This window comes from Dipodomys merriami, unplaced genomic scaffold, assembly GCF_024711535.1.
Source record: "Dipodomys merriami isolate MVZ:Mamm:240054 unplaced genomic scaffold, mDipMer1.0.p SCAF_70, whole genome shotgun sequence".
Classification (NCBI taxonomy): Eukaryota; Metazoa; Chordata; class Mammalia; order Rodentia; family Heteromyidae; genus Dipodomys; species Dipodomys merriami.
Window position 1 is genome coordinate 161,532 of NW_027206291.1, and position 119,743 is coordinate 281,274.

At 57.0% G+C, this 119,743-nt stretch overlaps 4 protein-coding genes across 12 annotated transcripts in view; 2 read left to right on the top strand and 2 right to left on the bottom strand.

Moving 5' to 3' along the window:
• Positions 1 to 6,798, bottom strand: part of LOC138817661 (nucleus accumbens-associated protein 1) — a 14,420-nt gene extending 7,622 nt beyond the window's left edge. Inside the window, exon 1 of one of the 2 annotated variants that reach the window (XM_070008184.1) lies at positions 6,626 to 6,798. Coding sequence is in view for 1 of the 2 variants with exons in the window: in XM_070008183.1 (XP_069864284.1) it covers positions 305 to 332 (28 nt within the window). In the remaining variant the exon portion in view is untranslated. Of the gene's footprint in view, positions 1 to 304; positions 388 to 6,625 lie in introns of those variants that run through there. The other variant, XM_070008183.1, reaches the window with a different exon arrangement.
• Positions 6,799 to 8,157: 1,359 nt separating this feature from the next.
• LOC138817660 (tRNA (guanine(26)-N(2))-dimethyltransferase-like) lies at positions 8,158 to 17,372 on the top strand. 2 transcript variants are annotated; one of them, XM_070008180.1, is made up of 17 exons: positions 8,158 to 8,261; positions 8,408 to 8,730; positions 9,661 to 9,716; positions 10,700 to 10,842; positions 11,003 to 11,190; positions 12,842 to 12,957; positions 13,039 to 13,151; positions 14,563 to 14,711; positions 14,890 to 14,976; positions 15,055 to 15,124; positions 15,213 to 15,347; positions 15,433 to 15,518; positions 15,607 to 15,715; positions 15,802 to 15,878; positions 16,513 to 16,632; positions 16,720 to 16,849; positions 16,979 to 17,372. In XM_070008180.1, the coding sequence occupies exons 1-17, from the start codon at positions 8,208 to 8,210 to the stop codon at positions 17,126 to 17,128; spliced, it is 2,106 nt and encodes a 701-aa protein (XP_069864281.1). In that variant the 5' UTR covers positions 8,158 to 8,207; the 3' UTR covers positions 17,129 to 17,372. The 2 variants fall into 2 exon arrangements, with proteins under 2 accessions (XP_069864281.1, XP_069864282.1); XM_070008181.1 differs by lacking the exon at positions 16,720 to 16,849.
• Positions 17,373 to 18,342: 970 nt separating this feature from the next.
• On the top strand, positions 18,343 to 22,080 carry LOC138817649 (protein lyl-1-like). The gene is made up of 4 exons (XM_070008158.1): positions 18,343 to 18,894; positions 19,626 to 19,984; positions 20,080 to 20,174; positions 20,916 to 22,080. Exons 2-4 carry the CDS (start codon positions 19,650 to 19,652, stop codon positions 21,365 to 21,367), a joined length of 882 nt encoding a protein of 293 aa, XP_069864259.1. The 5' UTR covers positions 18,343 to 18,894; positions 19,626 to 19,649; the 3' UTR covers positions 21,368 to 22,080.
• A 3,617-nt stretch (positions 22,081 to 25,697) lies between these two features.
• LOC138817648 (nuclear factor 1 X-type) lies at positions 25,698 to 118,494 on the bottom strand. 7 transcript variants are annotated; one of them, XM_070008150.1, is made up of 11 exons: positions 118,253 to 118,483; positions 88,094 to 88,625; positions 45,558 to 45,620; positions 45,212 to 45,286; positions 44,765 to 44,885; positions 43,794 to 43,930; positions 40,829 to 40,951; positions 38,581 to 38,756; positions 33,084 to 33,231; positions 30,805 to 30,896; positions 25,698 to 25,747 (listed from the first exon to the last, which is right to left on the bottom strand). In XM_070008150.1, exons 1-11 carry the CDS (start codon positions 118,277 to 118,279, stop codon positions 25,733 to 25,735), a joined length of 1,509 nt encoding a protein of 502 aa, XP_069864251.1. In that variant the 5' UTR covers positions 118,280 to 118,483; the 3' UTR covers positions 25,698 to 25,732. The 7 variants fall into 7 exon arrangements, with proteins under 7 accessions (XP_069864251.1, XP_069864253.1, XP_069864252.1 ...); XM_070008152.1 differs by lacking the exon at positions 118,253 to 118,483 and adding an exon at positions 97,679 to 97,696; XM_070008151.1 differs by lacking the exon at positions 118,253 to 118,483 and adding an exon at positions 89,763 to 90,552.
• Positions 118,495 to 119,743: the final 1,249 nt, after the last annotated feature.

The window sequence follows — 119,743 nt, forward strand, 5'->3', positions numbered from 1 at the left end:
CCACCCCAAGCAGAGGCCAGGCGGGCGACAGGCCTGAGGCTCCCCTGATGTGGCTCAGCGGCAGTGTTTGCCTAGCATGGCAAGGGGTCCACCCGAAAATGCCAAGAAAATAAATAAATACACAAAACACAGCCAAGCACTTGGAAGTCTGATGAGTACAACTGAGGGTCCAAGGTCAGCCTTATCCCAAAAGAAGGAACAGAGAGGCCATCAGATCACAATGGCTCCAGCCTGAGTGGGAAAAGAGGTTCTTTTTCTTTTTGGTGTTGGTACTGGGGCTGCCAGCTCTACACTTGAGCCATACCTCTAGTTCCAGCCTTTTGCTGGTTCATTGGCGGTGATGAGCGGTGATGAGCGTCACAGCCCTTCCTGCCCTGGCCCGGGCTTGGAATCCTGATCCTCAGCTCTGAACATCCTGAGCAGCTAGGATGACAGGTGTGAGCCACCAGGGCCCAGCTGGGAAGACGCTCTTACAGAGGAGGTCAGGGGGAGTCTGGAGGACACGAACAGGGACCCGATCCCTCAGCAGACACTCCACGTGGGGTTGGTGTTCTGATCCTGGACTTCCTGCCGTGTCTGCTGGCATGGAGGGTGTGGCTGAGCAGAAGAGCACCTGCTTGGTACTGCACAGGCTAACATGCAAGCAGCAAACTGCAAGTGTCCCACAAGGCAAGGCCCTGGCGGTGGTGCCAAGGTGGCCCCAGCCCAGCAGGGGTGCTGGTCCCAGGCCGGCCCTGCAGACTCCGCAGAAGAGATGTGAAGAGCAAAGTAAACTTGTGGGTCCCTGCCCTTCATATGTCATTTCTGGGTAGTGCTGGGACTTGAACTTGCGAGGTGAGGCTACCTACCACTTGACCCATGCTTCCCAGACAGGCATCTGTTTTTTTTTTTTTCCTTCTTCTCCTTGAAAGGCTGTCATTCTACCTGGTCAAGGCCCTTCACCCACATCAGCATCAAACGTCAGCTCTGCCCGTTTGAATGACCCAGTCTACGTATGCAATGCCCAAGAAACCAGCTTTCTAGTTACATTCCACTCCAGAGGGCATGCCTTCTCAAAAAGGACAGTGGAACCAACGGCAAGTGCAAAGGCCCTGAGGTGACACTGGTTCCTGTAAAGGGAAGGAGGCTGGTGGAGGTGAGGGAGGGTGGATCTACTGGGGACAGGGCTTGCTGACAATGTTCAGGGCTATGGCAGGAATTGAGAATTTGAATCTCAAGCCTGGCCCAGAGATGTGCCCCTGTTGTCCCAGCTATTCAGGAAACTGAGGTAGGAAGATCACTTGAGCCCAAGAGTTGAGTACCAGAACCAGCATAGAACACAGAGTAATACTCTGCCTTAACAAAACACAACCAAACCGAAAATCAAGTACTACCCCCACCACCACCACAACCACCCTAGTACCCTAGTACCACTTAAAAAAAAAAATCAAGGACCCCCAAGGATACTAAGATCCAGATGGCCAAATCTCTAAAAATTGGCAGGACATTTGTACAGCGTTCTATAGGAACTTTTTTTTTGGGGGGGTGAGGGGGGAGAGGCTTAGGGCTTGAACTCTGGGTGCTGACTCTGAGCTTCTTTTGCTTGAAGTTACAGCTCCACCACTTAAGTTGACACAAAGCCACTCCAGCTTTTTCTGAGTAGCTTACAGGAGTTAAGAGTCTCATGAACTTTCCTGCCTGGGCTGGCCTTGAACTGCAGTCCTCAGATCTCAGCCCCCCGAGTCGCTAGGATGACAGGGCTGAGCCTTGGGGCGCCCGGCTCATAGGAACTTTCAAGTTCCTCATGAGGGGGTGGAAGCCAGGCCTGAGGGTGTGTCATGGAATGTTCTACTGCCGAGCCACACACAAGGCATCTCAAGTCAATTTTTTTTTCCTTTTTCTGGTTGCTGTGCTCTTGCTTGGCGTCTTCACTCAAGGCTGGCTCCCTACCACTTGGGCATGGCTCCATTTTGGGCTTTTTGGTGGTTAACTGGAGGTAAGAGTCTCATGGGCCTTTTTTTCCCCCCTGGGCTGGTTTTGAACTAAGGTCCTTAGCTCTCAGTCTCCTGAGTAGCTGAGATTATTGGACTGATCCAATAGTGCCTGGCTACTTTAAGCCATCTTTAGGTGACATATGTTATCTAACGTAAATGCTGCACGCCCGTTAACTCCAGTGTTCCAGAGGATCCCAAGTTTGAAGCTGCCAGCAGCGCTACATAGGAGACAAGGAACAAAGTCGGTGCAGGACTAAAGCTGTGGCCCAGCGCTAGAGGGCTTGCCTGGGGGTGTGCACGGCCCTGGGCTCCCTCCCTAGCACTGTTAAAACACAATCATTACAGGAGTTTAATACAGGAGCTTTGGACTGTGATTGAATAGGCCGATGGAGACCCTGGGGAGACAGAGGGAACAGCACGTATTTACCAAGTGTCTCCTTCCTAACAATGCCTCTGGGCTTCATCAAGTCTTCCATCTATAAAATGGGCACAGGCGCAGGGAACCAACAGCTCAGGTCTGACATCCTACTACTGAGGATCACAGTTCAAGGCCAGCCCCCCTCCCCCCATGGGGAGTTATGAGAAGCCATGTCAACCGATGACAAGCTGGGTAGGGTGATATATCTGGGTCACATTAGCTATGATGTCAATATACACAGGAGGATCATGGTACAGAACGCCCCTTGCAAAAAGTAACACTCTGATTATTTCCAACCTAGCAAGAAGCCCTGAGGCCAAACACCAGGAGAGGGAGGGGCTGCCAAATGCTCAGTGTCCAGGCAGCCCCCCCCCCCGGCCCCCAGCGTCTGACAGCGCCACGTCCTGACTCGGCAGACACCCCAGCTCCCTCCGCACTGCCACCCTTGGCCCCCCCCAGTTTGGTGAGGGGCTGTCCCACCCTGGAAAGCCAGCAAGGCCTAAGCATTCCCCACATGACCCCCACTTAGCAGATGGGAAAACCCAGACTCCTAGCTGGGTCTCAGGCGGCATGGGGCACAGAACTCACCTCTGCCCGCTACTGGGAGGCTCCCCCTCTGCCCCGCCCAGAAGCCAGACACAGCCGACCCAATCAAACACCCAGCACCCACCTAGCCCAGTACCCACTCAGCCTGCCGCCCGGCCAGGGCCACCTCACAGCGGCTGTCCAAGGAAGGCTTTCTCACCAAGGGGACACAGGACAAACGGGGGGGGGGGGGGGAGGGGAACCTGGGCAGCTGGGGAGACTAGAGGAAAGGGGCATCTAAAGTAGGGACAAGTGTGTCACTCAGGGATAGCAGTTAGAAAGACTGTGAAATGAGCTCAAAACTGGACAAGTAGCCGGGTGCTGGTAGCTACTCAGGAGGCTGAGATCTGAGGATCACGGTTCAAAGCCAGCCTAGGCAGGAAAATCTATGAAATCTTTTTTTTTTTTTCTTTCAGCTATGGGGTTTGAACTCAAGGCCTGGGCGCTGTCCCTGAGCTCTTCTGCTCAAGGCCAGTGTCTACCACTTTGAGCCAGCACCATTTCCGGTTTTCAGGTGGTTCACTGGAAAGAAGAGTCCCACTAGACTTTCTTGCCCAGGCTGGCTCTGACCCACCGTCCTCAGCAGACCTCAGCCTCCTGAGTAGCTAGGATGACAAGCGTGGCCCATGAGCCTCTTATCTCCAATGAACCACCAGAAAACTGGACTGGCGTTGTGGCTCAAGTGGTAGAGTGCTCTCCTTGAGCAAAAGAAGTTCAGAGGACAGAGCCTAGGCCCAGAGTTCAAGCCCCAGGACTGACAAAAACAAAAAACAAAGCAACTTAGACAAGTGCTCGAAACAGTCAGGGAAGGAAAGGGTGGGCAGAGGGGAAAGGGGGGCTACCTCTTGGGGTTCACTGCAGACCACCGCCTCCGACATGGCTCAGGTGTCCCTCTTGGGCCTGCCAGACCCCCTTTCTGTCACCCACTCTGGTGATCATGGACTCTGGTGTCACCCCCCCCATCCCATGCCTACAGCTGACCCCTCTGGCTGCCACTTGCATCCTGACCTCCAGGCCGCCCAGCGGGAGGCCCAGCCGGGCTCTCCCTACCTGCAGGTGGCACTGAGGTGCGCGGTCTGGGCCACGCTGGGTCCAGTCTCACTCCTGTCCTCGCTAAGACAAAATGTTTCGAGCACTTAGCAGGAGCCTGGCACACACTCAATACAAGCTTTGAATGCGTTGTCCTGTGGCCTGGAACCCCCTCCCCCCCCAAGCAAACTTACTATTCAGATCATGGCTCTCCCGGAAGCCTCCCTGACCACCCCCTCCGCCACTGGCCTCTGCCTCCTGCCGGCCTCACACCCAGCTCTGCATAGGGCAGGGAAACAAAACTGTCCCCTTGGGCCAGGCACTTGTCCCATGTGCCTGTGAACCCCAAGTTCTTACTGCAAAGTGGTCACCTTCTGCTCTGGCCCAACCATCTCTTTGCCTGCCCTTGGTATCCCCACTCAGGGACAGGCTGGGGAGCAGGGCTGCGCAGCCTTTGCTCCATCAGGCAGCCATGACCCAACCAGACAGGAGATAAGGTCCTCTGTGCATTCAGTTCCCACTCAAAAGACAAGGGCAGCATCAGAGGATGCAGAGAACAAAGGCAAGTGCAAAGGCCCTGGGGTGGCGGTGCAATTACCACTGAGGAGGCGAGGAGGCGAGGGGGCAGTGGGGAGAGTGGGCTCCCTGGGGATGGGGCTTCAAGGAACAGCAGTCATAGCCACAGACCAGTTGTGGGAAGGGAACAACCTGCAAGGGCCAAGCTCTCGATGAGGGGCAGCTGGCCCTGCCCCCACTCCTCTCACAACTAAGAGGCCAGCAGGGCCCAGGTGCTGGGAGGCGGGGGCTGCAGGAACTACAGGGCGACACAACAAGCCACCACCAGACTCCAGAACCAGCAGCTACCACTTCACCCAGCCGCCTGCCGCTCCTGTCTCAGGTGCTAAGGATCTCAAAGCCCATGAACACTGGGCTCACGGCCCTGCCATGAGTCCAAACAGAACAAGCAGCAGGCAGCCTGGCAGGCAACCAGCTTCCTGACCCCCTGGCCTCGCTGCTCCCACGGGGAAATGGGAGAGAAGAGGTGCCCAGGCTGGAGAGAAAGAAATGCCCATTGCTCCGGTCCCCGGGGACACCAGGGAATGGCAGCTAGCCTGTCTGTGAGGGGACTGTCACCCCCTCCAGAAAGGATATGACAAAAGGCCCGGGCCAAGAAAAGTCCCATGAGGGAATTGGCGAATAGGAGCCCCCCAACCCCCTCCCCCGCCCCTGACTCATGTCCCCAGAGAACAAACTTGTCCAGGCCACTCGGGGTTTGATCTGAGGATAAGTCACCCCGGCTTTTTCTTCTGGACTAGGCAAGGTAGCTCCCTATAGGGCTTGGTCTAAAAAAGACCTCAGAGGAAGATCCCAGGACTGGAAACCCCAAAAGGTTGGGCAGGTAGTAGGGACCAGAGTGGATTCCCTCTGGCTCTATCTGTGGACACCCCCCCAAAAAAAATCATGTCTGCAAGGTTCTTCATCTCCAAGGCCCACAGAACTCAGGCCAGTGAGCTCATGCCTGGAAGGCTACTATGGAGGTCTGAGGAGGTGGCTTCCCATGTACTAAACCGGAGTTTCCAGGCTCCAATCCCCCGAAGTGGGGGCGAAGAATTCAGGACCCCGGATTGCTCCATTCTTGAGTTTCTGCAGGGCTCCTGGGGCGGGGGTGGGAGGGAGGGCCGCCCAGACCGGAAACAAGATGCCCAAGGTAGGTGTGCGAGTCCCTGTCCCCAGCTGCCCACGCGAGCGGCCGCCCACCCGCAGCCTTGTGCCTGCCGGCCGACTGGCAGAGGCTCCGGAGACCAAGTGTGGGAAGAGGGACAGCAGCCTCCCCCCGCGGCGCGCGGACCCCCGGGGTGGCCAGGGTGTGGGGTGACACCAATCGGCATTTCTGTTCCGGTCACACTAGTTTTTCTCGACTTGTTCCCACATCCTCAGCCCGGCTCCAAGGCCCAGCCCGGGCATCCACACAGTCCCGAGCCGTACCTGATCGCTCCCCGCCATCTGCCAGCCAACCCCCCCCCCCCCGCCCCGTCTCCGGGCCCTGACCTCACGTGACCCCCGGCAAACATCCCTGGCATCGCCGATCCGCCCCCGGCCCGCGCTGGCTCCGCCCCCACCCGCCCGGCCCCACTTCCGGGGCTCCTCCGCGGCCGCCCCCGGGGCTGTAACCCGACCCACCCACCTCCCGGGGCCGGACGGTACCTGCGGGCCCGGCCCCGCCCCGCCCCCCGGCCGCGCGCCGCCGCCTCCCCTCCCCCGCGCCCCGCACCTCCCCCTCCCCCGGCCTAACTTCCCGGGACCCCCCCACCTGCCCCGGCGCCCGCCCCCCCCGAGTGTGAGTGAGGGTGCGCGCGTGTGTGTCGGGGGGTCCCCGGCCCGGCCTCCGTCCCCCCCCCAGGCCCGCGGCCGGAGGCTGGACGCCGTAGGCCGCCCGCGGTGGCCGGGCCTCCGCGCCCTCGCCGGCCCGGGCACGGGGCGGGCTGCGGGCCCGGCCCCTCCCCGGCCCGGAGCCCCCTGCCCCCCCGGCTCCCGCACGGCCCGCGGCCGGAACCGCGGATGCCCTCGGGCCGCCCCGGCGGGAGGAGGCCGGAACTGGGCCTGGGGCGGGTCGGCTCACCTGCGCCGTGGCCGCGCTCCGGGCGCTCCCGGCGGGCTCCGCAGCGGCAGCTGGGGCCGGGCCTGGGCCCGGGGCGCGCCCCCCTGCGCCTCGGCCTCGGCCTCCGCCTCCGCGGCCTCCGGGGCCTCCGCCTCAGCAGCAGCGGCAGCCGCGGCGGCCATTCATTGTGGGCCAGGCCGCCCCAGCCGAGCGCCGAGCGAGCGCACGCCGCGCCGCCGCCGAGCCCGGGTAGAAACGGCCCGGGCCCCGCCCCCGCCACGCCCCGGGACACGCCCCCTAGACCGCGCTAGCCGAGCTCCGAGCGCACCCTCTCACCAGCTGCGTCTCTTCCCTTTGCCAGCTCAGGGTCTTCTCCTGTAGGTGGGTTCTGTACACCAGACCTGCACCCCGCCATGATCTAGTCCCGTGATGACGGACAAGTCTCTGGCCTTCCCGAACTTTAGTTTCCTGTAAAATGAAAATATTCATTGCTTACGCCATTTAAAGTCCTTTAATGGAATTAGGTAGTTGCGGGGGGGGGGGTGGGGTTTGAAGAAAACTGTTGTTGAAGATCACACAGCAAGTGATGGCGAGTGCAGAGATTTAAATTCAGGCTCAAGAAGCGACAATAAGGGCTGAGACTTTCAGGAATGTTTACATGGTGCCAGCTTCTGTTAGCAATTCACCAGCACTAACCTAAACGTCTCTTCACAACCCGTAACTAACACTAAGCAGCGCTGACCGTTTTGCAAACTGGGGGTTGTGGGTGAGAGTGAAGCATAGAATTAAGAACAAGTAGCAAACGCTGGGCACACACCTGTAATCTCAGCTCCTGAGGAGGCTGAGATCAGAGGATCGAGGTTCAAAGACAGCCCAGGCAGGCAGGAAAGTCCATAAGATTCTTATCTCCAGTTAACAACAACAACAAAAGTGGGAGAAGAGCTATGGCTTAAGTATAGAATGCCAGCCTTGAGCATAAAACCTCAGAGACAGTGTCCAGGCCCTGAGTTCAGGTCCTACCACGCGAGCACACACAAACACGTACAAGGAGTGCTGAGACTGGACCACTGCACGCTCTCCCCACTTCCAACACTGGTTACCACCCGCTGAGGGTTTACTGTGTGAAGAGGCTGCGTTATACTTTCCAGACATTTTGTCCAGTAACCTTTGCCCTTCCTTGAAAGCTGAGATTCAGATACAACAAGGAAAGTGAGAGCCTGAGGGGTGAAGTAACGAGCCCCAGACCACGTGGTGGGGCAGGTATTCAAACCCACTAATTGGATTCCGGAGCCTAGGTTATCCCAGCAGGGTGCTGCTCTAAGTTTGTGCATACAGCACCCAGGAGACGACCTCTAGGGGTTAGCTCCCCCGATCGAAGGCCCTATTTCTCTAAACACAATACTCTGTTCTGTGCACTGGGACCAGCGACTCTTTCCCTCCAGGTTTGGGAAAGCCGGCTTCACCCGTGCCACACATTCAACACGCGTCCTTTGGCCAGGAAGCCTGACCCTGGCCGCCCGCCGTAGCCGGCGCCTCTGATTGGCTAGCCGCCGTCACGTGACCTGCCCTCCCTCCGGGCCAACATGGCAGCGCCCTGGCCTTGATGCGGGCGGCGTGCACCGAGCCTGGCTGGGTTCTGCGTGCGGCGACGGGCAAGGTGAAGAGTCGAGGGGGCGGGGGCGCGGGGAGTGGACTGCCGCGAGAGCTTCCGGCTCCGCAGGGCCCCGACGCCCCGCGAGGCCGGGGTGCCCGCCTCCCGAGGCCCCGCGGTGTCTACAGCCCCGGCTCTTTACCCGATTGCAGCTCGGCCTCCCTCTCTCTTCCCCCTCCGCCCCCGGGCCCCCGGATGAGGCTGGCGGGCCGCGGGGCCCGCGGATGTCCGTCCTGCGGCTGAGCGGCGCTCTCCGTCCCGTCCGCGGCCTCCGCAGAGCCCCGTGCATGGCCGGGGTGTCGCCCCCGGGCCCGCCGGCTCCAGCCGCGCTGGAGAACGGCTCGGGGCCCCGTGGAGAACAGCGCCCGCCCGCCGCCCCGGAGACGACAGTCACCGAGGGCGCCGCCACGATCGTCTTCCCCAGCGCCAATGAGGTCTTCTACAACCCCGTGCAGGAGTTCAACCGGGACCTCACGTGAGCAGGGGTCAGCCTGGCAGAGGGGGAGTGGGTCGGTGAGATCGGAGGTATTACCGGAATACGTCCCCGGCTGTCCGCCGCTGGAAGGCCAGCATCCAGGAGATAGAGGCTTGGCAGGAAGAAATCGGGCTTAATCAGTGGCTGGCATCTTGGAAGATGGACCCATTCAGCCACAAAACTTCTTCCCCCCTGGTGCCCGCTCCGGGTTTTTATGGGGAGGGAGGAGGAGCTGGGCCGGAAGAATTACTAGCCTGGTGGGGGTCTTTGTCCTCCTGGGCGTGTGTGTCCTTTTCTGTCCTCCTCAGGAATTTTTCAGTCGCCCTCCTGGGGTTCGTTCTTGTTATTCGGAATGGACAGATCACTTATTTTTAACTTGCAGACTTTTCTGCGAGTTAAGCTTCACACCGCTTACACACTTTGTGGTAATGCATTGAAATAATGATTTAAGAAGGTCATTGTGGTAATGCATTGAAATAATGATTTAAGAAGGTCATCTGATTGGAGACATCGTCTGCTATCGTGTGTGTGTGTGTGTGTGTGTGTGTGTCCCTACTTAGATTTAAACTCTGGGCTGTGTCCTTTAGGTCAAATCTGGCACTCTGAGCCCACTTGAACCATAGCTTCACTTCTCACTTTTTGCTGGACTTGAATGTCTCAGGGATGTTCTCCCTGGGCTGGCTTTAAACCGAGATCCTCAGCTCTCCTGAATAACTAGGATTACATGTGTGAGCCACTGACTCCCAGCTGTTCTGGGGTTTATGAACCTGAAGGAAAAAAAATAGTTAACCTCTCAATCATTCAGTTGGGAGTTTTCGGTAGAATTGAGAATGCAGGACAAAAGAAAGACAACTGCGGCTAAGAGAAACTGTAAGGGAATTCAAGCCTTGATCTGTTACAAAGGAAGTAAGCAGATTCTTCTCTCATCAGGTGTGCAGTAATTACAGAGTTTGCTCGAATTCAGCTTGGGGCCAAAGGAATCCAGAGTGAGTACAGGTTCAGGCTCCGGTGTTTATGTTTGGGGGGGGGGGGTGTCATGAAAACCTCTTTCCTTACCTCAGTCTGATGTGCCCTAGGTTGTTATTTTTTGTTTGTTGGTTGGTTTTTGTCAGTCGTGGGGCCTGAACTCTGGGCCTGGGCACTGTCCCTCAGCTCTTCAGTTCAAGGGGAGCACTCTACCACTTAAGCCACAGTGCCACATCCTGCTTTTTCTGCTTATGTGGTGCTGAGGAATCAAACCCAGGGCCTCATGCATGTGAGGCAAGCACTCTACCACTGAGCCACCTTCCCAACCCCGGTTGTTGTTTTTTGTTTGTTGTTTGTTAGTGCCTTTGTGCCAGGCCTTGAATCTCAGGGCCCAGGCACTGTCCATGAGCTTTTTCCACTCAAGGCTGATATTCTACATTTGAGCCCCAGCTCCACTTCCAGCTTTTTTGGGGTCCTTAATGGAAATGAAAGTCTCATATTCTTTCCTACTTAGCTTTGAACTGAGATCCTCAGATCTCAGCCTTCTGAGCAGCTAGGATTACAGGCATTAGTCCCCCAGTGCCCTGCACACACTAGCGTCTGAACAAGACATTTTCCCATGAATCTGAAGGATTGTGAACATTAAGGGGAGGTTTCTCATTGATGAGCTGGGGTGTAGTTCAAGTGTGGAGGCCCTGGGCTGGGAAGGTGGCTCAGTGGTAGAGCGCTTGCCTTACATGCCTGAGGCCCTGGGTTCGATTCCTCAGCACCACATAAGAAAAAAGCTGGAAGTGGCGCTGTGGCTCAAGTGGTAGAGCGCTAGCCTTGAGCTGAAGAGCTGAGGGACAGCGCCCAGGCCCAGAGTTCAGACCCCACGACCGGACCCAAAAAACCCACAAAAAACAAGTGTAGAGGCCCTGGGGGTTCAGTCCTCAGCACGGGGAGGGGGTGAGGGAGGTGGAGGAGCATCTGAGTCCTTGGCTTATCTCTCCTGTGACTGCAGTCAAGGTGCCAGGTGAGCAGGACCTGCAGAAAGTGGTTGTGGACTTGTCAGAACCAGAAGAGGAAAAACTCAAACCAAAAGAGGGTGAAAACCTGGCTCCACAAGACCAGCCTCGAACAGCTGCCGTTGAAGAGATCTGTGAGGTAGGGCTGAGCAGCTGTGGCCGCCTTAGAATCAATCCTCCCTTCCCCGGCTCTTAGACCACTAGGAACTATAGGAGCTGGGCTGGGAGACAACTCTTGGAGCTCCAGAAGAGAATGGAAGTAGGGATGTGAATGAGAGTCCCTTCTTAACTCCCAACAGGAGGGCCTGCGGGTGCTGGAGGGCCTGGCAGCTTCTGGCCTCCGCTCCATTCGGTTTGCTCGAGAAGTACCTGGACTCCGATCTGTGGTTGCCAATGATGCCTCCGCCCAGGCAGTGCATCTCATGCGCCAGAACATCGAGCTCAATAATGTGGGCCACTTGGTACAGGCCAGCCAGGCAGATGCCCGGTAAGTTCCAGGTAGCACTGCCTATTGCTGATAAGGTCACATTGGGTTGTCACTTTGGCTGCCTGGGGTGATGCTGCCTCTGTCCTTCTCTGAGAATATGACCACAGCAGAGGGACATAGTAGCTTCTTGGAACCCTGCTTGGTTGTTTCATCTGGCTGGATTCATATAATGAATAGTCCAATAATGCAGCTGGGCACTGGTGGTTCACACCTGTCATCCTAGCTATTCAGGATGCTGAGATCTGAGGATCATGGTTCAAAGCCAGTCAGAGCAGAAAAGTCCATGAGAATCTTACCTTCTGTTAAATAGCCAAAACTCCAGCTTTAAGCAAAAAAGCCAAGGAAGAATGTAAGGCCCTGCCGGTGGCTCATGCCTGTAATCCTAGCTACTCAGGAGGCTGAGATCTGAGGATCACGGTTCAAAGCAGCCCAGGCAGGAAAGTCCATGAGACTCTTATCTCCATTTAGCCACCAGAAAACTGGAAGTGACACTGTGGCTCAAGTGGTAGTGTGCTCACCTTGAGTTGAAGAGCTCAGGGGCAGCACCCAGGCCCCTAGTTCAAGCCCCACAACCAATCAAAAAAAAAAAAAAATGCAGGGCCCTGAATCCAAGCTCCATTACCAGCGTGTCCCCCTGCGTGTCCCCCACCCCCCCCTCAAAAAACAAACAAACACAAAAATGCCTCACAACTTGGACAGTTCATATTCTGTGCCACCAAGAAGTACAGACATACATTAAACAACAAGGACGTGCTTTGAGAACCACATCTTGTTCTGGGAATGTTTTTAGTATGCATTTACATAAGGTGAAAACAATGCCATTAAGCAAGGTATTTTTTGTCTTTTTTAAAAAATCTTATTATTGAGGACAAAGTCTTACTGTGTTGCCTAGGCTAGCCTTGAGCTCAGGATCCTCCTACCTCAGCCTCCTGAGTAGCTGGGATTATAGTTCTGAGTACTGACCCACTGCTTTAGACAATTTTTTTTTTTGGTCGGTCCTGGGCTTGAACTCAGGGCCTGGGCACTGTCCCTGAGCTTCTTTTGCTCAAGGTTAGCACTCTACCACTTGAGCCACAGCACCACTTCCCGCTTTTTCTGTGTCTGTAGTCCTGAGGAATCAAACCCAGGACTTCATGCGTGTTAGACAAGCACTCTACTAAGCCACTTCCCAGCTGAACTTCTTGTACAACTTGTATTCATTTATTCCCCTGGAAGATGGTCTTTTCACAGACAGTGTCTGTGCCAGGCACCTCTCAATGTCAAGAGTCAGTGAGTGTAAACCTAATAGACGGGACTTGTGACCCAGGGAGGGGTCAGCATGCAGGTGGACAATCTGCAGGACTTGCAGCATAAGGCCACTTGAATGTCTCTGTCATTACCGCGTGTTCATTGTCAAGGCTATATGTAGATGGGTAGACTGAGGCCTAGGGATGAAAATCACGCATCTAATGATCGTCAAGCTGGGCCTGGTGATACACAGCTCAAATCCCAGATTTTGAAACCACAAAGAAAACCTGGAAACAAAACAAATGGCCAGAGCCTGAACTTGGGAAGCTGGCCTCAAGTTCAAGGTCAAACCCTGTAGGAGTCCACATGTGTGGAGGGCCCCATGGGAGGCTAAGGACCGGCCATCTGGCCATCTCTCCTGTAGGATGCTAATGTACCAGCACCAGAGGGTATCAGAGCGCTTTGACGTCATTGACCTGGACCCTTACGGCAGCCCCGCCTCCTTTCTGGACGCAGCAGTGCAGGCTGTGAGCGAAGGAGGTGAGCCCTCCCCCCGCCAGGCTTGAGCAGGGCTGGGTGTTTGGGGAGGGTCCTCACTGCTCGCCCCCCCCCCCCCCCCAGGGCTGCTGTGCATCACCTGCACGGATATGGCGGTCCTGGCAGGGAACAACGGCGAGACGTGCTACAGCAAGTATGGGGCCATGGCTCTCAAGAGCCGCGCCTGCCACGAGATGGTGAGGGGACCTCCCTGCACCCCCGCCCCACACCTGGGACCTGCGCAGCTTCCTCCAGGCAGATCCAGCCCAGGCAGGGAAGACTAGCCGATAACTCACATGAGTAGGAGGTTACATGGTTGGAGTGTGTGTGTGTGTGTGTGTGTGTGCGTGTGTGTGTGTGTGTGTGTGTGTGTGTGTGTGCTTGTACGTGTGCACCCTGCTCCTGGGGCTTCAACTTGACCTGGACACTGTCCCTAGGCTTTTTGCTCAAGGCTAACCACTTGAACCACAGCTCCCAGTGAATTGGAGATAAAAGAGTCTCATGGATTTTTCTGCCTAGACTGGCTTCAAACCAAGATCCTCATATCTCATCTGTAGAGTAGCTAGGCTTATGATGTGAGTCACCAGCGCCTGGCTACATTGTTGTTTTTCTATGATTATGTAATTTCTCCAAAAAAAGTTTTTGTTTAGTTTTTGGGAATCAGGCTCATATAGACCAGTGGGGTCCTCCTGTCTCAGTCTTCCCACTGCTGGGATTATAGGTGTTAACTACCTTGTCTGGCATGTCTTTTTATTTTTTCCCCAGTCCTGGGGCTTGAACTCAGGGCCTGGGCACTGTCCCTGGGCTGCTTTTGCTCAAGGCTAGTGCTCTACCACTTGAGCCACAGCACCAGTTCTGGCTTTTTTTGTTGGTCGTGGGACTTGAACTCTGGGCCTTGAGCTCTTCAGCTTAAGGTGAGTGCTCTACCACGTGAGCTACAGCACCACTTCGAGTTTTCTGGTGGTTTATTGGAGATAAGAGTTTCATGGACTTTCCTGCCTGGGCTGGCTGGCTTTGAACCCCGATCCTCAGATCTCAGCCTCCTGAGTAGCTAGGATTACAGGAGTGAGGCGCTGGCACCCAGGTCGGTTCTGGCTTTTTGTGTATGTGGTACTGTCTTCATGCATGCTAGGCAATTGCTCTATCACTAAGCCACATTCCCAGCCCAAGACAGTCTTTTTAAGGGTAGTTTTTTCAGGTCTGGATTTAAAATCTAGAGTTTCTTCTGTGTTGGGTACTCGACTTCACCTTCTTGGGCCTGTTTTGCCCTCATAGAATGGACCCCATTGGGCTCCCTTGGGTATTTGAAGCAGGGTCGGCCAGAAAAGGGGTAAGTCCTGGCCTAGTCCCTTAGGTCTCAGACAAGTTTTGCAACAGTGTCCTCCACTTCCTGTCCACAGTGCCCACGTGGTACAGGGTGCTCTGTTGCTGAACCTTTGTGCTTTCTGTCATGTTGCAGATGAGGAAACTGAGGCACTGAGAGGTGATGCTGGCTTCCCAAGGGTTATGAGAGTAGGGCCGAGGTTGGAACCCGGGGAGCAACTGTGTGCCTGGCTTTTGTACTCCCTGGGTCTGTGGGGAGAGTGATCCCGTCCCCTGCGCCCCTAGGCGCTGCGGATCGTGCTGCACAGCCTGGACCTCCATGCGAACTGCTACCAGCGCTTCATAGAGCCACTGCTCAGCATCAGCGCCGACTTCTACGTGCGCGTGTTTGTGCGTGTGTTCACCGGCCAGGCCAAGGTCAAAGCCTCCGCCAGGTCAGCCTCTCCCAGAGGAGAAGAGGGCGGGGCCTGAGCTGGGGCGGGGCCTGGCCCAGGGCGGGCCCAGGGCGAGGGAGGAGCCTGCGGTTGGAAGAGCCTTGTTGGGGCGGGGCCTGTGGCGGGGGCGGGGCCTGTGGCGGGGCGGGGCCTCGCCTGGCACTCCCTGCCTCCACAGCAAGCAGGCGCTGGTGTTCCAGTGCGTGGGCTGCGGCGCCCTCCACCTGCAGCGCCTCGGGAAAGCATCGGAGGCCCCTGGTGGCCGGTGAGCCTGGGAGGGCTTGGGGGTCTGGGCGGGACACCCTGGGACGGCCCCCAACCCTAACCGCCCCCTTCCTGGCAGGATCAAATTCTCGGCCGCCTGCGGTCCTCCGGTGACCCCCGAGTGCGAGCACTGTGGACAGCGACACCAGGTGAAGGCCCGGGCGGCGGGCGGCGCGGGCGGGGCTCCGGGGCGCCTTCTCCCCGGCCCCCCGTCATCCGCCCCGTGTGCCCCGGCAGCTCGGCGGCCCCGTGTGGGCAGCGCCCATCCACAACCTGGACTTCGTGGGCCGGGTCCTTGAGGCCGTGAGTGCGAATCCTGGCCGCTTCCACACCTCGCAGCGGATCCGAGGGGTCTTGAGCGTTGTCACCGAGGTGGGGGCCGGCAGGGTGCCCGCCCGCCGTGTCTGCTCGCCCCCCCTCCGGCCCCGCCGAGCCCATGCGGTTCCCCCCCTTCCAGGAACTCCCAGACGCACCCCTCTACTACACGCTGGACCAGCTCAGCTCCACCATCCACTGCAACACGCCCAGCCTCCTGCAGCTGCGGTTAGTTCCAGAAAGGTCCAGGGAGGCCCTGGGCCTGTGGGGATCGCCGGGCTCCGGGCAACCCCTCACCGTCCTGGCCCTTCCCCAGGTCAGCCCTCCTCCACGCTGGCTTCCGGGTGTCGCTCTCCCACGCCTGTAAGAACGCCGTGAAGACCGACGCCCCAGCCTCCGCTCTGTGGGACATCATGCGCTGCTGGGTGAGGGGGTCAGCTCCAAGGGGCCGTGGGGAGGGGTGGTCCCCCAAAGGCCCCTGAGTGCAGCGTCTCCTCATCTCTTCTCTCAGGAGAAGGAGTACCCGGTGAAGCGGGAGCGGCTGTCAGAGACCAGCCCTGCCTTCCGCATCCTCAGTGTGGAGCCCAGGTTTGCAGCGCCAGAGGACTGGGGGGGGGGGGCTGAGAGTGACCCCAGAGAACATGGGGGGAGCCCCCCCCACCGACACTCCCCTGCCAAGACTGGAGCCCAGAATCTGGTCTCCTTCTTCTCTGCCCTCCCCCTGAGCTCCCAGCCCCCCAGCCAGTTACCTGAGTCAGAGCACAGAGAACTTTATCTGTCTAGATGTGTGTGAGCACACGTGTGCCAGCCTAGAACTTGAACTCAGGGCTTAGGCTCTGTCCTTAAGCTTTTGTACTTGAGGCTAGCCCTCTGCCATTTGAGCCACAGCTCCACTTCCAGCTTTTTGCTAGTTAAGAGATAAGAGTCTAACAGACTTGGGGCTGGGAAGGTGGCTCAGTGGTAGAAAGCTTGCCTTGCAAGCATGAGGCCCTGGGTTCCATTCCTCAGCACCACAGAAAAAGCTGGAAGTGAGCACCACCATACCCACACCCACCTAGCCCCTTCTTATCCGTGAGGGGTCCACTCTGTTGTTATCTTCCAGAACAATCTGGACTCAATAGTAAAAGAAAGAACCTTGGTGTGGAGGTGGGCACGTGTGGGTTTGGGGGTGCTCTGTATACCCACGTGGTCGCCACCCCAGCCCTCACCCCCACCTCTCCAGGCTTCAGGCCAACTTCACCATCCGCGAAGATGCCAACCCAAGCTCCCGCCAGCGAGGGCTCAAGCGCTTCCAGGCCAACCCAGAGGCCAACTGGGGTCCCCGGCCCCGAGCGCGGCCAGGGTGAGTGTGGGGTTGTGTGTGTGGGGAGTTTGTCCAGGGCAATGGGAGGAAGGCCAGGGGGAAGCCCCACTCGGTGTGCCTGCCCAGGGGCAAGGCAGCCAGTGAAGCGCTGGAGGAGAAACGCCGGGTCCTGCAGAATAAGAGGAAAGAGCCCGCGGAGGACCCCGCGCAGAGGGCTGCCCGCCTCAAGTCGTTTCCTTGCAAGCGATTCAAGGAGGTGAGGTGCCATCTTCCTCCCCACTGCCGGGCACCTGGGTACCCCTCCCGCCATAGCGGCCATGTCGTGGGAGTGAGCTTGCTGGGTGGGGCTGCTGGGCTTCACCCCATCATCTCTGCCTCACCCCAGGGTGCCTGTCCACGGGGCGACCAGTGCTGCTACTCACACATCCCCCCTGCACCCGGAACCTCTGCGGATGCGGCCCCCCTGGACTGTCCAGAGACCCCCAACCAGTCTTCCAGTCAACCAGCGGCCTCTGCCGGGCCAGGGGTAGACTGAGCCAATAAAAAGATGCTCCTGCCTGTAATCCGAACTACTCAGGAAGCTGAGATCTCAGGATTGCAGTTTGAAGCCAGCCCTGTGAAACTCTTCGCTCCTGTTCGTCACTCAAAAACCAGAAGCGGCGCTGTGGCTCAAGTGGTAGAGCGCTAGCCTTGAGCACAAAGAAGCTCAGGGACAGCGCTCCGGCCCTGAGTTCAAGCCCCAGGACTGACATAAATACATAAATAAGTAAAAAATATGTCCCTGCGTGGCCCTTGTCTCTCTGCGCAGTGTTCCTTTGGGCCAGAGAAGCGGATTTGCGGCTCGGCCCGGGAGCTGCCGCCCGCGGTTCCCGCCGGCGGCCACAGGGTGGCGCTCGGGCCCCGAGCGGAGGCCCCGCCCCTCGGGCGGGAGCGCGCGCTCAGGCCGCGCAGCAGCCCCCACGCGGCCTCCCGCGGCCCCGGTTTGTTTTTGGCTTCGCTTTCTCCCGGGCCGCAGTGGCGGAAGCCAGACCGGAACCAGGCGTCCAGGGCATCCGCTCCGGACCAGGTGTTTCCTGAGCTGCAGCCCCAGGACGGTGCGCGGTTTGGGCCCGGGCTGTTGCCCTGACCCCCAGTGAGGGAAGCTGCGCCCCGTCCCCAGCCGGCAGGGCCAGCGCGGCCCAGGGGGGTGTCCTGCGCCCCGATGGCTTCTCTCCTGTGTGCACCCTGAGTCGCCAGCCCCCCCGCGGGCCGCTCCCGGCCTCGCACACCGGCGCCCCGGAACCCCCTTCCCCGGCCACACCACCGACCGACTTGACCCACGGTGGTTTTTGTTTTCTTCCGTGCCGCGGCTGGGCCTTGAACCCAGGGCCTGGGCGCCGTCCCAGGTCTGTTCCTCGAGGCTGGTGCGCTACCACCCGAGCCGCGGCTCCGCGCCCGGCTTCGCGGTGGTGCGTGCGGGATAAGAGTGGGGCGCGTCCCGCTGGCACTGGCTTCCCACTGAGTAGCTGGGATTGCAGGGGTGCCCCCCCCATCATCCCGAGACCTTAGAGACAGCTGCGGAAATCACCGCCCGCCCTGACCCTGGAGCCCAGTGCCCCTGGCCCCTCGCGGCCAGGCGCAGATCAGACGTGGCCCCGTGGCGTGCCCGCGGGGGGGGGGGAGGACATGAGTGAAAAAGAGGAAGCAGGAGGGTGGGGAGGAGACAGGGCTGGGGCCCCTGGGTCACGCGGCCCGGGGCCGGGAAGCCTGCGGAGGACCCGAGCTCCATGCTGTCGGCCCTGCCTCGGTCTCTCCCCCGATCGTGTGCCGAGGCCGGGGGTCCGCCAGTGTCTGCGGGCACCGAGGGGGGAGGCCAGGCCCTCCGCGGGGGTGCCGGCCCAGGCGGGCGCCCGGGGCGGGGCCGGGGCGCTGGGGCTGCCGCCCGCCCGGTTTCCTCCGGGGTCAGCCCGGCTCCTTATCAGGCGTGGCCAGGCGAGCAGGGCCTTATCTGTGGCGGCCCGGCATCCTCTGGCCCCTGCGGCCGGGCTGGGAGGGAGGAAACCCGGCCGCCGAGGGCGGGGAGAGGGCGGGCCGGGCCCCCAGCCGCTCTCGTTCCCGGGACCCACGCTGCCCGCCGCCCGCGGCCGCCCAGGCCCCCGGGAGCCCGGGAGGAGGCGCGGCCCGGCTCTGGGGCCCGACGGGGCGGCCTGGAGGGCTTTCATCAGACCGGACCGCGGAAGCCGCCGCCTCGGGGCCCGGCCCGCCGGGCCTGAGGACACCGAGCCGGGACAACGCGCGCCAGAACGCGGGGACACAGCCGGGGTAAGAGGGGGAGATGGTGCAGCCCCCCTCCCCCGCAACCCTTTCCCAATCCGTGCGTCCATCCCGCTGGGGAGGTCCCCCCAGTTACCAGAGCACCCCAATCCCGGGAGGCCACCCAGCAGACCCGCCAAAGGAGGGGTGATGCTGGGGGTGAGGGGCAGGGTGGTGCCAGAAGCAGAGGGAGACGTAGGGGTGCTGTTGGGGTCCAACGGGTCAGCCTGGGGGAGGGGATGGCAGTGCAGGTAGTTGGGTCAGGAGACTGCTCAGAGGTCGGGAGACCCTGTTACAATGGTGGAAAGCAGAGGGGAGCAGTGTGGTGGCGATGAGAACACTGGAGGTCACAGCTGAGGTCCACAGGCCGGCCGGCGGGTGGGGGGCTGGTGACACGGGGGACTATGAGGAGGGATCCCAACGTCCTATGGCACCAATGGTCAATGTGGGGGTGTCTCAGGATGCGATTTCAGGGTTACGACCAACTGTGGGGCTTGGGGGTCTCCTGGGCCCGCGCGGGGCCTCCATCCTCGCCGGCAGCTGGGGGTGGGGGGTGGGATTAAGGATATTAGCGCAGCTCCCCTTACACACAGGCTCAGCCGCCCAGCACCCCGTGTGGCAGGCAGTTCCTGGGCTCCCCCTCCTCCATCTTTGCCCACTTGAACCTCCACTCCTCCTGCTCCCCCCCCCCCCCCGCACTGCCCGGTCCTCCCACCAGCCTCTCCCCCTCCCTCCCACAGGTGAGCACCCCCTCCTCAGGGCCCATGTGCCGACCCCAAGCCCAGGCGGAGGCGGGCCCCATCATGACTGAAAAGGCAGAGATGGCAGGCACCCCCAGCCCAGCGCCCTCCGGGACCCCAAAGTCTGCCTCCCCGGAGTCCCCCCCATTCCCGGAGGAGGCAGGCCATCGAGGCCCCTCCCCGCTCAGACTGCCCCCCGGCGTGCCAGTGATCAGCCTGGGGCACACCCGGCTCCCAGGCCCAGCCGTGCCCACCACAGAGCTGAGCGCCCTCCGGCCCCCCATGCTGCACCTGTCGGCCCTGGGGGCCACGCCGCCCGCCCTGGCCCTGCACTACCACCCTCACCCCTTCCTCAACAGGTCAGTGGGGAAGACGGGGCTGGAAGGGGACGCTGGAGATGGGGGGACCAGGGTCCTTGCCCACAGAGGCATTTGTGACCCACGACCCCTTACAGCGTCTACATTGGGCCGGCAGGACCTTTTGGCATCTTGCCCAGCAGCAGCAGGCTGAAGCGGAGACCGAGCCATTGTGACCTGGACCTGCCTGAGGGTGAGGGAGGGAGGTGTGTGTGTGTGTGTGTGTGTGTGTGTGTGTGTGTGTGTGTGTGTGTGTGTGTGTGTGTGTGTGTGTGTGTGTGTGTGTGTGTGTCCACGCATGCGCACAGGCTTGCGGGTGGGGGGCTGCCCCATCCCCTCCCACAGGGACAGGTATTTCCCACACATCCACGCCAAGCCCCGTCCAGGTTATAGCCAGATGCATTCAAGACCACAGCTTCCGCTCCCCGCGCCCCCCTCAAAGAGCCACTGGCCACAGCTGAGACTGGGAACCCCCAAAATGATAGCTCCCCTGGAATGCACAGCCATGAAAGAGCCAGCCACACAACCATAACTACACAAGTCGGCTAGAGAACCACAGACAGCTACAGGGGCAAGCCACACCACTGCCTGGAGCCACCACAGCCATCAGCCTGGCCACGAACCCCTCCCCACTCCCACCGGCCACAGGAGACACGGGGGCGCCTCTCATACACCCCCGGAATACACCGCAATGGGGCATCCTCAGCAAGAGGGTTCCAGGGAGAGGGTGGCCTGCTCCCCAGGGGATCTCAGCCCCTTCGCCGCCATCGAGGGGCGCGGAGTCGTGCGCATCAGGGCCTCGGTGTGGGCCGGGGAGCCCGGGAGCCCACGTCTAGGGGCCCGGGAGAGGCCGATCTGCACGTGGGGGCTGCAGGGGTGCCTGCCTCGCGCTGCCCGGCCCGGCCGCCCACCCGTTCCCTCCTCCGGCCCGCAGGGCACCAGCCGCAGAAGGTGGCCCGGCGCGTGTTCACCAACAGCCGCGAGCGCTGGCGGCAGCAGAACGTGAACGGCGCCTTCGCCGAGCTCCGGAAGCTGCTGCCCACTCACCCGCCCGACCGGAAGCTGAGCAAGAACGAGGTGCTGCGCCTGGCCATGCGGTACATCGGCTTCCTGGTGCGGCTGCTGCGGGATCAGGCGGCGGCGCTGGCCGCGGGCCCCGCCGCGCCCGGGCCCCGCAAGCGGCCGGCGCCCCGGGCAGGAGGCGCGGACGGCGGCGCCCGGCGGGAGGCGGCGGCGTCCGCCCGGCGGGAGGCGGCGGCGGCGTGCAAGGCCGAGGCGGCCGCGCGCTCGCAGCCCGCGCTCCCCGGCGGCTCCGACGGCGCCCCGGGCGGGACGGCGCGGCCCATCAAGGTGGAGCAGGCGGCTCTGAGTCCCGAGGTGCGGTGACCCCCTCCCCGGGCCGGCGACGTCTCTGGTTGCGGGGGCGCACCCCGCGTCAGGGGATCGCCCCACCCAGATCTGGAGGCCCTCAGGGCGGGACGCGCCGAGGACTGTGCTCCGGAGTGAACTTTCTGCAGGAGGGACCGGCGGGGTCGCCCCGGATGAGGGCGGCAGAGACCCCGGAGGACTCGAGGGTCCCCAAGACCCACCCCCCGCGCAGAGTTAATAATGTTCATTTACCCGCTGGTTCCCCCGCCCCCCCGTGACCTCTCCGCACCCCCTTCCCAGGGGCGAGGGCAGCACCAACGCCGCGGACGTGCGACGACCCAAGGGGTGCCTGCTCCCCACCCCGCCCTCCCCGGCTGGGGTCGCGAGGGGACCGGGAGGCTCCGCGCCGCCCGCCAGCGCCCTCTCCCGGCGACCCCCGGGACAGGCGCCCCTGGACGGCGCGGGAGCCCGGTGGGTCGGTGGGGACGGGTCGATGATCGGTGGCGTCGGCGGAGGCTCTGGGCGCAGTTGCTTTTGTTTTTTTTTTCTTTATTTTCTTTATTTCACATACACATTAGCCATTCAATGGAGAAGCCGGAGAGAGTCAGGCAAAGATGGTATAACAGAAGCGCAGTGACGGGGCGGGGCGGGCGGGAGGGGACAGACGGGCTGGCTGCCTACTTGCATTCCGCTAGGACACTGAAAACCCAGAAAACAAAACAGACAGTAAACTACCCTTGTTTCTTATGTATCTCAGTGCAGAGACGGGGGGGGGGTGGGGGTGAAGGCGGGGAGGGGGAGACCAGGCCGATGGGGGGAGCGGAGGGAGGGGGATGCTAAGGGGAAGCACACCAAATCCATTAGTACTATATATAGAGATACTCGTATATACTGCGTTTCTTAGCCTAAGAAGAAACTTGTTTGACGGGACGGGCGGCCTTCGCGGTCCGCGATGCTGGTGCTGGTCGGGCGCACGGATCTCCCGGGAGGGGCCAAAGTGGGGCTGGCCCAGGCTGGCTTGGGGTGGGGGTAAAAGGAGGGGGGAGCGGGAAAGGGGGCGCCCCAGGGAGGGTGAGTGGGGGTGGAGGGGAGCAGAGTGCGGGTCTGGGGTGCCCCTCGGGCTCTCGATTAGGGGACGAAAGTTCTCGTGACTTTATTGCTCCTTTATTTTTCTCTCGTGTGCGTGTGTGTGTGCGTGTGTGTGCGCGTGGGGGGGTCCGTTCTGCACGGGCGGGGTGGGGTGGGGGTGGTCGGAGCCACCCGGCCCCTCTGGGACCCAGAGCGCGGCGTCCGCTCCGCCAGCACGGGGGTGAGAACAAGGCACTAGGTCGGCCGGCCAGCGCGGGGCGGGTGTGTAAGGCAGTCGTCGGGGCTGGTTGCGGGGGTGGGGGCTGGGGGGCTGTGTGCGGGGGGGGGGCCGTGTGCGTGCGTGCGTGCGTGCGCGGGCCTGGGCAGATCGACCTGTCGGCGGCGTGGCTGGTTCTGTTCTGGAGCATGGAGCCTTCCTTCCGGGGTGGGGCTGGGGGGGGAGCCAGGGGTGGTGTTGAGTGGGGGGGGCGCCGGGGGGAGGGGGAGTCGGGGAGGAAACGACCAACTTGCAGAGCGCGCTCCTGATAATGCTGGTGAGGGTCAAGTTGGCGTCTGGCTCAAAGAGGGGCGCTCGGGAGAGTCCGGGCGGAGAGGGAGAAAGGAAGGGACGTTTGTTCGTTGGCATTGACCTCTGCGGAGGAGGGGGGAGGCAGGGACCCCCGCAGCGCCCCTCCTCCGTGCCCGGGCGGGAGTGGGGCGAGGAGGGGGCGCTGGGCCCCAGGAAAGGGGGGTGCCCGGGGAGACCCGCGGCCGAGCAGCCCGGCCACCGGCGGGTGCGCGCGCCGCTGTCCCGTTCCGTTAAACTCAACAAAGAAGGGGTATGCGTGTTTCTAACAAGTGCAGGATATTTAATTGATTCATAAACTTATGCATAATAGTTTGTGGGTTTCTTAAAACGTACTTTATAATGTAAGAAGCACCAGGGTTTTTATGTTGAATTATCTTAAAAGTAATTTTCTCTCGTCCTTTTCCTTTTTTGTTTTCTCCTTTTTGATCTTGTGTTGGTTGATTTCTTTTTAGTGTCAAGGTTTGTGTGTGTGTGTGTGTGTGTTAAAATTCGAAAATGTGAACATTTCCTTCAGCCCTCCCACCGAAACCCAGAACGAACGATGAAAACAAATAAAAACCCCAGGTCATCCTCGTCAACGCAGGAAAACGATTAAAAAAAAAAAAAGAAAACGAACAACAACAACAAAAAAGGCAGAAAAAGAAAAGAAAAACCACTCATCGGTCGTGGCCCCGCCCGGGGCGGGGAGGCCCAGTTCTTTTAGCGTCCCCGGAGCCGCGAGGACAGGACAACAAAAATAGAATTTTTCTTAACAATCTCTAACATACAAAGATAGGAAAACTCTCTGATGCATTGCACTTGGTTCAGTGAAAAAAAAGTTCATTTCCCCCATATATATTTTTGTGGGTTTTTTTCTCTCCTAACACATCCCCACGTCCGTCGCCCTATCCGCCCCCTCCCGGCTCGCGACCCCCGGGGAAGGGGCGCCCGGCCCGCCCCTCCTGCCCGAGCCCAGCTGCCTGCAGCTTCCGACCTCGCCCGGGCGGCGCCCCGCGGCCCCGATCGTCCTCCCTCGACGGCCCGGGGGGGGGGGTCCCCGCCCTCGGCTCTGACCCTGTTTAGCCACACTGGAGAATCATTGCACTCTGACCGCGCGTCACGCCCGGCCGCCCGGCCCCCGGCCCGCCGCGCTCCCGAGCCCCGGGGCCGGTCCCGGGAGACGCCCGCGGGCCCCCGGCCCCGCAGCCCCGCGCTACGCCCGCCCGCGGAGGCACCGCCGGGAGGACGGGGGTGGGGGAGGAGGCGGGCGGCCACCCCGAGGTGCGGCGTCCTACGGGGAGGACCCCGGGCCTGCGCCCTCCTCCCGCCCTCCCAGGGCCACAGCCGCCCCCCCCCGACTCTCAATAAATAAAGCCCCTCACCCACCCCTCCGCGGTGCAATGTTGGCTGATTGACTTCCAGAGGATCCTGACCTGTGCTTTGTGTTTTCATACCGTACGAAAGAGAGAAAGAGAGGCACAAGGACTTGGGGGAGACGCGGGGAGGGGGAGTAAGGCACAGAAAGACAAGCCAGAGGGGCCACGTCACACCGGGGTGGCCGGGTGTGCCCGCGCTCCCCTCCCGCCCGGGCCGCCCCGGGGAGGGAGGGCTGGGGACAGCGACTTCCTGTGGTGTGGTACCGAATTGTTCCCGAATCGCTCCGCGAGGAGGGCTTCCCTACGGGACGGGGACGCGAAGAGACCCAAACGACGACTGCCCCACCCCGAAATAAAGAGTACAGACGTGACAGCGGAGACGGGGAGGGCGTGGGGACGCGCGGGAGCGGCCGGGAGCCGCGGAACGCTCGGGAAGAGGACGACCCCCCTCCCCAGGAGCCCCGACTCCTACCTAGCGCAGGTGGCGGCCTCGGCTCGGCGCGGGGCTCGGGGTCCCCGGTGGGCGCCGCTCCCTCCCGGGCCGGCCCCGGCCGGGCTGCGCGCGCGGGCGGGGCGGGGGGGGGGCAGGGACCGGCGGGGCGGGGCGGGGCGAGGGCGCCGGCATGCAGGGCTGGGGTGCGGGAAGACCCGGGCCCTCCCTCCCTTCACTGGGGCGGCGCCCCTCGGCCCCCCGCGGAGCCCGGGGCCCGTCGGGGACGGCGCTTCCCCAGCCCCCTCCCCGCCCCGTGGACTGTACAGAGAGGCCCGGCCGGCGGCCCCGGGCGGGACGGCTCGACGCCCTTCCCCGCGCGCGGCCGGACTCCAGGGGGCGCCCCCGGCCCACCCAGAGCCGCCCTCCCCGGTCCGGAGCGCGGTGGAGGGGGAGAGGCCGGAGCCGGGCCGGGCGGGAGAGGGGAGGGGCGTGGCGGGGCGAGCCCCAGCATCGTTACAAGCGGGTCCCAGGGCGCCGGGGAGGCTGGGGCCCCGCGGGACGGGGCTGCTCGCTGCCCGGGGCGCTGCCTGGGCGCGGGAGCCCCGCAGCACCCCTTTGCTCCTGTCTGCCCTCTGCCTGGCCGAGCAGAGCGCTCCACGCGTGTTTCTTTCCGCCTGGCTGCCGAGGCTCGGCTCCGCGGAGCTGCGCCGCCCGGGGGCCGGGAGGGCGGAGGAAGGCCGGGGCTGGGGGCTGAAGACGCGGAACTTTGCTCGTCGGTGGGGCTGGGCTGGGCTGGGCTGGGCTGGGCTGGGCTGGGCTGGGCTGGGCTGGGCTGGGCTGGGGTTGGTTTTTTTTTTTTTTTCTATGTCTCAAAATTTCTTCTCTCCCCCTTTGAGGGAACCTCTTCTTTTCATTTTCTTGTTTCTTTGTTGATCTTATCAGAGGAACCAGGACTGGAAGAGGACCCAAGAGAGACAGAGACAGAGACACAGTGAATGAGAAGAGCTGGGGGCTGGTCCCATCTCCCTCTGAGTTGGCCTTGTGACCTTAGGGGGGGCACTTTGTCCCCTGGGGGTTCAGCTCCTCAGGGGAAGGCTGGATGCTGGGCGGACACCTGACCTGCAGGAGGAGGTGCACCCTGCTCTCCCCACCCTCCACAGGAATCCCCCCAGACCCCTGCTCCCCGGTGCGGGAGGAGTCCAGCTGGCCTGCCCGTGGGCACGGTGCCCAGCGGGCGGGACCCCCATGGCGGGCGCTGGCACAAACCTAGGATCTGGCCATGTTTGCAATTGTTTGGGTTTTTGTGTGAGTCCTGCAAGGTGGGGAGGATGCCAGGCTGGGGCTTTTGTACCCAGAGGGGCTTGGGGAGTGGGTGGGGTGACCCAGCTTCTGGCTGAGTTTTCTGTCTCTTTGGATTAAAAACAGAAATTCCCGTCTGTACAGCGCAGCCAGGTCCCACAGGCTGAAAGGCTGGGGGTGGGGGAGCCACATGGCTTCAGGCCCGAGCTGGGCCGGGCCTGGGGGGAGGGGCAGGAGCCCACCAGGCCGGCTCCTCTACCCTCAGGGCAGCAGGAGCTGCAGGGAAGAAGCCCAGGCTCCCTGGGGTGGGCACCGCTTCCTCTGGGCGCCAGCAGGCGGCGCTGTCTCCCCGCACACGGGAGACAGGGAGCACACAGGGTGGACCCCAGGACCTGGCTGCATGGCCACCTCCCCCTTCTAGGGTCCGCTTGCTGTGTGACTTTGTGACTGGGTGGTGGGCCAGGGACTCTCGGCACAACTGACAGCACCTTCTCTGAAGCCACATTGCGGCCCTTCCAGGCTCTGTGTCACCAACGTTGGTCTGCAGGGACCCAGAAGAGCCAACTAGAGTGCACACAGATACCCAGACACTCCACCCGTGCCCTAGTCCCACAGCGATGGCCAGTGTGGAGAGTGGGTGGCCTGCCTGAGGACACGCAATCTCCCATGGGTCTTCGGTAACCAGGCTGGGCCTCCTGCTTCTCAACAGCTGCTGCTTGTGCTGCTATCATGAGAATCCCGGAGCCCCTGTACGCTGCCTAAGACCCAGCCCGCTACAATGGGGTGAGTGGGTTGGGGTGCTGCCTGGGTGCGGGGTGGTACCACATTTTCAAAGTAGCCAGAGATCCACATAGGATTTCCCATGAAATTTTGCAGTGTTTAAAGTCCTGCTGGAACACAGGTATGGGCCATTGGTACGGCATGCTGGCTTAGCAGGTGTGAGGCCCTGATTCCCAACCACAGCACCAAAACCAACCAACCACCTACCCACACACACACACACACACACACACACACACACACACACACACACACACACACCAGCCAGCTGTAGTGGTAATTAATGCCCACAATCGGAGTACTCTGCAGGCAGAGGCAGGAGGAGCAGGAGTTCAAGGCCACCCAAGACTACATTAGGAGACCCTGTCTCAAAAGGTAAAAAAAATTCTGAGTGCCAGTGGCTCATACCTGTAATCCTAGCTACTCAGGAGTAAGATATGACGATCCTGGTTCAAGGCCAGCCCAGGCAGAAAAGTCTGTGACACTCTAGTTAACTATCGAAAAGCTGGAAGTGGAGCGATAGAGTGCTAGCCCTGGGCAAAAAAGCTAAAGGACAGTGCCAAGGCCCTGAGTTTAAGCTCAGTATTACCACAAAAACAACAACAACAAAAAAAAAATGACAAAACAAAGCCCCACCCAGTACACAATTCTTCCGACATGCCTGGAGACAGGCCTACCTACCTCTCAGACTCTGGTGTGAATGGGGACATGGGACCTAGAAATGGCTTCGGAGCCAGGCACCGGTGGCTCACGCTTGTAATCCTTGCTACTCTGGAGGCTGAGCTCTGAGGATCACAGTTCAAAGCGGGGGAGGGGGGGGCAGAAAAGTCCCCATGAGACTGTTATCTCCAATTAATCACTCAAAAACCAGAGGGAGGGGCTGGGAAGGTGGCTCAGTGGTAGAGTGCTTGCCTCGCATGCATGAGGCCCTGGGTTTGATTCCTCAGCACCACATAAACAGAAAAAGTAGGAGGTCGCACTGTGGCTCAAGAAGTAGAGCGCTCGCCTTGAGCTGAAGAGCTGAGGGACAGTGCCCAGGCCCAGAGTTCAAGCCCCATGACTGACAAAAAACAAAGAACAAAACAAAACAGAAGTGCTGTGGCTCAAGTGGCAGAGCACTAGCCTTGAGCACAAAGAGGCTCAGGAACAGTGGCCAGGCCCTCAGTTCAAGCCCCACACCGACAAAAAAAGAAAAACACATGGTTTCAGAGAAGCCAGGCACAGTGGCAAAGGCCAGTCAATGCAGCTACTTGGGAGCTGCAGGCAGGAGCATCACCAAAGCCGGGACACTCCCAACCCTGGGACCATACCAAGACCTCATGAAGAACAAAACAAAGAAAAAGGAGCTTTATGCTCTTCTGAACTGGAGGTATGCCTCCCTGGTGGATGGCCTGCCTAGCAAAGCACAAGGCCCAGAGTTCAAAGCCCAATACTACCAACACGAGAGATTGGCCGGTCCCCGCGGTAGCTGGTAACACCAAAGCTTTCTCCCCAGGGTGTCTGACCACAGGTCCATTTTCTTTAATTAACTCAAACGTAAGCAGCTGCCTGTGGCCATGGTCACCCATGATGGACCCACAGCACCTGCTATTGCACCACAGCGGGTCCGCTGCCTGGCAGATGCTTCATGCCTGTGCTGGGCAGAGGGGGCCAAGCACCTGCCCTGAGTCCTACCTGGGAACCGGCCAAAAGCCACGTGGAGATTCTGGGGCCTGGCGGTCTAGGTAGAAACCCAAGACCTGAGTGTCCTCAGAGAGGGTGAAGGAGGCTGGGTCAGCCACCAGCTCCTGGACTTCCACTCTGGTCTGCGGGTTCTCTGGGACCAGAAGGTTACCGCTGGCCAGAGGCTGGGAGAGCCTAGCCCTGCATCTCCAGCCCGCCTGCCTGGCTGGCACACCACACCAAGGCCTGAGGGCTGTCCCCCAGGGTCCTGGGAGCTTCCCTGCAGGGGACCACCACCTGGTCTCAGGCTAGGGCCTTCTCAGTTCCAGGCCCGCAGCTGGGGACAAAGGCAGCACCGTGGGGACTGCTCTCCCCATGGTCCTAGGATCAGAGGATCTGCAGCCTTCTCCGCCAGCCCGCCCACCCACCCACCCCTGCTTCCTGAGCCAGGTCCAAAATTGATTAAACTAAGTAAAAAGCACTGCCCAGGGAATGACAAAATTGCTAAAATTCTCCTTTCTTCCCTCATTCTATTGTTCTCTCTCCATCTGGTGCTCCGGGGATCAGCTAAAGTCACTGGTTACTGTGGAAACCGCCCCCAACTGTACCCCACAGCCGCCTGCCCCCAGTCCGGCCCTGGCTCCCTCTTCACTGTGCAGACACACCTGCCCTGCCTGCTCAGGGCTAGGACCCGGGCCAGCCGGCTGGGCTGGCCGCACAGACGCCCTCCTCCACCGCCAGGGGCCCCAAGATGGGAAACACCAGGGAAAGAAACTTTCCCCAACTTGCCTCCAACTCTGACTTGGCCTCAAAGCGTCTAAAGCCAAGTGAGCAGAGAAAGTGAGGGAGGGAAACCCGGGTGAGCGGGAGGGCCTTGCTGGCCGGTGAGCATGCGCACTGAGCCCCGGAGAACTGCTGCTCTGGGAGGGGAAGGGAGGAGAGGAGGGAGCCGCGGAGCCCAGCCCCTGGTGCCAGCCGGGAGGGGAGGCCGCCTGCTGCCCCTTCCTCTGGCACCCCCTCCTGCCCTCTGCCAGCAGGGCTCTCTCGGCCTCCCTGGCACAGAGCAGAGGGGGCTGGCTCCAGCCCCTGCTCAGAGCCATTGTTTTTCTTCTCAACACCCCCAAGTTCAAGTTCATCTGGGTGTTACATCATGTCTGGTTGCTCCTGGAAACCAGACGGGTCAGACGTGACTCTGGGGAAAGGGGGTGGGAAGCTAGAGGGGGCTGAAGTTCCTTCCCCTCCCCTTCTTGCCACTAGGGAGCTCTGAAGTTTGAAGTTTGACAAAGTTTTTTGGCCTTTTTTTTGTTGTTGTTGTTAGAGAAGAAGGAAAAGAAAGAAAGAAAACCCCCTCAAACCACACACACACACACACACACACACACACACACACACAAACTTCATTCCACTAACTTTCTCTGGCCTGGCGCCTCAGAGCAGAGGCGGGCCAGCGCCCACAGAGTTGGCCCTGGCGGCCGGGCGGGCAGAGGTGGGTCTCTGTGGGAAGCCTGGGAGAGGGGCTTTTGTAAAATGCGCAAGAGGGAGACCTGGGCCCACTCTCTTCTGCAAGGCCTGGCTCTGAGACCCAGACGCCCCCAGCGCAGCTCTGCCCTGCGGAGGTGGCGCACCCTACCTTGCCCCAGGGGCTGGGTCCTGCTCATCCTGCGTCTCAGGGCACAGGCACACCAGGGGACTGTCATTGCACATATGCACACACGCATGTGCAAGAGTCCTGGGGCTTTAGGCTCGGGGAGGTGGGGGCAGTGCCTTCCCTGATGAGTGCTTTTGCAGAGGCCTGGAGCCCTCACAGGGCTCTGGGGGCTCGAGGGGGGGGCGGGGCTCCAGCCGGCCAGCCCTGCCTTTCTCGTGGTGCCAGAGTCCCTGGGAAAGGAGCCTACCAGGTCTCCTCTGCCCCTGGCCAGCCCACACATAGCCAGGGAAGCGGGGAGGGCCAGGAGCCAGGGCTTCTAGCAGAAGGGGCCGGGAAGAGCAGGAGAGAGCCCAGGCTACCGTCTGAGATGCCTCGGGCTACTACCTTTGCTGAAACCACGCCTGGCCCAGAAAGCCTCTAGCCTTGCTTGGGTCCTTGGCCCCCTTCCCCAGGGCCAGGGCTGTCAGAGCTAATTATCCAATTAACCGATTAGCCAGGGAGCCTGGGGGCTGCCTGGGGAGGCCGCTCAGCTGGGCGTGCAGAAGGCAGCCAGGCTCAGCCCCTGGCCACGTGGAGAGGCCCCTCTCGGCCAGTGCCTGGGCGCATGGGGCTGGCTCCTACCTGAGACTGCTGTGGGATGTTCAGAAAGTTGCCGTCCCGGGGTCCGATGCTGACAAACCGGTTGGCAGAGGAGGCGCCTGTCGCTGCGAATGCTGTGGAGAGCGGGGGAGAGAGGGAGACACCTGTCAGGCCGTGGAGCCGCCTGGGCACTGCCTTTCAGGGCTGCTGAGAGAGGGAGGCTGGTGTTAGAGCTTGCTAGCGGCTGGTGCTGGCCGGCAGTGAGGACAGGCCAGGGACTGCGGTGCTGGAGGCCCCCCATCCTCTCACTGGCCAGAGCACTCCCACCGTACCCCTGCCCCCCAGAACTGACCCTCAGCCAGGTGTCCGCTCGAGCTAAGGAAGGGGCACTGATGCTGCAGCCAAGGTTCCTGGACCCAGTTCTGTCCCCTACCGAGATCCTGGATAGCACTGGGAATGACCCGGCCCGCAGGCGCCCCCAGTGGGTGCCCTGACTTTCCCGTTGAAGAAGAGGGCCGGGTGAGGGTCGGAACTGGGGAGACCTTCTCAGGCCATCTCCCCAACCCTGCAGCCTCGCTGGCCGTCCTGAGTTGTCCCCAGATTGGGCGGGCAGCCTCAGGGAGCTCCCAGCGGGCCTACTGGAGGGCTGCGTCAAGACAGGACCAGGGACGGGGGGTGTGGGGGTGTAGGGGGGAGCCTGCGGCCTGGCTGCCTGGTGCGGGGCCAGGGTTGGGAAGGCTCAGGCCCCCCCGCCATCCTCCTCCAGTTGATGGCCAAGCCCGAAAGGACCAGTAACCTCCGAACTGGATTATGGACCAAGGGGTCAAGAGGAGGAACAGGAGGAGGAGGAGCAGGAGGAGGAGGAGGAGGAGGCCATAGTGCCTGGCAGAGTCCCAAAGCTCAGTGTCCTGGGGAAGGTGTCCTGCATCAGAGCAGTCGAACAAACCCAACACTCCTGAGCTCTTTTTTTTTTTTTTTTTTTTTTTGGGGGGGTCGAATTGGAGCCCTACAGGAAGGAATAGGCCCTGAACTCCCAGTAGGGTGGGGGTGGAGATGTCCTCGGGGGTTAAAGGAGTGTCACAAGTTGCCTGGGAAGCCCACCCTTTTCCCCAACGCCAAACACACCTGGGGCCTGTGCTCGCCGGCTTCTGCCCACCTGCCTCCCAGTGCCCCTCCCCACGCCCATGAGCATGAGTTCCTGTCTCGTGGCAGATGCAGATGAGAGGATGGCATGGTGATGGTGAGGAGGGGAAGCGAACTCAAACCAGGGGAGAAGGAGAGACAGAGGGTGCGAACAGACAGCAGTGGGAGATGGGCCGCCCTCCGCCTGCCCGCCTGCCCGTCGGCTGGCTGCCAGGCCCTGGCCTGTGGCCTGTCAGCCCCAGAGCTCGGCCCGCCCGTGCCCGTTCCCTGCCCACGGGCAGTGCCACCCAGCTCTCCTCCGCCTCTCTGTCCTTCACATCAGGTCCACCTCGGGCCTCACCACTCAGTGTTCTTCTCTTCCCTTTGACAAAATTTGTCATTGGTCTTAAAGAAAAAAGAAAGGAAAGAAAGAGGGAGGGAAGGAGGGAAGGAGAGAAGCATGGATGGAAGGGAGGGAGGAAGGGGGGGAGGGAGGAGAGAGATGAAGTAAGCCAAGGCCCAAAGCCCACCCACAACTTCAGAACCACCAACCTAGGACAGGAACTGAGGGAGAGGAAGGGCGAGGGGTGGGAGGAGGGAAGGGAAAAAAAAAAAAAAAGAGGAACGACGAGAGAAACCAAATGTGAGACTGAGGCAGGGTCAGGACCAGCCCCTGTGTCTTCAGAGGCCTGTGGGGGCCGGAATGGAGGTGGGGGCAAGGCAAAAAGGGGATGGTGGTGGCGTCACCTTGTGCTCACAGTGATTTTTTTTTTTTTTTGGTGTGTATAGGGGAACAACGAAACAACAAAAACTAGATATATATTGAAAAACAAAACCAAAAAAGAAAAACAAAACAAAAAAAAGAAAAAGGAAAAAAAAACAGCAATCAGGCATGATGATGGCATGGCTGTGCCTCCCGCCCCCCCCGCCGGCACCCACGGCCCGGCACCCCACCGTGCTCTCCCTCCCGCCCCCCAGGGGGGCCTGGGTCACCCCCACTGGGAGCGAGCAGTGGACAGAGAGGCTCATGGGGTGCTGGCCTGGTGCAGCTGAGGCCCGGGAGGCTGAGGCTGGGGCTCCGAGGCGCTGTGGGGGGACCTGGCGGTGGGGAGGGGCCGCTCCTGCCGGGCAGTGCGGGGGGCCACCGTGTGCATGGCGGGAGGCTGGGCACTGTGCTTGCGTTTCCATGGTCCACTTACAAGGTGACGGAGGAGTCAAGGCGGCGCCGTCTGGGGCAGTGCTGGTGGATTTGGAATCAGGCATAGGAAGGGGCACAGGTCTGGCCACTGGAGGCGGCGGTGGTAGCAAAAATGACCCCGGGACTTTGCCCTGGCCGCTACCGTTGGGCTGCGAACAACATAAATAGAGTGACGCATGAAAGCACATCGCACACACACGCTCCCCTGCGCGGCCGCAGCGCACGCGCCTGCTCGCTCGTGGGAGCGGCGCTCCCGTGGGAGTGGGAGAGGCGGGGCCGGGGCGGGGCCTCCTGGCCTCACCAGGGCAGGGTGGGGAGGGTGGAAGGCCTCTATTTGGTCTCTCGGGTGTTTCTCTCTTTTTTTTTTTTTTTTGTCCTCTTGAAGTAGAAGGAGGGCGGGTTGTCCGACAGATGGCTGGTTATTTCCTAAGGAAAATGGTTTAGATAGACGTGCCACTAGTCAGCTGCTTCTAGAACTCTTTTGCACCTGAGGACCTCCCATGGCAGATAAGGCAGCTCACCTTGCCATCTCCAAAGGCCCTAGAAAAACCTTCCTCTGCACTTGGGGGGGTACAGCCTCAGGAGGAACCCCACAGGCAGTGGGGGGCGGGGCTGGCCTTTCTCTACAGCGTCCCTGTGGTTCCTCAAGAGTGTGGGCTTGCTATGCCACCCGCGGCTCACACCTGTCATCCCAGCGACTCAGGAGGCTGAGAGCTGAGGATCGTGCATGGTTCAAAGCCAGTCTGGGCAGGAAAATCCTTGAGACTCTTTAGTCGCCAATGAACCACCAAAAAATGTTAGAGGTGGCGCTGTGGCTCCATTGGTAGAGTGCTAGCCTTGAGCAAGAGAGCTCAGGGACAGCGCCAGGCCCTGACTACAAACCCCAGGATCAACACTAAAGCAAACAAACAAAAACAAAAGCGTGGGTCCTGTCCTGTACCCTCTGCGGTGTCACACCTGAGTGTCCTTGTCCAGGCAGAGGCCCTGTGTGGTTAGGGTCCCTGCTTGGGAGACACAGGTGCCACAGGCTCCCTGGCCTCTTGCTGGCAGATTCCCTGAAGGGTCGCCTCGATGCCACCTCCATGCTGGGGAAGGCCAGGCCCTGCTCTCCATTCTCTCTGCAGGCACAGCTTTCCCTCCGCCGGCCCCCCTCTCCTATGGGTGGGCAGCGCCCACAGAGCCCGCACGGTCGTGAGTCAGTCGGTTGGCAATCATGTCACCTGCGCTATGATAGTGAGATTCTGCCTCCTCCCTGCAAAGACTGCGAGTCTCCCCCTCCCAATCCAGGGGGGCAGGCCACCTTTAACTACCACCATGTCTACACCACCCCCACCCCAGGACATAGCTGTCCTCACCTGGGGTGGCTATATCTAGAACCATTTGTGGGGCGGGGGTGGAAGTGGGAGGTTAGTGGGGGAGCTGCAGTTTAGCACCCTGCAGCACACAGGGTGGCCCCAGGACAAAGGAGCACCTGCGCACAAGTCACCAGCGTTACTGCGCAGAGACCCAGCACAGAGGGAGCTTAGTGCCCTCACTTCACAGCTAAAGAAACTGAGGTCACCCAGCGACCACTGGCCAGGCCTGGAGTTCAGAGCCATGTCTGATCCCAGAGACCCTGTAGACTTCCCCAAGTGCTCTTCAGCTCACACTACAAGAAGTGTGTCACTTCACCGGGTCACAGGTAACGCAGGCTGCCCCATTCAAGGCCCCCATGATGGGGAGCAGACTGGGGTCTTCCTGGTCCCACACACCACCTTCACATCCCCAGACATTTCAATCCATTCCAGACCAATGGCGGTTCCAGAACAGAGGCTGGACGGCCTCACGGGCACTCACGGGAGTACTTTCCATGCCCTTCCAGGCCCGCTCACTCCTGGAGACCAGCCAGTTCCCTGAGTCATACCATCTCTCCCCATCCTGCTCTTCCGGTCTTGACCTCCATGCTCTGAAGTTGGCAAAAGTACACGACCCTCAGTTCGCACTCGCAAGTGCACCACTTCAAATTCATAAGCCCCACAGCTGAAAGGCCCAGCTCTCCTTCCTCCCTCCCAGCGCCAGGGTCTGACACCATTGTCCCTCCCAACTGGCTCCGCCCACTGCTCCTGCCCTCCCTCACCATGACATGCAAGGGCTGGGAGTGCGGCTCAAGAGTCCTAGCCTTGGAAGTGGCTCTGTGGTTCAAGCGGTAGAGCCCTTGCCTTGAGCGGAAGAGCTGAGGGGCAGCGCCCAAGCCCAGAGTTCAAGCCCCACAACCGACCAAAAAAAAAAAAAAAAGAGAGAAGTTAAAACATTTCTTTGGGGGCTGGGAAGGTGGCTCAGTGGTAGAGCGCTTGCCTTGCATGCCTGAGGCCCTGCGTTCGATTCCTCAGCACCACATAAGCAAAAAGAAAAAAGCCGAAGTGGCGCTGTGGCTCAAGTGGTAGAGCGCTAGCCTTGAGCTGAAGAGCTGAGGGACAGCGCCCAGGCCCAGAGTTCAGGCCCCATGACCAGACCCCCTCCCCCCCCCCCCCCCCCCCCGCTCAAAAATACAAAACAAAACAAAAAAGAGTGCTAGCCTTGAGCAGAAGCCCAGGATTCCTCTCCTCAGCACCACATAAACAGAAAAAGCCAGAAGTGGCGCTGTGGCTTAAGTGGTAGAGTGCTAGCCTTGAGTAAAAGAAGCTCAGGGACAGTGCCCAGGCCCTGAGTTCAAGCCCCAGGACTGGCAAAAAAAAAAAATAATAATAATAATTCAAGCCAGGAGCAAGGTGGCTCACACCTGTCCAGTCAAGGAAGGCCTTGAGACTCTTATCTCCAATTAACCACCAACAAGTTGGAAATGGCACTGTGACTCACGTGTTAGAGCACTAGCCTTGAGCAAAAAAAGCTCAGGGACAGCACTCAGGCCCTGACTTGAGTTCAAGCATGGACACACAGACACACAGACACACAGACACACACACACATACACACACACACACACACACACACACACAAATCCAGAAGCCTTGGTCAAAAGCAGGCAGTGGATCTGTGTCTTGTGTGGTCACACTGGGAACAGCCACTTTGGGCTCAGAGGACAGCAGGAGTTGGGTCTGCAGATGACCCTGAGCTCCAAGAGACAGTGCTCCCCTCAGTCCATGCCTGTAGGCTTCTGTCAGGCAAGCAGGAACCCCTCCCCCTGCCTGCCCTCCTCCCTTCCTCCCCCCTGCAGACTGCAGCCTTTCACCTTCTCTCTGGGCCCCCAGCAACTGGCCCCAGACCTTCCAGAAATGCTTGCAACCACAGGGTGGCCATAGCCTCCTTTCTCACTTTAGAGATCGAAGTCGCTACTCCCATCACACAGGGCTAAGCCTGGCCTGATAGGAGCCAACGCTGAAACTTGCCGAATTCTGACTTTCCATTTCTAGAAGTAACTTCCATCTGGGCAGGGATGTCTGAGCTCCGGTTGGGGTCTGGGTCGAGGTGTTACAAGTCTTGTAATGGTGCTTGTAATGACCTCATTGGTCAGGGGCTAGAAGCCGGTAGGTGACTGGCTTCCACCTTACTGACATACCAGGTCTGACTGTCCTGGTGTGTAGTGTCCCACCCACGCTCTATGGGCTTGGGACAACTCCGCTGAGTCCTCTTAGCCACCATCTCCTCTCTGCCCTGAAACAGGCTAACCAGGCACCTTTTCTGTCCTCTGTCTCTCACCCGTGTGGTATCTACTTGGCTTTGGCCATTACACATTTGGTTCTCTGAAACCAGTACGTGACCCTGGGTGGAGGGAAGGGCTCTCAAGTGCCGGCAAACCTTTGCGCCACGTCAGTGAACTTCTTTTCTGCGGATGCCTTCCTGCACAGCTGGTTTGTCGTGGGCTCTCAAGGTGCTTTGGAAGCCCCTCCTCTACACTCTGGATTGGAATTTGAAAGTATGGGGTGCCCTGGCCAGCAGTCCAGCCCCAAGCAGATGCACGCACAAAGGCCTGACCCGGACCTGCTGTTCCAGCAGCTGTAGGCTGAGGCCCAGCCGCCTGTGTGTGCCAGGCCTGCGGGCGACCCTCGCCCACATGGACGGCTGACACTTGCTGCTCCAAATGTGGCAGGGAGCAAGCACTGCCCCGCTTCTGGCTCTTCCACTCAGAAGCTGGCCATGGGCCCCTCAAGCTCCCTGACGCACCCCTTGTCCTCTCATGGATTCAGGCCCTAAGAAGAGACCCAGAGAGGCTGCTCCCAGCCTGCTTTGCGCTGCTTCAACCTGTGTATGTCTCTAGGTGCAGTTGGCTGTAGCCAAGTGCCTGTCCACAGAGGACGGCCCTCCAGGTAAATGAGCTCCTATCTTGGGCCACCAGGCTGAGGGCCAGGCTCAGAACGCACGCTGCAGGTGGGCAGGGCCTACTTGACCCTCCTTCCTCCGCCCAGCTCATCTGCACTCCGAACCCACAGGCCCTTGGGGACAGGGCTGTCACATCTCTGAGGACAGCACAGCGGCTATCAGGAGCTAGGTCCATTCCTAAGAGTGACAGAGCTTGTCCGGAGAGGTGAGCAAGGCCACAGGCGTGCTGAGGAGTAGCCCAGGCAGAGAGGGAAAGCCTCTCGGTACACAGAAGAGGAAGTAAAGACAGCAGAAGGAGGAGGAGAAGGAGGAGAGAAGAAAGTGGACCGGTTCCACAATGGGTGCCAACAGAGAGCCAGGAGGCCACCCCACGGCCCACCCCAGGCTGTAGTGCAGTGCTAGCAAACGCCGACACCACACGGAGCCCTCTCCTGGTGAGCGGCCTCTGGCGCGGCTGCGGGGGAACACAGGCCCAAGCGTGACCCTTTGGGCCTCCTGCCCCGCCCCCACTTATCACAGCAGGCTTCGCAGCGCCCAGCATTGTCAAGAGAGCAACCGGAGTGGCCCCCAAGGGCTGAATGTGTCCCTCTTACCCTCAGGGACAATCTCTGTGCTGTGTTGTGCTGTGCAGGGCCCGTGGCCTGGCCCTAGTGCTTGGGGAAAGGTCGGCGGGGCAGCCCTCTGCCCCCTAGGTTTGCCTACAACCAGAAAGGTACACTGGAGTGTCCGTGCCAGCTCTGGACTGGGTCCCCCTCCCCGGGTGTTCCTGTCCCCCACCAGCACAGTGAAAGCCAGAGACATTTCGGATGACCACGACTAGGGAGGGGGAGGTGCCTGGCACCAGCAGGTAGATGGTACCAAATGCCCACAGGGTCCAGTGTCCAGGTCTCACACCGCACAGAATACACAGCTCCCAATGTCAACAGTGCCAGGATAGCACACTGTAGTCTAGAACCTGACAAGTCCTTGCACCCCAAGATTGAAGAGGTCTGGGCTGGATAGATCTCAGGCTCAGTCCTGCCGGGAGGGCCAGGAGATGGGCAGATCCTGGTGCAGCGTTCAGAACCTCGCCTCAGGCCCAGCAAAGGGGAAGCTTGTGAGGCTGCTGCCGCCCCAGAGCCAGCCGGGCTCCCGGCCTTCACACACGTGGAGACACACACGGACAAGAGGCTGCACTGGGGCTCCTGGCCTTTGGGACTCACCTGTCCGGTGGCCTGGCCCGAGCCATCTGAGCAGACGAACTGCACAAACTCCTTCAGGGAGTCCTGGCCGTGGTGGTGGTGGTAGCGGATGGTCGGGTGTGTGAAGTACGGGCTCGACTGCTGGATGATGGACGTGGAGGGGAAGTGCAGCGCCGAGGCGGTGGCCCGGGGGCTCCCTGTGCACACCGGCAGGGAGAGGAAAGGTCAGGGTTGAGGCAGCAAAAAAGGGCAGGGCAGGGAGAAGCAGGAAGAGCACTGGTTTCAGCCACAAAAACCTCCGACGTTTGAGATCAATGACATTTAAATGATCTAAAAACAGCTAATAGCCAAGCTAGCAGACTGCTTCTGTAAATATAAAGTTTGATTAGAACCAAGGTGGGGATTAGGGTGACTCAGGCAGGCAAGGCAGTGTCTAGTACCTAGGCTGGCCTGGACCATGATCCTCTTATTTACGCTTCCTATGGAACTGAGATGACAGGTGTGTTGGATTGAAGGCTCAGGGATTTTTCTGTCCAGACTGGTCTCAAACCACCATCCTTCTTATCTCAGCCTCCCCGGTAGCTAGGATCAGGCTGGAACTCGAAATCTTGCCTCAGCCTCCTGAATACTGGGATTAGAAACACGCATCACCCCACCTGACCTCATCGCATGCTTCTGTTTGCAATAGCTTCGATTTTAAAAAATAGCGCCTTAATTTTTGTGTGTGCGCGTGCCGGTCCTGGGGCTTAAACACTGGGCCTGGGTGCTGACCCTGAGCTCTTTTTGTCAAGGCGAGCGCTCTGCCACTTGAGCCATAGTACCATTTCCAGCATTTAGGTGGTTCATTGGAGATAAGAGTCTCACAGGCTTTCCTCCCCAGGCTGGTTTTGAACTGTGATGCTTAGATCTCAGCCTCTTGAATAGCTAGGATTATAGGTGTGAGCCATTGGTGCCTGGCTAAGATATTACTTATTTTGATAATTCGACTTTTGGTACCTCCTGACCTTTTTTTTTTTTTTTTTTTTGGTTGGTCATGGGGCTTGATCTCTGGGCTTGGGCGCTGTCCCTGTGCTCTTCAGCTCAAAGGCGAGCACTAAACCGCTTGAGCCACAGCGCCACTTCTGGTTTTCTAGTAGTTTATCGGAGATAAGAGTCTCACGGAGTTTCCTGCCTGGGCTGGCTTTGAACCCTGATCCTCAGATCTCAGCCTCCTGAGTAGCTAGGATGATAGGCGTGAGCCACCAGCGCCCAGCTCCTCCTGACCTTTTGTGCCCAAAGCCCCCTCACTGTCTGTGCCCTGGCCCCAGGGCCCTGGGTACAAGGCTGATGAGGACAGATGACAGGATGTAGACGGCTCTGCCGCAGCCCCTGCATCCCCGGGGTCTCAGCCCCATTGTCACTGCACGTGTCCTCACAGCCAGGCCTGCCCCGGCACAGGCCTCAGCTCTTCCTCAGGTCCTCCCCCTCCCGTCTGGTTCTAATCAGCTCGTTCTCTCCATTTCATTAGGGGGCTGAGGAAACTTGGCTTCTCTTTGGAGTTCATAAAAACGGAGTCGGCGTGGAGAGGGGCCTGCTGCCTTCCTACTGCTTGCACAGGGTCTGGGCTCCCCGCCCCCACCTCGTCACCACACCCTGCCCCAGCACTGGCTGCCTCTGGGCTCACAGCCAGGAGGCCCTGAGGAGGAAGGCAGGAGGTAAAACTCCCAGCTCTGGGTCTTATGGAGGCGCAGGCAGAGCTGGGGCGGCATGCAGACAAAGGCCAGGCCTCCTGCTGCCGGATGGTGCAGAGGGAGGCTGGCAGGAGAGGAGTGAGAGGAGGAGGCGAAAGTTTCTAGGTGGTGTCCTGAGCATCTTATTGCAGAGACTGAAGCAAGAGATGCCCCTCCAACTAGGCAGGCCATCTGGGCACTCTTCCCTGGAGAGCAGGGCACAGCCACCTGTCCCCCAGGTCCAGCCCTCTTCTGAGACAGGCCAGGGAGGCCTTTTGACTCCACAGCACCCTGGGCTCCTTCTAAGAGAGCAGCCCTTGCTCAGCCCAGCCAGGCACTGGGGGGCAGCAGGAGAGGGTGGGGGAAAAGCCTGGCAGGGTCCAAGCAGAACTGGGCCTGAGTGGCCGGATACTCTGAGGAAACCAGGCCTGCTTGTGGGGGGGGGGGCATCCAGGGAGCCTGGGGCATGGCGCCCGCTAGCCCTAGCTCCTCTGCGTGGCCAGCTGCCCCTCGACACACAGCTGCCTCCCGTCGCGCCCCTCCCAGGTCCCATGTCTCACCTGGTCTGACTCCAGCAAGCACAGGCAGCGGGTGGTGGGTGAAAGCCATGCGTGGGGAGCTGCCCTGAGAGGAGAGGGCACTGCAGAAGTCCAGCTTTCCTGACTTTTTTAGAGAAGCCGGGCCTGGGGGGAGGAAGCAGCAACACGGGCAGGTTTAGCTGGGCTGGGGCGGGAGCAGGGACTGGGGAAGCCAGCAGCTCGCTCCTCCTCTCCTCGGCACCCCTGTCCACCACCAGCCTCCTCTGGGAGTCCTCCCACCACTTGGCCTGTCCGGCTCCTCCCAAGACTGGTGGTGGACAGGCTGGAAAGTGAAGCCCCTGGGTCCTGTGAGGTGACATGTGCTAGAAAGAGGAAAGGGGGAGACAGACTGTCCGCCATGAGTGGATAAGGGAAGAAAAGGGGGGCGGGGACAGGAGTGATAGGGAGTGAGGAGGACCCAGGGCCCACCTGGGAGGGGCGGTAGGATGTTCTGTGAAAGAAGCCAGCACCCCACTCCCGAAGGGGAAGCAGCCCGGCCCAACAGGAGGGCAGGGACAAGGTCAGAAGGCCTTGGAGGACCATGGAGTCAGAGCCAAAGGGCCAGGACGGCCTAGGCCAGGAGGTGTGGAGGCTGGGGCTCTGCTCAGCTCTTGCGTCCACAAGAGCCGGCACTGTTGGGCAGGAGTTGGAGGCTCTGCCTCTGACCTCACAGCGCAGCAGGCACACAGAACCCAGCAAACAAGGCTCCCAGCAGGCATTTCTTCCTGGGGGAGCCTGTGCCTTGTCCTGAATGGAGCCTCAGAGATGGCCCTGGCCAGGAGGGGAAGGTGCAGGAGACCCAGGCATGAGCTGTGGCTTTGGGTGGAGGCAGGGGCTGCAGAACAGAGAAACGGAGCCATCTTCACGCAGAGGCTGGAGGCGGGGGAGGAGAGCTCCCAGCCGCCAGCAGAGGTGTTATCTAGTGGCAGCTGTGTGCCACCTGATAGCTGGCACGATGGGGAGGGGAAGCGCCCCACCAGCTGTGCACAGCTGTCCCTGCTGCTGCACAGCGCCTCTGCAGCTGTTCCCTGTCCTGCAGCTGGGCAGCTTAATTGACGATTTGTCGCAGCCCAGGGAAACAACGACAAGTGGGGGTGGGGGGGCCAGGGTGCTGGAGGAGGGTGCTGGGGTACTACGCATGGCAGGACTGCCTGGAGAAGCAGAAACGGCCGTGAGAACAGACAGCGAGGAAAAGAGAGCAGGAGGCAGGAGCCAAGGGCTCCTTGGGATCCAGGCCTGGGACCCTCCCGGGAAGATGGGTGGTGGTAGGCAGGCCCTCAGAGCACGCTAGCCCCAGTTCCTGCAGATGGGGTCACCTCGCTGAGGACTGGCCACCTGAGATGTAGCAGAGTGTCCTCTTTTGTCAACTCCCTCCCTGAGGGCCTCCAAAGACACTCCCAGGGACTGGTGACAGGGACTGGCTTGCCAGGAGGAGCCGGCACGTGGCCACTCCCAGCCTGCGCAGTTACTCCAGCCCCAGCCTCTGCCACGCAACAGGCCACGGGAGACCCCCCCCCCCCCGAGTGAGGAGAGGAAGCCATGCGGTGCATGCCACCCATGAGCAGCCAGTCTCCTCACACGCACAGCCCTCCTGCTGGCTCCTCAGTCGGCACTGTAGGTGACAGGAAGGGGCTGCTGGGGGAGGTGGGGGTGGGGGGACTGGGAACGTCCCAGACAGCTTCCTCCTGGGCTCTTCACAAACTCTGCCCTTTGCTAGCTTCCCGGCCTGGGCTAAAAACAGCTCTGCCCATCCTTCCCTTACTCTGAGCGTCTCTGTAAAGCTGAGCCCTGAGGCTAGCAGTTTTCAGCTCCAGAGATTCTGTCCCCTAGTAGGGCGGGGGGGGGGGGGGGCATTTGGTAATGTGTGCAGACACTTTTGTTCGTTAAAACAGGGTGGCTGGGTATGAGAGTGCATACCTGTAATCCCACCACTCGGGAGTCTGAGGCAGGAGGATGGAGAGTTTCAGGCCAGGCCAGGGTATTTAGCAATACCTTATCTCTACAACAAAACCCTCTGGGATATAGCTGGATGCAGTGGCACACCTTTATCATCTCAGCTACACAGGAGGCTGAGCTCAGGAGGATCGAGCTTCTAGGTGAGCCCAGGCAAAAAAGTTTGCAAGACCCCATCTCATTGGAAGCAGCTGGTTGAGGGCTTGACATCCCACCTACTTTGAGAAGCATAAAACAAGAGGATCACGGACCAAGTGCAGGCTTGGGCAAAAAGCAAGACCTTATCTCAAAATAAGCAGTGCAATAAAGGGTTGGAGGTGTGGCCCGGGGGTAGAGAGCCTGCCAAGCAAGCACAAAGCCCTAGTACTTCCAAAAAAGAAAAACCCAGGGTGGATGTTTGCTACTGGCATCTGTGGCAGAAGCCAGGAATACTGCTGAGCACCTCACAATGTAGGTCACCGCCAAACCTCAGTCAGCAAGGAGGCCTCAGACTGCTCTAAAGAGCTGGCCAATTCCCTCAGAGAAGAAATACCAAGAGAAGAGACTGGCTGGGCGCTGGGGCTTCACGCCTATCATCCTAACTACTCAGGAGGATGAGATCTGAGGATCATGGTTCAAAGCCAGCCTGAGCAGGAAAGTCTGTGAGACTCTTATCTCCAACTAATCACCAAAAATCTGGAAGTGGAGCTGTGGTTCAAGAGGTAGAATGCCAAAAAGCTTAAGGACAGTGATTAGGCCCTGAGTTCAAGCCCCAGGACCAGCCAAAAGAAAAAGAAAAAGAGAGACCCAGAAGAGTATGAGGAGAAGGCCCCCACGGCAACGCACTGGAGGCTGGACGACGCTCTACCCTCCACATGCACAAGCTCTGGTGTGGCCCAGCTCCTCATCGCTCCCCTTCAGCTTGGCCTGCCTTCCTCAGACCAGGAAGGAGAGACAGCAGGTGCCACTTGGCAGCAGGGGCGATGGCGGGAAGCACGGGTGGCCGTGCCCATACCTGCATCCACATCGTTGGGCCACCCGCTTGACTGACTGCTGCCGGCGGCCGGGGAGCGGCCTGTCCCAGGGTAGAACACGTCATCCACAGGGCTCTCCATCTCGCTGTCATCAATGGACTTGGGGCGCTTGGTGGTGCTGAAGAAGAGGAAAAAGAGCAGGTGGGCAAGGCTCCCTGATGACCTGTGGGTGTTCCCCAGTGAGCAGCAGCACTGCTGGAGTCTCCTCCACTGGACATCCCACCCTAAACTAGCACTTGGACCCCAGAGCTGCCCGCTTGCTGGAGTCAGCACCCCATCCTTGCTGGCAGCCACTGAAGGCCGCTCAGAGGAGGAGGTAAACCCCGTCCCCTGCCTGCTGTGGCCCTCAGGAGCTCCACAACAGTCATTAAGTTGCAAAATGTAGTTGTGGGAGATTTAAACTCAGGAGTGCTGGAACACAGTCGTTAAGAGGACAAATGCATTCATAGGCGATTTTTAGCAAAATCAAAATCAATGTCAAAATCCTCATAGTAAACAATAATGTCCCCATGCTCAAAAAGGATATGGTCCAGCCCTCCCCGGTAAGGTATACCCTGACCCCTGTCCCCTCCCCTGGAGTCCAGAGAGCCCCTCCTCATCTGCCAGCCCCAAAGGCTCCTGGCCTCTAGCCGCATTCCCCGAGCACACATCCCAGGCTGCCACGCTCCAGCCCTTGGCCCCACTGCGCATGTCCACATGCCTTTTGGGCATCACTCAGAGGGGCTGGGCTCAAATGTTACATCCCCACAAGAGGGGCCTTCTTGGACCCTCATTTCTAGCCAGAGCCATGCCTTGTGAAGGTTTGTGTCTCCATGGCCGTGTGCTTCGAGACCACATAAAGTAGAAGCTTAACGGGTGGCTGACCGCATGGGCCCAAGCCACATGAAAGCCAGCGCCCTCCACAAGGGAGGACTGGGTGATGGAGGTGAGAAGGGCGTGAAGCTGCGCTCACCTGGTGGAAGGAGGAGAGGTGATGGACCGCCGCCCCAGGGTCACCTGGTTTATGTTGTAGTAGCTGGGACTCTCCAGGTCCGCCAGCGAGAAGTTGGGCCCTGATGCCGTGGCAACAGGAGCTGGGGAGAACGAATGAGAGGTGTGAGGGTGAGAAGGGGTCCCCACAGACTGGGGGGGGGTCTTTACTTCCAAGAGGCTCTGGGAGAGCTTGCTGTGGGGCCATGGGACAGGATGGTGGGTCACCTTCGCAGTCAAGGAAATCTGGTAACTCGGGGTTGGGGCTGGAGGAAACTTAGAGATGGGACTCTGGATAATTTAGGCTTCACCCAGCCTGGGGCCAAAGGGGCAGAGCTGACCTCTGCTCCACCGCCCCATTAGTCTGCCCTGTGAGGGAGTTCCTACATCCCCCACCCCCAACCCAGCCCAGATGGCAGGACTCACTTACTCTGTGATACTCTCACCAGCTCTGTCACGTTCCAGACCCCCGAAGTCACAAAACAGTCCTGGAAACTTAAGTGCCCTGAGGAGGGAAGGAAAAGGGTTGGTGAGTGGCAGCAAGGCTGGCAGGGCCCCCTCTCTGTTCCTCAAAAACTTCTCCCCCTATGGCCAGCCTCCTCCGCCCCCCCATCCTTGAGAGCTCTGCCAGTCCCAGGTCAACCTTGAACAGGGGTCAGCGCCCAGTGAGCCCCCTCCCCTTGGATGGCAGCCCAGGTCCAGTCACTTCCTGACTGAGTAGCGAGGAAGAAGGAGGGTGGCCAGGGCAGTGATGGAGAGAGGAAGGGGACACTAACCGTTGGGCAGTGGTTTGATGTCCGCATCTCCTTGCTGGTTTGAACTATCTGATTGTCCGGATTCTGCAGGAGACACAAAGGGGAGGTTGAGTCAGGAGCCAAGCTTTGCAGAGCCACCAAGTTTGCCAGTGCCTTCAAGCCCTTCTTGTGGCTGAACCTGGGCAGCAGAGCTTCCCCGGCCCTGGGAGCCAGGAGAGGAGACAAGAGGGCAGGGAGTGAGCTTGGCTTCCGGCCTCTAAGCTGCCGAGGGCTGACATCTGGGCTGGACATCTCTGCCTCTGCAGCAGAGGGGAGGTGTCCTGTGCACTGCACAGTGCTTGCCCACTAGGTGCCAGCAGTACCCCAGCTGTGCCAACCCAAACTGCCTCCAGACACTTCCCCCTGTGCCCTGAGGGACAGAGTCACCCATGAGGGAGCAGCAGCCAACAGCCAGTCCCAAGCCAGGAGGAAGCCCAGGAGAGAAGCCAGTGACCAGAGTTATCCACAGCTGGGGTGGACCTCAATGTCCCCGCCTCAATCCAGCTCCGGCTCCCAGAGGAGCATCCCCACCCCTAACTTCATTAATTAAAGCCTTTCCCGGGGCCTGTGCCTCCCCCGCCTCACCTTTATGCTCACAGGCAGTGCCTGGCAACCCGGAGGGGGAGGTGTGCCGCCTGCTCTGTGCCAGCCTGTCTGGGCTGTCTCATGCCCCAGTGCCACAGCTGCTCAGAGGCAGCCCGGAGACAAGGGCCCATTGTGTGGTGGGAGCTCAGAGGGCTGGGGGCAGGGTGGAGTGTGTGTGTGTGTGAATATTTTGCTGAGCTTGGGAAAGCCCCCCCACCCCGCCCCCAGGTCCTCCAGCATTGTGTGCCAGGGGCACAACGGGGACCTCCAGCACGCCTGCCTAGGCACGACAGCTGGCAAGAGGGTAGGAGTGCTGGGCAGGTTGTGGTGCAGGAGGAAGTAGGCACTTGGGGAAGAGTGGGCAGCTTGTAGGGGCCACAGAGGTAGCATCTGAACACTGGTGCCCCGGTTCTGCTCAGGGCTTTGCTCTCCAGAATGGCCCGCCTCCTGGATCTCACCCACAGCTCATGTCTGGCCCACTGGTGGCCAAGGCTTTGCCACATCTGTAACCGGGAGCATCGACCAAGCTCTTGGCTATCTGCCTCCATGTGACAAGTGGAAAAGGGCCACAGTTCGGGGCCATGCTGTCCCTATCCTTTGCCTCACTTCATCTTTTAACTTCCAAGAATCTTACTGTGCTGACGGATCCCACCCCTTGCACAGAGCATGCTACTGTACCCCGTGTCACCTAGGGACTCAAGAGTAGACTTCTCCCTGTGCCATCTCTTTGCTGGTGGCACTAGAGGAGCCACAACACCTCCTCCCGGGCTCCCTGGCAGCACCATGGCTCAGTAACTGACATCACAGAGGTGTGAATTTTCATAGCACCCTTTTACCCTGGCCCATTCTTGGCTCTCTGGGGCTGACTCACACCCTGGCTGGTCCAAGTGGCAGGTCTAGGGGGCTCACCCCAGGGCCTGCCTCCACTCTGCTCGGAGGCTCTCTCAATACAAAGCTTGGAAGGGGAAGGCGAAGGCTCTACTGCCCAGGGGTCTCTGCTGGGGTTCCCATCCTAGGACCAACTCAGCCCCTCAGAGTCTGGGTCAGTAGAGTGGGGCTCAGGGGCCGCCGCCGCCGTGGAGTGCTCCTAGCCCACCATGAGAGGGCACTTGGCGAGGGAGGGCCACGCTCGGGCTCAGTATGGGGTGCGCACGCGCACACTCAGCCAAAGGACAGAAAGAGGAGAGAACCCAACAAAGACATGGAGGTGCGCCAGAGACTGAGGCAGAGACGAATGGGGCTCCAGAGGAGCACGGCAGACGGGAGATCCTCTAAACCAGGACAGGGCCTGGCAGGGTGCTGCTGTTCCTGCTGCCAGCGCCCATCTACCTCCATGTGGAGGAGCAGAGCAGGCAGCAGGGCACAGGGGCAGGACAAGGACCCAGTGAGGCGGCCATGCGCCCTGCAGGCGGCTGCGGCTCAGGCTGGGCTCGGGCGCTGCTGGCAGCCATCTTAGACCTTGGCAGCCATCTTACGCGGGCGGCCCCACAATGCCGCCACCGCCAGCCCCGACATGCTCAGCTCAGCTCTAGGACAAAAGGCACAGAGACACTAGAGGTCCGGACAGGGCTTGGAGTACAGGAGCCAGTCCTGTGGTGCAGTTCCCTCCCTACCCCCACCCCCATCTGCTGGCCTGTGTCCTGGAAGGGACAGGGGGCTGGGACCGAGGGCTCTGCTCAGAGGCCGCTGAAGTCTCATGGGCCATGTCCAGTCCAGTAAGAGCAGACCCCTGCCCAGCAGGGTATGGGGACAATAAGGGGTGTTAATGACATGCCAGCTCAGGGATGTACCCCCGGGCAGACAGAGGAAGGGCTGGCCAGGTTTCAGGCCACTGAGCTGTGGTGGTCAGGCCCCTGGCAGGGCCAGGAACACGCTGCCATGCCCAGGCTGGAGGGGGCTCTCTGAAGAGCCCTGCACAGGTCTGGGCCTGCCCTGGACATCTGGGCACCAGGGGCTGTATCCCAGGATGGCATGCCAGGGAGCATTCCTGTGACTGGACCCCTTCCCTGTCCAGGCTCCTGGGGAGGAGGGAGCCCCGGTAGGACACCCCCTCCCCAGGCTCCGCCCCAAGGCTGCAGCCTTTTATCTGGCAGAATAGGGCTTATCAGAGCCACCAGCTGAACAAACACACAAATCCATGGTTAGTGAGAAAAAACACTCTGCCTGAACTCTTTATCTCCTGTTCACAGGCCCCGCACACTGGCCACTGCCAACAGCAGAGGAGGGGACCCGCTGCCACAGCGCCGTGCAGCCGGGCCGTGCTCCCCGCTCTGGAGGTGGGCACGTCTCCACGCTCCGTGTCTTGTTCACCTCCTGCGCCTTTCTAGCACCCAGCCCAGGGTGGCTTTCCTGTGGCAGCCCCTGCTGGCAGGCCGGTGTGCATGAGTGAGTCTCTGCCCACGGGAAGCCCCCCTCCAGCGTCTGCTTTCTCACCAGGGACAATGGGCCAGCTGGTGGCCTGAAGGCCAGTGGAGAGGCAGGGACAGTGCTGGCTGGCACAAGGCAGGCAGGTGCCACTCCATCTCTTATCCTTTCTCCCCCAGCCCACACTGGGAGGCTGGGCTTCTCCAGTCTGCTGTGGCCGGGTCGCTGGCATGCTTCAGCCCCCTTTCCAGTAGGTCTGCCAGAGCAGCGAATACTGTCTCCCCCCCGCCCCCCGCCACACACACACACACACACACACACACACACACACACACACACACACACACAGAGTTCAGGGCAGTCCTGACCCAGGCAAGGGATGGAATCCTGTCCCCCACTCCCTGCCCCACTTCGAGCAGGGACTAGGGCTCCAGCCATACCACACAGAGAAAAGAAATGGAGTAGAGGGGTCTTTGCCACCTCCTCCAAACCCAAGGCAACTTAGAGGCCCCTGAGGCCTAGTGCCGAGGCCCAGAGATCCTCAGCTGCTGCTCATCAGCCTACCACTGCGCCTGATACTTTATCGGAACAGTCAGGCATCTAGGGACCAGGTTTGGGGAGGGAAGCCCACGGTACTTTTTCAGTGCTGGTGGGGGTGGGAGTGAAGCTCTCATGTCACACAACCACACCTTTGAGGGCCAAGCATCCCTTGGAAGGGAATGCTTTGGGGGTGGCGGCAGGGATGAATCTGGACTGCTAGGAGAGCTGGGTAAGCTCTGTGGAGGAAGTCTAGGAACGGCTCTGGTGGCCGAGCTACCTACATACTACGGGCTGCCCCCCTGCCACAAAGGCGGAATGCAGGCATGTGGGAGAGCCCGGCTGAAGGTGGCCAGGGTAGACACTTCCAAACCCCCCAGGATAACCACAAAGCTCCCCAACACTGTCTTCTTCACTCCTCCACCAGATCCACCATGTTGGCCCCACCAACCTCCACCTCAGCTTCTTCCTTTCCCTGAGTCCAGCTCCCTCGGCCCGGCCTCTTGACTCCACCTGCCTTCAGCGCTCCCTGGCTTGCACAGCGTGCCTGTGGGGTTTGGGGGCTCTAGAGGGGAAACTCCACCGTTGGGAGGAACCCGAGCCTGTGTGAAGAGCCGCGTTTCCAGCTACATCTGATGGGATGTACTTGTGGCTCCCGCTAGATGAAGGGGGATTCCCACATGAAGCCAGCCTGTTCTGTAAAGGGTCTCCCCATACGGCCTGTGGACCAGGCCCCTGGACTTCACCCTAGGAAGTGGGCCTCAGCTGCACCCACAGAACAAACCTAGGACTATCTACACACTCCAGTTCGCATGCTCCTTGTATTCTGCAATGCATTTGCACACTTGCAGGGGCCAGCAGCCCCTGCATCCATTCGCCACCAGAGGACTCACCCCTTCTGCACTTCTGCGAACTTTGGGGGCTCAGGTGGCCTCAGCCTGCAGCCCCCAAAACAGGTGGGGGTGTGGTTCAAGAACCCATCTCTGCCCTCCTTAGCCTACAGCGCTCCTCCCAGCTCCCCCGCCTCTCTGCCTCTATGATTCCAGAGTGTCCAGGGCACGGGAAACCCAATCTCGAGGGGAGCCAGAGGCCCAGCCTACAGCAATCAGAGCTGGAGAATGTGACCATTGTACCTCCTGAAACCCAAGTCCAGAATCCGAGACACCCTGAGGAGGGGGTGCGGACGGATGGGGGCTGGGGGTGGGTCACTGAGGGGTTCTCCCTGTCTCAGCAAACAGGACACTCAGGGATGAGGAAGTCCTGGAGAACACAGGGCAGCCAGAGGGCAGAGGGAGGGGGCTGGGCAGGGGGCCCAGGGGGCCTGGGGAGGTCTGACTCCCCCTCCCTACATTGCTCACCACCACAGCCACTGACATACCACATCCTGGAGCCACCCTGAGCGGCCCCCCTCCCCCCCCCCGTCACCCCAGGAACAGTGTGTGTATGGTCTGGAACAGTGGACTAGCCAAGAAACGCAACCTGAATCTGTGGAGGTTTGGGGGGTATACTGTCACTCTATCATCATTCTCCTCTCATCCCACTTTCACTCATGGACCTGTCCTAGTTCCAGTCTTTGGCTTGAGTCTCCTATGGGAGGGGCTGGGGAAGATAGGGCAAGCTAGGTGAGGGGTAGAGAAGGGAAGGCACTGAATCACACCCCCTGGGATGCCCCCAAGACTGCTCCTGGACTGAAACTCAAGGCCTCAGGGCAGGCAGGCTCAGAGGCTAGGCCTTATGCACCCTCTCTAGATCCTCTACCCTCCATCCTGGCTTCACCCCCACCTCTCAGGAGCCCTGGAAGGAGCCCCCCCCGCCTCCCCCGCCCCCACGGCCCTGCCCTGACAGCTGCAGGACTCTATGTGGTACATGGCTTGTGCTGCCGGGACACCCACAGAGAGCATCCACCCACCCAGCTCCGTCTAAGCGCCTCACGCCCATAGGGTGTTGGGCATTCCTGGGTGTCTCAGAGACACACAGGGCCAGAAATTCCCACCAGAGAAGAATCCCCAACAGAGGGTAGGAGATAACAAAGCTGCTCCGCAGACCCGAAGAGCAAAGGTCTGGGGAGATAGGGGCAGGCATAGGCATTGCAGGGGGCCTAGGGCTGTCTCCCCTCACCCTAGGAGAGGGGGGCACGCCAGGTGAAGAGGAAGAGGAAGAAGGTGGGCAGATGAAAGAGTTTCCGGGCTCCCCAAGTCACATCTGTGCTGTGGAATCTCCCAGGCCAGGGAGCCCTGCCCTGACTGAACTGCTTCCTCTTCTCCAAGGTGGAGGTAACACCTCGCAGCAGGTGAGGAAACACGGATAAAAGCATCGAGCTCAGGTCCGGCTCCCCACACACTAGTGACCGTCCACCGGTCCCTGCTCCTCCTCCTGCTCTGCTCCCACACCACCTTGGCTGTTGTCCCCAAGAGCTCATGTTCTTGGTGACATGATCCAAGATTGTAGGTTGGGCCCCAGACCCTGCTGTGGTGAGTAGAGGGGCCTGGTCCACTGCAAAAAGCAGCAGAAAAGGCAGAGCTGGATAGACCCGTATACAGGCAGGACCCCCTCTCCTTACAGCCATCAGTAAGTGCCCTGAGGCCCGGAACAGGATAGAGGAGATCAGGGGAAAAAGACTGCAAGATGGCAAAGTCCAATAGGACAGGGGGAAGACAGTGTTTGTTCCCCTGGGTCTGAGGATGCTGCTCCCAACAGCCTTGCTGGGGACAAAGAAAGGAGGGCAGAATCCCAGGCCCTGACCCCTAGGTAGCCAGCGCCTCCCTTGGCAGTGCTGGCTTCTGCCACCACCAGGCCGGAAGTGGGAGCCAGCTTTTCTCAGAGGACCTGGGGCTGGAAGTCACGTGGTGGTGGGGCCCAGACAAGTGGTCCCAGCTCTTGAAGCCTCTGATTCCTTCCACAGCCTGAAGGCTAGAAATTGAAACAGAATTCTCTCCACACCCAGTAGGCTAGGAAAAGCCAAAGGCTCTGAGGAGAGAGGGCCTGTCCCAGCCAGGAGCTCAGAAGCCACTTCCCACCCCTCCCCCTCTATTTACAGCACTGCCCTTTCTGGCCCTTTGAGCTGCCCAGGCCAGGCCAGGCCAGGCCAGTCAGACATCTGCCCCCACCCCCAGCTGCTCCTGGGCTATTAATAGTGTCCCCACCTTCCCAGAGCCCGGTATGGCCCTTTCCCAGCCCCCACACAGTTTACCCTTGAACTAACTTCATAACAGGATGGTCTTCCCAGGCTAAGGCCAACCCAGCATGAGAAGGGGAGACCTTGTGGGGCATGCAGGAGTCTAGGGAAAGAAAGAGGGGAGACAGCAAACCCTAGTGAAGCAGAGAAACACAAAGGGACAGTCTAGAGGTAGAAGGTAGAGGAGTTCGAGAAAGGGGCTGGTGGGAGGGAATTGGTCAAGGCAAAGAATCTGAGGCTGAAGGGGGGGGGGAGAGAGAGACAGAGAGAGACACAGAGAGGGAGAGAGACAGAGAGAGGGAGAGAGAGACAGAGAGGAGAGAGAGAGACAGAGAGGAGAGAGAGACAGAGAGGAAAGAGAGAGGGGGGGTCTGCACAGGAAGAAGAGGCTGGTGGTTTCAGGAGGCAGGCAGAGGGAGGAGAGCAAGCAGAGAGAGGAAGAGGAGGTAGGGGAAAGGACTGCTTTAGGGGAAAAACAGAACTGAAGGGGTGAAACACTCCAAGAGCCCAACTGCTTGGGGCTGCCACCCAGCTGCTGGGCAGCAGGAGGAGCTAGGAGACCCGGGAACAAGGAAGCCCCTTCCCAGATCTTCTGAGGAAGAGAGGATGAGGAGAAAAAAAGAGGAGGCTGAAGAGAGAGGAATAGTGGCAAAAGTGTCCCCACAGAGCCAGGGCAGGTCCCTAAGCTTCACAAAACACCCAAGGTGGGAAGCCAGAGGATGTCCTGGGCAGAGCCTGTTCCAGCTCCCCCTCCCCCAGCTCCCCTCCCCTCCTCACACCTCCTCAAAGCCCAGGAATGCTTGGGGCCTCAGAAGGAAGGCCAGCGGAATGGAACCCACCTACCTCAACTCGCTCCCCAGGGAAGGGGCCAGGCTGAAGCTGCTGGCCTCGCCTCCCCATCTGCTCCCCCTTCACCTGCCTCTACCAGCCAGCAATGACCCAAAGGCATCGTCCCCCACTTAAGGGGCTGACCTTGGCTCATACAAAGAGGGGACACACATAAATGGACCCCCCATCCAGAGGTTTGAGCAAGGCAGCCTCAGACTGGGCTTGGGAGTGGGAGATTCTGGCCTGAGATACACAAGAGCCCCAGGCATCTGGCCAGCAAGTCACCCTGGACCCTACTAAACCAGAAAGTCCTTGAGGACACATCGGTGTGTTTTGTTCACAGATGCACCTGCAAAGCCCAGCTGGAGTGGGCCTCTGAGCAGATACTTCTAGATGTTTCTCTCAACTAGATTATTCCTCTAACCACCAGGAACAGAAGCATCAACTAGCTGGCACCTTCCCCTGTGAAGACAGAGCATCTTCCCTGCAGGCCTGGGCTGCCACTCGTGCCCAGTGAGGAGATGTGGATGCCTCAGCACCACTGGCCCCTGCAGAACCCAGTGGGGCCTGGCACAGAAGCATTGTCTCCCAGGCCTGCCCCTCTCCTCTACCCAGGAGACCCCAAGGTAGCCACTGCCCAGGGCCACCCTGAGCAGAGGACCTGGGCCTCTGACTCTCCAAGGGGGAACATCTACAGAGATGGATGCCTACTGTGAGTAGGCGCAGTCTGGCTTTGAAGAGCGAACCAGGCACATGTGGGAACGGTTCGGGCTGCTGGGGGTGGGAGGGGGGCACGATCACACCAGGCCTGACTGGGAGGCACCCTGAAGGACCCCAAGGGACTCCCAGGGTGGCTGGCGCGCTCAGGCTGTGCTGTGCTCCCTGACACGGTAGCTAGGTGGCGCAGCAAGTTAACACTAGCTGCCCTCCACAGGCTCCGCTGGGGGAACTGTGGGCAGCCAGCCCAGAACTCCAGGGGACAGACAGGGTTCCCTCAGCACACCCACAAGGCCCTGCAGGAGGGGAAGGACCCAGTCAGGCTGAGGCCACCAGGCCCTGGGTTTTGCTCAGGGAAGGAGCTGCCTGCTGCAGTGGCTCTGGTTGCGGCTGCCACCGCCGCCGCCACTGCAGCCACCGCTGCCAAATGTGTCCCGTGATCTGATGGAGGCCGTGCTTCCCGTCTGCATTGATTAGGAACAGCTTGCAGAGCGGGGGCCGGATGGAAGGGGGGCTTGTAATGGGAGGTGGGGATGCCAGGTGCATGGCTTGGAGGGGTGTGATCAGTGGACCCCGTCCCACCCCAGGGGAGCAGCTCTGAGTCCTGCCTGCCCGTCCTCGCCACATGGGGCTACCTTTGATTTGAGGACTCTTCAGCTGTGTGACCCCCCCAAGAAGATTCCCCACACGTCCAAGGTGCCCTGTGTGGGGGACGATGCAGACTTACCTCCATGCTTGGCAAACTCCTGACAAGGATGGTCTCTCTACCATCCGCCCATGCAGGGATGGGGGAGGGTGATGGGGAGTAAAAAGGAGGCCAAAGTCAGAGATCAGGAACCAGAGAGAGGGAGGGAGGGAGAGAGGGAAGGGAAGGGAAGGGAGGGAGGGAAGGAAGGAAGGAAGGAAGGAAGGAAGGAAGGAAGGAAGGAAGGAAGGAAGGAAGGAAGGAAGGAAGGAGAGAAGGCACCACCATTGCTGTGCAGCAGTGAGCAGGCACACCCTCCTAGGCTGGGCAGCAGCGGTGTGGAAAAAGGCCCCTTTGTTCCACCAGGAGGTTAGCTGAGGTGAGGCCCGCCCCTCCAGCACCCCCACCCCTGACCCTGAGCAGGACAGATCTCTGCTCTGCAGGGCTTCGCTGCATCCTTGGCCCCCAGTGCTCAGCCCCAGAGCAGAACAGCAGAGCTGGCCCTGCCTTGCCCAAACCCAGAGCAGGTCTTCTCCAATGGGTCCCGGGATGCCTGCACTGCCGGCCTAGCACACCTGGGCCTCTCCTAGGCTTGAGACATACAGACAGATTCTACAACACCATGGGCACCTCACAAGCTCAACAAATGCCATGCTGGGAGAAGGCACCCAGTAGGCTCACTGTTCAATCCTGCCCCCTCCGAGATGAGGCCCGCCTCCCGCCTGTGCCCATTTTAGCTATGGGCCTTTCCCAGTGAACTGGGGCTCTTTCTGGGGCTTTCTCAGAATGGAGGTTGGGTTTTGGACTAGGGTTGCCCTCAGTGGGGTTCTCTGTCTCCAGGGGAAAGAGCCCAGACCACATACCATAGAGCTGGCCAAAACAGAGGCTGAAGTTAAGGATGAGCAGGGCCAGAAGCAAGGTCCCCCTACCCTCTACATTCACAGCACACCCAGTCCCTAGTCTCCAGCTAGTATGGGGACTAGGTGCTCTGTCTCCCACAATCCCCTCTCCATGTGCTCTATCCCTATGTGCTCTGTCTCCACAGGCCTCTCTCCATGCACTCCTTAGAGTCCCTGGCTACTCCTATGGGGTACTCACAGCCCCCAACACAAAGCTTTTCCACCTCTCAGGACAAGGCTGTTTACACCTGTCCCAGTTGTGCTGCATTCCCTTTCTACTCAGCCGTGCAACCACCTCCTGCTCCCACCCTGAGCCTGGAAGGAGGGACTGGTCTGGGTCCTTTTATCCCTGACAGTCCCAAGCCCCTGTCTTGATGCTGGGGGCACCCCTGGGGGCAGGGCACCTTGTCTGAGGTGCTCACCTTTCACTGGCCCAGCTGAAAGCAAAGGGGTAGGGAAGGAGAGCTCTGGGATCGGGGTGGGGGGAAGGAGGGGTAGGATGAGCAGCTGGAGGTGTGGGTAGCCGGCATGGGCTGCTCCTGGCTACAAGAGGGGGCAGCTCTGATACACAGTGTCCTGCCAAACCCCAGCCTTTTAATTCAATTAGGCACTGGACAGACTTCCCAGATTTTCCTGTGTGTGAGAGCATGTGAAAATCCTGATGTGCCTGCATCCTCCGACCTGTGAGAGGGCTGTGTGGGAACCGTGCTGGTGGAGAAGGAAGAGGGGAGGCAAGCGGTGAAGGAGACATGGGGGGCAGAGGAGAACCTCATCTCTGGAGACCCTGTCCTAGATGCAGGCTGTAGGCCAGCACCTCTGGAGCCTGCCCACTCCAACCAAAATGTCTCCACCATCGTCAAAGGTACGTTAGGGGCGGAGCCAGCCAGCCAGCCTCCCAAAACGCGGGAAGACAGGAAGATGTGGCTTAGGCACGCATGCATTCCCCCCCCCCACCCCACACACACCTCTTCCACATTCTCCCACCTCTTCCGCTTAGGGCTGCAGTCTGGCCTGCTTGCCTCTTTTTCTCAGCTATAGTCTCCACCTGGCCACCTGGCCACAAAGGCCCTTGATGGTTCTATAAAGCCAAATGCTAGGCATGTGCCATGCAGTCCGGAGCTTTTCTCCCAGCAGGTGACCCAACGGAGCAGGAAGGCTGTCCCAGCCAGGCCTGAGAGAAGCCTACACTCCGTGTTGTTGGAGCAGGGGCCACAGGCATGGCAGGGCTTTGCTGGGAACAGATCTTTGAAATATCCTGCTGGATCCCTGGAGACTATAGAAGGCTTCCTACCTGTCTCCTGACCACGGGGAGACTTCAGGGAAGAGCCAGCTGGCAATGCCACTAGCCCTGTTCCTGAGGTCACCTGCAGGAGTCCCACCTCAGAAAGAATGTAGGCAGGGCCTACTTTCTCCTCCTCTGTGGGTCCAGGGGATCTCTCCCCAGCCCTCCTAGAGCCCTGCCAGCCCCCTTCTGGGAGCAGAGCCAAAAAGATGGGAGAAGGATGTTTATAAGCTGCTAAAAGGGAAAAGGAAAAAGGGGGGGGGGGAGAGGCCCAGGCTTCCAGGTAGTGTGGACTGGGGCCACAGAGGGGAAGGGGAGAGAGGGAGGCCAATTTCCCCAGGGGTTGCAGCATCTGGCAGACCAGAGGAAGAAACAGACCTGCCCCACCCAGCACGGCCAGGCCTGACTGACTGTCCCCTCACAGTGGTCTACCAAGGGACAAGGCTGGACGCTTGTGTCTTGACCCTCAGGACTCTTGAGACACTTCTGGTCTTTTGGCTTTTATTTTTCCCCGTGTGTTTCCCCTCTTCAGCCCAAGGGGGAGGGACCAAGGAAGGACGGGGCTTCGGGGTTTGTCAGGAGCTGCTTGGTGGGAGCTGGGCTCCAGCTTACTCCAGCTCACTGGTAGGGTTCTGCACACAGCTAATGGGAGGCTGGCAGCGGCAAATTGTTGTTTACTTTTAATTAAGTAAACAATGTCGGCTTTCCGCCTCCTCCCCTGCCATCCCAGCCAGTAATTTGGGGGATGACAATGGGGTTGTTTCCTTCCTCCTGCCTCCTTTCCCTCCCTCTGAGCACTCCTGCTCTCTGGGGGCTCGGAGGAGCCCTGGAACTTGCTGCTGCTGGAAGAGGCTCCACCCACGGGGACAAGACAATCAGCCACCTGACTGGCCCGGCAGAGGCGTGGCTTCACCTCCGCTGAGGGTGAGGGGACAGTCGGGCCCTGACTCTTCAGGCACTCCAGAGGTTTCTCTCTGCTCTCCTTCCTTCTAGCTGTCACCTAGTAAATCCTCCCAAAATGAAGGGACCAAAAGTCTCTGAGGAATTTGGCAGCAGAGACCCAAAGCCCCATAGGGAGAGATTTCCCCCAGGAATCCCATCCCCCACCCACAGGTCACCAGCATATTCTAATCCAGAACCTTCTAGTGGGGGGGGGGCAGGGCCAGGTATAAGATGGCACCAGCTTTCCTCAGAAGTGGAATGGGCATCCTGGCCTTACTTGGCAGTGGTGCTGCCCTGAAATTCTTAACCTTTGAGCTGCCCCCCCCCACAGTGTTCTTTATGTCCTACTGGGGCCCACGAATTCTATAACCAGTCCTGGGGTGTAAGTGGAGCCAGTCTTTCACCCCTGGGATCTCCTGCTGGTGCTGGTCTCCCAGAGTGGGCCGACAAGGAGCAGGGGCCATGAGTCCCTAGGGAGGCTGAATCCTCACCCAAACCAGCCTGGACGGTGTGGTGCCAGCCAGCCAGGCCAGGCTTCTGCAGAAACAAGATGCTCCTAATACAACTGGGTACCTGGTCTACCTCTGAGCCCTGTGCACACAGTGGGTGTTCTATACTTGCAGGAGAGCTGAGTAGAAGGGAGTAGAGGGGAATCCCTGAAGCCCTTCTCCTTCCAAGGGACTGAGTAGTGGGGTACTGAGCCAGGCCCAACATGAGCTTTCTCTGCAAGGTGGGGGGCTGGGTGGTGTGCGAGCCGCCTCCCCTAGCCCACAGCTCCTGCTTCTTTCCAAAGGGCGGGGGCTGGATGCAATTTCAGCCGCAGAGCTGGGCTTCTGGCTGGAAGCAATTTTCTCATTAGGACCCCAGGCCTGCCCGCCCCGCTGGTTCTGAGCCCTTACTCCCCTCCTGCAAAACCGCACCCCACAGGCCTCCCGACAGACTACTCACACGCACAGGGAACCGCACGTGTACTGAATCAAAGGGGCGATTGTGGGGTCACTCCTGGGGGGCTGGGGGCAAGGAGAAAGCTGCTGGCACAAGGCCTTGGGGTAGGCAGAGGCGGGGAGTGAGGCTTTGGAAGACCCGTAGTCCTCACCAGGTTCACCCCCACTCCACCCCGACAGTCTTGGCAGGGAGAGGGTCCCAGACCCTAGAGGCCGAGGGACCTGGAGCCCAGTGTGCTGGCCTCACAGGACATTGCCGAGGGACCACCGAGCGAGCGAGCGAGCCAGCGAGTGCTCAGGCTTGTCACCAGCCACAGGCCAGCTGGGCCTGGGGCGAGCAGATGGGCTCTCAGGAGGCAGACCCCTTCCCCCAGCCCCGAGGCTGCTGTAAGTGGAGGGTGGTCTCGGCGAAGGGAGGGGGAGCGCGGAGACCGGGAGAAGCGGCTCTGCTCCACAGACACATGTGGTTGGACTTAAAAAGCTATTAGGGAGTGAGGTGCTGGCGGGAGTGCAGCCGGCCCTCGCACCAGAGGGGGGGGGAGGGAGGGCAGATGCCGAGGTGGTGAGCTCAGCACCCCGCTGCTCTCACTCCCTCCCGGGCAGGCCTCGGACTCGGGGGACCCTCTCCAGGCAGGAGAGTGCAGCGCTGCGCTGGCCCTCAGGGGAGGGAAGGCAGGCTGCTGCTGGGCCTGGGCCCAGAGCAGAGTCTGGGAAGTACAGTGTTCCTAGGACTCCGGCAGGGGCGGGCCAATCTCTGGGGGAGGGGTGGAGAGGGACGGTCTGGAGCTCCCTCCTGCCTTCTTGGGGTGACAGCCGGCTGGAGGTCTCCCTAAGCAGGGGAATGTGGCATTTGGTAGGGCTGGAAGGGGGAGATTCTGAGAAGAGCCAGAGAGCACATGAGCACATGAGGGGGGCTGGCGGGGGGGGGGGGGGGGAACGGAGAACACACGCACAAGGGAAGGGAAAAGCGGCCCCACCCATCACGAGGCCAGAAAGAACCGACGGAAAGTTCCCTAGAGCAGCCAGCTTGTAAAAAGCTCCTTTTCTTTCCAAATTATGAATACTTTTTAACGAGAGGGGGAAAAGCAGCCCAGAGCGGCGATCTAGGACTTCATTAGGACTGTGTGTGTCTGTGACTCTACCAACACTGCCCCAGAGGCCCTGCCTCTGGGGACCTTTATCCTCAGGACTCTTACCCCCCCACACACACACACTTCCTAACCCAAGGATGGCATCCTCAGCTGCTAGAGTTCAGTGAGACCTGACCTGAGGCCCAAGGAGCAGGATCTGAGACTGGCTGGCTACTTATTAAGGATCTAGTTCGGTCCCTTGGGGGCAGGACTCGTTGGGGTGCTGGCTCAGAACCCCCAGGGGTAGGCTTAGACTTGGTGTTGGGTCCTCCACAGGACTTCAGAGAAACAGCCTGTTCCAGTCTCTGGAGCCCCCCTTGAGTTCCTCAAATGTCTGCCTAGAGCACCCCATCCCCTCAGGGCAGAGCAATAGGAAGTAGGGAAACTGCATTGTACCACATGATCTGGCAGGAACAGAGTGTTTTAAGACATAAAAATCCACCCAGCCACCCACCCTATGGGGTGTCGGTTATGTCCTCCCTGTTGACAGGAACACCCCAGCTCTTCCATGAAGCTGACCCCCTCCATTTACTGCCCCCTCTCCCAGCTTCCTCTTGGGGGTCTCGCTACTTGTCACTGGAAAGATGGCAACTACAGGGAGACCCTGAGCCTGGGGGGGGACTGCCCTGAGCCACCAGGAGTCGGCCAGGCCTAGCTGGGTGGGGGAGGAGCTGGCCACAGAGCCGGGATCCTCGCTCAGGAAACACGCAAAGAATGCAGCTGGCAGCAGGCCAGGAGGCCAGGACCACAAAGAGGCCTTTGTTTTAGGAGGTGTCCGGGGAGTGGATGGACAGAGCAGTGGAGGTAGGGCAGCACCCCTTGGGGGTGGGACTGGAAGAGGACACTGGTCCCTGAGCTGTCCTCCCCCGCCCCCCCCATGTTCTGAGTCCATATCATGCCCCACACCTCAGCCCAACATGGGGCCCAGTTGTCCCACTTCTCAGCTCCTTCAGCTGATAGGGTCTCTGCCCCAAATCTACCCTTCCAAACTCCAGAGGTCTTCCTCTGCCTCCACCTCCCTTGGTACCAGGATAAGGGATGAGCTGGGGGTGTTCAGAGATGGGGTGGCCTCCAGTGGACTAAGCCTCCTCTCTCCTCTCGTAGTCCCTGCCCCTCCTCTGGGGGAGGGAGGGCCTTGGAACACTTCCCCCGCCCTCCTCCGCAGTTACAGGGTTTCTCTGGCCCCTTCTTGGCATCTGGAAAAGCTTGGGAAACTTAAAAAAACATTTTGGAGACTTTGTCTATTGCTCCACAGCCCTGCCAGGGAGCCTCAGCTACAAGGAAGAAAGAAGGGGGGAGGTGGGGAGCAACAGACAGAGAATAAGGTCAGAAGAGCAGAGTACTTAAGGAGGGAGCACCCCAGGGTGCTCAGCAGCCAACCTGACCAACCCAGGATACCAGAAAGATGCCAAAAACACAGCTACACAGCCCACAGGCAGGCTTCTGACTTCAGCATCTTACTGGATGGAGGCAGCAGGGGGAAGCCGGAGCTGGGGGCTCGAAAGGAAAAGGAAGAGCAGCCAGGAGCCGCTCATAGCAGGGAGAAGACAGGTCCCTCCCCAGGTTTTCCACATTCCCCCAACCCCAGCTGGCGCAGGTGCTGCCTCTCTGGGCGGGTCCGCAGGGACTGCCGTCCTGGGCTTTATGCAATGGCTCTGCGTGGACCCAGCCCCACAGCACGGTGGCCTGGCATACTCGGTAGGGAGGGGTCAGGGACTCACACGGCTCAAAGGTCACTCAGGGAAGAACAAGTGCGTGATGTGCACCAGCTTGTTTCTCTGACAGGAGGGGGCTGTCCCTGTCACCTTCACATGGCTGGCACAGGGAAAGCTGACCAAGGCTAGGGAAAGCCCAGCAACATCTGCTGCTCACTGGAGAAGCAGATTCTGGACGCGTAGGCTATCTGTGGGGAACTCACTGGAATCTGCCTCTGTAAAGCCTCCAGGTGACTCCAATCTGACCCAGTCTCGTAGGGCTTTGGGTGAAGATGCTGACCGGGATGCAGCAGGAGGGAGAGGGGAGAGGCACAGAGGTGGCCAGCTGCTCTCCTCCCAAGTAACGTGGATGCCACCTGGATGCCGGCGGGCGCTTGCGTTCATATCCAGTCTCAGCCCTGCTGGCACCCAAGACATGAAGGAGAGAGACAGAGAGGAAGTGGTGGCCCGAGCACGGAGGGGTGGGCAGTGGCAGGAGGGAGGGCTGTGGAAGAAGAGAAGTGGGAGGGAGCACCACAGAAGCCTGGTGTAGGTTGCGTGCTGCCGCCCGCCGAGCTGCAATCGAGTGCCCCGCCCCCTCCAGGCACCTGCTAAGGCAGCGGCAGCTCGGGTTGTGTTTCTTTAACCCCTGGGGCCTGTTGACACAGATTAGTATCGCTGGTCAGGGGTCAATAGGGAAGGCTCTTGAGGTCGAGACCTGAACAACTGGAGTTGTAATGAGCCACGTGGGGAAGAGGCCCTGGGAGAGGGAGGCCTGGGACGGGGAGAGGAGGAGGAAGAGTGGGAGAGGAAAGGAGAGGCAAGGAGAGAAGAGGAGGAGGAGGAGGTGGGGGGAGGGCTGTCTCCTCTCTGAACCTGCCTTGCTTGCTTGCTTGCTTAGGGCTTTGGAAAAAAGCAGCTGGCTTGCTCACTGGTTGGTGCTAGTTTGGGGGAGATATGTCATTGGCTGGCTGGCAAGGATGGGAAGATTCCAGTGGACAAAAGGGAGTGAAGATTCCAATGGCCCAGATTGGCACTGGCTCTTTGCCACTCGATCCCAATTTCCTAGAGTTAGGTGCCCGTGAGACCTGAGACACACCCTAGTCCTCTCTGGCCACCCCTGGTCACCCCAACTAAGTGAATCACTTACAGCAAGCCTGTGGGACCTGGAATGCTACAGGGGAGGAAAGGGCAGCTCCTCTGCCAGCTGCCCAGCCACTGGTAGAAGGAAGGCGGGCAGAAGCTGCACACAACGGCTGCCTGCTGACCTCTCTTAGAACTGCTCGATCCTCCTAAAACTGTCCTGTCCATTCTCTTCTACCTGCTCCTTGGGGCCACAAGGGTGCTGACACACAGGGGCGCGGAGGTGGGGGGGCACTCTTGCGTGTGTACAGTGGCAGGTGGCAGGTCACACTCAGAACCAGAACAGTGATGCCACACTGGGGAAAGCATAGGCACTGTCTCAGAGCGAGCTGGATCGGTGTTAAGTTCCCATCATCTGCAGGATGTCAGGCAGACTTGAAGAAGAAAAAAATCCTGCCCTGGATAGAGCCACCCTGCAGTTGCAGGCTGGGTGCTGGGTGCTGGTTGTGTTGTGGAGGGAATGCAGGGACTCCTGGAATGAGTGAGGCCAGCTGACTGCTAGGTGAGGGTCTGAAAGGTAAAGGAAAATCGAGAGACAGGAAGAGAGAAGCCTGTGTAGGAAGGAGCCCAGAGGCAGGAACAGCATGAGTGCTCAGGATGCCAGGAAGGGCAAGTCAGTGCTGGAATGGTTGGCATGAGGAGGGGAGGGGTGTGATACTGGCAATGCCACCAGAGGCCCAACCACAAACAAGGAGCCAGAGAAGATAGATGAGGAAGATGGGGCGGGGGGAGACCAACTACCTATTGGGAGGCAATTACAGATTCCCAGGAGACATTGTCTCACACAGATACCCTACAGCATGAAAACGTATGTCCACATAGATACCTGTACACAAATGGTCAATGCAGTATTATTCACAGTTGCCCCAAAAGTGCAAATGGCCCAAATATCCATCAACAGATAAACAGACAATCAAAATGTGGCATGTCGACACTATGGAATATTACTCAGCCTTAAAAAGGATAGAAACATTGGTACATACCAATGCAAAAGAGCATGCTCCATGAAAGAAATCAGTCACAAAACCACACCTTATATGTTACAGGAAATGCTCAGATAGAAAAATCCACAGCTTTAGGCAATAAGCAGACTCAGGGTTCACAAGGCTGGTGGGAATGAGGAAATGGGGTGAGCTACTAGTGGAATGATGGAATCGTCCTGGAGTTAGATGGGTTGCAGAACATTGTGAATATCTAAATGCCATGGAGTCATAAACTTTAAACATAAATCCACAATAGTTGAGAATGCATTCAATACACTTAACCTACCAAACCTAGCCAACTTTAAATGTGCTCCGAATACTCCCGTGGCGTGCTGTTGGGCAAAATCATCTAACACATAGCCTATTTCATAATAAGGTTCTGACTGTCTCATGTAACCTACAGAACACTGTCCTCACAGGGAAAATAGAACAGTGCTATGGGAATGCTTTACCACCATCATAAAGTTGAATGATCCTAAATCAAGCTGTTGTAGGTCTGGGACCATCGGTGGGGAATTTTACCATGTGAATTACTGCACTATAAAACACCAGTGTAGAAGTGAGAAGAGACTGGAGTTTGGAAGAAGACAAAGAGGATGAGGCAGTAGGAAGCCTCAGGGCCATCTCAGGGCCTGTGGTTAACTTGGTCCAAGGCTCATGTGCTAGGTTAGGTGGTGGTGCCCACAGCAAGACAGGGATCAGAGCGCAAAGGGCAGGGGGGTAGGCTAGGGAGCCTCGTGAGTAGAGCAACAGTGGGATGTCTGCCAGGAGCTGTCAAGAAGAGGGAGAGCATACCCTGAGCGAAGCTAGGATGTTCCCCAGTAGGGCCAGGTCCCGGGGCTTCGGCTGGCTAGCAGGTGGCTTCAGCAAGAGCCCTAAGCAAGGCCCAGGCAGCCAGCTTCCAGGCAGAGCAGCAATATCACAGCGCCTCTGTCCCCGGACTGCTGTAGGCTTAAGTGCAATGGGATTTGGTGGCACTGCTGGTGACATGTGACAACACAAGAGGAGAAGCAGAGGGTGGGAGGGCAAAGAGAGACCAAACAAGAGAAAGCAGTCTAGAAAGAAAGGAGTTGAGGGACTGACTGGAGGTATAGTTCGGTGATGGCGAGCTTTTCTAGTGAGGTCCTGGGTTTGATCCCTCCCCAAGACTGCAAAGGGATGGGGGTGGCAGACAAAGGCCTACCTTTCCCAAGTCCCCGACCTGCCAACACCACAGGCAGTACAGATAGAAAGCCAGGGAAACCAAGACTTCAGGTTCCTGACCTGAACATGGGGTATCTGGAAAGCCAGACTATCTCCCAACGGCTTGTGTACCCCAGTTCTCCATCCTCCCTGTCCCAGCAATAATTCTGCCCACGGCTCTAGGCCCAGGAGCTCAACACATGGCACCACTCAATGGTTTCTGGCACCAGAGAGGAATTTATTTCCTGGATGAAGCAGCCAAAATCGTTCTGTACCTTTGTTCATGAGCACGGTGCAGTTGGAGCCGACATTTTCTAATGGGGCCAGAGAAGAGCAACTCAAAATGGATTCAGGGCGGGTGTCGGCTGAGGCTGAGCAGCTCCCAGGCAGAGAGCATTCCGCGGTCTGGAAGGCTAATGGCGGGAGAGCGGATATGGCCAAGCTTATAAAATCAAATAGTCCAGACTTTCCTGTGAGTGTGCTGTAAATCAAACCCCCTCCCCCCGTAGGTAAGCCACCTGAAGCCTAAAAGATGGGGGGTACTTATCTGAGGCAGAGAAGTCCTACTTGCAAAACAAGTTTAGGGAATGGCCTTAGAGGGGACTGTCCCCAGAGAGAAATGGACTCCTGCCCATAATGGAAGGACATTGATCCCCAGAATCTTGGGCAGACCCCGTCAGTGCTGGGCAGGAGAAACAGACTCCTCCACAACCTACCCTCAGGATATCTGGGCTTCAACGCCAGGATCTTGATCCTCAGGTCTGTGGCCTACGTAGGAGAGGACAGGGCCACCGTCCCAGTCCAGCCCACAGGCCACAGCTGCCTGGGAGCGATCAAGCCAGCACAGCTCTCCTCCTGATGATTTGGACCATTAAAGGGTCTGGGCGTTCGATCTTTTCCTAATCAGGACTTGTGATTCAGTCCAAGACAAAAATCTCAGAAGGAAGAGAGCTGTGGTGCTGCCCCTCAGCTCTCCTCCCTTCTTCCCTCCCTATTTTCTGCTCCCGACATCCACATGCATGGAGACGTGCACAGACACAAAAAGGCACTCGTGTGCACAGGGATCCGGGTAGAACCACCACGCGCGCAGCCTATTTACAGACATTTCACCAAACAAAACATCAACTCCCAATGTTTGACAGGAAGCCCCACCCCTCTTGTCAGGCGTGATCTCCCCTAAAGAGGGTCCCCAGCGATGAGCTGCAAAAGCCCTAGGAAGGGGAAAGGGAAGAAAAGGAGTGTGTATGAGGCGAGAGAAGGTAAAATTATAAGGTTGGAGCTGTCAAGGCAAAAAAAAAAAAAGGGTGGGGGGAATGCAAAGCGACTCCACTATTAGGGACTCGGTGTGAAATGTGGCATTCACAACAGCTGAAAATCTTGGTGCTTTGTCTGCAGCAAACATGGCCCGAAGGCTGGGAGGGCAGCCCCTGCACGTGGTAGACAGGCAGCGAACACACCATGCATCTGCCTGGAGCCACCTGTCTGGTATGTAGGTGACCCCCAGCCCCACATTCCTGACCCACCATGCTTGTCCCTTCCCCCAGAGATGCCAGGATATGGGTCAAAGCTGGAAACAACGGGAGGGGCAACAGTACCACAGGCTATCCGCCTGGTGGTCAAGACTGACTGCAGGAGGACACTTTGGTGCCTTCCCATCTAGAACACAGCACTCTAGGAGTCAGTGTTCAGGTCCCACCTGACCAGGCCGCTTCTCAGAGTGGAAGGCAGGCTAGAAGCTGGTGTAGCTGGAGTCCTTGGGGAGGGTACCAGTCCCTTCTGTGCCTGTGCGCCCTCCTCCCTGGGCCATCCATTCAGTGTACAACAGGAATTGGGGTGTGCTGGTTCCTCAACCTTGGCTCTAGCGCTTGCCACTGAAGGGACCTAAGCCTGACAGGAGACAGAAGCCGAATGCACGTGCGTATCATGGCCTGCCACACCCCACCCAATGACCACTGCAGCGTCAACACAGGGTTTGTCTGTCTAGGTGGTTGCTGCCCTCTCTCATGCTCCCTAAGCACTTGAGTCTGGTCTGCAGGCTGAGCACCGGGGAGGTCCTCCTCAGGCCGAAGTCACTTTGCCAGTCCTTACTCTGCCAACCCAGCCATGAGCGTCTCCAGACCCTCTGCTGCAGGCAGGTGCTGAGGTGCCCTGTGCAGTGTCAGACAGGTGTCAGTGCACCTGGCCTCCATCTGTTGGGTGCCAGTAGCACCCCATCCCAAGGACACAATATCTCTAGATACATTTTGGGAGCAGGATGCCTGCCACTAAGAAGACTGTGTTGTTGGGTGGTGCTTGTCCCGGGGAGTGTGGGGCTCACACGTGGACCTACGCTGCTGCCCTGCCCAAGTGCCACCACAGAGTGGAATCTCAAGGGGCCCCCAGAGATGGCAGTGGAGGCAACCATGCACGAGACTCACTGGCGCTATGCTGCTGAGAGCGCTGCCCTGGTCCTGTGCTCTAGGCCCCTGCCCCAGCCCTGGGCATGGCCAGCACCAGGTCTCTTCAGCCCTAGGGGAAGAGCAGTTATCCCTGAGTTACAGCCAACCAAATGTGAGCTTTTAATAGCAGCTTCCTGTGGGGCTGGGCTCCCCCACCCCACCGCTCACTCAGCCTGCTCCTGACGCCCTGTAATTACAGCAATTGTAATCTCTTTTACTAACAGGTAGATTAATAGCGAGGCAGGTTCACAAAGAGTCCCAGAAAGGAACTACTCAGCGCTGAGCAGGCAGTAAGGGCCTGACACTTCGAAGTACACATACTCCTCTCCTTGAAGTGGGGGTGGGACTTGCTCACGGGGGGGGGGGGGGTGGCAGGTCACCCCTTCCACCGCAGGCTTCTGAGTCCTCAGAGGAGCCTCATGAATGTGAACCCCCTGACCTGAGAAGTTCCCCCTTACATAACGCGGGTGTGACTCATGCTGGCATTTACACACACGAGCCCCAACCCACGCTTGTACATACTTATACCCTCCTGACACTCGGACACACACACAGACACCTACAGAGGAGAGAACAGAGCAAGCCTCAGCAACACATCAGCCACCCACTGTGGCATGACCATGGGCCCTTGGGAAGTGGGCATCCTGGCACTGCCAGGTTGAAGAAGGAAGAGCGGCTCCCATCACAAGCAGTCATTTTACTGCTACACCTCACAAGCTCCCGGCCAGGCCTTGAAGGTCTGGGGCAGCCCTCATGTCCCAGAGCCTTAGGACAGTCAAGTTCTGGGCTAGATGGAGCATCTCATAGAAAAGGTTCAAGAAAGGGGGACCAGAAGCCCAAGATGCTTGAGTGGCCATGTGCTAACCAGGAGGTGGGAAGTGATACCGGCCTGGTTTTGAGGGGAAGAGGGCAGGTGTGTGCACACAGACACAGTGCAGTGGCTGTCAGACCTCAAATAACGGGAGTTTGTTCCTTACACACAGGGCTGAAGGCTGTGGACACAGGCACTGGGGGAGGTAGTCCTAAGTGTGAGGCTTGGGAATGGGGCGGGGGTGGGGTGGGGAAAGGAACTATGAGTAAAGTCACAGGCCACAGCCCAAGCAATGCATAGTGGCCATGCCTGTAATCCCAGTACCAGAGTAAAGGAGGCAGATGATCAAGAGTTCAAGGCCAAACTGAGTGTTTATGGCTCATGCCTGTTATTCTAGTTACTCAAGAGACTGGGACCTGGAGGATGGTAATTCAAAGCCAGCTTGGGAAGAAAAGTCCAGGAGACTCTGTTTCCAATTAACTAACAAAAATGTTAGTCTGGCCAGGCACTGATGGCTCAGGCCTGCAATCCTAGCTACTCAGGAGGGTGAGATTTAAGGATTGCAATTCAAAGACAACCTGTAAGATTCCTATCTCCAGTTACCCCCCAAAAATCCAGAAGTGAGCCAGGCGCTGTTGGCTCATGCCTGTAATCCTAGCTTCTCAGGAGGCTGAGATCTGAGGATCATAGTTCAAAGCCAGCCTGGATAGAAATTGGAGACTTATCTCCAATTAACCACCAGAAAACCAAAGTGGTGCTGTAGCTCAACATGAAAGAGTACTAGCCTTGAGCAAAAGAGCTCAGGGACAGTGCCCAGGCCCTGAGTTCAAGCCCCTAACAACAACAAAAAATCCAGAAATGGAGCTGTGGCACAAGTGGAAAAAAAGCTCAGGAATAGCATTCAGGCCCTGAGTTAAAGCCCCAGGACTAGCACGTACGTACACACACACACACACACACACACACACACACACACACACACACACACACACACACACACACACACACACACACACACACACACTAATGGATTGGAGATGTTCAAGTGGTGAAAGGCAGGCCATGAACAAGAAAGCTGAGAGAGAGTGCCAGGTACCTGAGTTCAAGCTCCTTGTATAGATACACACACATATACACATCAAAGTAAGCAAGAGTTCAAGGACAATTTGGGCTACACACTGTGATCTGTCACACACAAAATAAAAGTCCGCCAGGAGCCTGGTTCAGGCCATAGAGCTGGCCTTGGGGTAGCAGCAGCTGCTTCCTCAGGCGCTCCAGGGGCAGGTGCTGGTGGCGGCTGTGGGCTTGTACCTCCGGAGCTGCACTGGGGCTCTGCTGCTATTAAGACACCATGGCCAGCACCTGCTCACCACCAGGCAGTGTCAGGAATTGACTCTGCAGTCCCAGAGCCAGAAGTTGGCAGGGAGCTGCCGTGCCAGGGCCCTTGTGGGCCCCCCCCCTTCTAGCAGTGCCAAGAGGGGGGCGGCTGCAGAGGCCAGGGAGGGACACCTCAGACTTACATAAAAACACGGCAGGCAGAGCGAGCATGTGGGCTGATGCTGTGATTAGCTCCCACAGTAGGCGTCGGCACACGTCCATCAGGAGATGTGCGAGCCGATGCAGAGGGCAGACCCATGAATGGGACGAACACGTATGAGCTCACTGTGAGGGCTGGCAGGTACAGGATTCGTGTAGAGGAACGTGGCATCCTTCTGGAGCTAGGAGTAATATGAGCAGGACTTGGGGATATGAAACCTTGTGAGTTTTGTGGGCATTAGATTTCCAGACAGCAATGTAACAAGGAATAATATGGAGTCTTCAAAAGAGCCCATGCCTACTGCCTGGTCAATCAACAAGTGTAGTGTAGTGTGCCAGGAGGTCCATCCTAGCAGAATTCACAATGAGATAAACGTGACACAACTGGGAGCCTCAATGGAGGTAAAGGCTACATTGATTCTTGTATTGTGAAATCTCAGGCTGTTACTTAAAAAGCATGTTGCTGCCCGTGCTGGTAGCTCTGGCCTAGAGAGATCCAGGGCCCAGGCTAGTCAGGGCAGAAAAGTTGGCCAGATTTTACCAAAAGCCGGGCACCGGTGGCTCAGTCCTGTAATCCTAGCTACTCAGGAGGCTGAGATCTGAGAACTGCGGTTCAAAGCTAGCCAGGGCAGAAAAATCAGAAAAGTCTGTGAGACTCTTATCTCCAAAAAAGCACTCAGAAAACCGGAAGTAGCACCATGGCTCAGGTGGTAGAGTGCTTGTCTTGAGCGTCCAGGCCCTGAGTTCAAGACCTACAACTGACCCTGACCAAAAAGAAAAACATAGCCACCAAAAACCAGGGCTAGAGATGTGGCTCAAGTGAGAGCACAGGCCTAGTATGCATAAGGCCCTGAGTTCAAACCCCAATATATATTTTTTTATTTAAAAATATATAAAATAAGGTTTTAATTTTTTCTTAATTTATTTTTTATTACCTTTAAGTATGGGAGAAAGGGGTTTCAATTCAACATATCAATTTAGGAGTACAATTCAGCTTGATCAGTATCACCCCTTCCTTTTTTTTTTTGGTCAGTTGTGTGGCTTGAACCCGGCCTGGGCGCTGTCCCCCAGCTCTTCAGGTCAAGGCAGCACTTTACCCTTGAGCCACAGCACCACTTCCAGCTTTTTCTGTTTATGTGGTGCTGAGGAACTGAACCCAGGGCCTCATGCATACAAGGCAAGCACTCTACCACTGAGCCACCTTCCCAGCTCTAGAGTCTCTTGAATTTATCTCCCCAGGCTGTTTTGAACTGAAATCCTCAGATCTCCACTACCTGAGTAGCTAGGAGCATACTAGGCATGAGGCATCAGCTCTTAGCTTACTTTTTATTTTATTTTATTTTGTCAGTCATAGGGCTTGAACTCAGGACCTGGGTGCTGTCCTTAAGCTCTTTTTGCTCAAGGCTAGAACTCTACCACTTTAGCCACAGCACCAGTTCCAGTTTTCTAGTGGTTAATTTGAGATTAGTCTCATGAATTTTCTTGCCTAGGCTGGCTTTGAACTATGACCCTCAGATCTCAGTCTCCTGATCAGCTAGCATTACAGGAATGAGCCACTAGCTCCCAGCTTTTATTTTATTTCTATGAGACAGGATATCACTATATGATTGGCCCCAAATGTACAATCCTCTTTGTCTACCTCCTAAATGCCAACATGTTTAGCTACAAGCTTTTATTTTTACTAAGCACCTATTACATTTGTACTAAGAGGAAATTTCTCATTCTTGAAAGGAAAAGAGGATAGAACTAATCAGAAATGTTGAGAATCTGGGGTAGTGCCATTAATAAGACACAAACACTGGGGGGGGGGGAGGATGGGAAGGGATGGAAAGGGGAAACAAAGGAGGAGGCTACAAAATGCTTGATAAGAAATATACTCATTATCTTGCCCATGTAATTGTAACTCCTCTGTACAGTATTTTCACAATTTAAAAAAAAGACACAAACACTGGGCACCAGTGGGTCATGCCTGCAATTCTAGCTTCTTAGGAGCCTATCTGAGAATGGTGGTTAAAGCCAGCTTGGGCTTTGAACTCATATCTCCAAATTAACCACCAAAAGGCTGGAAGCAGAGCTGTAGCTCAAGTAATAAGAGTACTAGCTAGCCTTGAGCAAAAATTTCTCATGGACACACACACACACACACACACACACACACACACACACACACACACACACACACACACACACACACACACACACACACACACACACACACACACACACACAGAGTGATGTAAACCAGACAACAGCTGCCTATGTCTGTACTCATAGCTACTCAGGAGGCTGAGATCTGAGGATTACTGCTTGAAGCCAGCCCAGGCAAGAAATCTGGGAGACTTTTATCTCCAATAAACGATCCAAAAAAAAAAACCCAACAGATGTGGCTCTGCAGCTCAAGTGGGTAGAGCACTAACCTTGAATGACAGAAGCCAAACAAACAAAAATAGTGACATGGCATTAATACACAATGGTGCTGAAATTTAAAGGTAGCATCCCAAGGTCCATACTATAAAATCCAATTTTAAATAAAATTTGAATAAATGTAGAAAATGCAATAAAAGGCTGGTCGTAATAGTACTTAAATGGTACAATTGTGATAATTTTTCTTTTCTTCTTGACCATGTCTTTTTTTTGGGGGGGGGGGTTCCAGTCGTGGGGCCTGAACTCTGGGCCTGGGCGCTGTCCCTCAGCTCTTCAGCTCAAGGCGAGCACTCTACCACTTGAGCCACAGTGCCACTTCTGGCTTTTTTTTTTCCTGCTTATGTGGTGCTGAGGAATCAAACCCAGGGCCTCAGGCATGCAAGGCAAGCGCACTACCACTGAGCCACCATCCCAGCCCTTCTTTTATATTTATATACGGAATGTCTATTATTCTCTTTCTCTCTTGGCTGAAGATGGAATCTAGGGCTTCGAACTCAGTAGGCATACGTTCTACATTAGTCTTCAGCGTTTGAAAAATACCTTTTGAAAGCAATGGACAGACAGACTAGCAGCCCTCTCCCTACAGACCACACTTAAGCAATTGCAGAGCCCTGTGTGTCTCCTTTGCTCACTTACATGAGGCAGGCTCAGCCTCCATGCTTAAGTGGACTCCAGCCTAAACGATAAAAAGCAAAAAAAAAAACAAAAACAAAAAACAGCAAGAGGGAGCACAGTTACACTCCCAAGACACATGCCAAGACTGGGTGCCCAGTGGTAATGCTGCCGCACCTCCCCTGGATGAGGCAACCTTTCAGGGGCCAGCAGGCGGGTAAAATCAAGGACAGGCACCAGCTGTGGAGAAGGGAGACTTAGGGCCGAGGGAGAGAGGAGGAAGTGGTGTTTGGAGAGTCTTCACGTGGTGATGTGACCACTGGGAATTTACTTGAAAGCCTGGACGGGGCTCTGCTCTGTGCAAGTGAAGGGGCAGCAGCGGTGTGGACAGAGCTGAGCTTCGGGCTGGTTAGGGAAGTGACTGCGAGTGTGAGTGTGCGCGAGGGTGTGAGGAAGGAGCCTCCCTCCCAGCTCACATTCTTTTAATAATTCATTGCTAATAACCAAATCCAGCCTCCAGAGCTGAGAGCACATGTACCAGCTGGGAGCTGGCAGTGGTCTTCGACTTGGAGTCTCCATGAGAGAGGACAGGGAGAATGGCCATGAGTCTGTCCGGAGGTGGGGCCGGAGCCTAGAGCTTCTTGGGAAAGGCAGAGGGGGCAAGGGGAGCCCCAGAAGGGAAGAGCCCAGGAGGCCTCTAGCCAGCCTGAGCCACAAGGCATCTGCCAGGCTGGCATGGAATGGGGTGGGGTGGGAAGGGAATATAAGCTCAGGCATCCTGCAGGCTACGTGGGCAGAGGACGTGGCATCTGAAGACAGCGTTCTTTGTGAAGGATTGTCCCCCCATGATGAAGTCTAGCAGGCACAGGCAAGGAGACACAAAGCAGCCTGGGTGATGGTGGAGCAGGCTAAGCCAGGACCCATGTGCCCACTGAGCAAGGTGCTAGGGGGTGGAGGATGTGGCCAAGAAGATGGCTCCTCTTCCCTTACGTTCCTGACAGTTCATCATCATCTATGGAAAGGAAAACCATCCACATATTGGGAAAACAAATCCCTGTGAGCCCATAAACCCACGGGTTCTCATTTGCACGCCATGCTTCTTCCAGTGTTCTAGAAGCTTCTATCCCCCTCCCCTTCACACTTCGAGGAATTCTCTGCTTGTGTTGCTCACACCCAGCAATGCTGTCCCCTGCCCTCGTAAGCCCCTTTCTGTTCGTTACACCACTGTAGGCCTTCGTGTTGGCTCTTAAGGACAATGTCAGCTGCTCCCCATCTGAAGGTGATTCACTGTTCAAAACGAGTTTACAGACACAGAGAAAACTACATGGGAGGGGGGGGAGGGTACACAAGAGGCAGATGTGAAGGCCGATAAAATTGAGTCCCAGATCCCAGATTCCAAAACCTTTGCGATGACATGCAAAGTGTCACAGAGGGGCAAAATAACCTGGCCAAGGGACCTAGCGGGAGCTGGGGCCATGGCAGAGAAACGGGCCCACCCAGAGCGCGCTCGCTCCTGCAGCCAGCACTCGAAAGGTGACACAAGGCAGGAGAGGCTGCAATAGGAACGTCAGCCTCGCCCAGGGAGGGTCTATGGAGGCTGCCACTGAATGTCTTCTGCCTGTTGTCCCCACACAAGGGAGTAGGGCTCAAGCCCACCAGGGACATGCCAGCAGCCAGAGAGCGCTTTGTTGGAGAGCAGCACAATTCAGAGGTCTTGCCAAGCTAGGCTGGTATCTAAGTCATTATATTAATGAATCTCGGAGTTACGAAATCTAATATTAGACAGTGGCTTTGGTATCATCATCCTCAGCTACTGTCCCACGTGGCCAGGAACACTCCTGGGCAGCCGCACGGCTTGAACAGACTGTGTGTGCGCGCGGCCCGCACGCGAGGATGCGCGAGCCAGAGCGGGTGGGGAGAGCAGCAAATGTGTGTGTGGTGTTTAATTTAAAAGAAATGCATGTATTTGAAACCGTGCCCAGAGATCTGTGTGCTGGGCCCACTTTCTACAGCATGATACCATAAATAAGTGAGAGAAATCTGGCCCATCCTCAGGGCAGAGGCCTCTTCCTTGGTCCTATCTCTCAGGCTGGTAATATCCTGAGGATTAGAGTTCCACAGAGCAATGGCTTTTGTGCTCAAAGCCAGCACCACTCCCCACAGAGTTCCCTTTGGCCCCACAGGCAGGACCCTGCATGCCGAGCCTTGTGTTCTGACTCCTCATCCCTGATCGTTAGCTGTCTCCACCCCTAGTCCAAACTCAAAAGTCAGGCTTGACACCCAGAGGCCCAGCTGGTTCTCCCTTCCCCTGCTCTGCAAGCCAGAATAGTGCACACCACCACCCTGGCCATTATCCGTGGGCCCCGGCTGAGGCCAGCAGAAACCATGACCCAGTTGGCCATGCTGCACATGTGCTCGGAGAATGAGGAGCCAAGTCAGCTGCAGCCAGGTAGCGAACTAAACACACATGAAACCAGGTGAAAGATACCATGTTTGCTCGACACTTGTGATCGCACTTCATGTTCACTGGGCAACAGACTCTTCTACAGATGACGTCACGGAGCTCAGAACCAGATCTCTAAACCCCATGTGCCAGAGAAAGGCTCAGCTCTCCTATGCTGCCAACTCGACTGTTTCATCTGTGAAGCCTCTTTGAGGGGTACGACTAGTGTTGGCTACAGGGTCTGGGAAATCTGGCTTTTATGGAAATGAATCTTCACCCTGGGATGGGGACGTTCAATGCAGCCACAGCGGGCCGTGTGTGTGCACACCACGAGTGCTCTGGAAGGCGAGGGAGGGCACAGCTTTTGTCTTCTGGAAACTTGGGCCGGAAGTCACGGGTAGCTGTTTGGCTATTTTTTTCCCTTTCTTTCTTCCTTCATTTTTTCCCTCCCTCTCTTGTACAGGAACAGGACAATCCACAGGAGGGCCCTGCTTCCCAGCAGGACATTCCCTCCACACTGTCTTCAAGATGGGAAATTACACAGAGAGGGTTTAGCTCAGTGGTGGAACCCTAGCCTGGCATGGAAGACAATAGGGTTCAATCTCAAGTATTAAAGGTGGGGGGAGGGGAGTGAAGCCTATGATTCTCCTAGTGAAGATCTCCAGGCTGCAGAATAGAATCCTACACATAATCATGGAAAAATTTTGAAAAGCCCCAAGAAATTTGGAGGGGTAGCCGGGCAGCCTACTCAGCCAACAGAGACTTGGGGTATCCTGAGAAAAGTGCAGGGCTAGGTCTGGCAAATCTCCCTCCAAGGCAAGTCTTCTTGGCCTCTCTACACTGCCAATGTGGGAAACTGCCCCACTAGATGTCCACAGAAGAGCAAAATCACCCTGGCTAAAAAGGACCCAAGTTGGAAATCCTGGCAAAGGTGGATGGGCATGGCATCCTTGCTTCTGCTTCTTCCAAACTAATGCCAACCTCTACCTGCCAACAAAGGAAACCTCCTCCCCATAGCCAGGGCTGGGGATATGAGGATCAGCTCTGTGCCACCTCACAGACAAATGCCTCTCCTACACCTAAAAGATGGCCCACCCACAAGGCTTCTCCTGGGCCACAATACTGTCCTTTTTCCCCTCCCTCCTCCTCCCAGCACCTCCCCTCCCCCACTGTGCCATTACTGCCATGAGCCCTACTGAGGCCAGCAGCAAATTACTCACGTATTTGTTGTTACTAAGGCTGAAATTGGCTTAAAACCTCGTTGGGGAAGCAGCCACACCCTGAGGAAGACATGGCCAGAACCCAGAGCTTGGGTCTGTCCATGTTCAACCCCCTTTCAGCAAGAGGCCCCAAGGCAACAAAAAGACAGGGGTAACCATATGGCTCCCCTTTTCTCTCGGAACTGTGACCAAAGCCAGCCCGAACCTGCTACAGGGAAGGGAATACCAGATTCTCTAGGGGGGCAGATGAGAAGAAATGGAGCCCGCTGCCTGGTTGCTGATTGGGGTAACACCCAAGGGCAGATGGCACGTCTCATCCCCTGACTTCAAGATCAGTCCCAGACTCAACACCCACCTTTCCCCCACCCAAGCCTTCGACCCACTTGCCTCCTCCTTTTGAAGACTTCTCTTCACTGGGTACCCCCAGCAATCCTGTTACCAAGGCGACAATGATGTCCTATGCCTGGGTGGGACCACAGGTCCCTCCTACCACCCCCTAACTAGGTACCATGCCTGCTGACGTCACTGCTCAGAAATTTATAGCCCAGCACGGGTATTTATAAGGTGGCTCTGGTGTGACCACATATTCAGTGTGGGGCTGGTGGCTATTTATAGGCAGAGGATATACACTTATTACACCCCCTGTCTGTATTCTGGGCCACCTGTTATATAACTGCCATTATGCAATAACGCCCATTATATAATAATTATGCACTAATGGGGATATAATCTTCAGGCATAATGAGGACACACTCCCCAAGGGCTGCACTGGCCGGCCTCCTTACAGGTCGCCTCCAGGGATCTTCTGATCTCTCCACATGACTCCGCCCAGTCCAGGCAAGTCACCAGGTGTCACCCTACTCCAGGCTCCTGCTGTCTCTGTCTCTCCTCTGCCAGTCTGTCAGCGGGCAGCCGTACCCAGACCGGTAGACCAGCTGCAACGCCCTCTCTGTATTCTTTCTTCAGGTCTTGTCCGGTTTCTCATTTCCTCAGCTCCACCCTTGGCCTCTCGGCATCTCTCACTCATCTTTATGCATGAAACAAAGATTTGATGGACTCACTCCTGGAAGTGACGGACGCCTAAACCATTCGTTCTTCCATTCAAAGACAGGAAGCCTCCTGGACCATTGGTGAGGGTCTGCTTCACATGCTGAATGCCCACCCTCACCCTCTAGGAAATACCTGAGAAGCTGGCCCAGAGGCCAGATGCCTGGAACAATGGGCCATGGGTACAAAAGCAGGGAGTGGGAAAAGTTAAGGCTGCAGTGGGACTCAACGGAGCCAATTCAATTAGCCCAAACATACTGTCTGCTCTTAAAATAGATCTCTCTATATTTAAAAGTTACTTGATATATGAATTGATGCAAAAAAAAAAAAAAGAAAGAAAGAAAGAAACGCACTGACAGGGATCTGTGAGTGAGGTTCTCAGGCTCGGGCTCAGGAGGATGCTTTGGGTAGGCTGATTCTGACACTTCTCTATTGTTGAAATTTTCACAGAATGTTTTGCTACTGTAATAAAAAAAAAAATCAAATACAGGGTTAAAAAAGAGTCCTGCTAAGACCCTGTTGTGGCCGCTGTGGTGTCTGAATCCATGCAGGAAGGAGATTCTGGGATGGGCGGGCTCACCATACAGCCCTGGGTCAGCCCAGCTGAAGATCCCCTAACCCAGTCCCTAGATCAGCACCTGGGGAGACAGGCTCAGGATTCCCATGGGAGTAGGGAAAGACAGGGAACACAGGCTGGAGACCAAGCCCCAGACTTATTCGCCCAGAAGTATGCTGTGCATAAGGGAAAACAGCATAGGGCACACAGAAAATCACCAGGGCTCAGTGCTGCAATGTCCACACTAGACAGGTAAAGAAGGGCCTGAACTGGAGGAGAGGCCAGAGGTAATGGCAGGTGACATTCGATCTGAATACCTTTCTTCCAGGTCACAGGTTCTCAGCTGGGAGTGATTTGACCCCAGGAGACTCTAGGAACTGCATGGAGATTTTTTTTTTAAACACCTGAGGAAATGGGCTGTGACTGGCATTGAGGGTCAAAGCCAACAATGCAGCTCACCCCCTACGGTGACCAGTATGGTCCTGCATGACACAGAATAACCCGGCCCAAATGCCAAGTGTCCATAGCTGGAAACCCTACTCTAGGAGAGCTAATTTCTGAGAGGCCCTGTCTTATGGCAGAAGCAGAGGGAAATCTCCAGCTGTGGTCACCCTGTCTCAGGATGCAGACCTCAGCATGCTGAATGAGCTTTTATGTGTAGTCTTGGAATTCTCAAACTTCAAGAAAGGGATAAAGGGCTGGGGGTGTAGGTCAGTTGTACAACTCTTGCCTAGCTATGTGCAGGGGTCTCGGTTCTACTCCTAGCACTGCAGACAAAAGAAGGAGAGGTGACTTACAGATTAACAAACTTCCAGCAATCATCTGGTTAAGTTGGATAATTCATTTTTATTTTAAACTAAGATTCCCAGTAGACTCCCAGGAAAAGGGTGTGGCGGTGCAAGGATCAGGAATCCAAAATCCTGCCTGCCTGGCCCTGAGCCTGGACTTTCTGCACATTCTACCTGTGCAGGGCAGGCCAGCAGCCTCTCCAGCAGGCCGTGACGCAAAGCCCAGCTGGCCAGACAGCCTGGTCACCATTGGCCCCTGCCTGCCTGTGCTCCTGCTCCCTCTCCAGGGCAGAGGCAGGGAGCTACAGCCCACAGCTGGGAGGGAGGAGGCCACTGCGCCCGGTGACAGGGCCAGGTGCTCAGTAGCTGGGAGAGCCCTTGAGATGAGTCACAATCTGAGCTCTGGCTCCTCCTAGAGAGTAAGGGGACCACGGGCATGAACTGGCTCCTGCAGAGACCCTCTAAGCATTCTCTTCTGAGACTCTATCAAGGCCAGTAGCCAAGGCAAGTTGAAGGAGCTTTGAGGTCTTTCGGCTCAGGTGCTAAAGAGCCCAGGTTCCAGGTTGATGACCTGTGGGAAAACTCATCCAGTGACCTGAGTCCCTCACAGACATCTCTGTCTGGAGTCCTCTCTTTGTAGGGCAGATATAATAACACTTGTCGCACCATCGTGAAGAGGAAGTCCGCTCCAGCAGGCTGAAAGGGCTTGGTCAGCTGACAAAAACAAGCTAAGTCCTTACTATCTTTCTAGGGTCTGCAAACCTTACTTGTGTAGGTCAAGGTGCCAGGTAGGCAGGCTGTCTTCCAGAAACCTCCCTGGTCTCTAGGTTTGACTTGCTTGTTCCTCACTCCATACAGCGACCCCTGTATGCATCACCTGAGTCCACACACACCCAGTCAGGGGCACTGATTTAAAACTAGAATCCATGGAGGGATTTCGATGGAAATAGGGAAGTGTAGGAGGGGCTGTCTCCTTCCTCTGGCAACAGGGGTAGACTGAAGTTTCTAGATGTCCTCGAAGGACTAATAAATGAAGGCCTTGACCCTAGGGTGGCAGCAGTATGCCATGTCACCACTAAGACATCAAAAATGGGGAAAAAGAGCCAGAGTGTCCCCCACTGATGAGCTATGGCAGCTGGTGGAGGGACAAGTCATTTAGGAGACAAACCCACAAAGGGCAATCCCAAAATATATATACTTCTTAAAATCCTCAGAGCAGCTAGCAAATTAGGTATTAGTATCCACCTAGACAAAGTAAAGAACCCAGGCATGTGGGGCCCGGGCAGTGGGAGGGGGCAACAACAAAGCATCGTCCAGCCAAATCTCCCTACCCCAGTCTCTCTGCCTTCTGGGACCCTGTTCTAATGCCAACAAACCTTCGGCTCAGATATGCTTAAAATGGCGACGGCGGCCTGCAGGGCCCGGCGTTTGTCGTGCTGTTTTCCACGGTGCCCTCAGTGCCAAGAAAAACCTATCATCAGAAATGCCATCAGCTATATTTATCTATCTCTCAGCCCCCCAGCCTCCTCCTCCCGTCTGCCAAGCAGGCCCTGCAGAGCCCCCCCTCACCCAGTGGGAATTCATCCATGCTGCTAATGCCCAGGACCACCTGCCCGAGCCTCAGTCTCCTCTGCACCCTTCCCAAGCCCCAACAATCACAGGAAGCACCCTAGCCCTTCTCACTGGGGTGCCAAGAAGTACTCACATGGCTTTTGGGTACAGCTGACAGGAACTGGCCTGGGTATCTCCCGTCCCCAACCTTGGGTAAGGATGACCCTCCATCTCTTTTTAGCCTCAAAACTCGGCTCACAGGGCCTCAGGGATGTCAATCTGCCCCGAGCCTACACAAGCAGTGGGCCTGGTATCTGGGCACCATTCCCAGGAAGATGCCTGGCCGCTGGATAGACCTAGCCCTCCACTCCTCTCCCCAATGGGGAGTGGGAAGTTCCGGCCTAGATTCTGAAGCATGGAGAAATCCTGAGAGATATGTGTGCTACAGGACCCCCACCTTCTTCCCATTCAACTGAAGAGGAAGTGGTGGAATCTGGGAGCCAGAAGGGGAAATGGCAAAGTTAAGATTCATAATTCAGGACCACTCGAATCCACAGCCACGGAGAACTCTGCAGACACTGCCAATAGGTCACATCCCGTAGATCTGCAGCAGGCCTTCTGACCTTCCTCTTCCCTGGCAGCAGGCCCCAATCTGAGCTTCCTACCCTTGGGCCTAAGCACACGAGAACAGCAGGGTTCATCAACAACTGTGTCCTAAACTCGGTGCCCCTCCCTCCCACCCGTATACCCCCAACACAGAAAGTAATTCCAGGGAGCAGGCTCCTCTGAGAATGAAGCAACCCAAATAAAAATTTTAAAACCCAGAAGCTCTTTCTCTCCTGCCCCCTCCCCCTCCACTGGCAAATGAAAACAAACAAGAAATCAAAGAGGCCTTTTGTGTGAGCACCGCGCTGACACGGCTGGGGCCTTTGAAAAGACTTCTGAATCGGACACTGAAGGATAAAATAACTGAAGCGTGGCAGCTCCTGAGACGGGGGTGGGGGGTGGGGGGGGTGGGGGTGGACACGGGACTGATGGGGCAGAGAAAAAGAGGGGTGGGGAGGCAGATACCTTCTGCAGGCAAAAAGGGGGACACTAGCTGTCCCTTGTGCCCAGCTGCCACAGGATACCAGATTGGAGAAAGAGCCTGGCGCTGGCCTTGCTGCTCACCTGGCCAGCTCCTCCTCTGCCCCTGGCTCTGCAACACTAGAGGGTGGGCAGGAAGGGCTCTGATCCTCTTCCTAAATCTGAGAGCGAAGATGCCCCCAAAGATGCTCTTCAGGACTTGCCTTCCTTCAGCATAGATCACTGTAGGCTCATGTCTACACCTTGGAGCTTTCTAGAAGGTGTACCCAGGCATTTACCATACAAGAGAGATTCATTCTTGGAGATCTACAAACTCCTGGGCAGGGATCTTGCTCCCAGCAAGCATTTCACGAATAAAGGAAATTCTTCCATCCTTTGGCAATGCCAAAAAGTAAACCAAGTCCTCAGGAAGTCCCTCTGTGTGTATGGCCCCTGGGCCCTCTTGCTGTAGAGTGGTCCATTTCCTCTGGGTTGGCGATGGGAACGCAGCTGGTCGCCATGCCTGTAATTATGGGCTTGGCTGTCCAGCCCATTCTGGCTTGCTCACAGTCCATGCTGATGGCTGAAGCTCAAACAGGGCTGGTTTTCTTTCTCCTATGCCTCAACTTCAAACTCAGCCACCACTGATCCCTGTGCTCTGGAGGCAGCAGCAATGCTGACTGGATAGGTGGACAGGGCTATGGACAAAGGGCATGGGAACAGATGGTCTGAAAACAAGGGTCTGAGAACAAGTTCAAGCTTTAGATCAGGGATACCCCAAAAGAGGCTGGCCTGAGCCTCCTTATCCTCCCATGCCAAACACAAGTAAGCACCCCAAGTCCCATTAAGAGACACAGAAGGGAGTCTTTTACTCCCATTTCCTACATGGGGAGCAGGAAATGTTTCTCACTTTCCTCCCATGCTTCTCTCTACTTTATTCTGTTATACTAAATAAATTCTTGCTAAAAGAGAGACAGACAGACAGAGACAGAGACAATCCAGAGCAAAGGCCTTGCATGTAGGCACTGTGCTTGATTTATTACGCTAGCTGTTACTATGCTACAGTTCCTAGTAATCGGGAACAAGGAGCTCTGCATTTTCAAATATCCCTAAGCCCAGCACATGATGTTGCAGGAAGGCCCAGAAAACTATGGTGTTGTCCTGATTGGCCGGGATCGGACCATGCCTGGAATTTCTTTTTTTGGGGGGTCCGGTCATGGGACCTGAACTCTGGGCCTGGGCACTGTCCCTCAGCTCTTCAGCTCAAGGCTAGCGCTCTACCACTGGAGCCACAGAGCAACTTCCGGCTTTTTTCTTTTTGCTTATGTGGTGCTGAGGAATCGAACCCAGGGCCTCATGCATGCAAGGCAAGCACTCTACCACTGAGCCACCTTCCCAGCCCCATGCCTGGAGTTTCTGAGTTCAATTCTAAATACTCCAGTGTAAGAGGAAATAGGATAAATCAGACTCTGGTGGCCTGTAATCCTAGCTACTCAGGAGGTTGAGACTTGAGGATCGAGGTTCAAAGTCAGCCCAGGCAGCAAAGTCGGTGAGACCCTTATCTCCAGTTAACCACCAAAAAGCTGGAAGCTGAGTTGTAGATCAAGTAGTAGAGTACTAGCCCTGAATGAAAAAGCTAAGGGACAGTGCCCAGGCCCTGGATTCAAAACCCAGTAGCTAAGTCCAGGAGGTTGACATAGGGAGAGCAAGGTTTAAAAGCTGTAAAAGCCTTGCGCGCACGCACGCACACACACACACACAAGAGGGTTTAGGACAAACCAGTTGGGCCTCAGAGGGTGGTAAGAATGGCAGGGACACTAGGAACTATGTCAAAGCAGAGGCAGGTGGGACTAGAGAAAGGCTTTCTGGAGATATGTGGAAGGAGGCATTGATTTGCCTTTGGGCGAAAGGCTGCAGTGTTACAGAGAAACACGGGCTCTTCCTTAAGTCAGAAAGCAGATCAACAAGTAGAGGGGAAGGGAGATGTGCTGGAAAATCCTAACCATACTAACCATAGCCACTGCCATCCATTGCTGGTCTGCAGTGTGCCAGTGTTTGACCTATGAGCTGGCTCCACTGCTCGAAGTCTTCCTTAACCTAGACAACACACAAGGATGTTACAGCCACCAAAGCTGACTGCACCATGGTGACATTGCGTGTCAATACTCTAAGGGGGACCCTCTGCTGGGTTAAAAGACAATCCATATATTTTGTTACTGTTCTAAGTGAGTTCCTAGGCCCTGTGGTCTTTGCCAGCCCTAGCACCAGATGGCGCTGCCTCCAAGACACAGACCAGTGGCATTTATTTCTGTGCCTTGAGATAGGAGGGCATGGATGCCATGGTAAAGGGTGGCAGGGTTGTTCAAGCTACCAGAGGCCCCTCCCGTACATCAAACTAGAGCCCTCAGACAAGCAATGGCTTGGGGGACACTTGCTACCCCTAAGCTGGGAAGACATGGCACAGTGATTCTTTCCATCCTTGAGAAGATCACGGATAAGGAATGGATTCATGCTGAGTGCTGTGTTGAGTGGGAAGCTCGAAACACACTCCGTGAACTTACTGAGATGGGTAACTCGTCTCCTGCCACAGGTGAGGCCAGGAACAGAGGGAGGTGGCAGGCCAAGGTCCTGCTAGAGAAGCCACTGACCCACCCAGGGCAGCACCGCCTACAGAGGCTGCACGGGAAACCAGACATGACAAATGACTCGGTTCTGTCAACAATATAAAAAACTGCCAGAAAAGAAATCAAGACCGGGGGAGAGGAAAGAGGACTATAAAAACAACAGTGTAGCTGGGTAACAGGGGCTCACACTTGTCATCCTAGCTACTCAGGAGGCTGAGATATGAGGATCGTTCAAAGCCAGCCCACCCAGAATAGAGCGCTACCCTTGAGTGAAAGTGCTCGGGGACAGCGCCTAAGCCCTGAGTTCAAGCCCCATGACTGGCAAAAAAAAAAAAAGAAAAAAAAGACAATGACCACTTAGAAATGGACCAACCATGGCAATTCATGATCAGCCTTAGCTAGGTCCCAATTCAGACAAACTAGAACGAAATCGTGATGCTTGTTGGGAAGACAAGAACATGAACTAGTTATACACAATAGTGAAGAAAGACAGGCACCCGTGGCTCAGGAGGCTGAGATAGATACCAAGGTTTAAAAGCCAGATAAAGTCCTCAAAACCCTTTATCTACACACTAGACAGGAGGCATGCAGGCCTCAAGAAAGCCTATTGTCAACTCAAGGCCCTGAGTTCAAACTCCGGTACAGCATGAAAGAAAGTGGGAGAGAGAAAGTAAGGAAGGGGAGAAGGGAGGGAGGGAAATCACTGAGTTTTCTTGGGTGCAATAACAATGCTAAATTCAGTTTTTCAATAGTTGTTCTCTGTAGAGATGACGGCTCTGACCTGGATCTCCTTCTAAAAGCCCAGAGCTGGCCCTGATTCTGACTCCAGTGGCTGCTGGCACTGGTGACCGTGAGGGGGCAGGACGGGTCTCCAATGACATCTGAAGCTCCTGGTGAAGGAGCCTGGATAAAGGAAAAGGCCACCTCCTGAAAACTCAGACCGCTTCCACAGCGGCCCACTGGAAGGACTTGACGGAGAGAAGCTGGCAGTTCCATTCTGCCAGCCATTTTAGTATTGTCCAAAACATTCTGGTTTTCCTTCTTTGCCAAGACTGAGGGCCTAGGAATCAGGGAAGAGCTAGTGGCACCAATCCCCCCTTGAGAGAGCTGATGCAAGCATTTTGGAGATAGTCTAGCTCGGCTTTCTGACCCTGCTCTGCCGGCCCTCTTTAAGCAGAGGTCTCTTGCCCCTCACCCTGCTCCAAGACACTCCTTTTGGATGAAAGAACATCACCAGCACCTGCCTCAACCTCCCCTGTGCGGACAGATGCTACAAAGAGAGGCCCCTGCAGAAAGCAGCCCTCTGGTAGGCTCTTGGGCTGAACATTCTCGTGCATGTGCCACCCTTACGTCCCTTGTTTCCTCTCAAGTGCATTCTCTGGGGTACCACAAGGCAGGGCTCATGAGGGCCCAGTGTGACAGTGGCACCGTGGTGAAGCCACATCTCCCCACTCCCCAGCAAGTCAGGCTGACTGTTGTCAAAACCAGCATCACCAGTTCAGGTTCAGCCCAGACTGGCTCCTCTGCCACTCATCAGGTTTTAAGGGAGCTCTCACCTGAGTGGGGACCTGGCCCTGGCCCAAACTGAACTACACTGCTGGCTCTGTTAAGTGTGCCTGGGGGACACAGGCTTAGATGGGGTGTTGCCAGAATGCCAACACCATTTTGTGGCTCAGGTAAGGACAAGGTGTTTCCTAACATACCAGGTGGCTCATGGAGAAAGACATGTCACTTTGTGCCACCCAAAGACCAGCCACCCAACTCCAAGGAATGACAAGCCATGAGGCCCATAGGTGGCCCAGCTGTACCATTACCCCTACACTTACTTCAGAAAGGCACACTCAAACCCTAGCCATGCCAGTAAGAAAAATCTGACACTATCTCAACACTAGAGCCTGAATGACCAAAAAGACGTCCTCAGATTCCCTACTCAACCTTAGCCTGGCCAGAGGTATCCTTGGCCATGGACAAGCGACGGGAAATGAATTCACTCATATTCCTGGACAAATGATCTCATTAGCTGGGGGGGGGGCTTACTTCCCCTGACACCTGCCTGGTCAGCCCAGGAGGCTAGCCAGGAAATGGTCTCCTTCATCACACACACTGAGTCCTACCTCACAGCAGTCAAGTCTGTTGTGTGCACACAAATGAGGGGTGACTTTTTGTTTCCTTCCTTTCTTTCCCCAAAAGAAACATAGAACTGGGTGCCAGTGGCTCACGCCTGTAATTCTAGCTACTCAGGAGACTGAGAGCTGAGGATCACAGTTCAAAGCCAGCTGGGGCAGGAAAGTCCATGAAACTTTTATCTCAATAAAAAAGTCCAGAAGTGGTGCTGTGGCTCAGGTGGTAGAGAGCTAGCCTTAAATGAAAGAAGCTCAGGGACAGCACCCAGGCTCTGAGTTCAAGCCCCAGGACTGGCAAAAAGAAAAGAAAAGAAAAGAAAAGAAAAGAAACAAAGGAAGAAAAGGACCTGTTACTGTCCTTCTTTGTGACAGATCCTGAAAGTCACACAGGGCCAGTGCAGGCATAGAAAGATCCATAGAGGTAAAAGAGCACAGGGCAGTGTCCATTGCTTCCAGCCAGTCACAAAAGCCACCTCTTAGAATAAGACAGAATGAGCAAGAAAAGAGACCTTGAATGCTACTCTGCCTTAGGGCTCTCCAACATATACTCAGGGCTGTGCTGACTCTCTGTAAGAGAGCTCATGTTCTTGAAAGCACACCCCCTACACCCCACCAGTTTTTCTTCTGGAGCCAGTCATTTCTCCCAACTTCCCAAACGGGTAACCACAGCAATCAGGAGTTGCTTTTCTTTTTCTTTCTTTCTTTCTTTTTTTTTTTTTTTTGTGAATGGACAGGAAGGAAGACAGAGCCACATATTCACAGGAAAGAGCAGAGCACACGCATGTGTGTGTGCGTGTGTGTGTGTGTGCGTGTGTGTGTGTGTGTGTGTGTGTGTGAGTTGAAGTGAAGCCACATTCTCTCCCATGGCAGAGAGGGAGAAGGGAAAGCGCTGGAGTGGAGGAGAGGAAAACACGCATGCACACAGGAAGGTTTGCTAGCCCTCTCATTACAAGTTGGTTGGGCATAATGTAAACACACTTCTGCCTTGCTTAATCACACAGTGCCGCCCGTTTAGGTTTCAAAGGCAGCAGTAAATTGGGCGTAGCTGAGTGGAGGCTAAAAATTAACCAGCCATCTCTGTTTCAATTTGTAAGAAAACAAAAGCGGCAAGAAATCATAAAAAGGGAAAGGGGAAAGGAGAAGGGAAGGGGAAAAAAAGGCATGGGCTAGAGTCCTAACCCAGCCTGACCCAAAACACAGGCTGAGTGGAAACAGAAGAGTAGCCAGGGAAGCACTTGGGACACAAAAGGGAGCAGAGAGATTTTGCAGGATTGGTTTGTTTGTCCTTGTCCATTTGTCTGTTTGTTTAAGACTCTGCCATAGCAAGCCACTCCCTGGCAGGCCTGCTCCCTAGGAGAGCTTCTGTGCCCTCAACAGAGGTGCCTGGTCAGTGGACTGGTCAGCAGCCCGATCAGTAGCCTGGTAGGCGGACATCCCTCCTGGGGCCACTTGTGCCAAAAGAAGGTGAGAGGAGAGCTCAGCAATCTCACTTGTGTGTGCGCTCTCTCTCTCTCTCTCTCTCTCTCTCTCTCTCTCTCTCTCTCTCTCTCTCTCTCTCTCTCTCTCTCAAACCAAATTATTTTCAAGCTTCCCAACAGCCTATCCAGTTCCCAGACAAACTACTCCTGCCTGGGCATGCGGGCCCCAAATCTGCCTCTTTGCCTATTCAGCCCAGGTCCCATGCCGGGTTTCACACGCCCGCCCTCTCCACCAACTGCTGCCCACCCGGCTTGAGCCAAATGCACTTGGCTTTTCCTGGGACCCGGTGAAACCAGCACCTGCTCCTCCCCTGCTGGCCCCAAGTACTGCTTCTGACTCACTTAAAATAAGAGAAACGATTCATTTGGCTGTTGCTGCTGCTTGTCTCAAACTCTCACCACTATGGGTAATTCTGGTGGCATCCTGGCCCTGTCCTCAGACCTACACGCAGCCTTTCTAACGGGATGAATCCTCCCTCCACAGATGATGGGGTGGAAGCAGGAAAGCCAAGGAGGAAGGTCAGAAAGAGCCAAGGAGGCCAAGGGAGGAAGAAGAGCAAAGGGGGAAAGGCACAGAGAAGGAGATGCAGGCCCTGGTAGGACAGCCTACCAGTGAGGTCTATGGTGTGCTGTCAGAAATAAGAGGAACAATAACAGAGCAAATGCCAACAAGTAAAATAAAAATGGGGAGAAAAGGTTGCGAGTGACCTACCCGGAGTGTGGACAAAGTAAGCCAGATAAAGATCCAGTTCTTTGATTGTGACTCCAATGTGATGTGGCTGGACGCACAGGCCGGGGTTCGAGCACTGGGGCGACTTGTAGAGCCGCTCCCCATCAGTACTTTCCAGGGGGATCCCCTTAAACAAAATCACCATGACCAGGTCCAGCCGCCACACCTTGTCGGCCTGGCGCAGGCAGTCAATCCGCCGGATCTTGCCCTTCTGGTCAGGGTTGGAGAGCACACAGCAGGGGGGCTTCTTGCCCGTGATGGTCAGCACAAAGTCCTCACGGAACTCAGGCCGGATATCTTTGCGCAGCTTGGCCAGCAGCCGGGATGCCCACTTCTGCTTGATCTCAGGCTTCTCCCCCAGAAGCTCATCCTTCACGGCGCGCTCCTCATCCTTCGACATCCGCTTCTCGTGCTTCTTGAAGTACTTGCGCTTCCGCGCCTGCAGGTTGAACCAGGTGTAGGAGAAGGCGCGGACATGAGGCAGCAGGGCCTCGATGAACGGATGGAACTCATCCTGCAGGCGGCAAGCCGGGAGCATGCGGGGCGAGGGAGGACAGGGAGGTGGGGAAGACGGGGTGAGGGGGAAAGAGAAAGAGAAAAGCAGCGTTAAAAGGGGGCACTAGGAAAACCGCCTTCTCCTCCTCCTCCTCCTCCTCCTCCTCCTCCTCCTCCTCCTCCTCTTCCTCTTCCTCCTCCTCCTCTTCTTCCTCCTCCTCCCTCCCCTCAGCAATTTTCTCTTGCGATTGTTCTACAAAAGTGTGGTTTGAAGCCACCACCAGCTTCTCCAGCCACTTGCTCCCATCTCAGCCTCAGCAGCCAGACAGAGGCACAGGGAGCCTGTCCACACACCTATTCTCTCTCTCTCTCTCTCTCTCTCTCTCTCTCTCTCTCTCTCTCTCTCTCTCTCCCTCACACACACGCACAGACGTTCTCTCTCTGTCTTTCTCTCTCTCTTACACACACACACACACACACACACACACACACACACACACACACACACACACACACACACTGGTGGTATCTCTGTCGCGCCCATGACATCTCCATGTTCTATTGCAGCCATGAGCGAGAGGTCAGCTCACCCCAGCACCGCGTCCATCTGCACAGACGCCTGTGGGTGCACACGCGGGGCATGCAGGGGTTCACCTCCTGTCCCGCCACCGGCTGATTTTTGGCTGCCCCAAAGAAAAGAGAAAATGACAACCACAAGCAAGCGTTCGATGGAAGAAACAGCTCTGGGTCCTCTCTTCCCAGGCTGTTTTCATTTTCTTTTCTCCCGATTCCCTTGGAACACCCACCCCAGCATTTTTTAATCAGACCTAAATCCTACATATGTCATTTTCAGCTTTGTTACCGGCACGCATATAATGTTAATCACAGTGATAATGAACAAAAACACTTCTTGTTAGCACAAATGCAGTGGTTGTCTCAGCCACGTGAGGGTTAAGAGATCCATGGGTCATCTTGCCACCCCTTCCCCAGCTCCCCCCAGACCCCTTCACCCTCTTTCCCACTCAGGTGACAGAGGGCTGGACACGCGGTTCATGAGGTTGGTTTTTTTTTTCTTTGGCTTGTTGGCTTGTTTGAAGTTTAAAATAATTGCTTTCTGTTTACAAAAATAAAACTGGAAAAAAAATTAAATAATTACCATTGATCTGACGCACCCGGCAAAGCGCAACGCCCGATTCTGAGATTCTGAACTGAACAGAGTTGTGAGTTGGGGGCGGTGGGGGAGGGGGAGGGGGAGGAGCAGGGGAGGAAGGTAAATGTTTTAAAGGGGGTTATTATTGGTGTTCTGGGGAATAGAGGCTGGGCTTGGGTGGATTCTCAAACCCTTCCCCCTCTGCCGCCCCCCCCACTCCATTGCACAGAAGGGGGAAATTAATATTTTTTGAAAAGGAGCAAAAAGAAAGAAAGGTCAGGGCTAGCAAGCGGAGAGGGGAGTGAGCTGGTTGCCGCACACGCCAGGTAAACAAAAGCCAACAAAAAAATTTTTTTCAGTCTCTCCCCCTGAGCATCCTTTTTCAGTTTAGAAAAAAGAGAGAGAACAAAAATAGGCAAAATTTAAAAATTGAAACCCACCTTCCACCATCTTCTACATACACCATACACACACACACACACACACACACACACACACACACACACACACACACACACACCCCACTCCCAGCAAAAACAAAAACAAACACAAAAACCAGGAGGGAAAAAGCGGCAGCTGAAGAAAAAGGCTTTCGGCTGTGGCACGGCACAGGGGTGTAAACTTCGAGCTGCTTCCCTCCGCCCGACAGGAGGAAAAGGGGGAGCTCGCAGATTCCCCGGGAAAGAAGACGAGTTCTGACCGGCTGCAGACCGTTGCTGGCAAACGCAGAGAAGGAGAGAGGGAGAGAGGGAGAGAGGGAGGGAAGGAGGGGGAAATGAGAGATCGAGGATCCAAGGAGGATGTCGGTGGAATGGTGTGTGTGTGTGTGTGTGTGTGTGTGTGTGTGTGTGTGTGTGTGTGTGTGTGTGTGTGTGTGTGTGTGTGTGTGTGTGTGTGTGTGTGTGTACCAATGCTGGTTGGATTAGGGGGTTAGTTGCTCCTTTTCTCTCTCTCTCAAACTCGCTCTCTCTCTCCCCTTTCATGCTCAATCCCCATCCATTTGCGTGTGCCAAGTCAGTTTAAAAAAAAAAGGAGAGGGAGAGAGAGAAGGAGAGAGGGAGAGGGAGAGAGGGAGTGAGGGAGAGAGAGAGACAGAAAGAGAGAGCGGGAGGGAGGGAGGGAGGGAAAGAGGGGGAGGGAGAGGGGGGAGGGAGGGGGAGAGAGAGCTAGCGCGCACAAGAAGGATCCACCTATTTGGCAGAGATGAGGGAGCGCAGCCAATGGCTGTGTCCAAGGGGAGGAGGGAGCCGGGGAGCCGGGGAGCCGGGAGGGCAGGGAGAGCCCCCGGCAGTTGGAGACTAAAAACAATTTGCCCAATCGACAAGTTCACGTCTAATGAACAAGTGAAGTCCAGCAGTTATGAATTTTTCATTCCAGGCTCCCACTAGTCCATTTGGCAGCAGCCACCCAACAAATTTGGGGGGATTGAAGCGGGGTGGGCGGGGGGGGGGGGGAGAGACTGGGATGGGGGAAGACAGAATATTTTTTAAGCCAAAAAAATAAATAAATAAAGGCCTGGCTCGGGGGCGGGCGGGAGCCCCAGAAGGCCTTTGGGAAGCAGCTGCGCCTTCTCTCTGTGTTTTGGTTTCAGTCTTTCAGGCCCGAGCACTCTCTTTTTCTAGATCCAGCTCTTTTTTTTTTTTTTTTTTTTTTTACGGAGCACACAGGGGCCGGTGGAAGTCCCTCACCCTCCCCAACCAGGAGCCTGAGCCCTCGGCACCGGGAACAGAAGGAAGAGCGAGCTTGGGGGTAGTGTCCACACCAGCAGCACTTCCATGGCTGGGACTCTAGTGCCCACACAGACACCCCTGGGTTCCCCCCACCCTTGTCTGGCTCCCAACAGGCAGGACAGGGTTTGAGGGCTGGGGAGGGGGGAATACATCCACGGCCCCCTTCCCTTCTTCCCAACCCCCAGCGAGCTCAGCAGCAGCAGCAGCCTCCCTCGGCCCACACCCAGCCACACACACTCCATTAGTGGTGACGAGGGATGCCAACGCAACACAGCTCGGCTCGCAAAACGGCAACAGTTTATTAAAATAGCCTCCTGTCGCAGCACTCGGCTGAAGAGCACTACAGCAGTCCCAAACACCACAAGCCAGCCCAGGGGAAGCAGGAGTGGAGAAGCTGGACACCAGATCGGTGCTCACCAAGGCCGCACACCTCCCCAGCCCCGCCCCTACCGGGTCCTTCTTTTCCTAGCTCTGCCCTCTCCAATTGACCTGAATTAGCTTCTCACCTGTTCCCCCAGCCATTGGAGGCTGAAGGGTCCAAAGTGAAGGACAAGGTGCAAAAGCATAGTGAGATAGGAGAGGCAAGGAAGGGCAGGAAGAATCAGAAAGCTGAGGGAAACCTGAGGACAGCTACCCACTAGGGAGCGGGTCTTCAGCTTGTAGACATGAAAGATGGGCCTTGGGGAGGAGGAACCCCATCTTCTTGGCGGCTATCTCCAGTAAGGGCTGCTACGAAGGCAGCTACGACTTAGGCCTTAGAAAGCAGTAGGGAAGAGATGATTGGGAAATGAATGGTGGAGCAGAGAGGCGGACAGAAACACAGATGGGATCCCGATTTCGTTCTTCCTACAACTACAGCCGCCCTCTCCCCAGGCTCAACCTTCAGCTGGCAAAGGAAAAAGGTCACTGCTCACTCGGCCCCTTTCCTCCCCAAATGAAATCCTGCACTTCTAGCCGTCTGTTCAGAGGCAGAAAGGTTCCCGGAAAAGCGCCTGGGCTGTGCCCAAACAAAACACCCACCCTGGGCCTCGCTGGAGCCTAACAAAGGCAGAGGTGCCACTCAGTGCATGGACCCCGTGCTGACTGGCAACTCCAGTGGAGTAGGCTCCAGAAACACAGTCAGAGGGGACAGCGCAGGAGACAGGTTCCATTGCAGACGGGCCTCTTCCTCTTCGGGAGGTGTTCAATAATTCACATCCTATGAATAACCAACCGGCTTTGGTCCAATCAGCCAAAGATGTTGGCTTAGGATACAAGGTACTGAACTCTGTCCCTCTGCCTTGAGAAAGCAATCTGGCTTTCTAAAGTCAAGATGAGTCTGTAGCCAGGCCTGCATGGCCTTGCAGGCCTTTCATTCCAGCACTGAAGAGGCTGAGGCATAAGGATTGTAGGTTCAAGGTCAAGCCTGGCCTACAAAGTGAGACCCTATTTCAAAAAAAAAAATTAAGTTGTAAAAGCTGAAAGTGAGTTTATATTTGGCAGGAAATGGCTTTTTGGTATTCTGATTATACTAAATGTTAGAAAACAGCCAACGTGAACCTCCTGCCTGTCAAATCCTGGTGTGCTCCTTTCCACAGGCCTGCAAACAGGCTGAGTAGAGGGTAGAGGTGGGCTCCACGTGGCCGAATCTGGATCTCCAGGGAAAGATCTCTAGAGCCTTGGGAGACAGACCAAGGGCAGGGTTCACTTCCAGGGAAGGGTCAAAGGTCCTAGAGCAGAGATCCAATAGAGTAGCTAAGGGAAGCTCAAGAACTCCACAGACTTGTGCGCCGCGTGCGCGCACGCACACACACACACACACACACACACACACACACACACACACACACACACACACACACACTCTGCAGGCCGTGGGGGTTGAGGACAGAGAGGGAAACAATCTTCAACTTGCTTCTCTAGCCAGTGGCCATAATCTTGAAAGTGGGCAAAGGACCCTTGGTCAGCCTCTCCCTCGAGCTGTTCACGGGAGGTCATCCAGGCCCACCTGACCAATGGAGACTCCCTCTCTTCCTGCCCTTCCTCTCTCCTTTCTTCCCTCCTCCCTGTAAGAATTGCCCAGATTCCATTAGAACCACTTCAAGCACAGCCCTAGGGCCCCCTCCCCCTGCCCCACAAGCGACTGGTGGCGGCCAGCAGCCCAGACAAGCCCTCTGGAGCCCCAGACAAAAGGGAACTATCCCCCTTTTGTTATGAGAGAGTGAAGGTTCCTGTTGGAAGATTACCTGTCCCAGTCCCAGCCTCCTTTCTTTCTCCCCTCCCACCTCCTCCAGGAGGTCTGATACCCAGCACCTGAGCCAAAACAGACAAGGCCCGGAATATTCAGTGTTTCTCCAGTTCTATCTGAGACACCAAGAGTGAGGGCTCAGGGGATGGAAGCAGCAAAGGAGAGAGCAGGTAGGCCACTGAGGAAAAGAGCACCGACCAGGGAAAAGGAAAAATCCAGAGCAGAAGGGCAGCCAGTGATACTGAGTGGTCAAAAAGGAAACTTAAGACAAGAGGAAAGAAGTAAAGGTAAATCAGGAAAAAGGTATTTTCTCCATGTGAAAGAAAACCCAAAAGACTAGATATATGACTTTTTAAATCCACAAAGGCTTTTGATTTAAGGAAAGGATTCTTTTCTGCCTTTGTAAAAGAAAGGCCTTTCCCTTGTCGTTAAGAATAGAAGATTTGGTGAAAAACAGCAAGCTTACACTGAACAAAAAACACACAAGCAAACAAAAAAACAACCTATCTAAATGAACACCCATGCAGGTTTCAGTCACCACTAGAAGAGATAGGTTTCAAAAAAAAAAAAAAAAAGACTAAGCAGGTGAGAGAGAAATATGGAGAGGCAAAGGCAGTCCTGGAGAAAGGGTTCAAGCTGGCTCAAAGCCTGGGGAGGAGAAGAGAAAAGGACAGAGAAAGGGTTCTGGGAGGGGGAGGAGAGGAAAAACTAAGGAAAACAACCACTTCTAATAGTGAAAAAGTGAATGTGTGGTTTTCAAAAATGCCACAAAACACAGTCCTGTCAACTGAGGCCTTGTGATTTATTTAAGGGAAATTAGGAAAACACAAGCCCAGTACCTCACTCCCTTGCAGTGTTAGAAATCCTTCAAGGAAACAATGATTGTCCCAGCCAGAGACAGGTTTTGCAAGTGGCCTTTACCAGCCCGTAGCTAAGAAGCTATGACTAGAAGCACAAGAAGCTGTGACTCCCAAGATGGGCCACTCTCAGGAGGTCTCTTTATCTTTAAAAACAAAATCCAAAATGCAGCAGGGATACTCAACAGACACTATGCTGAAAACGAACTATACAATATGTGGGTAGAGATAGGAGGGGAAAAACTGGGAGAGAGGGAGGGAAGGAATGACATTGTCTAGAAAGAAATGTACCTTTACCTAACTTATGTACCTGTAACCCCTCTGCACATCACCTTCATAATAACAAATTTTTTAAGTGTCATACTTATTCCTAGCCTGGGGGCTTTAGGGCTTAGCTGTTTTCTTTCAGATCCTAAACATGTAGGCCCTATACGGATTGAGTAACTGTACAACTACTGCAAATAACTGGCCAAATGTACACAGAAATTACCAATACTACAGCATGGATGCAGAGTAAATAAGAAAAGATACGGGAAATTTAAAAAGAATTAGCACTGTTCCTGGCATTTTAGAATTCAGCCTTGGTTTGAACCGAAACTGGCTAGCTGTACTGCCTGGCCCAGGCTCTCCGCTCCACGGGAGGCAACAAGAAGGCATGGGCCTCACCCACAGGCAGAGAACAGAATTATAGACTGCAGGACTTAGCTGCTAGCAAAAGGAAGGGACCTGGCTGCACATCCTGGAGATGGGTGGGGCATCTCTGGGGTGGGGGGAAGGGGACTATGGGAAGGGGACCTGCAGCCAGAGTGAAACCATCCAACTGTCTGGCAACACCAGGGATGGAAATCAGGAAAATGAACTTTGCCAGGAGGCTCAGATAATTTGAACAAAGCGGGTTTTGGGCTGATTTGGGCCTGTTTTCATCTCTCAGAAAGGAGGCCACAGGGCTTCTTAGAGAGCTTCCTGGGCTGGGCTGGCCGGGCTAGCCGGGCTGGCTGAATGGATTTGCCCTGAACCCCTGTGCTGGGTCCAGCATGGGGACCTATTTCAGAACCAGGCCACATGCTTCTCTCCAGTAAACCCCCCCTCCCCCCCCCCCGCCTTTTCTCCTTCTTTCTACAAACCAGGAGCCGTGGCCTGGGATGGGGCCAAGGCGGCAGCCTCATTCTGGCTCTGTCGCTTCCCTGCTCCAGGCACATCTCCCCTCACCCTCTTGGCACAGAACGAGAGAGAGCTAGGGTGGGGATGGGGGTGTTGGGGAAGAGGATCTATTCTCCGAGTGAGACTGGAAATTGTTTACTTTCATCCTCTGTGGGGAATGGGAAACAAAACCCTAGTCTTTAATTCATTATTTAGCTAGAAACTTCCTTGTGTCACCAAATACAAGTAAAAGCCAGGGAGGCCAGAGCCCTCTCCCCTAGCTATGTAGTGATAGGACCCCCTGGACATCTGTCTGCAGGACAGATGACAGGCAAGGTTTTACGTGGGATGAGGGCAGTGTGGTTCTTCACTGGCCTGCAAAGTGTCACTGTAAAGTAGCCCAGGGCCCCAGGCAGAGAGAGGAAGGCCATAGACCAAGCTGTACAACTTTCGCTAAAGTAGAAGCAAGTGGAAAAGCTGACAAAGGACCAGGGGGAGAGAGACCCGCACATCATGCTGTGAGGTTTGTGCCCAGGCTCTGAGGAAATACCTGAGGGTTAACAGTCTGCGCTCAAAAGGTGAGCTAGGCCCACCTCAGCAGCGGCTTCTCTCTCTCTCTTTCTCTCTCTCTCTCTCCCTCCCTTCCTCCTTCCCTCCCTCCCTTCCTTCCTTCCTTCCTGAGGGTTGCAGCCAGGGATCAAAACTTCCAAAGTAGTTGCCCTCCCAGCCCCCCTTGCAAGAGCTCTACAGGAATCTGTCCCAACACCCCCTCACATTGTGGGTTCTACCTCCCCAGCACCAGAGAGAGGAAGAGACACCGTGAGAGAGGCAGGGCTTCTGGGAGGGTTTCCCGTGCCCAGCCTGCCCGCGGCACCCTCGGCCCAGAGGGAGCCTCTTTGGAGCAGTTGCTGCAGCAACAGCCGTGCTCAGAGCTGCGGGATTTTCATCACCCCAGTTCTGGGGAAGCTGGGCCAGCCTTTGCCCAGTCTAGGCAAGTAGCTTCCCCCAAACACACCGTTTTAGAAGTCAAAAGGAGGCTTTTAAACTCTGGTAAGACGTTGCTTTCCCAATTACTTTATGATCAGGATCACTGCCAAGGAAAGCGGAGAATCCTCCTTTCCCTGAGGCCTGGCCCCCCGCAAGGGCTCGGCTGGCACTGGGGTTTGGAGTAGCTCGGACTGTGCCCACCCTCGGCCCGCGCTCACTCCCAGCTCCCTTTCTTTCTCACCCTCTCTCCCCCTCTGCGTCCTCCAGCTCCAACACAAACTGTTTGCACGGGAAGTCTCCCTCGATGACCCGATTCAGCACACACAAGAGAAAACTGTGGGCGACAGACCCAACGTCCTAACGAACTTGAGTTAATTAATGCTAAGGAAGAAAAGAGGCGCCCTCGCTCTGTTGAATCACGGTTCACTAGCCCTTTCAGTTTGCTGTGGGTGGAGGAAAAAAAAGAGAGGCTTTTTGGTTCAAATATTTTTGGGGGGCGAAGAGAAAACAAAAACACGGCAGAAGGGCCGTAGAGGGCGATGCTGTGGGTACCTGCCCTGCTGGAGGAGCAGAGGGAGAGGACGGAGCCAGGCCAGGGCTACCCAGGCAGCTTGAATCCTCCCCTGTGCTTTTGGCCTGGGCAGTTCTGGGAAGACAGGGAAGGGGGAAGGCAAAGGGAGAGATTTGCAATGTTTCATAGGCCTGCTCAAATAAACTCCTCCAAAAATTATACTGTCAGACTAGAAGATGCATTTTTTTCAAAGTCCAAACCCAACAACTCCATTTGAACAGAGTCGTGAAAATGTTTTAACAGTGCAGAAAACTGAAGTATGGATGGCAAGCGTACAGAAAATTTAAGTGTGCAGGAAAAAAAAAAAAGAAGAAGAGGTGGCAATAGGAAGGGGGGCAGGGAGAACAGCTGCAGTTTTGCTTTCCAGATGTTGACAGCAAAATGTAATTGGCAAGTAACTCACTCCTTACCATGCTTATCCTTTGGTCCTGTAGTGTTAAAATCCTGTCTCTACACCTTACTCTGTAAGATTTGCAGGCACTCCACGCACACACACACAAGGCCTAGTCCAGTGGCTTCAAGAGAACACACACCTGCGACCTTTTTTTTTTTTTTTTTTTTTTTTTTTAATCAGCCCACTCATTTTTACAAGCTCTCCTACCATTCCTACTGGGGAGGACTGAGCAAGGCAAGCTATAGGGCATTTTTTAATTTAAAATTTTATGATCATTTTTGTAATGTGCAGCCTTTTCTTTACCTTTGACTTTGATGCTGGGGTGGAGGCTTTCCTTGTTTAAGAAAATAAACTTTGTCACCAAAGCCTGGCATGAATAAAGAAGGAGAATGCACACATTGTAAGGATACCACTAGCTCAGTTCACGTCCACAAAGAGAACACACCCATGTTAACTCCACCCAGATGAAGGAATAAACATTTTCAGTACCGCTGAACAGGCCTTTAAAATTTTAAACTATAGAGTTCCCATAATTCATATGCCTTAAAAATAGCTTCTGTGAACACCAGGGATGGCGCATCAAATGTGAGCACCTAGGTGCTCACACGTGTTGGCGAACTGAGCGGGTTTCTTGTGAGGAGTGAGCTGTGTGAAACAGCTCTTTTAGTCCTCATGGCAGCAGAGTGGGTGCCTGCAACTCGGATCCCATCCACAGGGCAACCAACTGTGCAGCAGGGGTTCAGCAGACTGGGGGGGGGAAACTGGAGGGGAAGACAGACAGGACCCCCAGAGCTGAAAGCCAACAGCCCGGTGACTGGATTGGGGTGGGGGGGAGCCAGAGCCGGCTTCTTCTCCCACTTTGCAGGCCCTAGGCAGGGACTGGAAGCCCTCAGTGTATTGACCTGGAGGGAAAGGGGATGGCAGAGCCAGGGGTTCCACAAGCAAGACTTGGTACTATTAGGGCTGGCTGCCCCCTCCTCTCAGATCCCAGTGGGGAGGTGAGAGGGAGAGGGGCTGAGAGAGAAGTGGGCAGAGAGAGAAGCAGACGGAAGCAAGCTAGGCCCTCGGGTCTTGGGGGAAGAGGGAGGCCAGAACTTCGCGTGCTGTCTACCCCTTCCCACTCCAGCCTCAGCTCCCGCTCCCTCACTTTCACTAGCACTAAATTTACTTCATAATTTTAAAATTAATTTTTTTAAAAGCAGGAAAAAGCACTGAAGGCAAATACCTCCCACAATATCTCTCCAAGGAGGAAAAAAAAAAGTTTCTACTTATGTAAAAAAAAAAAAAATGCAAGGGATCTCTGAAAAGTCTGAGCACCAAATAACCAGGAAAATGAGAGAAACACATTTAATTAAAAACACCTGAAGCAAATAAATAAATAACTCCCCCTGCTGTTTGTAGGCACTGCGAAGCCACTGGCGCCTGAGGGGACAGCCCCTGGCCCTCTTAGGGACCACTTTGCCCTTTTCCTTTCTCATAGGGAACTTTCTTCATCTCCCAAGACCACCTTCCTTCCAAGAGAAAGGCCCAAGCCAGCCACCTTGTGCCCCAGCAGCCCGGCTCAAACCTCTGCAGTGGGGATAAAGAACCCCTACCCCAACACCTGCCCCCCGCAGCGCCCAGCCAACACAGCCGGCCGAACTCTGCTCTTCCTCCCTCACATTCAAGCTCTGCAGGCAGCAGTATGGGCACTTCCCAGGGGCTGGATGCCAGGTTCAGCCGCTCTGTCCCCTACCAAGGGCACCGGACTGCCAAGGCGGGCTTCGGCTTCGGCTCCCAGACACATTTTCTTTTCCAATTGCATATGGGAGTAAGAAAAAAATTCAGTTTATTTTAAAATATGGCAAGGGATCTGAACCCCTGGATCCCAGATGGACGACCTTTATGAATACTTGGTCTTTTGCACGTGAGTGTGCTGGACAAGCAGCCAGGCTGCTTCTTCCGTACACCCGGGTTTGACTCTAATACCAGCCCGCAGCCTGGGACATATGCCTTTGGTTGGCATCGGGGGTACAAGAGCCCAGTTCCTTCCTTCCTTCCTTCCTTTCTTTCTTCCTTCCTAAAATCACTCTAGTGCAAAGCAGACAGTGGGTCAGAGCCGAGGCAGGGGGAAAAAGAACTGTCTGCCTGCTGGCCGCAAGTTTTCTGGCTGTGCCAGTTTGGGGATTTGCGAATTAGACCGGAGCAAAGGAAAAGGCAAGAGGGGAGGGAAAAAAAAAAGCCCGCATTAAAACTAACCAGTTCTGCCGAGCTTTCTGCCTTTAAATAAGACAATGCTGAATGGAGAAGAGAGGAGAGACGAGTTATTTCTCACTCTTTAATTACCCCCAATGCTTAGCATTATTTAAAAAAAAAAACCACACACATTAGCCAATGATATATTCTAACCCTCAACAAAGCTAGTATTTTTCTCTGATTACAGATTTTGCCGTGGCAAACCCGGGCTCTGACGACAGAGGCAGTGCAGAAGCGCGCTCCTAAATGAGACACAATTTTAATAAAATCATAATAACTCCTTGCCGTTTCTCTAGTGTCTTTTCATTCAGCGAACCCAGGTGCCTCTTGCCGCATTCTCCTAGGGATTCAGCCATCAAAAACTTAATCTGGGACAGGAGACATTCACCAACTAGCTCTGTGGAGTGTCACCCGCATGCGGTTATTTTTTTTATAAGCCTGTTTTACCATTCAGCCTCTCTCTCATATGCTTAAAAATGAGTAATAAAACTTTAAATTTCAAGATGTTTTTAAAGAAGTCGGGAAAGTCATGCAGCAAGAGAAGAAAAGCATTGTCGGGGTTAGAGAATTTGAGGTGATGTGGGAGGGGGAATCTGAAGCTGGTTTTAGGGTTCAGGATGTAAAGTTCAGGGTCAGCCACAGCCCACAGCCCTGGGTCTCCCCCACTGGGTGCAGTTGGTTCAGGTTGAGTCATGTACACGAGGAAAAAGAAATGGACCTAACACCATCAACGCGTATTAAAGTAATTGGGGTGGTTAGAAGCTAGTTTATGACTGCTTCCTGAGAGGATGGGGAGACAGGAGGCCCTGGGGCACTTTCTCTGAATGCCCTGGGGTAGCTTTGGTTCTGGGGAGGAGGAGGAGGAGAAGGAGGGACCTTGGCCAACATTAGCTTCCTCCTCCAACAGGTTTAGTTGGCCTGAGATCGGGGGCACTGGCTTCTTTTTCCATTTTCCCTCCTTTCTCTGCTTGCCCAGAAAGTCCAGCAGCAGCCCTCGCTAGCAGCCACCGGTGGGGAGCCCCGAATACAAAAAGAAAAAAAATTCACCCCACGAGGCGGTGTTGATGGTAAAAGATTTGGGGTTTGTTTTTTATTTTATTTTTATTTTTACAGGCTGCGCAACTCCTGCACCGCCTGAAGGCAGGAGAGAGGGAAGTGCATTTTCTCCCACTGAGTCACACCTCACCCCACCCCCCACTTCACTGGAGGCCAAATGCCCCTAAACCCGGCCAACTCTCGAAATTAAAAAAGAAAAAAAAACAATAACCACCCTGGTAACCCCCTCCCCACGCCACTATTCCCTTAAAAGAGGCAGCTTTAGAACAGTTGGGGGTTTTGGGGGGTGTTCCTAAGGAAGCCTGGGGTGCAGAGGTGAGGACTGGATCAGGATGTCGCCCCCCCCACAACGCTGCCGTCAGATCTGGGGGCCGTGAACGCCCCCCCCGCCTTACAAAAGAAAACAACAACAACAACACCCGCAGGCCACCGAAGAGTAACAGTAACTGCCCAGGCTGCATGCCCGCCCAAAGCCTGCGCCTGCGTTCTCCACCGGCCGCGGCGGCCTCGCTCCCCGCCGCCTCCTCCCCTCCGCGCACCTGGGGGACCCGAACTCAGTTGAGCCTCCTTGTACACAGTCGGGGCAGCCTGGGGTCACTTTGGGGGAGCCCGACGGGAGGGAGCCGCGCCATCCTGAGGCGGCGGTGCGCCTGCGCAGTGCGACGCGCAGCCAAGGGCCCAGACCCCCGGCGGCGGCGGACGGAGGGCTGGGTCATTCTAGAACTTCTTGGAACACCAAGAGTCCAAGTCCTCCCTCCCCCCTCCCCCCGTCGCTGCTCCCTGCTTCCAACTCGCACCCCGGTGCCCCTCACCTGCCCTCGACGGCGGCGGCCCACCCAGCTCCTCAAGCGGTCCTGAGGGCAGCGCCCCTCGTGCGCCGTCCGCGCGCCACAGGCGCTTCTCACATCCGGGACTTCGACGCACCGCTTCCCGCCTTTTTTGCCGCCGCGCATGCGCTTACCACGCGGGGCGTTGCGCGAGGCCCGTTCGGCCCCGACCCCCGGCCCGGGTGGCCCGCGCGTTCCCCGGGCTCCGCTCCCCGCTCCCGCCCCGAGGTGCGCACGGCGGGCGGCGCCTGGCGGGGGGAGGCGCACCGCCTGGTGGGTGCCTGGGCCCGCCGGAGGCCTTCCCACGACCCGCGGCCTGGGGTGCTATCCCCTGAGCCTTTTGTGATTTTGCGTTTTCCTCCTCGAGGCTGGCGTTCACCCCACTTGAGCCACAGCTCCACTTCCCGCTTCTTTGGTGCGTGCACTGGAGATACAGGGTCTCACGGACTCTCCTGCCCGGGCCGGCTTCCACCTGCGATCCTCGGGTCCCGGCCTCCGGAGGAGTAGCCGGGATAACAGCAGGCGCCCGGCTCGGGGCCGCGGCTCCGGCGGGGGCGGGGGCGCGCGCCAGCGGCCGGGCGGGCGGGCGAGGCCCGGGGCGGGCGGCCGTCGGGGGGGGGGGGGCGGGGGGGGGGGCGCGCGGCCACCAAGGCCGGGACGGGGTTTTCTGATCGACGCGGGGCGGGAGGAGTCTGACTCCCCCCACCCCCCAAGCCGGTTTTGACAGCGAAGTGCTACGATCGATCTGGGGACACTGGGGACCTCTGGGCGAGTGCTGGGGCGCCCCCTCTCCGTCCCTCCAAGGGACCCGTTCGGATCGCTATAGCCGGGACGGGGTGGGGGGAAGTCAGGGAGGACAACACGAAAACTGGGGGTGGGGGGGCACTAAATAGCCTCTTTGTGGAGAATTGCCCGCGGTCACTAAGGATTAATTTAAGCAGCAGCGACAGCAAAACACACACACACGAAAAGCAACGACGTGTCTCGCCACCCACCCGCACCCCCCCCCTCCAGACTGCGTTCCCTCAAGGCTGCAGACCTGGACAGTGCAGCTCAGCCCTTCCTGGGATGGGGTCCCCAGGGGTCTTAAAAAACAAAACAAACCCCAAACTGCCTTTTGTTAGGGTAGCCTGTGATCGTAGCTATTCAGGAGGCTGAGATCTGAAGATGAAAGTTCAAAGCCAGTTCTGGGGGAAGGAAAATCCACAAGGCTTATCTCCAATTAACCAGTAAAGAAAAAAAAAAGGAAAAAGCCAGGTGTGGAGCTATGGATCTACATCCTGAGTGGAAACGGGAAACTGAGAGTGCCCAGGCCTTGAGTTCAAGACCCAGGAGGTGTGCCCCGCTGGCACTTGCACACACACACACACACACACACACACACACGTGCCTGCCCTCCCTGCTCATTGCTTTTTTTTTTTTTTTTTAAGATTTTGAACGTTTGCTGCATAGTTTAGTGGGGTCTGCAAAATCCAAGTACAAAAGCAGAGCCAAAGGTCAAGGAAAACACATATATATTCTTTATAGAGAATCTCAAATGTAAATAGCACGGGAGGCACCAGTGGGCAGCAGCCATTCTGGGGTGCTTCACCTATGCCCCCAAGGGCATTTAGAGAGGCAAGTGTTCCTGGAGAAAAGAGGGGGTGGGTAGGAAGGAGCCCCCCCCTTCCCAACCACCTGCATGAGGCTTTGGAGTCCAGTACCCTGGGCAGCTTTGGCAGGTGTGTGGCTCACGTGAACCACACGCGTGTGCAGGCTGGGGAAGGTGCATGCCCGCATGGGCCTGGAGCCACATGCGTGGGCACTCTACCGGTGTTTGCCAGCTCATAGACTCACCTAAGCCAGGCAGCATCTCCATGGAGGCGCACGCGGGTACCTGTGCTAGTACCAGCCCAGCAGGGAGGTGCATGCTTTTTCATTTTTTTATTTTCAGGAGAGGAGGCAGAAGACTGGGGTGCAAGATTGGGGTGTATTTATGTGTTTGTGTGCACACTGCAGCCTGGGTGTACAGGTAAGTTTGGGACCTCACTCCTGGCGGGGAGGTGGCACTGGAACGTGTGCATGGGAATGCCCTGCCGTGGCAGGCGCGCAGGCGCTTGGGTCCTGGCCCACTATGGCTCACACTCACTCGGGGATGTGTGTAATGTGGGGCTCGTGTCTGTCACACCCTAGTGGTGGCCACGTGCGCACATTGGGTCAGCGGTCCCGGGATTGTCTTCTTCCACCCCAGTGGGCCAAGGAGCAGGGCCGGCAGGCAGCTTTGCCTGGGATGTCAGGACTTGGTTGGAGCCTTGTTGGTTTTGGCTCAGGCGATTCAAATGGGGGAAGCCCTGGGGAGCAGGCGGGAGTGGAACAAAGGAGGGACGCAGGCTGGGGAGGTAGCAGACAAGAAGGAAGCCTCTGGAACCCTAGGGCCTTGGGGGAAGGGGAGCAAGATGCCCTATGCAGATTCCTGGGCCTGAGACTACATCTTAAAGTCTTGGGGGCCATCTCTCTATGACTTCCAGAACCTGAGCCCCGGTTTACCTTAGGGGACCCCAAGAGGATCACAGGCCAGACACCGGGAGGGGGGAAACCCCACTTGATTCCCACACAATGGGTCACCAAGAGAGGGAGCCCACCATACATGTAATAAACCTTCTGACTGCTCAGCATGGTCCAATGGGTTTTGAGTGACCATCATCAGCACCCCCATTTGGAAATAAGAGGCATTTGGGGTAAAGAGCACAGTTTCCCATCTTTCCCCCAGTGAAGGGAAGAGTTTGGGAGGCACCTTTGCGCAGAAAGCCTAATAGGTTCTGTTTCTTGACCTAGCTGCTTGAAACCTCTTCTATTCCCCCCCTCCCCCCCTCACCGGGGCAACAGAGAAGGAATTCTCTCAGGGTGAGCCTCCACCCCACCCCCACCCCCAGGGTGCACTGGAAGGGGTTGAGAAGGTGGAGTGATGTGTTCCAAGTCATACTTGCCCTTGGGCGCCTAACTTTAATCCCTCCCACCCCACTTTGAGCCCCATGACCTTGGCACTTGACCTCATGGCCTCTGTTTCTTCATCTGTAAAACAGGTTACTCATCCCTGCCTGGCTGTGTTAGTAAGGTCACAGGAGGTCACAGATGCCCGCTCCGCCTGCCCACTCCCCCACCCCCACCCCCACCCTGCATAATTGCTCTGGAGATGGTAGCTGTTATTTTTATTGTGAGGAATCTGGCTATGACAAGCTGTGACGCTTGGTGCAATCGCGTTAGGCTGTGTGTGTGAGTGTGTGTGTGCGTGCGCGTGTGCGCGCCTGTGCCACTGTGTGTGTGTGTGCGTGTGTGCGTGTGACAGGTTGTGTGTGAGACTGTGCGTGGACGACAGATTGTGCCGGTGTGCGGCGGTGCCTGTGACAGGCTGTCACCGCGCGACAGACTGCGGGTGGCGGGGTGTTGCGGGCGTTGACTGTGAGTAGAGATGAGGCGGTGCGTGCTGTGTGCGTGGGGCTGGGACTGGAGGACCCCACAAAGCCACCCCAGGAGGATCTGGTTGCCAGTGAAGAGAGAGCGACTGGGGGAGGACAGGGGGCCCGGCGCCCGGGGGCCTTAGCTTCTCCGTTGTACTCCATGGTGCTCATTTGATGGCGAACCTCGGAGGTGACAGAGCAGAGGCCCCCTGTGGTAGACTGCCCTTCTCCAGGCACTCGTGGCTCCTGCCTTTAATCCTAGCTTCTCAGGAGACTGAGATCTGAGGAGGAGGATTGGAAGCCAGCCTCTTAGCTCCAATAATTTTTTTTTTTAAAGCTAGAAGTGGGGCTGGCTCGAGTGGCAGAGAGCTAGCCTTGAGCAAAAGAAACTCAGGGACAGTGCCTAGGCCCTGAGTTCAAGTCCCAGGACCAAGATACACACACACACACACACACACACACACACACACACACACACACACACACACACAGACCCCTCCCACCTATCAGCTCAAGTGCCCAGTCCTCAGCTTCCTGGGAAAGGAAATCTTGGAGCATAGAAGCCCTCTGGGCCTGGCTGAGCTTAATAAGGGATTGAGACGCTACCCGTTTGCCGTCCTTTCCCTGGGCTCCAGGCCTGAGCACAGTTCCTGGAGACCTGAAGAAGGAAGAAGAGATATTTTGGGGGGAAAGGCAGAGAAATGGTTGGGACAGAAAGAAAGGAAGAAAGAAAGAAAGAAAGAAAGAAAGAAAGAAAGAAAGAAAGAAGCCAGGGCTGGGAATGTGGCTTAGTGGTAGAGTGCTTGCCTTGCATGCACAAAGCCCTGGGTTCCATTCCTCAGTGCCACATACACAGAAAAAGCCGGAAGTGGTGCTGTGGCTCAAGTGGTAGAGTGTTAGCCTTGAGCAAAAAGAAACAAGAAGAACAGTGCCCAGGCCCTGAGTTCAAGCCCCAGGACTGGCAAAAAAGAGAGAGAGAGAGACAGGAAGAAAGAAGCCAGGTGTGGGGGTATGCAAGTGCGCACCACACCTGATACTTCAGCATGCAGCTGAGGTAGGAGGATTGGGAGTTCGAGACCAGCCCGGGCTACATATTCTCTGCTTCAAAGAGAGAGAGAGAGAGAGAGAGAGAGAGAGAGAGAGAGAGAGAGAGAGAGAGAGAGAGAGAGAGAGAGAGAGAAAGAGAGAGAAAGGGAGGAAAAAGAAGAAGAAAAAGGAAAGGAGAGAAGGAGGAAGGGAAGGGAAAACAGCGAGGATGAGCTGGAGGAGAGAGGGAATGAAGCTGGCCTGGGAGCCCAGTGGGGAAGTTTCCCAGGTTAGATGGGCAGAAAGGACAGTCCACACTTGGGAGCACCATTGGGTGCTGGGCCCTGGGCTGGGCGCACTGTCAGAGACTCAGCTCTGCAGAAGGGACCAGCAAACCCAGCAACAACTGGCAAGCAGCTGGCCTCCAACTCCCAACCCAAGTCATTCTCATCCAAGTGAAGTTCCGCTTCATGAACCGTCTTGGCCCATAGCTTCCTTCTATGTTGGGGAAACTGAGGCTGAGGAAGCCATCCAAGCACACCTGGGTCCTGGATATGGGGGAATACAAAGCGCTCTCTCTCTCTCTCTCTCTCTCTCTCTCTCTCTCTCTCTCTCTCTCTCTCTCTCTCTCTCTCTCTCTCTCTCTCTCTCTCTCTCATGTTTCTTGTGCTGTGTTTTCCGTGGCTGGGTCCTCTTTCTCTCTGAAGTGCCTGTCCTAGGTGATAATTGTGTCCAGTGTGTGTCTACTCCTAATGTCTGTTCAGGGCCAGCCTCTGCCACAAAGGGAGGGGGCGAGGGAGAGGCTCCGAAGCACCCCCTACCCCCCCCCCGAAAGTGTGTCTGATACTTGCAGCCTCTGCAGCGAAAAACAAGTTTCCACAGGGCTGCCTTGGGTTGGGGCCAGGCCGTCCTCAAATAACATTTGAAGTTACTTAGCAAACTTTGTTCAGAGGCACGCGGGCAGCAAGCTTGGGGTGGGGGGGCGGTGGGGGAGGGCAGTAAACCGGTTTTCTCTGAAGTCCCTTACCCCCTTTGGGGACTCAAGTGCCCCCATACAGCCCTTAGTATCCCACCCCCCCCCCCAGCCCTAGTTCTGCCGAGAGAAGCAGGAATCTTACAGCTTTGCCAAGGAACTTGGGTGTGGGGGGGGTTGGTACCAGCACCCCTTATGCATAATGACTTATTTTGCCAATCCAAGCCCTGCGTTTGGCCCGACCTATCCACCATGGTTGTCCGGTGGCCTAGAAGCCGACACGGAGTCCCCGAATGAGCAGAGAGAGGACTGTCAGAAATGGGAGGGGACCCCATTTTCCAGCAGTCTCGTTCTGCCAACCTTGAGGTTAAATGAAGAAGCCAGTGGAGCCAGCTGGCTTAGAACATGTGCTCCCTCCAGACCTGCACACAAGTCCGTCCCCCCAAGCCCCCCAATGCCCACTGCTCCGTCTTCTAAAACTCCCTCTCCCAGGTCCCAGGCATAGTCGGCAGAGAAGGCCCCAGAGCCATGGTGGCTTTGGAAGTAAAGTTGGCGCCTTGGGGGGGGAGGGGGGAGAGCAGGAAGGAGCCAAATACTGTGAGCCATTACAAGTAGAGAGAGAGGAAGGGAGGGAGGGAAGGACGGGGAAGATGGAAGCCAGGCGGGCATTCTTGCCAAACTCTGAGCTGCAAGGGTAGTAGACAATGCCATCCAGGCCCTTCAAGGGACCAGGCATGAAGGATGAGCCCCAGGTGGCACGGGGCAAGCTGGGGGCTCAAAGGCACTCCCCCCCACACCTTCAAAATGGAGACTGGCAGCCACAGCCGTTCGGCTCTGCCCGGGCATGGGGTGGGGGTGGTAGGCAGGCAGGAGGCCAAACCAAATGCCACCAAGTTGGGCATGGTAGTTGCCAGCCTACAGCGCCGACCTCAGACCAGCCCCTAGAGTTTTATGGGGGTACAGACAGTCGGAGACTCCGCTGAGAATTGAAGGCCCAGCAGGCAAAGCAAGGTCCCCCCTAAAACTTTGGGCAGATCCCCAAGACTCTGTAAAGATGGCACAGCCTGGTACTGCCAGGGTTGACATGCAAGGGTAAAAATAAACCGGGCCCGCCCCGGGGGAGCTAAATCCAGGGGCCCAGGTGGAAGTGCCACTCTGGGCCACCAGCTGCCCCCCCACCCCCACTCAGAACACCAGGGCTGAGATTACTCAGTGCCCATCGCGGATACAGGAAACGCCCCAGCCATCTTATTCTCAAGACTCCGGAGTCCGGACAGCAGAGGGTATGCCCGAGCAGAGAGATGAAGGCCAGCCATAGTGGGCCCAGACTTGGGGTCTCTATAGATGGTGGAGGCAACCATGTTAACCCACACTACCCACTGCTGACCTCCAGCCTGCCCATGTCAGAGAAAAAGAAGTTCAAGCCAAAAGCACCAGTGCGCCGCACATCGGTCATCCTAGCTGCTCCAGAAGGCTAAGATCTGAGGATCCAAGTTCAAAGCCAGCCTTGGGCATGAAAAGTCCATAAGACTCTTCTCTTCCGTGAACCAGCTGGAAGTGGAGACGTGGCTCAATTGGTAGAGCGCCAGCCTTGAGTGAAAAAGAAGAGCACCTAAATCCTGAGTTCAAGCCCCGGGACTGGCACCAAAAGAGAGAGAAGGGGGTTCATATGGCAGCGTTGGGGAGATGTCATAAAGGAGAATTTCAACACAAAATCAGAACCCCCCCACACCCCTCTCTAGCACAGACCCCCAGCCTTGGCCTTAGCCTGAGCTTTTTCCCATCATACCTAGCGCTCCTTCCAAAGACAGGACAACTCCCTTGTTTATCACTGTCCTGCTCTCCCGCCGAGGCCTGGCACCTCTGCCAGTTCTACTCCTTGCTGAGCCCCGGGGGCCTAGAACAGGGCCTGGCACCCAAGAGGTGGCTGGTAAATATTTGGTGAAGGAATGCACAGGCCCCCTGGCTGCACCCCCAAGCACGCAGGCTCCGGCTGGGTGCCCAGTGAAGGTGTGGGAGAAGGCATGATGCCTCACAGTGACGAGGAGAGGCCTGGCTAGTGGAGGTGTGGTAGGTGGGATGGGAAGATCTAAGGTCAGACCCGTAAGAAGGGTATAAGAGTACAAAATGGGGTCTGACAGTGCACAGATAATTTAGTAAAAGACTGGAAAACTCGCTGCAATTCTGTCCCATTGGAAGTGGAGACCAGAGGACTGGATCCATCAGCTTCTCCCCCGCTCCCCCAGCCACACACACTCCCTTTGCTCCAGGTCTGAACAGACCTCTTTGGAGTGTCAAGATTGTCATCTATCAAATCAAGCACTATTTTAAAGAATTTCAAAAAAAAATTTTTTTTTAGTTTTAACTTTATTTTTGTGCCAGTATTAGGTCTTGAACTCAGGGCCTTGCACTCTTGCTTGCTGTTTTGGGGGTTTGGTTTGGTTTGGTTTCACTCAAGGTTAGCACTCTACCGCTTGAGCCATAGCTCCACTTCCAGCTTTTTAGTGGTTCATTAGAGAGAAGAATCTCAAGGACTTTCTTGCCCAGGCTCTTTAAACCTCAATCCTCAGATCTCAGCCTCCTGAGTAGCTGGGATGACAGGCGTGAGCCACCCATGGCCCCACTAAACATTTAAAAAATAAATAAAAAATAAAAATAAAAAACACCTCTTTGTTCTTTCTTTTTCCAGGTTCAGAAATGGGGTATCAAAAGCCAAAAGACTGGACTGGATGGGGAGGGGGAGCGGTGAAGGGAATAACTCCACGATAGATCACTTGTCTAGCATTCATGAAGCGCTGGATTCCACCCCTAGCACCAAAAAACAACAATAAATACCAAAGGATTAAGTGCCTATGGAGAACAAATCTCCAGCCAGTAACGTTCTGGGCATGGGGCGGGCATGGGGGTCTGCCAGGATTGAAGTTATACAAACCAGGATTGCAATTTCTACCTGGAGAGAGGAGGGGTAGAGAGACAGCCCAAAGCTGCTGCAGGGTGTCAGGCCGAGGGGCAGATCCGGGGGGCGGGGGGGGTGCTGAGGCGTTCATCTCGCAGGTGGCCAGCTGGGGCCAGGTGCGGGATCATGAATTGTTCCTCTCATCTCTGTGCGGTTCCATAAATGACATATGCTTGGATGTGGGTGAGTAAGGCCGTGTGTGTGTGTGTGTGTGTGTGTGTGTGTGTGTGTGTGTGTGACGGAGTCAGCCAGTCTCTTGCCTGTGTGGGCTATGTGCTGTGTATGTGTGTGTGTATGTGTGTGTGTGATAGATTCGGGATATTCATACATGCATGAGTGTGTGTGTGTGTGTGTGTGTGTGTGTGTGTGTTATTGTGTCTGCATTTGTAAGCCAGTTTCCAAGCTTTAGTGCTACTGACATTTGGGGCATCTAGATTCTTCTTTGTGGCAGGGCCATCAAGAGCCCCCCCCAAAAAAATGCCAGTTTGACCACCACACCTGTTACCTGATAACATTAGGGATAGGAGACGTGTGCATGTGTTATTTGCACACATGTGTTCTTATGTGTGCCAGAGCATCTGGTGGTCTATCTGGGGATAGATATCAGTGCACATGTACACACACGTGCACACCTGCCATCTGACGGTATCCCTCTGTGTGTGTTGTTGTGTTTGTGGGTTCTGTGTACCCTGTGTGTGTGAGGGTGGCCAGGCCCGTCCGCATAGGATTTCACGCCATGCGGTTGTGTAAGGGTGTGTGTCTCATGCGCATGCACCCCTAAGTAGCTCCCTGCGTGTGTCACACCTCGTGGCTGGGTGTCTGGAGGTGTCTGTATTAGGGTGAGCCTCTTTTGTGGATGCTTGTGTGTGTGTGTGTGTGTGTGTGCGCGCGCGCGCGTGCACGCGCCCGCGCGCCTGCAGGCCTGGCGAATGAAGAGAGATGCCAGCACGTGGCAGCGTGATTCTTTCTGCCCGCATGTACCAGTGAAAGTGTGTCACTTTGTGTGATGGGGGTGGCGGGGAGCGGGGGGGGGGGAGCGAGGAATAAAGCCCCACACCAAGCAATTTGACCGAAGCCGATATTCGTTCAGAGCCACCCTGCCTGCCTCAGACTCAAAGGCACCTCCTGGGGCTTGGGGAGGGGGGCTTGGGTGCACCTCTGTTCCATCCTCTCCTCCAGCTTGGCTGGATTCAGGTGGGGGACAGAGAGAGAGAGAGAGACCCCTGCTTTTGCCCTATCTGTGCCAGGAAGGTTGGCACTGAGCTTTCCGTGGGGGGAGGGCGGGTTCCTTGGCGGGGGTGGGCACTGCCCCCTGCCCACGGATGGCCACCATCACCCCCGACTCCCCTCAGGGTGGGGCCCAGTGGAGGGAGAGCTCCCCAGTGCAACCCTGCCTTCCGATTGGCTGCAGCGCGCCGCAGTGCCCGCTACCCGCCTCCCCTCCCTGGCTGGCACAGCCACATGGGTAGTGGCAAACATAACTGAGTTCTGGGCACAGCTGTGCCTCGCAGAGGCCTGCCAGCCCCACCAGAAGCCAGACACCCCAGCTCTGTGCCCCCCGACCCCTCCCTGCCCGTTCACCCGCCCAGCCAGGCAGCCCAGTCACCCAGCCTGCTGCCCGCTTGTAGTACCAGGCCCAGCCTACCCACCCCCCCTTGCCCGCAGGGCCTGTGCCCCCCCCGGCCAGGCTTACTTGGGGGGGCCTAGGCCCCTACATGAGGCCCACTCCAGCCCTCAGAGGGGCTCCTCAGGCGCAGGGGGGGGAGGCGGCGGGGAGGGGAGCTAGGCCTGCTTCCTTTAGTGAGCGCGCCCAGAGCTGGAGCCAAAAATCGAGGAGGAGATATTCAGACGGAGCCAAGATGCGTTTGGCAGGAGAGGAGAGAGAGGGAGCAGGAGGGGGAGGAGGGGAGGAGAGAGGGAGGAAAGAGGGACTGAGAGAGAAAGAGAGAGAGGAAAGAAAGGGGGGGCCTCAGTTTCCAAATCTGTGACCTCAGAGCCGCAGAGGGAACAGGGTAGTGGACCCAATGACAGGCCCCGTCTGTGCTGGGGTGGCGGGGTTGGTGGGACAGGGGCGATCAGGCCACAGACACAGCCGGACACCCAGCTGGCCGGCCAGGGCAGCCGCAGGGAGAAGCCAAAATCCATATGTGAAGGGCAGACAGCGAGCGGCCTGCGGGCTGCCCAAGCACGCTGCACCTCACCACACAACGGGCTTCTGTCCACGCCAGGCCAGGGGCACAGGAGGGGCTGCGGGCAGGCCCCCACGGCCGCACAAACCCAGGGGAAGAGACAAGAGGCCGCCAACGACCGGCCCCGCGCCTGGCTGCCACAATGGACATCCTATAGGGTGCCCGGGGGCCAGAGGGACGCCAGGAAAGAGGGGGCCGTGCGGTGAGCTCCACAAAGGGTTGAGCCTGCCACGCACAATGACACGGGGGAAAGGGGGCACGCGGAGACACGCAGGGGGACACAGACAGGCAATGAACACGTGCGGAAGCCACCCCATGACACGCCTCGGCCATGACCACCGGCCACCAGAAAAGAACACACGTCAGTCTGTTGCTATAGATGGGAGCTACCGTCATGGCATAGGAAGGCACTCCGTGACAGGCCTCGAAGGCCCCACGGGACCTGCCATGGAGGCGCAGCAGCGACACAAAGCCCACAGCGGGTTTCACGTGAACGTGAACACACACACACACTCATATCCCCCACACCACACACCGGCACCAGACACACAAGACAGGGAGCGTGCTACCGTCTTCAGTTACCAGGTAGGCACGCGGAGACACGTGGACAGGCACCCACGCAGACACGGGGAGCCACGGGAAAATGGCGGCCCAACGGCTTTGGCACGCCGATGGAGACCGATCACCTAGGAGCACCTCAGCAGTGCCTCTGAGCCCACTCTCTGCCCCCCACTTCCCCCCCAACCCAGGATTTGGGGGAGGGGCAGTAAAAGAATCTTTCCCCAGTGCCATATTGGGAAAAGAGCACAAAGCAGACGCGCTCGCTGGCCTCTCTTGGTCTGGCTTAGGGTGGAAAAAAATTTCCAGGCCTCAAATGTAGTTGTGGTGATCAAAACAGGCCCTGAGCAAAGAGCCGGGTTCCTGGCGGCTTTGATCTAGGCACCAGCCATCGGCGGTCGCTGCAGGGATTTTTACCAGCAGCCACAACCCCACGGCTGCACACCCATCTCCAGTGCTTTACACACCCGAAATCTTGCACAAGCCTCCTGCCCCAAAGCGAGTCCAGGCAACCATGCTCAGGTGCCGATTTATACATGCCGATCTGTGGGGACATCGCTGATCCCCTACCGGATGCCTAAGATGGAGGGGGGTGCACATGCGCTCTTTGTCCTTTGTCGATCCCTCAGAAGATATCTGGTCCCCTGCCCTGTGCCACTGTCCCCTTTACTTCAAAGTCTGCCAACCTTCCTCTTGGACTGCAAGACCCCATGCTAGCGGAAAGAGCTGCACCAGCCGCTAGCCTCACTGCTGGGCACAGCCTTGCCTCTTCCTCCTGGCAGCCCACTGGGATTTCTACGTGGGGAGAGCATCCTCTCTTCCGTCCCTCAGAAGCATTCTTCTCTCTGCACCGAGAGAGGCACATGAGGATGACAAGCCAAATACTAACTAAGCCCTCTCTGTTTCTTCAGCATACTTGGGCACTGTGCCGAATCGCCTCACTGCCCAAGCCAGACACTCATACCGCCATTGCTGCCTTTGGAGAACAGGACAAGAACCAAGGTTTAGGGGCTGGGAAGGTGGCTCAGTGGTAGAGCACTTGCCTTGCATGCCCGAGGCCCTGGGTTCGATTCCTCAGCACCACATAAGCAAAAAGAAAAAAGCTGGAGGTGGCGCTGTGGCTCAAGTGGTAGAGCGCTAGCCTTGAGCTGAAGAGCTGAGGGACAGCGCCCAGGCCCAGAGTTCAGGCCCCACGACCGGACCCCCCCCCAAAAAAAAGAACCAAGGTTTAAACCCGGTGTTGACTTAGGGCTGCGTGTGAGGCCTTGGCCTCTGCTGCCACAGCCTCCATCTCAGCCATGGAGGCTACACATTTGTGGCTAAGGTCAGGACCCCAGGCTTCAGCTCCTTCTCACGAAGAACTCGCACCGAGTGCCAGTGTCCTCCCCGCTGCCCAATTAATCCAGCAGAGCCTCGGCTCTGAGCTTAGCCCAGCCCAGCAGCAGAAGGTCTCTCAGAGCCCAGACCTAGACCTATACACTTCGTGCCACTGTTGGGGCTGGTGCATGGATGGCTGGAGCCAGAGAGAAACATTCCATTAAATGCCAGCACCAAGGCTGGGCACTGCTGGCTCACTCACACCTGTAATCCTAGACACAGAGGATCACAGTTCAAAGCCAGCCACGGACAGGACAGTTCCACGAGACTCCATCTTCAGTTAACCAACGAAAAGCCAGATCAGCATCATGGCTTAACTGGTAGAGTACCAGCCCAACAAGTAAACTGAGTAAGCATGAGGCGGCTCTGAGTTCAAACCCCAGCACCAGCACACACACGTGCGTGCGCACGCGCACACACACACACACACACACACATCAGATTGGCACAGAGAACAGTAGCTTACAGGGACCGATGGGTAGCCATTGTGACCCAGAGAAAAAGTGAGCAGAGTGTGGTGGGGCACATCAGGAAGGTCCCTTCTTGTTGAAAATGTATACACATAGCTGAATAGAGACAAAGATACTAGAACATTCTATAAGAGAGACAGGGCAAAGAGTCACATCTGTGGATGGGCCTACGTATGGACACCTTTGTGTCTTTGCCAGTGTCTGCACGTCTGTGTGCGTGTACAGCCGAGAGCAGGGGTTGTGCATGGGTGTGTCTGTATGTGCGTGCACACATGCGCACTTGGGTGAACCTACCCTTGAATCTGCCTTTGTCCAAGCGTATACTGACGACTCCGGAGGCCAGCCATGTTTGTGTGTGTTGGCTGACTGCAAACTCAGGTCCACAATGAACTTCAATGCGCATGTGTTCCACATCCCTCAGCCTCTGTACCCATTTCTAGGGGTAGATGTGTATTTACCCATATCTTAGATCTGACCGCGGTATGTGTGCGTGCGTGCACGTGGCTGGGCATAAACATCCCCGTGTTGGCAATGCCAGTGCGTGCGTGTGTGTGTGTGTGTGTGTGTGTGTGTGTGTGTGTGTGTGTGTGTGTATCCCTTTATCCAGGCACATGTCTCTCTGGTGAGTTGTCCCAGTAAACACCACCCATCTCTTTTCTCTGCCTGGGATTCAGGCCTGTGGCAGAGAAGGCCTTGAACAGCTCCTGTAACTGCCCGGCCTGGCTGCCCTGCATTTCTATGCTTTTTCTAGAAGGAGATTTTTCCCCCCTTGTCCTTCCCCCTCGCCCACAGTGCTTTTCCCCGCCAGGGCCCCGCTGCTCCAAGCTCCTTTCCGCTCAATCATTTATTGACTTTAAAATCGAAGCCAATTCTGGTTTGAAAAAAAGAAAAGAGAGGCCAGAGAGAGACAGAGAGAGAGAGAAAGAGAGAGAGAGAGGTCTAACATACAAGGGGATGGGGAAAATGGGCAGGAGCCAGACCAGAGACTGAAACCCTGAACAGGGATGGAGCCCTATACCAGTGGCTCATGTCTGTAATCCCAGCTACTCAAGAAGCTGAGATCTGAGGGTTGCAGTTCAAAACCAGCCCAGGCAGGAAAGTTCGTTAGACTCTTATCTACAATTAGCTAGCAACAAGCCCGAAGTGGAGCTGTGGCTCAAGTGGTAGGGCTCCACCCTTAAGTAAAAAAACAAAAACAAAAAACCCAGGACAGTGCCCAGGCCCTGAGTTCAAGCCCCAGGACCAGCAAAAAAAAAAAAAAAAGATAGATGACAAAGACATATGCAGACAGAAGAGTGAGGAAAAAAGAAAGAAAAAGACAACCCAGAGAATGGTTTACTCAGAAAAGCAGAGGTCAAGGTGGTAGAAAAAAACTATAAAAGCAGAGTTGGCTGTCAAAGAGAAATAGCCAGGCCCTGCTGACCAGACGACAGCGCCTGCCCAGTGCTGAGGGGTTTCCCTGCCCACCGTGCAGGGCCAGCGGGCTGGTGAGAAGACGCTTACTCCCCTCCCTGCCAGCCTGGCACATTCAGGCTAAGGCTCCTGCAGATCTGAACCTGCACTTCTCTTTTGAAATGCAACAGTGTCAAACTCTATCCATCACCCCCTAATTCCGATGGGTACCCAAGTCCCTTCCTCCCCTTCCCATCCAAGTATCAGCTGGTGGCTTTTCTCACTCAGGGATGCGGTGAAATCTGGAGGATGGGTGTCTCATCCAAACCACAGGCAGGGTTAAGGACGCAGGCCTTGATACCTGGTGTGCTTGGTACAGGCTGGCGGTCGGGTGGATAAGAGGCTACTTAAGGGGAGAGGGGTCCTGGTAGTCCCAGGACTCAAAACACAACCACTAGGGCCAGCCAAGTGTCACCCTAAAAGCAAGCCACGTCTCACACCCAGCTGGCCGTCCATGAGTGTCAAGTTGGAAGTAGGGATTTGGGGGGACCTCCCCCTCATACTGCCACGGAGCTTGCACACACACTCAGACATACTCTGGGACACACGTGTTTAGTCCACAGAGGATTTCCACGGCTGGCCCTGGAGGGGGGGGCGGCATTCGCAGACTCTAGATTACCACCCAACCCAGGATCATGACTGACCATCTCCATAAACTCTCTTGCTTCTCCAAACCTGGCATGTGTGTGTCATGCACATGAATGCCCACTCCCACCTCTGGGGGAGGGCACCCCTTGGCACAGAGGGAACCACCGTTCAGCGCCCCAGACCTAAAGAAGTCCCATGGATTGGCCTAGCAGGCAGGGTGGCCTAGCCAGCCCTAGGTGTCCCCTCGGCCCCAGTTACGGATTACCTGCTACAGCCTGGCACCGCGGGCCAGCATGAAGGCTCCTATGCCCGATCGCGGCCTCGGGCTATGGCCTAGGAAAAGCCAGGTGGCCGTGCACGCGGGAGCCCGGCCTGGGCCTCTGCGGGATCGCGGGCGCAAGAAACTTCGCTGCAGGCGGGACGCGCTCTCTCGCCGCTGCCGCGCGCGCGCCAAGGTGGGCGCTGTTGTTCCCGCCGCTGCCCCGACGGCAAGGCCGGCCAGACCCGGCGCGATCCGGACCCGCGCGTCCACCTCCCGCCCCTCTTCTGCCTGGAGGGTGGCGGGCAGGACAGGATCACCCCTCACACACACACCCGCACCCCGGGCCGCCGCCGCCGCCGCCGCCGCACCCCTCCCCAAACCCCGCCGAGGTCCAACACCACCACGGGCCCCGGGTCGCTGGAGACCCGGAAAGTTTGCGCCAAGGAAAGTTTGGGGAGGGTGGGGGGTGGGGGGTTTGAGCTAAGCGGCTACGCCGTCCAGGTCGGGCTGCGAGGCGCAGCCCCCTCCCCGGGGCTGGCAGCGCGCCCGTCCTTCCCTCCCCTCCTCTGCCCCTCTGAAATTTGGGAGCCCCGCCATTTTCTTAGCCCCGCTCCCATGTGAGGCCTGAACAAAGACTTTGGGGAGACGCCCGGGCCGCTCGCGACCCGCCCAGGGCACCCCCCGGCCGCACGCAGGGGCAGTCGCCAAGCACGCCGGGGCAGTGCCACCCTCGGGGACCGCGGCGCCCGCCCCGGGGAATGCCACCCGCCCCCGGGGCTTCCCCCTGCGCCCCGCGGTCTCCTGTCACTCCGGCCAAGGCTGCCCGCGGCCACGCCGCGCCGCCCACGGAGCCGCCGGGCACCCCGCAGGCCGGCCGGGCGCACGCACGCTCCGTCCTCCCCCCTCCTCCCTCCCCGCTCCCCACGATCTCCCACGCGCTCGCTCCCCGCCCCGCCGCGGGGCCCCCCGGGGGGCAGCGCCACGCACGCGGCGGGAGTCGGCGGGGCGGCCGGGCTCGCACGCGCACCGTGACGCCCGCACGCGTGCCCGGACCCCCCTGGGCGGCCCGCGGGGGGAGGGGGCCCGCCGGCTGCGCCCCCCCTCCGTCTGTGCGCCGTCCGCCCCGCGGAGCCCCCCCACGCCCGCTCCCTCCCCCGGGGTCGCGCGGGGGCGGCGGCCCGTACCTGGGTGAGGCAGTACGGGGAGTACATAGCTGGGCGCCCGGGCGGGAGCGCGGCAGCCGGCCGTGGCCAGGGGAGGCCCGGCAGGCGGCGATCGCGCTCGGGCTCCGGCTCCGGCTCCGGCTCCGGCTGCGGCTGCGGCTCGTCCGGCCTCCGCCGCGCGGTGCCCGCCCGGCCCTCGGCCCTGCGCTCGGCCCCGCGCGCGCCGCTCCCTCCGCGCTCTCCGATCGCCGCCTCGGCCCCGCCGGCTGCTCCAGCGGCCGCCGCTGCCTCTGGCGCCCCACGCCGCCGCCGCCGCCGCCGCCGCCGCCGCGCTCGCCGCTGCCTCTCGCGTCCGCCGCCGCCGCCGCCGCCGCCGCCGCCGCGCGTCTACTCCATGCCGCCGCCGCCCGGCCGTCACCTCGCCCGCCGCCGCCGCCGCCGCCGCCGCCGCCGCCGCCGCCGCCGCCGCCGCGCTGTGAAAGTGAAAGTTTAGACAAAGTTTGGAAGCGACGCACTCCGGGGAGAGGGAGCGGGCGGGCGCGGGCGGGCGGGAGGAGGGGCGCGGGGAGGGGCGCGCGGGCGGCCGCGGCGCGCACGCACTCACACACACACACTCACACACACGCATGCATGCACGCACACACATGCACACACGCATGCATGCACATGCACGCACGCCCACACGTGCTGGCCCGCGATCCCGCGCTGACACGCAGCCGCAGCCACAGCCGGGGGCTCGGACCTTGCCACCCACCCGTGTCACGTACAGGAAGCAACGCAAGAGCCACCGATTGCTCCTTCCAGCCACAAAGCACACGCAGACATCCACGTCCACGGGAGCGCGCGCGCACACACATGGACAACAGGAGAGCAACTTGCCCACAGTGCCCGAGTGGATCACGGACACGCAACCATGGCAGGCCCCGCAGATGACACACACACACATCGCCGCACACAACACACACAGATCCACGCCGAGAAGCAAGCACAAGCACCTACTGACACGTTCCCGCAGGACACAAGCACACCAGACACACTGCCAGACACCAACACAGGCCAGTCAAAATACCATGACAGACACATTGCCCCCCACACAGGCCTAGACACACAAAGAGATGGGAATCACACTCAGATACTGCTGCCTGGGTTGTCATAATTCAGTACTGGGGTACATGCTGTTACCTGGATGCACCCCTCAGGCTCAGGGTGCCCTCACCCACAGCTTTAGGAGGGTTCTTGTGTGCTGGTACTAGGGCTTGAACTCAGGGCCTATGTGTTTTTCCTTGGCTTTTTCACTCAAGGATGGCACTTTACCACTTGAGCCATCACTTCATTGGAGATAATAAGAGACTCACAGATATTTCTGCCCAGGCTGGCTTTGAACTGTGATAATCAGGTCTCAGCCTCCTGAGTAGCTAGGATCACAAGCATGAACCACCCAAAATTTTGATACTCAGATGGCTGGCAGCCTCCTCCCACCCCCCGGGGAGACGCCTCAGGCAGTGTCACACC

Coding starts and splice junctions, on each gene's coding strand:
- LOC138817660 (XM_070008180.1), top strand. CDS start 8,208: ATGCGGGCGGCGTGCACCGAGCCTGGCTGGGTTCTGCGTGCGGCGACG. Junction 14,977..15,054: donor TCGGAGGCCCCTGGTGGCCG/GTGAGCCTGGGA, acceptor CCTTCCTGGCAG/GATCAAATTCTCGGCCGCCT. Junction 16,633..16,719: donor CGGCCCCGAGCGCGGCCAGG/GTGAGTGTGGGG, acceptor GTGCCTGCCCAG/GGGCAAGGCAGCCAGTGAAG.
- LOC138817649 (XM_070008158.1), top strand. CDS start 19,650: ATGTGCCGACCCCAAGCCCAGGCGGAGGCGGGCCCCATCATGACTGAA. Junction 19,985..20,079: donor CCTCACCCCTTCCTCAACAG/GTCAGTGGGGAA, acceptor GACCCCTTACAG/CGTCTACATTGGGCCGGCAG. Junction 20,175..20,915: donor TGACCTGGACCTGCCTGAGG/GTGAGGGAGGGA, acceptor TCCGGCCCGCAG/GGCACCAGCCGCAGAAGGTG.
- LOC138817648 (XM_070008150.1), bottom strand. CDS start 118,279: ATGTACTCCCCGTACTGCCTCACCCAG. Junction 45,287..45,557: donor CATCAAACCACTGCCCAACG/GTTAGTGTCCCC, acceptor TTCCCTCCTCAG/GGCACTTAAGTTTCCAGGAC. Junction 33,232..38,580: donor CGGGCCAGGCCACCGGACAG/GTGAGTCCCAAA, acceptor TGTTGTTCGCAG/CCCAACGGTAGCGGCCAGGG.